Consider the following 135000-nt stretch of genomic DNA (forward strand, 5'->3'; position numbering starts at 1 on the left):
ACCGAACCCCCGACCCTGGAGGTGTGAGGCGGCCATGGTAACCACTAAGCCACCGTGCCCCCCGGTTTAGCAGCAGTGATGTGTAAACATTTTATAATCAGTGTAAGTTATTTTAAATGTACACACACATCTAAACACATCTCCAGCCAAGAGACATAGTCCCTCCAGCGTGTCCTAGGTCTTCCCCTGGGCCTCCTCCTGGCCGGACATGCCCGGAACACCTCCCCAGGGAGGTGAACAGGAGGCATCCGGTACAGATGCCCGAGCCACCACAGCTGACCCCTCTCGATGTGGAGGAGCAGCGGCTCTACTCTGAGCTCCTCCCTAGTGACCGAGCTTCTCACCCTATCTCTAAGGGAGCGCACAGCCACCCTGCGGAGGAAACTCATTTCGGCCGCCTGTATCCGGGATCTCGTCCTTTCGGTCATGACCTAAAGCTCATGACCATAGGTGAGGGTAGGAACGTAGATTGACTGGTAAATGGACAGCTTCACCTTACGGCTCAGCTCTTTCTTCACCACAACAGACCGGTATATCGACCACATAACCGCATTTATACACACCTCCGATATCCATATTCACATCTCCGCTTGTTAAGCTATTATATTATACTCAAATTCCTGCTCCTTCTTTTCTCGTAAACATCTTCAGGATCTTCAGGAAAAAGACTCAAGTTAAAGTTTCTCATTTTTTTTTAATACTCTCTGATTTGTTAATGTTAAACTCACAGAGGTTTTGTTCAAAGATCTTTTGAGTCACATTTTGATTCATGGACTGAATAAACTCATGATCCATAGTGTGTTTTTTTAAATGTTAACGTCAATTAAATAAGGAGTAAAACATGACGGTGTGAAGGTTCTACATTGTGTGTGCGTGTGTGTGTGTGTGTGTGTGTTTGAGGTGGAATTCTATCATTTATTTCTAAACCTAATGAGTAAATTAAATGTTGCTTGTGGTGTGAAAGTAGTAAAGCAAACACACTGTGACAGGCGGATAATCATAGCTCTGTTCTGACAAGGACTTTATCAGCGCAACAAATTGGATTTTTGGAGATGGTCGAGTTAAAGCGTGAAAACACAGAGCCAGAGCCAAAAATCTGTCTGTATCTGATAAACAATACTTAAAGGTCATTTTCTGAACAGACAGATGGAAATGTAGTTAAACGCTCGCTCAGCGTCTGGCAGCGTGGACTGGCATCGACACGGACTCGCACTGCGGGAACAAAGTCAGGTCTGAGCTCGGAGACTGAATCTGTTGCTTGGAGACTAAAACTTTTCACAACGATGGAGAATTTCGTAACGTTGTCTTTATTTTTAGAAGGTGTTCATTAATTCTCTGTAACAGAAGCTCTAACACTAGCACAGCTTTATATTAATATTAACATTAATGCTCTGGTTCTGTAATATACCGTATTTGCACGCGTCATCTATCTATCTATCTAACTATCTAACTATCTATCTATCTATCTATCTATCTATCTATCTATCTATCTATCTATCTATCTATCTATCTATCTATATGCCATGCAAAATAATCTGCAGATAACATCTTTTTGATTTACAGCACAAACCTCTAAATATTTTTTGTAATTATATTTATTTTATAATATTGTTATTCTACATGAATCCAGATTTTTTTTTAAAATAAATAAGAAATAACAGAAACAATCATTTTCTTCAGTCCAATTTATTTAATTCCCACATTTGTTAAAGTTCAGTTACTGAAACTAGTGATAAAGAAACATCATTATTGCAAATTTTGCTTTATTTTTGAACACTTTGTTAATTTTTTTATCCTTTTTTTGCCTTTGATTCTGTCACTGTTACTTAACTTTATTTATTTATTTATTTATTTATTTATTTATTTACAAACTTTATGAAAATCTTTTCAAAGATTTTTACCAATTTTGTGAAACAAACAAACAAACAAACAAACAAACAAATAAATAAATAAATAAATGAATAAATCCGACTCCTCTGATGCTCTGTCATGCTGAGTAGGAAGTGATGTGGACTATTTTCAAGGTTCTTCCGTTTTCCTCTCTGTAAAAGCGTGCTGGTTTTCAGCGTCACCCGTGAGCCTGATTCACACAGCTGAGTGATTTATTACCCAATTACCACGGCAACTCGGCCGGCATTTACATCTAAATATTTATCATCACTGCTGGATGCCTGCATACGTCTCATTTCACTTCCGTTGGTTTTACTGCCACCGTACAAGTACAAGCAAGAAATTGAGTTATGCAAATAAAGTGAACAGAAACACACACTAATGAAAGACACTATCGAATGAGGTGTGTGTTATCTGAGCGTGAGGAATGTGTTCGACTGTCTCACAGGGCTGACTGCATTAAACACATTCCTCTCACACCTTTTACACTACGATTCAAATCTAGTCCTCTGTAAATGATCCAAAATTCAGCGGCGTGACGTCTTGCGGTATTCGACCTGTCTAAGTTCTCCACATCACCCCACTGCTGCTCTCCTCCACTGGCTCCTGTAGCTGAACACATCAGATTTAAACACTGATGATTGTCTACAAAGTCAAAACCAGACCAGCTCCCACTTACCTCAAAGCTCTTATCACTCCTCACACTGCACCTCGCTCTCTCAGACCTACAGCACTGCTCCACGGGTCCCACCATCTCTCAGGGTAAGAAGTAGGAACACATCAAGACTCTTCTCTGTTCTGCACCGAGGTGGTGGAATGAACTTCACCTAGATGTCCGAACAGCTGAGACACCGACTGTCTTCAAACGACAGGTGAAGACCTTCGTCTTCTTGAAACGATGATGATGATGATGATGATGATGATCCAGTGAAGATGTTTTCCTTGACGGAGACTTCAAAACACTTTTGTACATCGCTCTGAATGAGGCTGTAACTTTAAATATAATAACTAAAGTGTATATTATACATAATGTACAGTATATAATAGTTGCGTATTTGTACAATACAGTTCTATATTTAATGAAGCACTGATGAGTTTTTAAAGTCATCAAACGTTACCATAGTAACAACAGTACAGTAAATTAATCCATTTTCTACAGTGTAATGATTTTGCCATCATATACCGCTTACATGCTTCTTAATTAATAATGAAGCACTTACTTACCTTCAGTCCAATTTATATAATTCCCACATTTGTTAGAGTTTGGTTACTAAACTAAACTATTTTATTTAGTAATTTTTTTTTCATTTTAAATCTCTGAAAGGTTTTTTAACATTCATGTGTTTTAAAGATTAAGATGTTTATTTATTTGTTTGTTTGTTTGTTTGTTTGTTTGTTTGTTTGTTTTTGCAGACCCCAGTTTGTTAGGAAATTGGGTCCGGAGCACAGGGTCAGCCAGGATACAGTGGCTGTTAAGGTTAAAGGTCTTGTTTGAGGGCTTGATGGTGGCAGCTTGCTGTTCACTGGTTGCTGATGCTTCTTACAATACTTACAAACACACACACACACACACACACACACACACACACACACACACACACACACACACACACACACACACACACTCTCGTGCTGTGAGGCTTTTAGCTGCACGGTGTTATAATTACAGCTGACAGACATCATTGCAGATAGAATAAGAAATAGCTCAGGTTTCGTAATGTTGAGAACTTGAGAGCAAACACCATGAGCCATGTGAGAGCTCCTCTTCAATACCAACAGGGCAATAAACTGGTTGAACTCAGATGTTTATTCGCCTCACAACCTGCTTTCATTTATTTTGTCCTTTTCTAGATGTAGAGTTATTTTCTCTTGTAGTTAATTAAGAGAATGTTTGACATTCTGACGTCATAATTTCGAATTCCCAACTCATAAAAAAGTGATATGGTTGAGAGGGGGTGGGGCTGATAAGCAGTGTGGTTAGGAGGGGGCATGGGTGATAGGGTGTGATTGAGGTAGGCGTGGCTGTTAATGGGTGTGGTTGAAAGGGGAATGTCTGCTGATTGAGATGGGGTGTGGCTGATAATGGGTGTAGTTGAGAGTGGCATGTCTGGGAAGAAATGTGGTCGAGAAGGGGCGTGAGTGAGGGGGCGTGGCTGCCAGCCGGGGGAACAGTTAATGTTTGCCTTAAAAAAAGATGAATACGAATGATGAATTCTTGTTCACAGGATGAATCCTGTGGTTGTGCCCTTGAGCTTTACTCATCTCTACACCTCCATGCTTAATTTATAGTTCATCTCATACGTGCCACTTTTTTATAAACCCTTCAGCCAAATAAATAAATGTAAACATTTTTATGTGTGATGGAATAAAAGCTTGCGAATGGACTCAGAATGTTAAAGCATACTCCGGATTAGCATGCGGCGTGCATCCCTGTAAGACAGCGATGTTGGTGGTTTGCCAGCGTATGCATCCGTTGTGAAAAACAAGGGTCTCGGCTTGTCTTCCAGCGGTAATGACACCAGGGTGGTCGAGGGCCGTGTTCCTCCCTCTGGGGTCGGCTCTCACCCCATCAAAGACCGAAATAGAAGGAAGTTGTGGATTTATTCAGGAAGTCAGACAAAGGTGGATGAAAGTCTTGTCACATCTTCCTGTAGGTCTCGCTCTCTCTCTCTCTCTGACTCTTGACAGTGACGGTCTCAGAGAAGACTGAAGAAGAGTAATGTTCACATGTGAACAAAGCAAGTCGGCAGATAATTCCCTGGGATTCTCAGGATATTTCTTCGTACGTGACTGGAATTTAACGATTATCTCTGAAATGTTTGGTAAAGATCATGTTCTGGAAAATAATATTCAAGCTAGCGAGTCGGTATTAGCTACATGTTCTACTTCAGATCTACTTCAGATTTCATTGGTATTAGCATGAGGAACTTTTTGAAGGAGACCAGAAACCTACAAGGCAATATGATACACACATAAACACACAAAAACAAGAACAAACACTTGACAATAAGATGCTGTAACACAGGAACTTATAGCATGGTGCTAATCAGGGTGACAATGAGGCGTGGGTGCAAGTGATTAGCACATGTGACCTGCTGGGGCTGATGGGAAATGTAGTTCTGTGTCACGATATTTCTTGTTATTCTTATAAACTGTTTATATAAGCTATATGTAATCATATTTACTACCTGATTAAAATGTCTGATATTTATATTAATCAAGTATATAGGCCACATATTCACAGGTTGGAGTTTCCCGAGTCAATAACTCCTGAGCTAAACGCTGTTACTACACAAATAACACCTCTTTTCTATCGTAGTAATGTAGAGAGGCAGCTACAACCGTGTTTTGTGTAGTAACAGCGTTTAGCTCAGGAGTTATTGACTCGGGAAACTCCGACCTGTGAATATGTGGCCGATATACTTGATTAATATAAATATCAGACATGTTAATCAGGTAGTAAATATGATTACATATAGCTTATATAAACAGTTTAACTTAAGACGCCGAGGCGCTTTTTTCCTTCTCGATAGGTGAGTAACGTTGGTTTTGCTTTGTTACACAGAACTAATATATGCCTTTGTCCTATACATGATTATGCTTGTGTGTCATTTTTGCTTGTTTGTTTATTTACAATCGTATTGTTCTTCCCTTCAGCTATGATAAAGACACGTTTCTTTCCGTTAGTCGCCCGGGTTACGTATGTATGTGTGGGCGGAGCTATCGATACAGGGGTGGGACCCATTTCGGTTAGGGGCGTGTTTGTTTTGGTGATTTCAAATGTCGACATTGGCTTTCAAAAATCGGAGACCCCATCTTTAAAGTGACTGAGTAAATAGAATCAAATACAGATCCTATTCCTATAGGAATTTTCTGATATACGACTGGACAAGCCACAAAGATTACAAAGCAGTACGGTATCTCATTGTTGGACAATAATATATCATACAGGATCAATGTAACGACAATAATAAACATGTGGAGAAAATATGGCACAACAGAGCCATTACTAAGAACAGGACAATGGATATTACATGTGGATACAGGAATGACATTTTATTCCCATAAACGGAGCAATGAATTGAAACCAGTAGATGCTTAAGAAGATTAACGGAAATGTGACATGATTCATTACCGTAGCTTTGTGCTGAAGCTCTAGATCTAAGCTGAAGATCTTTAATGAACAATGCAGTGCTGACAGAAATGAGATGTCCATGAGATCAAGTCAGAATTAAAGTCATCCTTGTCTGGATGATGGACAGTGGGATAATAAATCAGTACAGGAAGCAGGTGGAGAAGGGGAAAGTGTGATAGCAGTGAGTGAGTTTATAGGATGTTCAGTGGGCGGAAATTTGGTAATAAAGTTCCTGAGATGAGGAACAGGATGGAATTTACATTTACAGCTCCAAACATACTCAGTCCAACTGAGATTAGACTCAATGAAGCCTGGGAGACATGTGGGAATGAAGAAGAAGAAACAAGAAGCTCATATGAAAGTTAACACTCAGGATTTAAGAACGTGTAGAGTTTCATCACTATTTCTGTTTTTCTCTACAATACTAGAGGTGACAGATTCATAGAAAAGTTCGGTTTGTTTTTTCTCCACACAGATGTTTATATCTTCAGAGTAAATGTTGATATCGAACCCATTTCTGCTCTCTGAGATGCTCCGAGTGTTTGTTCATCTAAAAAGCAGCTCAGATTTCTCTTCAACACTAAAATTCGGTGTAAGATTATCAACAGAAGGACAAACACACGTCTAAAACATGCTGAAAAAACAACAGAGTCCTGATTTATGTTAGATCAGACTCACAGACGCGACATCAGATGCTTCTTTATACAGAGAGACGACGTCTCATATCTCCACTAACATTAGAGTGGATGAGAGGAACATCAGTGTCCTGGTAAAAAGGACTCAAACCTGTCCAGATATTGTGATTTTCATTCTAATGAAAAAAAATGTATGAAAAGAGAATATTACTAACATCAAACACAACCAATTCTGAGAATGAATGAATGAATAAATGAATGAATGAATGAATGAATGAATGAATGAATGAATGAATGAATAAATAAATAAATAAATAAATGCAAACAAACTCGCTCGAGCCTCAGTAATCCTAAAGGTTCTCCTCCGGCTATAAAGGTCTTCGCTCCATTGAGTTTTTTGGAGATTTTTCCTTTCATACTGAACCTGTTTGCTGCATGCAGTCTCCTGGATGATGGTTACCATGGCATCACATTAAAAGCTCTGTTTGTACCCACAATTCACTGCTTCAAGCCAGCACAGGAGAGCAAGAGCAAACAGATGAGACACAAGCACACAGCAGAGCTTCAAGCCCGGACATTTTATTTACCTTCACTAAAACTTCATCTGATCAGAGGCCTGATTGTCAAACCTTAAATATAAAGTGATGGGAGATTTTTACAGGGACATCTGTCTGATTTTAATAAACACCGTTAGTCCTGTGTTTCATCTTCATTCTACTGTGGATTCAGAGCTGTTATTAGAAGGAAAGGGCATCATTTATTTATTTATTTACTTTTTTATTTAATCTGTCTATTTATTTATCTATTTATTTAATTATTTTTATTTGTGTATAGCAGTCATTAGTAATTTAGGCTTCGTGTTTTATGAGAAGTGTAATTATTGACTCAAAAAGCATTTTCCAATTATGCACTTCAGCTGAATGGAAAAAAGCTGGTGTGTAGATGTAATTAATTCCTCAGGAGATTCGCAATAATACGACAAGTTAATTCATGTTTTTTGCTCAAGTCGTCAGGGTGAGTTTCCTTTCACGGCATGTCCGGTTTTTCCTAAATGACAGATGTCTCACCAATAACAAGGTAAATTTAGTAGAAAAATAGTAAAATGTGTCCCAGGTACTGAGCTCCATATTCAGATGATCAAATCAACATAGTTATTTATTCACATTTATACACTTATACTCGGCTTTTAATATATATATATAAAAAAAAAAATCAGGCATAGAAAATATGGACAGATTTTGGGGGTTATGAAATGCACTTGATGTAACATAAACTCAAAAGACAATGTTAAAATCCAAAATAAATAAGCTGATGATGTTCAACAGAGAAAATAGGGATTGTTGAATGGAATAGCTGGAAGGATCACATTTGGTATAAATAAATACACTTATTTAGCAGCACACGAAATAGCACTCAGACCTGCCAACCTTTACGCATTTTGTGTAGCAGATACGCATTTAGACATCAAAGTACGCTGCTACGATCTGTCACTTCAAAATACGCATTGTAAAAAACCGCTGATGCCTTTGAGTACAACTGTCTGTGCATTTGCGCACCAGGCAATGCGCCTATGTGTGTAACCGCATTAGGCAAAAACCTGGGAAAATAATAATTTGACCAATCATAGCGCCAGTTTAAAACTCTTCAATGCTACGAGCGGAGAGCCGTCAAAACGGATGTGGTTTTCATCTGTCTCTGTCCGTCTTCATTTCTTCTTACAGTAACTGTTTTTTACAAGTTAGGACTTAACGTTTCAAAGGTAAATGGCCAGAATTGTGAATTTCATCCATTTTAATAAGCTTGCCGAACCACAGCCGTCGTTAGACTCCTTTACTGGGGCATGTGCCCAAGTGTCCGGTGTTGTGCCTCGAGTTTAAGTTTTACACACAGACCAAGTTTTACTTTATTTGCCAGTATTTATATAGGAAACGTAAGTCATGTCTGTAAATGTATTGCCATCGTACTTTAACGGAAAAGACAAACTGGCACGAGCACGCAGAAATCAATATCCGCGCGCGTCCATCCCTTTTATAGCACATATAAACATGACGAAACTAATGTCATTTTTTTAAATATCAGTCGTATTCTGACTTGATTGTTACTGGCTCCTGTAGATCACATCTGATAGACATCAGATTTTTTTGTGATTTTTTCAGGGAAATAGAAGCAGAAAGTAGAAATGATGAGGGAAGTATTATTATATGATCATCCAGTCAAAACCATAGTGAAGTCTAAAGTCTTGCATTATTGCTGAGAATATTAACACATGTATGTGTTGTCAGATGTTTAGTTCATTAGATCTAATTTATGGCAATACATAAAGAGTTGTTAAAAGAGTTTTTATGTTGCCTTTTCAATAAAAGAGTTCTTCATGGTCTACTTGTATGTTGAATAACTAGATATGGTGGTGAGTGAGAACTATGTGCAAAGTTGTGATGAGTGAGCATGTGAACTTAACAGTGACCAGCAAATGTGTCTGACCTCGCACCGTGTCGCTGCCGTAAGCTACTCTAAATTTTTTTCCAAGGTTGGCAGGCCTGTAGCACTTGATTCAGCGCATCTTAAATCTGACACAAAGCCTTGATATGTTTATTGATGTGAAAGAGATATTTTTAATGAGTTGTAATTTTTCTGTATTTATCGTTAACCTCGAATGCCGGTGTGTTTTGAGTGCCGCTGCTGCGATCCGACACCCTCCTCCGTCCACGACTCCTCCGGCCAGAACCCGTCGGCAAAAAAATAAATAATTAAAAAAATGTAACATTCCCCAGCGCTGCCTCCCCGCCCCATCCATGCATGCGCACGGACAGGTGCGTGGGAAAAATTCTCCCAGAATAGAACCATCCCGCCAACACTAACCGTATGCTTGCAATAAACCTTCATTGACAAAGTGGTCCTGACTGAAATCATGGTTACGTCAAACTCCAGACAGAGGCGTTGGACTTAACGTCGCTCCTCAATCGAGCCGACATCACAGATGTAAAACTTCAGACTTAAAAGATCAAGATCAGAATCCTGTGTAAGCGAGACACGCCTCTGCTTTCCTCACACTCCGCCACTCATTCGTAAATTCTGAATCGTGCATAAGTGTGTGGTTATGTGTGGAGTTTATTCTGAATGCAGCAGGATGTTAAACACACAACACTTTTAGTAGAAATGTAGAGGAAGTTGTTGCAGCTAAGTCATATGTGAACTCTCTCACACCACAAAGTCTTCTGTTGTTTTTTTGTTTTTTTTGTGGCTCAGTGTTTCGAAGTTGTCTGTTCTTCTCATCTTCTGTTACTGATCTCTGTGTCGAATGCCTACTTTGTCTTCTTAGACTTTTACTGGACTGAGATTGTGTTTGAATTGCGTTCAGTGTTCAGAGCGTTCGGGTTGTTAATGTCCGGTATATTTACAACATTTTACTGAGAGGAATGTATAAAGGGCATCAAAGCAGAAGCATAATCATAGGGAGCAACAATAGAGAAGGACATGATTTCTAATCCAACTCCTCATACTCTACTTCATAAGTCCACTTCCTGATATAGTGTAAGATCTTTGAGAGCGGAACACGGAAAATATCACAGAGTCTGAAAACGATTTTCTTTTTTTTTTTTGTCTCAGTAGCCCCCTCCCAATACAATGGCCCAGGTGCTGTGCCTTGGACAGCCCTAGGTGGCACTTGCGGGGCTTGGCTGTTAAGCCCACCTTCCGGAGCACTCTCAGCACATGATGGAACAGGTGGTCCGACTATGTGGAGGAGTGAATGAAGACATCATCTTAGTCGGCTGCGGCAAAGTTTCCCAGGGGATGGAGGACAATGTCCATGAGGTGCTGGAAGGTGGCGGGTGCCTTCATGCAGGACAAAAGGAAGAACCTGGTACTCTAGTGGCTTCTGGCAGTGCTGAAAGCAGTCTTTGGGGCGAGGGCAACCTGCCAATAGCCTTTGGTGAGGTCCAGGGTGGAGATGAACTGGGCCTTCCCCAGGCCCTCGACAAGATCGTCCACTCGTAGGTGGGTACCTCCGATACCTGATTGAACCTCCAGAAGTCATTGCACAGCCAGATCATTACGTCCGGCTTCAGCACCACCACGATGGGGCTAGACCAGGGGCATGTGTACTCCTCTTAATGACACCATCCCATAGCATCTGTTCCACTTCTTCCTCTATGGCCTGGTGGCAAGCCTCCGGGAGCCGATAGAGATGTTGCCATACCACCATCCCTGGAGGGGATCTGATCTCATGTTGGACCAGCTGGAGTCCCAGAACAGATGATAAGATGTCCCCGAACTGTAAATCGAACAGGACACAGAGCTAGTATAAGCTGTTTTTTTTTCGTGAAGTAGGTGGAGGGTATGGAGAAAAAGGGGGTCTGTCTTTGTCTTCTCCCCTTCCAACAGTAACACCTGGCTCCAGCAGTTCTGTAGCCGGTCATCCTCCTTCTGTTCCATTTCGAAGCTCCTCTCTTGGCTAACCTGTTGAAACACAGAAGAAAACAGGTTATCTAAAGGTGGGAACTCACCTGGAGAGGAGTTGTTAGTGTCGGGTACCTAGCGGGCCATGTATGCCAGCCACCCTCTGGGCTTCTGGCCCTTCTCCTGCCTCTGCGTGGTGGCGTTTAATGGCTGCCGCAAAACCGGGCCAATCATGTCCTAAGAGTAGGGGACTGGGAGATCAGGGATGAGACCCACAAGCACTCGCCATTCTTCCATACGGCTGCAGATTTTAACCTGTGTGGCAGGTATTGAGAGGGCATCGCATGAATGCACGAGACCATGATAGTATGGGCCTGCTGGGGAGGGAGGACATTTAGTTGGGCCAGGGTAGACACACCTATCACCTGAATCTAGGGCATAGTACACCAACTGGGCATCCACAGTCATTTCTGTAATGCTGCTTTGAGACAATGTCTATTTTTAAATATGCTAGAGAAAAATGAATCGAATCAATGATCACTCCCAGCAAGCTGATGTATACATTTGTCCAGTTCAGAAAAAGCAGCTTGAAGAACTTTAGACGAGCTGAAGGATATTTAGATAAGGTGAAAGATCACATAAACTCTCCATAACCTCATGCTTTAAAGTAACTACAGCCCCGTTAGCAACTGGTCTCTTAGTAAACCTATAGACCATATGAGAACTTAAGGAACTTGAGGAATGTAGCCAAGAAATTAAGAGGCCATGAAGGATAAGATGGAAAACAACGTTTCTGAGAAAAATCTTCTCTTATGCCTTCATCTACAATGGATGTTATGATTTCCAGGATTCTGAGTAGTGATTATTTTATATCACACCATGCTAATTGCTCGGCATTTAGCTTCCCCGCTCTTCAAAATAATTGTAAATAAAAAAAGAATGAATTTTTTTTAATGTACTAGTGATGTATTTTGATTTATTTTTACATTGTTTATTATATACTTCATTTTATTAAACAATATATAATATTTAATTATTGTATAGATTTTTACATTAATTTGTTTTAATTAATTAGTAGTCCATCTTTACTAATGCTTTAATCCTGTACAGGGTCATTTTGAAGCCCAGGAAGAAGGAAGAGCGAGGCTGAGATACACCTGGAAAAAGACACCATAGGATACAATCCAATAGAGTGGAAAAAAATGACAGCCAATAAGACCATAAAAGAGTGTAAAAGTTCTTAGATGATATGGAAATGTCTAAGATTCTGGGTGGAGTATCCAAGACTGTAGGTGGTGCATCATAAACTGCTGGTGGAAAATCCGAGGTTGTGGTTGGAGTATCTGAGGTTATGGGTGGTGCCTCTGAGATTGTGGGTGGAGTATCCGAGGTTGTTTGCAGTGCTTCTGAGGTTGTGGGTGGAGTATCTGAGGCACCACCCACAACCTCAGATACTCCAACCACAATCTCAGATACTCCAACCACAATTTCAGAGGCACCACCCACAACCTCAGATACTCCAACCACAACCTCAGAGGAACCACCCACAACCTCAGATACTCCAACCACAACCTCAGATACTCCAACCACAATCTCAGAGGCACCACCCACAACCTCAGATACTCCAACCACAACCTCAGAGGCACCACCCACAACCCCAGATACTCAAACCACTACCTCAGATTTTCCACCAGCAGTTTAAGATGCACCACCTACAGTCTTGGATACTCCACCCAGAATCTTAGAATGAGGTTCCACCCAGAATCTTATCTGAGGTTGTGGATGGAGTATCTGAGGCTGTTGGTGGTGCATCAGAGGCTGTGGGTAGAGAATGTGCCTGAACCTTTGAGTCTGTGGCTGGAGCACCTGAAGCTCCACCCACATTAACTCTGCTCCTGACAGTTTCTAGAGTATTGACCAATAGGAAAAGCACAGCTTTATGTTTTTGGTTGAATGAACTGAATGTTTTTTTTGGTTTATTGTTTATTGGTGAAGGGGGTAAGAGATCACTTGTGGTGGCACTTGTGTATATGTTTGTGTGTGTGTGTGTGTGTGTGTGTGTGTGTGTGTGTATGTGTGTGTGTGTGATTTTTGAGTGTACTGTGAGTGTGTTTATGAGATTGGAAATCAGCAGAGTGGGTAAGAGAGATAGGGTAGCGCTGAATCCTGTCTCTCTGTCAGCATGAGATAAGCAGACGGAGTAAACACTGTTAATGGTCTGTTCTAAATGTATCCAGCCCCTCGGTCCTACCCCTACCTCTACTCCCACCCCATCTCCACACCCCCAGCAGCTCTCATTGACCCCCATGTCACACCATTGCAATCTTCAATTTCCCAGTGTTCAGAGTTTCATCTCAAATCAAGCACGTTGTTTTCCTCTTAACTCAGAGTGCTTCTGTCTGCAATAATTACGACGAGGGAGAGAGACAGTGCATGTTTAACAGACAGGCTCAAGTGATGAGAGAGAGAGAGAGAGAGGGAGAGAGAAAGAAAAGACGGAGCAAGGAAGAATAATAGATCGTATAAAAAGAGAGAAGCAGCTTTACAACAAGTGAGGAGGGGACTAAATGAGAGCCAGATAGACCAAGACAATGAAACGGAAAGGTGGAGATGAATGAGAATGAAAAAGAAAAACATAGTTCTAGTGAGAGAGACAGATAGTTAGGGCAGGGTGAGAAAAACGATAAAGAGAGATAGAGGCAATTTAACAGATTTAAGCAATTTGGAGTGTTGCTTGAAGTGTTGGAGTATTGTGAGGTAGAAGACAGAGTGTAGAGAGTCAGTATTCTTTGTCACTTAGAGCCATTAATACATTGTCAGGGATGGTGTTCCGTTTGGGCAAAACTGTTTCTTCCAGTAATTAAGATATTGAAAGTCTTAATAATGAGACAGTTGAACTAAATGAATGTAAATCATTTATTCCTTCTTACTTAATTTGCACTTTATCCTGGTCAGGGTTGCAGTTGACATGAAGCCAGTTTGGTGAACTGGGATGTCTGGATGTTGTCTCCTTACCACCCTCGCAAGTCGCTCACCCTAACCCTAACCCTCATATCTGTGTCACCTTCTGGCTCTAACCTTATAGTTATGATGTCATAACTAGTCTTGATCTGTATGGTCAGCCAGTATCTCATGGGATTGTTGTGTATGAAGCCACCCGGAGACTGTCATGGCTTCTTTGAGCCAATGTCGTGTCAGTCAGCTGTATGTTCTGGTCTTTATCAGCGATCAGGTCTGTGCTGAAGTCAGAGTTTACGATGACCCATTAGTACCTCAGGAGATCTCGGCTGCACTTGTTTACATTATTTACATTTACACTATTTCCTGCAGAGTGTCACCCAAATGAGGATGAGGTTCCCTTCTGAGTCTGGATCCTCTCAATGTTTCTTCCTCTTATCATCACAGGGAGTTTTTCCTAGCTGCCATCACCTCCGGCTTGCACATTAGCGATATGGATAGATATATAGTATAGTAAATTTTAAGTGAATCTATTTTACTGTGAGGCACTGCCTGCTGCACCATCATACTGTATCAGATCACCTCATATAGATCTGTAGTGAAACATCCTTCTTTAAAAAAAAAAAACAGGACCGATGCAATGAAGAATTTTTGCTTCATAATATAGCAGCTGTGAGGAGCAGGAACAACCGGAGGCGGATTAATGCCGACATTCAGCTATGCTGTTGTCATTATTATTCACTTGTGAGATGTTAATCGACTATACCAATAATGCTAACCTCATCCTCATCATTATTAAATTACAAAACTCAAAACACTTCCCAACACATTAAACCTCATCTCTCTTTCTCAATTAAATTTAATTAAAAACTTTTCCCATCTTTATACATCCGGAATGTGCTGGTGTTGAAATCTGGCCACCGCTCGATCCTTCAGCTAATCCTAAACAAAATAGATCACGTGGGCCACGATTCAATCTTCATTTAAGAGGCTGCGATGATCCTTCTTTTTGATTTAAATGAGATTACATTTAGACGCTGTCTTCATTTGCATTTATAGTGTTTTTAGTGAAGTTGTTAAAATGGCATGATCGTAGACAATAAACTGATTTCTTGCATTTTGATTGGACAGTCAATAGTGATGGTGGCCACTTGGGGATTCATTTTCTTTCATTTTGTACTGGAGTTATTTAGACCAGTGTTTAATCCCAATCTTTATAACCAAACTGCACTATTTGAAATACAAAAAAAGTTTGAATAGTTTTTGTCTTGTCTTGAGAAACTGAATTAAAGTCTTCAGGCAGATTTAATTTGAAGTCGCAGTGGTGTAGAGCTTCATGTTCGGTGCTTGCCCCTCATCAAATATGTATAGCATTAAAACTGAGATCTATGAGAGCGATGTAATTTATCTTCTCGTATACAGAGCCGGAATAACACACCAGGAATGAGTAATTCATTCCATAGCTGATGCAGATTTCCAAATCCAAGAGAATGCTGGAAATAAACTGAAGTCAGTTCTTATTAATAACAGCATTACTCTCGGTGTCGTTCTCTCCAAACGGACATGAGGCCATGGGGACTCTGATCTCATCACCCAAATTAATCTAACTGCTGTAATAAGGTGGTCTACATGACATCAGCATTCCACATGCTTTCTTCCACCATTGTTATGCAAATAGCAACCGGCTCATCCTACTTCCCAGCATCAGAGATCCAGAACGCTATCCGGACATTCACGTCTCATCATGGATGAAATATCTTTTTATTTATATTTTTAAATCTAATAATGAATTCAAGCAGGTCACTAGGATACTACAGAACCCCTGACAATTTCCATGATTTTCATTTATAAATATTTGTGTGTTTGAATTTTAATAATATTTCAGTAGTGAAATGAGGTTTATTGGATTAGACAGGTGCATAAAGGTGCATAAATTTGGGCACCCCAACAGAAAAATCACATCAATATTTAGTAGAGCCTCCTTTAGCTAGACGCTTCCTATAGCCTGTAATGAGTGTCTGGATTCTGGATTAATATATTTTGGACCGTTCCTCCTTACAAAACGTCTCCAGTTCAGTTAGGTTTGATGGTTGCCGAGCACGGACAGCCCGCTTCAAATCACCCCACAGATGTACAATGATATTCAGGTCTGGGGACTCGGATGGCCGTTCCAGAACATTGTACTTTTCCTCTGCAGAAATGCCCGAGTAGATTTTGAGCAGTGTTTTGACTTCAACTTCAACTTTGTGACTGATTCCTCAACATTCCTCAACTGATTCCTCAACATGTGGGTTACAGACCTCATGCGACTCAGTTTCTGGTGTGTGTGCAGAAAAGGCTTCTTTTGCATCACTCTCCCGTACAGCTTCATCTTGTGCAAAGTGCGCCGAATTGTTGAACGACGCACAGTGACACCATCTGCAACAAGTTGATGTTGGTCTTTGGAGGTGGTCTATGGGACCATTCTTACCATCCTTCACCTTCGCCTCTCCAATATTTTACGTGGCCTGCCACTTCTGTCCTTAACAAGAACTGTGCCTGTGGTCTTCCATTTCCTCACTATATTCCTCACAGTGGACACTGACAGCTTATATCTCTGTGATAACTTTTTGTAGCCTTCCCCTAAAACATAACGTTGAACAATCTTTGTTTTCAGGTCATTTGAGAGTTGTTTTGAGGCCTCCATGTTGCCACTCTTCATATGAGAGTCAAGGAAAACAACAACTTGCAATCGGCCACCTTACATACCTTTTCTCATTTATTTGATAGATCAAAACTTGCTGATCCAAACACCCAAATATTTATAGATGAAAATCATGGAAATTGTCAGGGGTTCCTAAACTTTTGCATATGACTGTATAAGGCACTATATGAATTGTGTAATAAATACAATTTATGGCTAAATGTAGATGAACACATCTGAGTCAACAGGTAAGGGTCTGGGTTATGGATCAAAAGTTTGGGGTTCAAGTCACATCCTTAAAAATGGCTGACCCTGTGCTGACCCCAGACTTCTAAAAAGCTTGGATGTGTGAAGAAAAAAATTCAATGTGCTGTAATGTATATGTGACAAATCCAGAGACCCAAATCTGTTTCCTCAGCATGACCCCATGCATGGAGCTGGCCTCCATGAAGACATGATGTAGATGTTAAGGTTGGAGTGAAAGAACTGCACAGCCCTGACTCAACTCCACTGAACACCTTTGAGATGAACTGGAAAGCTTCTCAGAAAAGATATGATAAGATCAAAGAGTGTGGAACATATAATATAATGTGTATAATGCTATGTTGCCATATAGTTTATTCCAGGAAATGTGTGTCTAATCTTTCTTCAAGAACTTCTGTAAAGGGATGTGATAGGCTCCCATCAGGTCAACTGAATATTAAGTATAATTATAATTTGTTCATGCAGGTTTTTTGTCCTAAAGAGTATTTTTGAGAAGGATTTAACAAAAAGAAGCAGACTCCAGTGTTCCACTTGTTAAGTTTCTCCTTATATTGCCGATTTGACTTCAGTTTCTCACTCCTGCTAGGTCGCTACAGCGAATCCACATTTAGTAACTCAACTGGTCTTCGATCTCCCAAAGATTCTCTCCATTGACTTCCTATAGCTGCCTGCATCAGATTTAAAACCCTAACTTATAAACCAAAAGTTGACCAGTCTGGTCCACACCTAAGGGGGGAGCACGGTGGCTTAGTGGTTAACACGTTCGCATCACACTTCCAGGGTTGGGGGTTCGATTCCTGCCTCCTCCTTGTGTGTGTGGAGTTTGCATGTTCTCCCCGTGCCTCGGGGGTTTCCTCCGGGTACTCCGGTTTCCTTCCCCGGTCCAAAGACATGCATGGTAGGTTGACTGGCATCTCTAGAAAATTGTACGTAGTGTGTGAGTGTGTGCGTGAATGAGAATGTGTGTGCCCTGTGATGGGTTGGCACTCTGTCCAGGGTGTATCCTGCCACGATGCCCGATGACGCCTGAGATAGGCACAGGCTCCCCGTGACCCGAGAATAGTTCGGATAAGCGGTAGAAAGTAAATGAATGAATGAATGGTCCACACCTGATGCTGATCAAAACTAGATTACAGTATTGGAACAAAATACTACAGCAGATATTTTTAAATATTTTTATTTTCAAACCAGGATTTTCTACCCATTCCTCCATTCAGTGTACTGGAACATCGCCAGATGCTTCCTAGCACCGCAGTTCTGTAATACCATTATAAAGCCACCATCATTTTAATATGAAAGCCTCCCCTCCCTGCTTAAATACAGTGTAATTTGATGAATTAGCTCTGCGGTCTCCATGTCTGTTGAGAGATCTGTGGAGAGGTAATGAGCAGGAACATTCCTAAAAAGTAAAAATCATCTTTCACGTCTGTCTCTTGTTTGCTGGGGTTGTGATGATCGATTTCAGGCTGGACGGGATACCAGGCTGCATGTCTGTGAGAATGACAATGGCCTTAACTGATAGTATTGTGGTTTGTGTGCGTTGTGTGGTTTAATCTGATTTGTTCTAATTACTGCTTAGTTGGACAGTGTTTTGAGACAGAAAGGCATTCTGAGTAATGATCTGGATTTTTGTTTAAAATATTACTTGATCATATCTGTCCCTCTGGTCAGCTTTGAAAGGCAAGCATATTTTGTGGGTGTGTCCTAAAGAACCCATCCTTGTATTACATACAGTACTCTACTAAAACATCATCAACCATTGCATAATGGATCCAAACTTGGTTTTGTACCAAACCAGATAATTATACTTTATACACTCTATATCTAATCAGATTGGTAAAGGTACTCTTTGTTCAACTTGTCTTTCATTCTAGCATAGTGTCCTAATTTGTGTCTAAAAAAAAAACCCTGATATATTTCAATTAAGTTCAATACAAAAAAATTTATAGTCCTTTAACAATTCACATTGTCTCAAAGCAAAGTACATAAGTATAGAAAGAGTATAAAAATTTTAAAGTTTAAACTTTAAAATTAAGTTACTATATAAAGCTAACATCTATTTCAAATGAACAAGCTAGTGGTGATGGTGGTAAGGAAAATATGAGGAAGAAACCTTGAGAGGAACCAGGCAGGAGGTCACTGAGGGACTGTCTGCAAGAGATCAGAGGCAGGCTTGTTGCAAGGCACAGATCAGCTACAAAAAAAATCTGCTGCACTGAAGAGCACAATGGCCTCCATAATTCTCAAATGGAATAAATTTAGCACAACCAGGACACAACCAAGAGCTGATTCAAAGAACACATGACAGTCTCCCTGCTGCCCAATCCATAGCAATCCTATGAGTCACTGGCTGACCATACAGATCAATCTTTGGGCGGGTAACCATCGGGCGACGAGACTCCAACCAGGGGTAGAATATCAGGATTGATGAAGTCGGTCCGTTTGAAGGGACAATCAGGCTGGAACTTAGAATACTGGGAGCTCGGGTGTGGTATGTATAGCATGTATAGCATGTATAGCAAGAGAGAGAGTGTGTGTGTGTGTGTGTGAGAGAGAGAGAGAGAGAGAGAGAGAGAGAGAGAGAGAGAGAGAGAGAGAGTAAAATATGTATGATTGTAATGATGTGATGGAGGAAAATGTACATTATGTGCAAAGTGCAGACAGGGACTCTGGCAAGACTAACTATGACAGCATAACTAATAGGGAGAACCAGAAGGTGACACAGACATGAGAGCTTCCTGGGATGTAAAGTGTCCCACCACTCCACAGACAGCATCCAGACATCCCAGGTCACCAAACACTCTATGATCGTAAACCCTCCAGATCTATTCATAAAATCTAGACTAAACAAATGGGTTTTCAGCCTGGACTTAGGGTGCTTTCACACCTGCCTTGTTTAGTTCGGTTGAATCGTACCAGAGTTCGATTGCTCATTTGTTGCGGTTCTTTGGGCAGGTGAGAATGCAGCAATCGAACTCTGGTGCACACCAAAAGCGGACCAAACAAGCGGACCGAGACCTCCTTGAAGAGGTGGTCTCGGTACGCTTTCAAACGAACTCTGGTACGGTTCATTTGTGGTGAGAACACGGTCCGAGATCGAACAGACCTGACTGCAAAAAGTATTGCGCATTTTGGACTAAACCAGCTGCTGCAGTGGGTCGTTGGCAATATTTTCGGAAGATAAGCATGTCACAGTTTCGCAAAAGTAATGCTCGCCGCCTCCTGAAGTGTCTCGCGATGTGTCTTCGCCATGCTTCATTCTGAAAATTAAGACCTTGCATAGAATGCTGTATACAAGCGATGTAGTAGATTACAACCACGAACATAATCGCAGCGCGTGGTCGTCTCTCCGTGGTGTACTGTATGCTGTATTTTCCTGTATTTTCCTCTTTTTGTTTACTTCCGAAGTTTTGTTGAAATTTCTCGCACGTTTATTCTGACCAATCGAGAAGCAGTTGAGGAAATACGCTCAAAGACAAGTGGCCAATGAGTGATGTGGATGTTATCACATGACTGCATTTTGGTTTGTTTCAACTGGTGCGGAACAGAATGATCGGTGTGGTGTGAAAAGGAACCAAAACTGATAAAAAGCTACAATGGGTCATTTTTTTGCTTTTGGTCCCGACCAACTATAGGTGTGAAAGCACCCTTAAACACTGAGACTGTGTCTGAGTCCCGAACACTAATTGAAGGCTCTGCCCCCTGCTGTATCCTTTTTTATTTGAGGCACTATCAAATAGCCTTCCGCTTTAACCAACGGATCATAAAAAACAAATGGTCTCTCAGGCACTGTGGCGCAAGACCATTGGGAATATTGAAACCATTGGGCTAAAATTTAGACCCAAATGCAGGTATAGCTAAAAACATAATTGGACTCAAAATCCAATGCTAATGAATATAAGACAATACAAAAAGAAAAAAAAGAGCGGATAAACAGGGAAGACAATTAGACACATAAGGAACAGGTGTGCAGGCAGACAATTGCATGGCAAAAAGTCCAGGCTCGATCCTGACAGTACCCTCCGAGCAGAAGTGGCAAGTAACAACCCTGGCCAAGCCATAGCCTCGCTTCCCCCTCATGGATCTCATCTGGATCATGCTTTCCCCGGACATTCTGTCATGATTGGGAATTGGCGCATCGGGAGCTGCGCCTCGAGGGGGAGATACTGTCAGGACTTTTGCTTTGACATTCTCTGCTAATGTTCCGACAGTATTTTTTTGTGTAACGTGTCTCGTCAAACTCACCTGGTTGTATTTGGACTAATTTTCATGTGTATTTACGTGTTGCATTTAGCTCCGCAGAGTCTCATGTTTTTCCGGGTCTTGTTTCTATTGATCGTGCATTTATTTTCCCTGTCTGTTTCTTTGTTAATAAATCTTTTTGAATGTTATCCCTGAATTTTGGTCTGCTTTTCTCCCTGCTGTTTCACTCATTTAGTGCTTTATTGGTTAGTAATAGTATATTATAATTAATGTGAAATTTGACTGGGAGCCAATGCAATGAGCATAAAATGTGTTCATATCTTTCTGGTTCTAGAGAGGACTTTAACTGCTCTGTTCTGGACTACCTGGAGCTTAGCGGGATACTCCAAGCTTACCTGATGGCTTTGGGAGCGGACTTTTTTCTTTTGTTCTCTAGTTTGTTGTTTTTTGTTTTCTCGCCTTGTTCCTGTTCCTGTGGGGAACACCACTCCACTTCCTGGTTTTCCGTGGGGTACGCCACCTCACTTCTTGTCCACACTAGAGGTCACAAGTCAGACTGGTCTTTTTTTTAATTAATTTCTCCATCCTGCTTCGGTGAGGACACGGTCCGGTTCAGGCGAGCTGTGTACGATTTTTCTGACCCCTCCCTTTTGGGATGTGGGTAAGACGGCAGCTTGGCCAGGGTTGTAACGTGGACTTTTGCTCAGCTGTGTGCCTGTGCTTCCGACTGCATGTGGTCCTAGTAAATGCATTTCTGTCTTGTCAGAGTTAAGCAGGAGGACGTTAGTAACCATCCACTGTCTAAAGTCCTTCACACAATCTTCAATCTTATTATGCTGGTGACTCACATCTGACTTAGCTGAAACATATAGCTGCAAGTCATGAGCATAACAGTTTACGAATAATTGCACCAAGGGGTAGTATATATAGGGAGAAAGGCTATGGGCCTGAAAACAGAACCTTGTGGAACACTTAACATTACTTAAGTTTGTTTAGAGTGGTCACCATTTAGAACTACTCACTGATAGAGATCAATCAAGTAAGACCTGATCCAGGAGAGGCTTATTAAATAAAATTACATGGTCATGGTCAATGGTATCAAAAGCTGCCCAAAGCAACGACAGCAAAGAGACACAACCCTGATCAGTGGCTATTAACAGGTCATTTACCACTTTAACCAGCGCTGTCTCTGTGCCATGATGACGCCTAAATCCTGACTGATACATTTCATGAATATTATTCTTATGTAGGTCTGAACATAACTGCTGAGCTAGAAACTTTTCTAGGATATTGGAGATAAAGGGGAGGTTTGATATTGGCTTATAGTCGGACAGCTGGCTTGGGTTGAGGTCAGGTTTTTTTAATCAGAAGTTTGGTAACCGCTAGTTTGAAAGATTTTGGCACATAGCCAATGCTTAGGGAAGATTTTGTTATCTTTAGAATGGCTTCGGTAGCTAATGGTAGTATCTGTTTAAAGACGTATGTGGGTAAGGGATCCAGTATTGATAATAATAAGTTGATAATAATGAAGAAGAAATCAGTGAAATTAGTCTCTCAAAGTGGGGTACAACAGTGCTGATCAGGAACAGAATTATTATCTCTAGCATTATCGATCAAATTGTTTGGTATTAAATTAATGTTCGGAATTTTCTGGCTGATGTTATACATTTTTCCATTGAAATAATTCATGACAAGACTAGACTGGATTACTGCAATGCACTGCTGGCAGGTCTACCTATGAACGCAATCCATCCTCTGCAAATGATCCAAAATGCAGCTGCCTGGCTTGTCTTCAACCTGTCTAAGTTCTCCATACCACCCCTCTGCTGCGATCCCTCCACTGGCTTCCGGTAGCAGCACGCATCAGATTTAAACACTGATGCTGGCCTACAAAGCCAAAAACAGACCAGATCTCTCTTACCCCAAAGCCCTCATCAGTCCTCGCACTGCACCTCACACCCTCAGATCTACAGCACTGCTCCACTGATCCCACCATCTCTCAGGGTAAGAGGCAAGTATACTACAAGACTCTTCTCTGTTCTGCACCGAGGTGGTGGAATGAACTTCCGCTAGAGGTCCGGACAGCTGAGTCTCTGGATATTTTCAAGCGGCGGTTGAAGACCTACTTATTCAGGAAACACTTCAACTAACACTTCTTTCCTTATCTTTTGCATTTATAAAAAAACAAAAAACAAAAACAAAACCTTTGACACTTTTTCATTGTAACTTTGAACAAATGTTTTAAACTCATGGTATCTTGAGTATGTAACCTAGTGAACCAGCAATAATGTACCCAATGTTAGAGATTTAAGTACATTGTCGCACTTATATACCCACTTATATACCCTTGTCGGACTGCAAAGACCCTCACAAAACACACACACTGTTTTGCACACTTTTCTGCTGCTTTTGCACATATTGGACAATATCTCAGTCATCTGCTGTTTTTTGCACAACTCTATATATAATCCAAAGGACCTGCTGCTAAGAACCTGCTGCTGTTCATTCTTTTACTGCACAAAATATTGTTTGAACATTCAGTATACACACCGGTCGGTCGGCGCTGTTTCTGTTACTGTTTATTGTCTTTTGTGTATTGCATTTTTTGTACTTTTTGTATTGTCTTGTAACTTAATGTCTGCACTGTTTTTTGTCCTGCACTGTCTTTTGTCCTGCACTGTCTTGCTTGTCTTGTCCTGCACTGTTTGCACCAGGTTGCACAGTTGCACTTTATGTGGCTAAGACTACTTACATGTGGTACATATGGTTGAAATGACAATAAAAAGCTTCTTCTTCTTCTTCTTCTTCTTCTTATGTATGTGTTTTTTATTCCTAGTAAATTTTGCAAATTTTTGTAAATAAAAATGTTGGAAAATTGTTATCTTCAATTAGGATGGAGAAATACACTGATCTAGCAGCACTGAGATTTTCTTGTAGCTATGAAGGCTTTCCTTCCATGCTAATAGAAATCAACACAGGAGTGGCTTAGGGACAACTCTGTGAATATCCGAGAGTGGCCCAGTCAGAGCCTAGAGACCTGTAAATGGTTGTCCACCTACGGTCATGTAGGCTTGAGGGGATTTGCAAAAAAGAATGTCAGAAAATCCCCTAAACCAGGTGTCCGAAAAGACTCGAAGCTGTAATTGTTGTCAAAGGTGTTCAGGTACAGACAAAAGGATCAGAATACATATGTACATGTAATATTTCATTTTTTATTTTTAATAAATCCACAGACGTAACAAAACTGAAAAAAGTCAAAGGGGTCTGAATACTTTCCGACTTCACTATATATATATATATATATATATATATATATATATATATATATATACACACACAACTACACAGGCCACATAAACTCCATCAGATAATTCCCTTTAATCAATGTGAATGTGTTCCAAACCACATGTCTTATTCACTATTCAATGTAGGCTAGTAAAACACCAAAGGATAAATCATCACTGTGGGCTTGTCCCAAACCACACATCCTAATCAGTCAATTTTTGGACATGTCCCAATTCACACAAACCAACCATAATATAGGCCACATAAACATCAATAAATAACTTATGCCAATGTCTGTGGTCGTGTCCCAAAGCACGCACCATACTATATAGGCTACATAATCATAATCAGATAACTCAGAGAAATCAGTCATAAGTATGGACACATCTCAAATTATTGACTAAATAGTCCACAAAACACCAGAATCAGTCCACAGATGAATGTGTTCACAACCTCACATCCTCATTACTACATAAAGTGCATCATGTCTCACAGTCTTCAGTCCACTGAGGGTGTGTCCCAAATCACACAATAGTTTACTTAAACATCATTAAAGGTATCTGTCTGCTCCTCCTGCTAGGTCTGAGGGTGTGTCCCAAATCACACAACCTAATCCCACAAACCCATCAGCAGCAGCAATGACACATTTGAGCTGAATGATAAATACTAATGTGAAATATAATAAAGCTCTTTATCTCTACACTGAGAGGTTTCTGTGTTTTTCACAGCTACTCTGAACACAGCGTTAGTCAGTCTGGTTGTCTTATTGATTCAGCTAGTGTACACTCGTCTGTGTGTTCTTATCACCACCTTTATATTAGTGAAGCATGATGGATCCTTGCTGAGAAATAGAATGTGACAGAATATTTGACAGTTTCATTCACTCTGCAGAGTTTCTCATTATCTTCAAAAAACACCCGAAGACTAAGGGTATGAATACTGACACTGAAACACCGAATACTGAGGACATGAATACTGACACTGAAACACCGAATACTGAGGACATGAATACTGACACTGAAACACCGAATACTGAGGACATGAATACTGACACTGAAACACTGAATACTGAGGACATGAATACTGACACTGAAACACTGAATACTGAGGACATGAATACTGACACTGAAACACAGAATAATGAGGACATGAATACTGACACTGAAACACCGAATACTGAGGACATGAATACTGACACTGAAACACCGAATACTGAGGACATGAATACTGACACTGAAACACTGAATACTGAGGACATGAATACTGACACTGAAACACTGAATAATGAGGACATGAATACTGACACTGAAACACTGAATACTGAGGACATGAATACTGACACTGAAACACCGAATACTGAGGACATGAATACTGACACTGAAACACTGAATACTGAGGACATGAATACTGACACTGAAACACCGAATACTGAGGACATGAATACTGACACTGAATAACGAGGACATGAATACTGACACTGAAACACCAAATACTGAGGACATGAATACTGACAATGAATACTGAGGACATGAATACTGACACTGAAACACCGAATACTGAGGACATGAATACTGACACTGAATAATGAGGACATGGATACTGGCATTGAAACACCGAATAATGAGGACATGAATACTGACACTGAAACACCAAATACTGAGGACATGAATACTGACAATGAATACTGAGGACATGAATACTGACACTGAAACACCGAATACTGAGGACATGAATACTGACACTGAATAATGAGGACATGAATACTGGCATTGAAACACCGAATAATGAGGACATGAATACTGACACTGAATAATGAGGACATGAATACTGACACTGAAACACCGAATACTGAGGACATGAATACTGACACTGAAACACCGAATACTGAGGACGTGAATACTGACACTGAAACACTGAATACTGAGGACATGAATACTGACACTGAAACACCGAATACTGAGGACATGAATACTGACACTGAAACACCGAATACTGAGGACATGAATACTGACACTGAAACAATGAATAATGAGGACAGAAATAGTGACACTGAAACATTAAATGCTGAGGACATGAATACTGACACTGAAACAGCGGATGTGAATACTGACACTGAAACACTGAATACTGAGGAAGTGAAAACTGACACTGAAACACTGAATAATGAGGACATGAAAACTGACACTGAAACACTGAATACTGAGGACATGAAAATTGACACTGAAACACTGAATAATGAGGACATGAATACTGACACTGAAACTGAATACTGAGGATGTGAATACTGACACTGAAAGACACTTAGACTGCGAATGTGAATACTGACACTGAAACGGAATACTGAGGACATGAATACTGACACTGAAACTGAATACTGAGGACGTGAATACTGACACTGAAACTGAATACTGAGGACTTGAATACTGACACTGAAACACCTGAGGATGTGAATACTGAAGCTGAAATACTGAACACTAAGGACAAGAATACTGACACCAAAACACTTACAGTAATACTGAGGATGTGAAAGACTTGAACACTCCTTTTCTGGACTTAGAAGAGTTTTTGTTTCTCTTATATCACACTACACACTGCTCACCCCTGTGTTTGCGCTGGTGTTTAGTCTGTCAGGTGAACGCTTCCTCTGACAGATGAAAACCGTGTCTCTTACAGCCGTATCTCAATTCCACAGCCTATGAGCTCTTGACCTAGTTTACTTCCCGCACACCTCAATCCGTCTGCTCAGCTGGCTAATCCAGCGAGCTAATACTTCATCATCAATGTCAATCAACATGACAATTACTGATGGAAATAAAGAAATATGAGCTTAATTAGTTTTCATACTCAACTGAGCCTGGGTTGAGTTGCCCGGCTAGAGGACAATAACTGGAGCTCTGAAGCTTGTCGTGAACACACACGGTGGAGTTTTCTGTAAGGTGTGTGAGATGTGTTACTGTATCATGTGTGGAAGCAGTCTCCAGGGTCAGTGCTTTCTAATAGAATCAGAGGTTATATATATTCATTCATTCATTCCCTACCGCTTATCCGAACTTCTCGGGTCACGGGAAGCCTGTGCCTATCTCAGGAGTCATCGGGCATCGAGGCAGGATACACCCTGGACGGAGTGCCAACCCATCACAGGGCACACACACACTCATTCACTCACACACTCACACACTCACACACTACAGACAATTTTCCAGAGATGCCAATCAACCTACCATGCATGTCTTTGGACCTGGGGAGGAAACCGGAGTACCCGGAGGAAACCCCCGAGGCACGGGGAGAATATGCAAACTCCACACACACAAGGCGGAGGCGGGAATCGAACCCTGGAGGTGTGAGGCGAACGTGCTAACCACTAAGCCACCGTGTCCGCCAGGTTATATATATCATATTTCTTTGCGTTTAAATCATGTGAAGTTTTATTCTCGAATGGAAACCTGGCAGGTTTGTTGTGTGTTTGTTTTTTTGGGATCAGTGGCTTAATTTAATCTTTTTTGTATTTATCTGTTCGTGTGAAATTCATGTGAAAATTCTCTATTCATTCAGAGATACACTGTGTGTCCAATTACACCTTCAGCTCTTATTTTCCAGCTCTTTATTTTCTCTCGCTTGAGAAAGAAAAAATAACCATATTTTGATCACAGTGGTAACTCTAAGAACTCCAGCATTTCTACAGTGACCGAGAATGTGAAACGGATCTGTGGATAATAAGAAGGTCTGGCGATTGATATGGAAATCAGCAGCACCTTTTTTCCAGCGGTAAATGAGGCCTTGTTGTTGATTTGCCCTCAAATTACTCCCGGCTTCGGCGGCGACGGCTCTGGCTCGCATGCGTATTTTTATTTATGCCGGAAAATAATTAGGCCTTGTTCAGAGAAGAGCACATACACTCCACATCAATCGTGTGAAAATATGGAGCTGTGTAGTTCACGGCTTATGAGGCTTAGCCTGCTCTTTGTGTTTGATTTCATTAGGATGCACTGACATTTGAATTTATTAGGCACACAATCACAGAGCCGCCTCTACAGACGGGATCGTTCGTTAGCTTTTTAATTTGGCTCCGAGGTCGTGTAGGAAAATGACTTTAAACATGAAAGTGATGTGTGCATTTGCTCATAAGGTAAAAAACTCATTTATTTTTCCTCAGTTCAGGGTCTTCTGTAGCCGGAGCTAAAAGACGTTCCCTTTATTTCCTTCTTAAACATTCAGAGGAAAAAAACCTCACTGACTGACTGACAATTACATGGCAGCAAGGCTTGAATTCAGGTCACTTCCTGGACAATGTAGTTTATGTGTGTGTGTGTGTGTGTGTGTGTGTGTGTGTGTGTGTGTGTGTGTGGCAGAGATATCCAACAAACAAAGGATTTAGCAGAAAGGAAGAGACGTGAAGAAATTACCATTTTATTCCTCCAGAGGTGAGAGCCACCTCGCCGCAGAGCTGAAAGATAAAATGTTTATTACATTAGGGCTTTAGGGAACAGAGAGCAGATTTAAAGAATGATTGTATTTTAACCAGAGAATCTTGCCTCCATTTTTTTTTTTTTTTTTTTTTGCGATTGATTTCGACTTAGACAGCGTTTAAAGTTCGATCAGAGCCTCAAGCTGGCGTAACGGAATAATCCTCACCTTATCAAGTTTTCTAAAGTTAACAGACACTTTAGAAAAAAAGTCACGCAAATGCTGGCTGATATTTGGCCACAGCAGGTCGTATTATTCTGAGTGGCGTTAAGCGCACAGACGGGATTTAATGCTGAAACTCAGAACTCAGTTTTCAATTCAGTTTAAAAGCTATTTAGAAGGTAGCTAAGGGGATTTTTACACCCGGTCACTTCCTGCGTTTTCTGTGATCCGATAGCTATCCGACGGTAAAAAGACCAGGTCTAAATGTCCTCCGAAATGTTTTGGAGATGGATATAAATCTGATGGTACGAACCCCTTCAGGCGGTGGTCTGGGACGCGTTTCAGATGAAACTGGACAGGTGTAAATGAATGTGGTTGTTCGAGCCACATACATCAGTGCCAGTGTTGGGCAAGAACACGTTACTAGTAACTTTTGTTGTTTAAAACTTACTTAAGTTTTAAAGTAACTCCGTTAGCGTTACCATACGGTGCGTTTGTCTGTTACTTTATAAATCAATTCAATTAGGCTGAAGTGTAGCCTACAGACTGACCTGTTTACAGCAGCGATGCAGTGTAGAATCGGTGGGTGCCAACCTGTAAACACGAAGACGCCGCACTGTGGGCGTGTTTCCGTTTATTCGTGTATGTGCGGCAGTAACGGCGAGTCGAGGCGAGCACGAGACAAGTTTCTCAAAGTGGAAATATGCTCGTTATTTTACTTTAGTTGAGCATAAAGACAAAAACCTTTCAGTCAAATGTAAGCTGTGTCTTTCTGGTTCGAAGGTCCGATGTACTGCCATAAACACCAACTCCAATCTGGAGGTAGAAACTATACGCCTCGAAATGGATAGAATGTAACACAGATTTTCGGGGGACACACTCGAAGTGACCCAAGCCCCTCCAGCTAAACAACAGGGACTAGATTTTAACCGGACCGTTAGCCAGGGACAGATCAACACACAGTGTTGTGTTTGTATAGACCGTAACGCATAAAAGGGCATTAATGGGAACATTAAAGATCGTTCTTTAATAAAGTAACTAAAAGGTTACCTTAAACAGTAACGCGTTAATTTTTGGTGTAAATAATTAACTAAGTAATTGAGTTACTTTTTGAATGAAGTAATTAGTTTCTATTTCTTAGTAACTAGCACAGCACTGGTCAGCGCTATACTCCTCCCAAACGGAAGTACGTCACTCGCAGGTGATCTTTCACCCAGGTGTCTCATTGGGGCTTAAAACGCGCTGCTGCCGCCGGCGAAAACACAGCAAACAGTAAACACTGTTTTTGTAGCTTAACCGTCGTAACCAGTTTATTCGTCTTCTTCGATTGCGTTCTGAAAACCGCGTACACCAAAGTGTGTTCAGTTTCAATTACCCCGGAAATGAGGTGAAATATATTAGCATTTTGGGCGGGAGTAGAAAGATCGGATCGATATCCCATCCGCCGAGACGCGTTTATGTGACCGGGTGTAAAAAAGCCCTAATACACAAGGGGTGGAAAATTCATTACAACACAAAGTTTATCTGTAGCAGATGAGCACTGTGTCAAATTAACACAAACAAATCAAAATAGTGAATTCACTCTTTATCAGTGCACCGGTGTTCATTCGATCAGTATAAAGACGTGTCTGTTGTTGTGTCTGTGAGTCTGAACTAAAATGAGTCAGGTCGTTCTTTCGGCGTGTTTTAGACGTGTGTTTGTCCCTCTGTTGATGATCTTACACTGAATTTTAGTGTTGAAGAGAAATCTGAGCTGCTTTTGAGATGAACAAACACTCGGAGCTTCTCAGAGAGCAGAAATGGGTTCGATATCAACATTTACTCTGAAGATACAAACATCTGTGGAGAAAAAACAAACTGAACGTTTCTATGAATCTGTCACCTCTAGTATTGTAGAGAAAAACAGAAATAGTGATGAAACTCTACACATTCTTAAAGTCCCGAGTGTTTACTTTCATACCAGCTTCGTATTAACACCGCAATTCATTTTAACCAATAATTACAACTAGGAATATTCATGCAGTAATTGATTTATTTTAACACTGGACATCTTGGTATTCTTATATAATTCTTATATAAATATACACTTTATCTTTAGAGGTGGTGATTAGACCCTAGTGAGATCTTCTGAAGCACAGAGCATGGCACTAGGACACGGACCATAAACACAGATGTACCGACTCTAATGACTTTTCTGCTTCACTCCTCGACAGACCTGAGAGACAAGCTGCAGTTTAACACTGAACAGAACTGACAGATCACCACATGACCTTTTATTTTTTCAGTATTAATGACTTACTACATGTGACACATTAAATCTGATCCTGATCCTGCTGCTTAGGGCTTTTACTCCTCCAGCTCTTCCCTGAACACACTGAATGCTTGTTATTCTGCACTCGATTCTTCCAATTTGTTTTATCCATACTTCATTCATTCGTTCATTCATTCATTCATTCATTTTCTACCGCTTATCCGAACTTCTCGGGTCACGGGGAGTCTGTGCCTATCTCGGGCGTTATCGGGCATCGAGGCAGGATACACCCTGGAAGGAGTGCCAACCCATCACAGGGCACACACACTCTCATTCACTCACACACTCACACACTACGGACAATTTTCCAGAGATGCCAATCAACCTACCATGCATGTCTTTGGACCGGGGGAGGAAACCAGAGTACCCGGAGGAAACCCCGAGGCACGGAGAGAACATGCAAACTCCACACACACAAGGTGGAGGTGGGAATTGAACCCCCCAACCCCGGAGGTGTGAGGCTAACATGCAAACCACTAAGCCACTGTGTCCCCCTTATCCATACTTATTATTATTATTATTATTATTATTATTATTATACAATCTATCTTTTTGTGACTTCTCGCTAGCGCTAATCTTCAAGTTTAAGTCATGCTAATTTGTCTCACACTACAAAGAAAGCCCCCAACACTATGTCTGCAGTTTATAGACAGTCCTGTGGTCTCTGTGACACTCTCACTCTATCTGATCAGCTATTCTGAATACACACATGGTTACAAATACATCATTTTAGACATAAAAGGACAATATACTTAAGCTGAGTAAACTGCATGATGTTTTATGAGTGTAATCCACCAAAAAACCCTCCATAGAGAAGAATCAGACCCGTACGCAGGGATAGCGACAAACAGGGTTTTATTAAATACACAGAGAAAAGACATATAGAAAAACACTTAGGGGATGTGGTGGTGGCTCAGCGGTTAATGTGTTGGACTACTGATCGCAAGGTGGTGAGTTTGAATACCAGGGCCTACCATGCTACCACCTCTGGGCCCCTGAGCAAGGCCCCTCAACCCTCAATGGCTCAGCTCAGCTAAGTCACTCTGGATAAGGGCATCTGCCAAATGGCAAAAAATTTAAATGTAAACATGAAACAAAACAGAATCCATTAGACAAAATGAGGCGACGACGACGACAAGGACTCAGCCTGCACAGGCAATGTATATACTGTACATAGGGAGAAAAGGGATATAAACAAATATAAACAATATAAACAAAAGCACATAGCAAGGGATAATAAAAACCCTGTTAATAAACCCCCACTGGTGTTCTTACCGGGAATCGTCCTTCATCCTGACAGTCACTTGGGGTGAAAAAATGGGGTGCGAGCAGCAACTCGAGTCGACCTCATAAAGCTCATTAACACATCTAACACCAATTAAACATACTCAGTGACTCAATCCAGCATTAAACATGTCATCCACAGATACTGACCAAAATCTTGACTTCACTTGAGTGGAGGACCACAGGTGGACGTGACGTCACTCTACAACTCAATGTATGAACTCACGTTCGCCTCACACCTCCAGGGTTGGGGGTTCGATTCCCGCTCTGCCTTGTGTGTGTGGAGTTTACATGTTCTCCCCGTGCCTCGGGGGTTTCCTCCGGGTACCTCGGTTTCCTCCCCCGGTCCAAAGACATGCATGGTAGGTTGATTGGCATCTCTGGAAAATTGTCTGTAGTGTGTGAGTGTGTGTGTGTGAGTGAATGAGAGTGTGTGTGTGTGTGTGTGTGCCCTGTGATGGGTTGGCACTCCGTCCAGGGTGTATCCTGCCTGAGATAGGCACATGCTCCCCGTGACCCGAGAGGTTCGGATAAGCGGTAGGAAATAAATGAATGAATGAATGAATGAATGAATATATAAGATATAGATATCTATGTTTTTTTTTCCTGTGGGAAATGACTTAAAGAAATGGTCACGAGACTCAAAACACCACAGTTATCTATTTTTCAAGAGTTTTGATTGATGAGGATGAAGATGAAGATGAAGATGCATTTGCAGTATATGATGTGCATATGTCTTTGGCAAATCGATATTAAGTCATTCAAGCCCAATCCTTGACAACTCTATATTTTTTATTCCAGATATATAATTTAGGATTATTGTAAAATTTGTATCATATTTATCAACATGTCAACAAAAAAGGAAGAAAGGATCGTCCTTGCACTGACTCTCGCTCTCTCTCTCTCTCTCTCTCTCTCTCTGTGTGTGTGTGTGTGTGTGTGTGTGTGTGTGTGTGTGTGTGTGTGTGTGTGTGTAGCATTTCTGCCATTACATCCAACTTTCAATTTCCATGGATTACAAGCAGTGAAGAGGATTGAATCCAGCTTTCATACAGATATTTCTTAAGGAACCTTCGTTGCTGAACTCGTACACTAGTGCAGGACTCGGAAAATGAACAAGGCTACAGTGTAAAAATGGTAGGAGGAAAAATTCCTCCTTATAGTTAGAACAATATTTGTAAAATAATTAAATTATAAACAAACAAACAAACAAATAAATGAATAAATAAATAAATAAATAAATAAATAAATAAATAAATAAATAAAACAAAAAAATAAGATTTGCTCACAAACCCGACAGTCAATATAGAGACTTTCTGTCAAGTGTTTATGTGCAGGAGTTCATTTAAAACCACGATGCATTCAAGGAGACGGAGACGAACCAAATCGTTACATGAGATCTTCACAAGTACCAGAGATGAGATCAAGAAACGTAAAGAACTTCACCAGAGCTCGAAATTTAGGAATGAGGAAGTAGAGATTTTCGAGGGACCAGAAAAAAGCACATTATAAATGCAACCAAAATCGTTATAAAGAGATGTTGAACTAGTTAATGACATTGTTGGAGTGGAGAGTGTTGAGTCCAGTCCAGTGGTCAGTCCACTTCCTGTCTGGCTTACAGGGAGATCTCATGATCGATTGGTGCTATAGACATTTTTATAGAAGTTTTTAAAGATTCTTCTAGAAAGTTTTTTTTCTGCATTCCTCTAATCAGCACACGGTGATTTAAAGTAGAAGAACGTTCTGATAACAGATGAATACATGAAAAATACACTGGTGATTAAATACAGTTCCGGTTTTATTTTTTTTATCCTGGACTTTCTGTCAGAGGAGTAAGATATCATGAGTAAAGGACTTTACTCACCCAGCACACCCCCCAGCACACCCCCTATTACTGACCGCAATTTAACCAAATACATAGTTTTTGTTTAATTTCCGCTTATTAATGTGTGTGTGTGTGTGTGTGTGTGTGTGTGTGTGTGTGTGTGTGTGTGTGTGTGAGAGAGAGAGAGAGAGAGAGAGAGAGAGAGAGAGATTATGACTGGTGGTGTTTATTGTAAGTGTTTGTTACCTTTTTGGACCCCTTTATCATGTGTAATGTTGCTCCCATATAAAACAGTTCAGCACAAGCACAGACATGTTTAGGGACATGACTGAGGACAATGTCCCGTCCAGAGACGAGCTGTTTCTTGTTGAGGTTTTGTTCAAACCGACCATCGAAAATATCCTCGCTAATGAATACGTTTTTTCATTGGTTGTTGCGTTAAATCTTACCCAGATACAATAGTGCTATTTTCTGATTGGCTGTTGTGTAGCCTCTTTTTTCTGATTGGCTGATAAGTGTCAGGCTCGACTAAGAACTGAGATGCGCTCGATTCCTGCCCGTTTCCATAGAGACAGCGGTGCGGACTGATACGTTTTGGGCGCTGCGGCTTATTAAATATATCATAAATAGTCATAAAGTTTTTCTGCGTGAGAAATACGATGTGTGGCGGGAGAGCGTGAGAAAAGACCGACATGAAGGACGTCACGTTAATGTGTGACACAGCCCTGAGTAATCATTCTTTTATTTTGCCCTAAACAGGTTTCAGGTACAGAGGGGGCACAGAGCGCTGGAGCTGGATGAAGATAAAATCGTTCTGTTCTGTTGTTTCTATCTCTATCTGTTTAAATGTGTTGTAACACGAGTTCTTTTTCCGAGCGCTGAGAATGCTGTGTGCTCAGTAATCAGGGGACTGTGAATGGAGACGGATTGAAACTCAATATGGAATACTGAGTATCTAGTTGCTTGTCATCCTGCTAAAGGCTCGCTGAAGATTCTGTTGAACATCTCATGGCAGATTTATTCCCCTTGTCTTCTCTTCTCTTTCCACTAGATGCTGGAGTGTGTCTGTGTGGATTTGTAATCGTTCACACGTTCTACAAGGGCATTAGTGAGATCAGACTTTGATGTTCAGGATGTAGATGTGGAGAGTTTCCCGGTGTCTAGGTGTTCACATCACACAGGACCTGTCATGGTCCTGTCACATCAACACGGTGATGTGAAGAAGGCCTGGCAGCATCTCTACCATCTCAGACTCTTGAAGGATTTTAAACTGCCCTCTCAGGTGCTAATAGCTTTCTACACCAGCACCATCGATAGCATCCTGACGAGAAGCATCGCAGCCTGTTTGGGAACAGCACCAGACAGAACAGACAAGCTTTGAAGATGGAGGTGTGATCATCTGAGCGTACCATCTGCACTGAGCTCCCTGACCTGGAGTCTATATACAGCATGTGGTGCTGGACCGAAGCCAGGAAGACAGAGAAAGACCTCAGCCATCCAAAAAATGAAGTCTTTTCTCTGTTGTGTTCAGGGAAGCGCTTCTGCACCTTGAAGTTGTACAGAGAGAGAATGATGAGGAGCTTCTCACATTGCACACTTGCACTCCATGAACATCCTGCACTTTAATATTCATTCATTCATTCATTCATTCATTTTCTATCGCTTATCCGAACTTCTCAGGTCACGGGGAGCCTGTGCCTATCTCAGGCATCATCGGGCATCGAGGCAGGATACACACTGGACTGAGTGCCAACCCATCGCAGGGCACACACACACTCTCATTCACTCACACACTACGGACAATTTTCCAGAGATGCCAATCAACCTACCATGCATGTCTTTGGACCGGGGGAGGAAACCGGAGTACCCGGAGGAAACCCCCGAGGCATGGGGAGAACATGCAAACTCCACACACACAAGGCGGAGGCGGGAATCAAACCCCCGACCCCGGAGGTGTGAGGCGAACATGCTAACCACTAAGCCCCCCTGCCCCCCCACCCACTTTAACATTTGTATGTGGCAAATACAATTTAAATTAGAATTTGCTCAGACTCCAGTTCCAGTTCATCTCAAAGCGTTCAGTGGAGTTGGCTCAATGCAGGACTCGAGTTCTTCATCCCAACCTTCACCTCCACACCATTTCTTCATGAAGCTCTGGAGCTTTGTGCATCAGTATGTTGTTCCAGTGAAGGGAAAATGTAAAGCTACAGTACTGCACACAGAGACGTTTAGTAGAACGGTGGGGAAGAACCGCATATAGATGTGATGGTCAGGGTGCACATACTTTTGTCTTTATAGTGTACATCAGATCATTTTGATGAAACCTTCTACGCGAGTCTGTTTAAAGTCAACCATTTCAGTTCACTACCTGTTATCTGTTAGCTCTGAAATACTGTAAGAGTTTCATTGTAAATTCCTGCTTTGTGATGAAAGTATAAAGCTTGTTAACAATATCGACACCTCTGCATGTCCATCTGTTCATTTTCCTGTCAGACAAAATAGGAACGATCGATATTTTGGGCTAAAAATATTAAGCATGACCTTGTGTTGTTTGGCGGTGTGAAAATAAATGGGACGTACTTTTCTGACACAGCAAACAGAAAACACAACAATGGCAACTATCAATACTCAGAGGGAGAGAAACGGCGGCGAGCTCATGGCTGCTTCCCTCTTTTTCCTTCACCGTGGGGTTTTATTGCTGTCTGCGGAATTGAAAATGAGAGCCAGGAGTGCGGTTTGATTTGTTCTCTGCTTCCACTATTTCCAGCTAACTGCTTCTGAAGCAGCTGTCATGTCACTGCAGGAAAGAGAAAATTCACAGATCTGTCTGCAAAAGTAGCAGTTAGAAAAGCAATCAGGACGGCGACGTGACCCTTTTTATACGGATCTGAAGATATAGCGTAGTATTACCGGGTGAACCCGTGACCTTGTCTGATTGCCTGATTAGATTTGTTAGTTGGTTCTTCGCTTGCCTTGAAATGACGAGAAACTGATGTGGGTGTGGCCATAAAACAATGTGTGTGTGTGTGTGTGTGTGTGTGTGTGTGTGTGTGTGTGTGTGTGTGTGTGTGTGTTTGCCGAGTGGTTAAGGTGTTGGGCTTCCAATTGGAAGGTTGTGAGTTTGATTGTGAGTTCGATTACTACGTCCACCAAGCTGACACTTGCTGGGCCCCTGAGCAAGGCCCTTAACCCTCAATTGCTCAGTTGTGTTAAAATGAGATAAAATGTAAGTCACTCTGGATAAGGGCGTCTGCTAAATGCTGTGTGTGTGTGTGTGTGTGTGTGTGTGTGTGTGTGTGTGTGTGTGTGTGTGTGTGTGTGTGTGTGTGTGTGTGTGTGTGTGTGTGTGTGTGTGTGTGTGTTTGCCTAGTGGTTAAGGTGTTGGGCTTCCAATTGGAAGGTTGTGAGTTCGATTGTGAGTTCGATTACTACGTCCACCAAGCTGCCACTTGCTGGGCCCCTGAGCAAGGCCCTTAACCCTCAATTGCTCAGTTGTATGAAAATGAGATAAAATGTAAGTCACTCTGGATAAGGGCATCTGCTAAATGCTGTAAGTGTGTGTGTGTGTGTGTGTGTGTGTGTGTGTGTGTGTGTGTGTGTGTGTGTGTTTTAAGGTCATTAGTATGTGATAGCACAGGTGTGCTGGAGGCATAAAGGAACTCCCAGAGGTGCTGCCATTTTCTCTCGCCGAACTGCTGGGCAGCATTTAAATTCCCTTTGTGCTGGCAGACAGAGGATCTTGACACTGACATGAGAGGAAGAAATTGCAGCTAAGGGACTCCAATCATTGCTGCTCCTCTGCCTTTCATGTTGATTGAAATTGCAGAAGAGCCGCACTCAAAGTCATCAAAGGAAACGCGTGACGATTTCTGATTTCAGAGAGCCGGCCTTTCACAGGATTCAGCAAAAAAATAGTACTTATTTTATAACCTTCATTGTTTCCACTTTATCCTTTACACACTCTTTTTCATGCCCCTGACCACTTCGATGTACATGTGTGTAACGGTGTGTAAGCGTATAACCATCTGCTGTGGGCTTTAGTGTATTTTATACTGTATAGCAGTGGTCCCCAACCCCCGAGCCGCGGACGGGTACAGGTCCATGGACCAAATGGTCCCGGGCCGCCCAAAGAACATTAAATTATTTCCATTTTATTTACTGTGGTGTATTTCTCTCGGGTTTGTGCGACTTTCCATGGACGAGAGGTTAACCGGGAGCTGAGAGACGTCACCTAAAGCCGCACCGATACCGCGCATGTGCAAAATATCATGATATCGGGCCGGGTTTAGGTGACGTCTGGAGCTGAGCGGCTGCAAGCGGCAGTGGTGTTGTAGCTTTGGTGGAGAGAGAAGGTGTGTATCGCTCTTCTCTCTGTTCACCGGTACTTTGTCATGTTTAACAGTGCTTGGTGTACGTGTATATTGTGTTTGCTCAAATTTAACCACAAATTAGCAAAAATGAGCACGAAACAGACGTCGTTAGAAAGTTAGAAACTCTGCCGGTGTTCTGGATTAAAGTCATGGCGGAATACCCTGAGATTGTCACCACAGCGCTTACATCCCTATCGCCATTTCCGACATGCTGTCTGTGTGAAGTGGGGTTTTCTGCAGTGACGGCAACCGAAACAAAACAACGGAATAAACTGGACATAAGCGACACACTTCGGGTGACATTGTCTCCTATTAACCGTCACGTTGTAAAAAAACAAGCTCAGGGTTCTCATTGATTTAGCGTTGTAGTGAGTTACAATAGTGAGTTACAATTATTAATTTTAATTTAATCGTATAGCCGCCACCCCCCACCCCCAGCGGGCCGCGGTAAAATGATCAAACATTGACCGGTCCACGGCGAAAAAAAGGTTGGGGACCAGTGGTGTATAGAAGCGATTAACTCTGAGGTAAAGAAGGTTCACATTCGGTTCGTATTTCCGAGATGATCATGATGCTTCTTTATACAAATAAACACAATCAGATTCTTATAATACCAAATAAGTCTGAATTGGTTTTCTAAAACATTTTCCACAAGACGGTTTTCTTTTTTAACACAAGGACAGTAAGAAAAAAATTTTACTCAACAAAAAAAAGGCCAACATTCATGCAGGAAAAAAAAAAGTTTTTTCAGAAATGTAATAACTGCATAAAATAATTGGAGGTGAAGCTTGAACATCAGCCACAGACATGGGGAAGAATTCAACAACCTTCACTTTATCCGTTCCTTCGTCATGTCTTTTCTTGCCCATTGATCCACCAGAACATTATTTCCTTTTGTTATTCCATTTGTCTATATTTTTAAAATTTCGTTTGTCTTACATTAGATGAGTTCTGTTTATCTTTCTATGTATCACGTCATGTCCTCCTGCTCCAATTTCTGTCCTTCAGATTGGATAATTATGTGGTTTAAGATGAACTTTTGGCTCACAAAAAATAACAAAATCAGATTGTACCCGCTAAGCTCCTCCTCCTCCTCTTCCTCCTGCTCCTCACCTTTGTGTCTCGGTTTGACTAACGGAGGTTACTGTTCCTTGTGAACAGGAACATCATGCTGCAGTGGTCTGACTCCACCGTGTAGTTAGATATTATGTGTACTGTATGACTCACCCACAGTTTATATGATGTGGTAAATAGTGACGCTGAAGGCAACATGTTCTGCTGCTCTAAATCAGGGGTGAACATTCAGTCATTCATTCTCTACCGCTTATCCGAACTTCTCGGGTCACGGGCAGCCTGTGCCTATCTCAGGCGTGCCTATCTCAGGCATTGAGGCAGGATAGACCCTGCATGGAGTGCCAACCTATCACAGGGCACACACACACTCACACACTACGGACAATTTTCCAGAGATGCCAATCATCCTACCATGCATGTCTTTGGACCGGGGGAGGAAACCGGAGTACACGGAGGAAACCCCCGAGGCACGGGGAGAACATGCAAACTCCACACACACAAGGAGGAGGTGGGAATCGAACCCCCGACCCTGGAGGCGTGAGGCGAACGTTCTAACCATTAAGTCGCCGTGCCGCCCCCTCAAGGGGTGTTCAACTACCTTCGATGCTAAATTATCATCAATTAATTCTAGTAAATTCACTAATTAGACCAGAGAGAATAAATAAATAAAAAAAAAAAACATGTGTAAACACTCTTGGTTCTGAACTCATATCCCTCAGTCTATAGATCTCTCAGGCTCTGTGTAAAAGAGCTGCTTTCACCTAAATCGTTTTTGTTCATGCATGTGATCGTAATCGTTTATGTTCATACATAATTTATTTTTTTTTTCTGGACCATGCAGGTCTGCAGGTTGATGAGCACTGATTTAACTGAACGAGAAAGTCAGTCTTCAGTTTTAATAATGTGCCGGAGAGTAAATCTGAAGGTGACTTGGCCGTTGTTGTTGACGTACACAAGCTACTCCTTTTATCTGTTAAAAAACTTTGTGTTGTCCTTATTTGGATTTTCGCATGTTTTTACTGTTTCCTTCAGGTTCTCTGGGTTCCTCACACCTCCCAAATCATGTCGGAGGGTGGCTTGGCTCGGCTAATTTGCCCCAGGTATGAATGCCTGTGCACATGGACTTGTAAGTCCAGCCAGCATGTGTTTCTGCTTCACACCCTATCTTTCTGAATGGTCTCTGGAGCAGCTGGGACCAGAATAACGAGCCTGTCCTCAGTTTTGTAACTAATGATGTAGCAGAGTGAGAAAATGGTGTCCGCGTATCCACTTCGTTCTTCAAGAATCGTGCTCATTTTTGATCGTCTGGGTTGTGACATGGTACCCGCTGTTCCAGGCAAACAAGTAACTCCTGTGATAGCCGCTGGACTCTTTTTCTCGGCAAGCTTGAAGAAAATCCCATCATAGCCACATAGTCCTCTTCGTCCCATGTGTTGAATTTGATAAGGTGTATAATGTTGAAGGTGACCTTGTGGATCCTGTTCCAGGCAATCAAGCCCTGGAGCACCTCCACCCTCTCTTTATTACCATTTGTTTTTTTATGAACAAACACTGTAGAACATGACACTGAAGATGACCACTGTTCCAGGCAAACAGGAAAAAAACTGGCACAGCCATAGAGATTCTCTGTCTTTATGAGTCGTCTTCGGTTTTGATGACATGGTAGAGCGTGACATTGAAAATCACCTGGTGGCCATTGTTCCAGGCATAGAGTGCTCTCTCTTGAGCATTGTAGTCGAGCATGGAGATGTGGAAGTATGGGTTGTGAAACGGGATGTCCACATACTCGTAGGTGGATGTCTTTGTGTCGTAGGAATAGTAGACCTTTGCCCCAGTAAGGTGTGAGTTGGTAACATAGAGTGTTCCACAGATCATGAATGACTCACCAGCATTGCGTTTTGAGTACTCCGTGTTCCAAGTGCTTAGAGGCTCCAACGTCTCAGGTTCTATGTGGGAAATCACAACATTCCCTGCATTCTGGTTAGTAGCGTAGACAGCCCACAGCCCCATCTCATCAGCCATTAGATCAATGTCTGAAAAGCCTCCCCAGGTGTACGGGTAGACATTGTGGAATCCGGCATACTCAAGTGCCCGCTGAGCCAGGACACGACCTGTCTCAAAGCTGTACCGGACCACAATGTTGCTTTGCTCCTTGTTGTAGTACAGCGATCCATTATACACAACATGATTGGTCCCTGCCCATTTAAATGGAAGGGAGTACGTTCGAGACTCTTGGCCTGAGACAAAATCCGCCATGGTTTTGTACTCTCGCACCACCTTGCTGTTGGTGTACGTGTCCATGTACCAGACCTGCATAAAAAAAATAAATAAATAAATAATATTGTGACGATGATGTATTACTAGTTACGGTATTGCAAAATAACCTTTGAGCAGCATATTACTGTACATGCTCATCTACTCAGCTTAATGCTTGAATTGAATTCTTTCCTTAGAGATGGGTTTGTTTTAGCACTTGACCCAGAGCCAGAGCAGCAGCTAAAAGGTATCAATGGTAGGTAACTTTGTAGGAGCTACAGAGCCCAAACACTTCCCAAGCCACCAAACAGTATGGTGGAAATTCAGCAAACATGTGAGGAAAGCTTCTCTAGTGTGATGAGATTAAGACTGAACTTTTTGGGCTTGACACTGATGCCTCTTTTCCACCGGAAAGAACCGGGTGCTGGTTCAGAGCTAACGCTGGTGCTGGTTCAAAGTTGGTTCCATTGGCGAACCTTCTAAGAACCGGTTTGCCTTTCCACTGGCTAGAGAGCATCACAGCGCCGAATGTGGCGTCACTGTATACGTGTCGTGTCCCAGCAACGTTAGAGCAGCGGCGGCAAACACAAACACAACAACAATGGCGGATGTTACTTTACTGTTAATGCTCATGGCTTTGCGAACCTACATCGGCATCCAAACGCGGCGAATAAAACGTGTACGTGCAGCTCCGTGTAATCTGTATAAACGGAGGTTGTAATCGATAAAGTACATAACGTTATTTTATCATTAACACAGAAAAAAAGTTAGCCTTAGCATGTAGCTACCTACTATCATGTGTGCTGATAATGTATCATATCGCGGTAAAGTAAAAGTGTATTAAACATTAGTATACTTAAGGTACATTATCAAATGTGCTAACAGTAGCCCCGCCCACAGCTCCTGACGCAAGTGGTTCTTAAGTCTAGACCAGCAACGTTTTGGTGCTACTTAAGAACCACTTTTCCTGGTTCGGAGCCGGTGCTTTGGCGGTCGAAACAGAAAGAACTGGTTCTAAATTAGGCTCCAAACCTGCACTCAAACTGCCTCGGTGGAAAAGGGGCATAAATGCTGTAGTTGGTACTGTAAAAAGCTCAACGACCTGAAAACGCTGTGAAGCATGTTGCTGGTAGCATTATTACTGTATACGTTGCCTTTGGTCTCCTCATTTTGAATTTTGGTGGATGTTCTTCTCTCTGCCTGCTTCAATAATGGATTTAATATCAATGTATGGGAGTTTCAATGTGTGAGAATTCTCTCCCTTCACTTTTTCCCTGATTTCATCTTGCTAATTCCCACCCACTAGCTAACGTTTCCCTATAACAGAACATCTACCAACCGGGAACGGTCAGGCAACCCTCTGAGACATATAACACCACCCTCTGCATTTCATTTCTTTCTGCTCATGCTACAACACATATCTAGATCTAAATCAACATCCTTTACCTCACCACATACAGATGTTTTGTTGTTATTGTCCTTCGACTGTCCCCTGTTTATTCGATTCTACATACTACATACACACAAATCCCAGATTCTAGCAGGCGATCTTTGAGGTTCATGACGAACCTTTTTCTAATTCATTTACATGGTAGTTTTTTAGAGAAAGAAAACCTACATGTTGACAAACCCGCAATTACTCATTAGCTAATTGCCGTTAACTTCGGTGGGGGAAACGCACATTACTCAGCAGCAATGCTCTAATGAATGCAACGAGTCCCAAATGACATCAGACACAGTCACTAAATAATTCCACTTGTTTTATTCCATAGCGTTAACGTCCTCGTTATTATTCTAAAACAGTAGAAAAAGAGTAAAAATGAAGACCTTTGATGAGCGAGGGTGTACAACATTTAACTAGTCGGGTACATGGTGTGTACAGGACATCTGTCAGGACGGTAGTGTAATGAAGACATCATTGAGCTTTTCAAATTAGATGAATTAATCCGCTAGAACCGCTAATGCATTATTGATTTGTGGATGCTGACATTTCAGTTCTATAAACAAATAGCTCTATTGCATTGTTTCGAAAGATACACAGGAAGTGAGTGTTTATCCGCCACACGACCACAATTACCACACGATACGTGAGTCCGTCTTATCGATCCCACCTATTATCTCGGATCCCCTCGCTCTAAACCATTAGAGACACAAAAGAAAGAAGAGTGACTCACTCTGTTGTTTCTTGGAGATGCCATCGGGTCGGTCATCCACGCACCGAACCGTGTGCCTGACGTTTTTATGGTCACGGGTCCTGTGATTTTCATTAACTTGCCGCATGCTGTGAAAGAATGGAACACACAGATAAGATGTAGGCCTCCTAACTAGATTCCTGAAGCCAATTTCATAGCAGTGCTGATAATATGTGTTGCTCTGTTCTGCATATTAATACAGAAAAATATGAAACCGCTTTAACCCGGGCACGATTAGCACGACTATCAATAATGCATTGGAGCATCTGTCGAATGTGCTTTAAGCCGTTTCATAATGCAGGATACACTTTCAGTAAATGTTTATACAGAAATTATTAATGCTATTTGGTGGAATGACTATTAATATACAGTATTTCTGTGATTTATGATTGCTAGTCTAATGGAAGAGCAGTGATGCGTATGAGTCACATTTACAAAGGTAAATTAAAGGCACTATCACCCAACCTATCTGCATGTTTCAGATGAATAACTTTAATAAAAAAAAACGCCGGTCTAAGGCCACTATAATGGTGCTGTACCTACAATATACTTCAAAAAGCCTTACGATATTTTTTATTCATTTTTGAATCTATGCGAATATCCTATGGCCAAAAGAATTTGGGCGTCGGACCGTCTCCAAATAAAATACGAACCTCCTCTTTAAAAAAAATGTTGCAAACGTACAAAACAATGTTTTTGCATGTTAAGGCATCACCATTTCCCTTCCCAAGAAGTAGCCTAATCCTGTTCCAGCATGGCGACACTCCGGCAACGAAGCAAGCTCCGTTAAAATATGGTGTGTTACAGTATGGTTGGAGTGGAAGAATTCTTATATCCTTCACAGAGCCTGTACAGTATGATGAACTGGAGCACTAACTTATCAGGGCTCCTTATCAGTAATCAGTGCCAGACCTCGTGATCTTGTAGCTGAATGGGTAAATCCTCACAGCCACACTGCACAAACTAGGGAAAGCCTTGTCAGAAGAGTGGAGGCTACTGTAGCATCAAATGGGGAACAGGTCCATATCAACGCCTATGGTTTCGGAAGGTGTTCAGAGGTCAGATGTCCGCATACCTTTGGCCATATACTGTATATTCAGTCATTTAACCCTGGTACCTAAACACCTGAATTATTATTATGTCACATGTTCAACAGGAGGTTGCATCATCATACACATTTCCTGAAGAACACTGAAATAAGAAAAATAAGTTACAGTTACAATATTAATAAAATCCAAAAATATATAAAACAAAATCCAGTAATAATAGTAAATAAAATGAGAAGAGATTAAAACAAAATGTGAAGTATAAAATATTTTCATCTTCATTATTAACTTTTATTTTTATGTACCTAAGGTACACTAATGTTTAATACTCTTTTACTTTACCGCGATATGATACATTATCAGCACACATGATAGTAGGTAGCTACATGCTAAGGATAACTTTTTTTCTGTGTTAACGATAAAATAACGTTATGTACTTTATCAATTACAACCTCCGTTTATACAGATTACACGGAGCCGCACATACACGTTTTATTAACCGCGTTTGGATGTTAATGTAGGTTCACAAAGCCATGAGCATTAACAGTAAAGCAACATCCACCATTGTTGTCGTGTTTGTGTTTGCCGCTGCTGCGCTAACGTCGCTGGGACAAGTGACACCTATACAGTGACGTCACACTCGGCTCTGTGATGCTCTCTATCCGGTGGAAAGGCAAAGCGGTTCTTAGAAAGTTCGCCTATGGAACCAACTTTGAACCAGCACTAGCGCTAGCTCTGAACCAGCACCCGGTTCTTTCCGGTGGAAAAGAGGCACGGGAGTACGGGAGTAACGTGATCTTTTAACGTTGTGCTAGTAAGTATTCTCACCGCCGAATTTTGTACTACCTGTAATTTGTTTAAGGTAGCTTTAGACACCAAAGCCAACAAGGCATTGTAGTAATCGATACGGGAAAACACAAAAGTGTCGATCAGTCTCTCAGCAACAGAAAAAGACAGCATCGGACGCAATCTGGCAACGTTTTTGAGATGGAAGAACGAAGATTTAAGAAAGGAAATCAACAGGCACAGTTTCGTTAGGTTTAAAATGAACATAGATCTGAGTATCATCGGCATAAAAATGAAATTTTAGACCAGACGTTTAATAATTACGGACACAGTAAATGAATTGCATGACTTAAGAAATAAGTTACAGGGTGTGAATAAGTGCAAGACTGAAAGGCCCCGTTCACACTGCAGGTAAAAGTGGCCCAAATCCGGCCCATTTTTTTGGGGTCAGGTGACCAGGTCAGACTTCTTCAGGAGTAGTGTGAACACTCAAATCTGGCCCAGATCTGATTTTTTTCAAATCAGATCTAGGCCACTTCCATATGTGGTCATGAATCAGACCCAAATCTGATTTTTTCCAATGTGGCCACAGTGTGAACAACCGAGGCGGATTTGATGCGACTTTTACGTCAATCTACATCGACATTCGTCACAATTATGCGCCGGGAAAAAACTTTTTTTTTTTTTGCTCGGCGGCGAAAACATCACAGAAACGTGACTGGTAACGTGTGTGTGTGTTAGGATTGTTATATAAAGTGGTTACGTGAACCAGCTCATAATGTTTGTGTCGAATGCATTACACCAGATGATACAATACTTCCTCCGTAACCTCGCCAACTTTTTAGCGCGACGACGTGCTGCGTGTGACGTCATCGTTATCGTTCGTTTGCGCATGCGGGTCAGTTCGAAACAGCAAACTGTTCACACTGGTATCTGATATAGGCCACGTTTTAAAAGGTAATGTGAACAGCCAAACAAAAAAAAATTGGATCTGAGCAAAATATCCGAATCGAGCGTTAAGACTTGCGGTGTGAACGTGGCCTAAAAGGTGAGATACTGGTTCAGATTTAAAAATGCTGAATGAAGTGCAGGCACAGAGATGGAGGTATGTTATAAAAGCATATTCTGTGATGCTTTTCTAGGCTTGTAATACAGCTTCTATTAGTTGTTGTTGTTCCAGGAGGTTTCTCCCATCACTGTTCTCTTCAGGAGGTGAAATGCTGCTCAGTTGGGTTTAAGTCTGCTGATTGATTTAAAGCTTCCGCTTACCCCCCCCGATGAAGCCCTTTGTTGAGTTGTCAGTGTGTGTTTTGGATCATTGTCTTCATGCATAATGAATTTCCTTCTGAATAATTTGGATGCATTTTCCTATGAATTATCATGAGCCATGCAAACCCAAGCCATGACACTACCACCACCGTGCTTGACCTGTGAGCTCGAGAGCTCATCGATTCATTTTGGTTCCAGAGCTTTTGTAGCTCATCTCTGTATTTCTTAATGAATTTCAATCTGACTTACTGATACTGATAAATACTGCTGATGAGAGGTGTGTCTTGTGTTATGGCCTCCATATTACTGTTCGGTGGTGGATGTTGCCCTTCATTGCTACCCTGTGATTTTTTTATGTCGCTAACTGATGTTTTTGGGTTTTTCTTTACAGCTTTCTCTGTTATTAGGTGCTGTTGTTTTCCTTGGCTGACCTGTTTGATGTCTTCTGCTCAGAATACCAGTGGGGTTTTTTTTCAGTTCATTCCAAATTCATTCATTCATTCATTCATTTTCTACCGCTTATCCGAACTTCTCGGGTCACGGGGAGCCTGTGCCTATCTCAGGCGTCATCGGGCATCGAGGCAGGATACACCCTGGACGGAGTGCCAACCCATCTCAGGGCACACACACTCTCATTCACTCACACACTCACACACTACGGACAATTTTCCAGAGATGCCAATCAACCTACCATGCATGTCTTTGGAACGGGGGAGGAAACTGGAGTACCCGGAGGAAACCCCCGAGGCACGGGGAGAACATGCAAACTCCACACACACAAGGCGGAGGCGGGAATCGAACCCCCAACCCTGGAGGTGTGAGGCAAACGTGCTAACCACTAAGCCACCGTGCCCCGCCCTCATTCCAAATTATTATACTGGATATATAATAATCCACTGCTTTTGCAACAGCTCTGGTATATTTTCCATCAGTTTTATCCTCTTAAAATCAATTATGAATTTTTTTCCTCTCAAACTCGAATGTCTTCAGTTTCCAAAGAGACTGTATTTATGATGATCAGCTGGCAAGACCTCATCCTTGAGGAACACTGTGGGAGATACAGCAAGTCCTAACCCTATCTATTACAATCAATTGTTGTCTCTCAGACAGATTTGATCCAAACCAGGATAGAACAGTCTCAGGAAGGGGGAATTATTTTGTTTCAAGTCTGTGCAAAAGTTTGTTATGGCCTACTGTGACCCAGTGAGGTCTTGCAGAACAAGCAGCCTAAATCCAATACTACAAACAAGTCATTGGAGGTAGAGAGATCATTAAAGTGAGCTGCTACAGTACGCTGTTATGAAGAAAGGCAGGTTAGAAATTGGTCTGTAGATACTGAGCTTTTCAGGGACAAGTCCAGGCTATTTTTGAACTGATGCAATTGGTGGGAATGGAGCCAAAAAATATGTAAAGCATTTGCAGCCTTGGTTACTGATATAATTAAGGTAGACATGTTTTAATCAAGGGGGTACGCATCAGGCCCAAGTGGCAGGTGATATCTTTAGGAGCCCTAATTTGCTTAGCAATGCAAGTTTAAATAAATCAATGGCCTTGTGACAGAAGAGGGAGTAAGACACGATCATATATATATAGAGAGAAGAAAAATTACTAGCACTGAAGTGAAATAATTTGTATTTTATTTAGAACAGAGCAGTTTCGAACGTAAGCAAAACCATGAACACGTCACAACAGATTGTTTATTGTTGTTCAGGCCTCTGGTCATTGACCATTGGACTATTGAATAATTGTCCATCTTAGCATTCTAGTTAGTAACCCGCTGATTTCTTACAGCAGTGCTCTGGAGAAAACCAGACAGAAGGATGACTGAAGGTCACAGCACCTGTACTGATGGAAGCTTGTTGATGTGTGGTAGTGCACACTAAACCCAGATTTTGAGTTAATGAAACATTTTAAGTGGTCATTACTTATTATTTGTCGTTTTTTTTTGTAGTTGTTTTTTTTTAATCGTTGTCACTACTAATTCAAATTAGTTGTTTGCACTACTCAGATGAAATATTGAGTGCAATGATCATGTTAAGCAGAGACAACTTGGTATGTTACATTTCTGTAAGGGAGGGGAGGGGCGGGGCAGGGAAGGGGAGAGGCGGGGCCTGAAACAGGATGTGACAATTAGTGATGGGAAGTTCGGTTCTTTTCCGTGAACCGGTTCTTTCGGACAGTTCGATTTAATGAACCAGTTCAAAAATCCGGTTCACCAGTTCTTTTTTACGTCCTGACGTAATGACGTCATTCACAATGACGTAATGACACAAATTCCATCATCCCGCTGTCGGCAGATATTAATACAATCAATTTAACACATTCGAAAAGTTCTTTGTAATCATAAATATAGTATACGGTTCTTACATTTAAGTTTTGCAACTAAAACACCAAGTACAGGCACCGATGTGCAAACGTGGATGTTTTACGTGTCTTAAAGATATAAAGTTAATAAACTAATCTTCATCAACTTACAAAAAGCGGCATATAAAAATACAGACTAACCTGCACAATAGTCAATAGTAAAATTAACTGACATATATTGAGTGACATATATAGATTTTCTTTATAAAAATGTTTAATAGCCTATGACTAGTTACTATGCATATCCCAATATGTATAATTTGCTCTGAAGGTTTGAAGATGAAGAAATCTTTCTGACAATAAATGATTACCCTAAAAAAGTGTAAATGTGACGATCGATGCTAGTTTTTTTTCTCATTTTCTGCAGTAACATAAGCTATTTCTGTCAGGTCACATTTAATAACGTTAGCCAGTGTTATATGTTCCCAGTTACAACGTTTGTATTTCGCCGGCATAAGTTTTTTTTTTGTCGGTTCATATACAGTAAGCATGTATGCATGTGCACGTTTGTCGCTAACGCTAGCATGTGTCTCAGGTGTATTAAATTTTTTTATTAAAAATAAAATAACCGTTCAAAATGTGTTTCTTAAAGTTTCTTTTAAAACATTATTATTTTTTGTTTGTTTGTAGTAGCGACTTAAACTGTTTAAACGATGCAGTCATTAGCAGATGTTCATTAACGTTTTACAGTGAAAGTGATTTGCTAATCTAAACGTTTTCTTATGCTCCGATTTCACAGGTTCTTTTGAAGATGCAGTGGAAGTTTTGTGAATTTATATGTAACAAACGAGGTTACCTATTAAAACATTATACCATCAGGTCTAAGCTAGCATCAGAGGCCATGCCTGTTTTTTGTCCTCACGATGCACAGTGTGAATCTTTGAACAGATTCTTAATACATTACATTGATAGTTATTTAATAAACATATGCTCAAAAACATTAGAAATGTGAACTAATGAATTTCTAATGTAAACTTGATTTGTCTATCGCATGACTTGAGATTCTATGTTCAAACAACTTAACTTGTTTAGTTTTATTCTGTGTAAAAACTAAAGTGGATTTGTGCAACCGGTTTCCTCGAAACATTCTAGTAATGTCAACTAATTCGGGTTAAGAGTGTGGACACAATGTTGTTCTAATGGATGTCCAGGGCATCTGGGGACGGAGTGACAAACAAGGCAATAGAAAACTGCTCATGCAAGTTATTTATAGCAGAAGGGAAAGAAGGGTTAGCTATATAAACATATAGCTACATCAAATATTAAAGTCGCCTAAAGCAATACTGCAGGGCACACAGATCTCAGTGAGGTGAAGATTTAAATAGCACACTAGCCATGTCTGGTTTATCCAGACCCTGATACTGTGGAGATGAGGCTTAGTTCAATAAAAAAAAAAGGCATAGGGCCATTGGCAAGTTTTACTCAGACACAAAGATTAAATCAGAAATAAACTGTCTTACTGATCAGTGATGAGACGGTTTACAAAACAAACTTGGTGTTTGTATGGAATGTGTCCATGCAACCAATCAGGCTCTGATTTAGGTACTTGTCTTCATAACCGTGCCATGCATACTTCCTCAGCTAAATCCCAGTGGGAATGTGACATCCTACATGGGCAGGGAAGGGAGGAAGCATCCTCCACCTGGTCTGTAGAGCAGCATCCTCCACAAAGCCATGAAGTGAAGCGTTGTCCTTGGTTAGCAATACGGCAGAGGCATGCTTCCAATAGGGTCTGATAAAGCAGGAAGTGCCCTCAACAAAACATGATGCCGAGCAGCGACCTCTGTGGAGCCAAAAGTGTCCTCGGCCTGAACAGATTCGGAGGTATCTCCCTGAAGAAACGGGGCAGGGAATTTCACATGCTCAGGATGATGGCGAGAACCAAGCAGGTGGTGAACCAGATGTCACCAAACAATAGTCCTGGATCTTTGCCAGCCCAAGACGAGTCCTCAGAAGGGAAAAAAGGAAATAACCAGGCAATCCTGCTGGGACTGCAAGTGGTCAGTCATTCTGTAATGAGCAGGGACCGGACCACAGATGTCCACGGAAATTACGATCACGCACGAGCAGAGAATTAAACCCAATTGCAGGATTATACGGAACATGGATTTAATTAACAAAATACTCTACAGCAAGACCTAAACCAAACTCGATACACATATAGAGCGTTTAACCAAGCCTAACAAAAAATGGGAATCCGGAAACACATCCAACTGTGCGAACAAACATGAAACAATGACTGAGAAAGACATGCCAAATGGCTAATATATATAGGGCAGAACATTAGGATCAAATGAGGAACACTTGACATGACAGGAAGGTGGAACATTAGGAAAAGGCAAACCATGAGTCGCTTCGAGAATATACAGAAAAGCCAGCTGCAGTGAAAGGCCTACCGGCACCCCCCAGTGGTCTGGCCGGAAACTGTCCCGGTAGCTCCTAACAAGTAAACTGCTTATGTGATCCTGTTGTTCAGGGCTGGAGCATTAGGATAAACTCCAACATCAAAGCATAATACAACTTTGCAGAATAAAGAAATTATCCATGTAGATGTGAAGCATTAGCAGTAGATGTAGGTGTGTGTTAGTTATCCTGGTGACGATTGGTTTGGCAGTGCGATGTTTACTACTGATGCACACAGAAGGGAAATGATAATGACAGTAATAAGAGAAACGACAGTAAATACCAATAACGATGGTAAAAATGTTAATGATTTGCAGACTGTTTGCTCCATTGGTAATGATGATGATTGTGTTTACAGTAACAAGTGTTGTTACAAATCCAGGCCACACCCTCGAATAAATGGAGAGCGATTGTGGAAGTACAGTTTTTTCCGCACTATAAGGCACACCTAAAAGCCTTAAATTTTTGGTAAGGGCTGTGGTGGAAATTCTATTCTCACTCACTCACTCATTTTCTACCGCTTATCCGAACTTCTCGGGTCACGGGGAGCCTGTGCCTATCTCAGGCGTCTTTGGGCATCGAGGCAGGATACACCCTGGACGGAGTGCCAACCCATCGCAGGGCACACACACACTCTCATGCACTCACACACTACGGACAATATTCCAGAGATGCCAATCAACCTACCATGCATGTCTTTGGACCGGGGGAGGAAACCGGAGTACCCGGAGGAAACCCCCTAGGCACGGCGAGAACATGCAAACTCCACACACACAAGGCAAAGGCGGGAATCCAGTTTGGAAGTTTGGAAACCAGTTCAGCCCCCCTTTGTTATCTTTGCTGTTCCTAATTTCAGGTGTGTGTGTGTATTGGTAAAGAATGTTCAACGTTCATTTTTGTTATTCACAACATTTTTCTATTACAGCGCTCCGATTGATTGACTTTCGGACCCTTTCCCGCTGACACAGGGATGTAATACATACACTACGTACGCTGGCAGCGATAAACCAATCAGAGGACATTACGTAATACGTACAGTACGTACGCTTACCTTCGCCACGCCTCCGGTAGGTACAGTATAACTACCGGTATGATGCAAAACAACATTTGTTTCCTCCTAACCATTATGTGCTCCACACTCCAGTCCAGTAGGTGGCGGTAAATGCACCTTAAGTCGGTTTGCCATCCGCCAATAAAAATCAGATCCTTACGAGGCACAATACAAACTACAGACTATCAGTTACACGGTTGTAAATGGGAATAGAGCAGCTGAAAGTATTCAACATCAACGTATATATGGTTCGGAAGTGGAGGAAGCAAGAAAATGTACTGCGCCAAGTTAAGAAGACACAGTAGATGAGGACTTTGATGGATTTGTGGGAGAAGATTGATTAAAACATAATGTGTTGTTAAATAGTAGAATAAAGTTCAACTAAACTCACTGTTTTGCTTCTGTTACCTTTTTGTAGACCGTATGTTTTAGCATTCGCCTTATAATACGGTGCGCCTTATGTATGGGTTAAGTACAGACATAGACCCCGTAATTGACACTGCGCCTTATAATACGGTGCGCCTTATGTATGGGTTAAGTACAGACATAGACCCCGTAATTGACACTGCGCCTTATAATACGGTGCGCCTTATGTATGGGTTAAGTACAGACATAGTCCCGTAATTCAGACTGCGCCTTATAATACGGTGCGCCTTATGTATGGGTTAAGTACAGACATAGACCCGTAATTGAGACTGCGCCTTATAATACGGTGCTCCTCATGTATGGGTTAAGTACAGACATAGACCCGTAATTGAGACTGCGCCTTATAATACGGTGCGCCTTATGTATGGGTTAAGTACAGACATAGACCCCGTAATTGACACTGCGCCTTATAATACGGTGCGCCTTATGTATGGGTTAAGTACAGACATAGACCCGTAATTGAGACTGCGCCTTATAATACGGTGCGCCTTATGTATGGGTTAAGTACAGACATAGACCCGTAATTGAGACTGCGCCTTATAATAAGGTGCGCCTTATGGTGCAGAAAATACTGTAATATATATGAATAAATCTCTGAGACGTTGAGCTTGAGTTCTGGGCTTCTGCATTGTGCTAGAGTAAATAAAATGACATATTCGGGTAGTGTACAAACTTAGTCACTGTTGGAGAACGAGATCTGGAAGTTAAGTAGGAAGATGGTGAAGTTTCAGATGTGTGTTTTTTCTCTCCAGACCTTTATCCTATCTCCATAACTCCATTCAGTTCCTGCCAGTTTGTATCAATGAAAAGGGTAATATCGGCATTTGAACGTCGAAGGACTGAAGAGCTGCCGCATTACTATTGTTAGGTAAAGATATAGAGAGGGCTAAATCCACCAGCACCACTATCAGAAGGTAGCCACATGGAATTGTGGGTAATGTAGGAAACAATGTAAAACAGACTAACAGTTAACTATGTGTATAAATGGTAATGACTATATTCCCTGTACATTTAGTCACTTTACTTACTAAGTTTGCTCATGCAGCTGCGCAGACGGCTCTCGAGGCTCATCACTCTGTGGTAGAGCTCGTCATAATCATACGCCCCCAGCTCATCCTGGATCCCCGTCAGGACGGCCGACAGGTTCCTGATCTCCTCTTTGAATTGCGTGATGAGCTTAGTGTCTGTTTTGTATTGCTCCAGCACAGGGATTAAAGGCTGCAGCTCATCCATTCGATCCTTCAGCTCCTACACACACACACACACACACACACACACACACACACACACACACAGATTTGTCAGGTATCTCCTTGACTTGATAACAAGTGCTAAATGCCTACATCAAGCTGACCCTAATGGGAGTACAACAGAGGTAATGTTTTTGATTTTTTTTTACCCAAACTGTACTTGTTTAAACACCTAAACACAATCGTCTACTTTTCCTTGATTTATGTCTGATACACATTTTTGTTGATAACAAATGTAGTACCTCAATGTTCAATTTGGGATGCACTTAGGGCTGCTCGATTTGGGGAAAATGTCATATTGCGATTATCGAGGTCAATATTGTGATTGCGATATGCGATTGCGATATAATAAACAAATGGTATCATGAGTCGACTTGCTTGGTTCTCAAGGAAAATGCACACACAGATTACTGATAATGCTGAAATTTGTATTTCTAAACTCAAACTAGCAACAACAACAAACACAAAACGTTTTCAAATTAAAAAAAGCCTAAGGTCAAAACTGTAGGTGTACAGTGTATATATATATATATATATATATATATATATATATATACACACACATATACATACATATGTATATGTGTATATATATATATATATATATATATATATATATATATATATATATATATATATATATATATATATATATATATATATACACACACACACACACACATATATACGTATACGTGTATATATATATATATATATATATATATATATATATATATATATTTGTGTATATATATATATATACACACACACACACACACACACACACACACACACACACACACACACACACACAAGGTAAATTACCAACTTAAATGCAAGTTATACATGGTATTGCACACACCATTATTGATAATATTTGGAGCAATATTACATGTAATTATTAAACTTGACTCCCTTACATATACATTTGCTTTTAAGCCTAATTATTAATTTTGATTATGATGTGATTGTGACAGGGGGAGAGGTTTCAGGTTGGGGTAAAGAGTTTTTTCTGTCACCACTTTTGAATAAGAAACAATATCAAGGCTATAAAATTGTCAAAACTCCGTGAATCCCAAAAGTATCAGTGAGAAGTAGAGAACACTCGTTTAAACTACATACACTCGAACTTGATGCACATCACTTTTTTTTACTTAACTGATACTGCTTTTAATCGTAATGCAAAGACCGGTCATTGGGAAATAAGCTGTCATGTACATTAAAAGCGCCTGCGCAGCGACAGGGAATATTATTTATCACAAAAATCCGCCTAGATGGTGGACCTGCGCTCAGGATTTTTTTATTTATTTATTTTTTTGAGTGCCGTGTCGACAAATTTTTTCTACACACACACTATTTTATTTCTTGATAACAGACCGCTGCTAACTATAACACACCGATGCCATGAAAAACAGAGCGTTGCCATGGACACACGGTTCTAACCGTAGAGACAGAGCGCACTATGTTCTTTAGCGGAAGCAATACAATTAGGTGTACACAAACAGGCGTATGAGACCTGTAACGAGCAACAGCCCGAAGCCGCGAACTCGTCCAGAATACTTTAAAGGCGTAACAGCTGATGAAAAAGCAGAGACGATTGTAGACGAAAATGAAGAGAGATTTCGGCATCCATCTTCACCTGTTCCGCGCTGCACACCGGAAAAAGTCACATGACCATACGCGTGCGCCACACGTGCCACTGCCTCAACTGAAACTCACTGGTCTTTTGTTTTTATTAGCGGATAGTGGTGTAGTGTATGAAATAGGCAAACAGCTTTCAGAGAGAATGGGTTGTCATGTCCACACATGCATTTATTTATTATTTATTTCATAAAATCGCAGCATTTTCCGTCATATGATCGCACAGGCTTGATATCGCGATTGCGATATGATTAATCGTGCAGCACTAGATGCACTTATTTCCAGGGATTTCAGAACGGCGTAACAGATATTGCGTCATCGTGTAGGCGTGGCCTATTTCATAATCTAACCCTAACCGTAGTTTTTGGTTGTTTATTTGTTTTTGAAAAACCTTAACTGTAAGATAATAAAGTATGATAGATATAAAATAGAAAATCTACCTGTATGACTGTTTTGTCCTTCAGTACACATCGTAGGTATGGTTTTTTTTTGAAAGAGGGCATTTTTCCAAGACCTCCAGAAACACGCCCACTTTACGTCGTGGTAACGAAACCCCCGGGATTTAGGGAATGCCGTTCAATTCTGGGTTCTTATTTTATTCCTAGTTTAAACCAATGATGTAGTTTCCTCTTTAACAGACAAGAACGTAAATCTTTTACTGCCACTTATACACTGTACATTCTAGTCTCTGAAACACGCCACTGTGTTTTAAACAACAAACCAACGAATGTGGGGATGAACAATCACATGGTTGTGTTTACTGTGTTATGTGTCATGTACAGTACAATGCACACTCTTTCTTGATCTGTGATGCTATATCTGTAATCCTCTACCATGTCTGCAGAGACCCCATGGATGAAAACAGGGCTCATAGGTGCCTCAGTCCTCCTAAGGTCAACATTGTAAATAAACCCTGGAGGTGTGAGGCAAACGTGCTAACCACTAAGCCACCGTGCCGCCCCACCCAATGTGAAATATAAACTATGAAAATTACAATAAACTACATACTGTACATAAAAACTCATTATTTCTGATTTATAAATGATTAAAACTCTTTGTCTCATTTGGCTGTTCATGTTTATAAATGCAATATAAAAGTGATCGACCTCAAAAAGAGGTCCTGTTACAAAAACTGTGTAAAGCCTGAAGTCGCTGATCTCCAGCCAGTCTCTGCTGGTGAACGTCCTCTGCCCTGAGAACGGTTTTAAATTAGTTTCAAATCCAAATAAAAGGCAAATTGATTCTGTCGAAGAATAAGACTAGAATCCTTGAAATCCAAAACGAACTTGAGCGCTGAAAGAGCGGCAGGAAATCCATCGCCTCGGTATGAGACAATAGAAGTGATTTTATGAACGTATTGATTTCCGAGACAGAAATAAAAATAGTTTTATTCTGTTCAGCAGGAGGACGATTGTGTAGACATCTGTGCTTTGAACACTTATTGGAGCGTTGTGCTCCACAGGCATGCTTTCATTACCACACTGAAGCCTCTGGATTCGGTTTATCACTCAGAGCTCAGATTTATCACCACAGACAGCCACAATACGCACCAGTGCATGCTGGATGCTAAAGTCAGGTGCATCTCTTCAGCAGCCTAAATTAGTTTCTGTTTATTTACGAGGCTCTTATTGGTTTATATCTGTCTGTATTGACCTTGAACACTGGACCCTACTAAGCTCAATGACTGGATCAGTAACGTCTGCTAAAGCTCAGTTACAAACTATTAGTATTATTAGCAGTATTAGTAGTAAATAATGCCTACATTTCATTTTGCAACCATTTTTCATGTCATTGCTTTTATTTTATTTCCTCTTTTAGTCTATTGGCCTATAATTCCACATCATTTGTATTGTATAGGGGGGGGCATGGTTGCTTAGTGGTTAGCATGTTCGCCTCACACCTCCAGGGTCAGGGTTCGATTCCCACCTCCGCCTTGAGTGTGGGGAGTTTGCATGTTCTCCCCGTGTCTCGGGGGTTTCCTCCGGGTACTCCGGTTTCCTCCCCCGGTCCAAAAACATGCATGGTAGGTTGATTGGCATCTCTGGAAAATTGTCCGTAGTGTGTGAGTGTGAGTGAATGAGAGTGTGTGTGTGCCCTGTGATGGTTTGGCACTCCGTCCTGGGTGTATCCTGCCTCGATGCCCGATGACGCCTGAGATAGGCACAGGCTCCCCGTGACCCGAGGTAGATCAGATAAGCGGTAGAAAATGAGTGAGTGTGTATTGTATAGTTTTTATTCTGTTCATTATTTTTTATCCTATGATTGTTGTCTATCGTTTATTTTGAGTTATACTTGGCTGTGTTGCAAATGAAGTTTAATAAAATCCGTAAAGGAATTTAACGTATATCGTACAGAAACTCGTCACTGACACTCTTTTCGGCTCATTTTAATTCATTCAAGTCGACTTGATTTACTTTCCCACTAGAAACCACCTCTGGAGTGTGATCGCTCTGTTATAATTTAACTTTACATATGGAGAGAACAGACCTTCATCTTCCACCATGATTCCCCAGCTGTGTGATTTCATGCCTATTGTAAACATCTAGATGGATAAATAGTGAGAATAAATTGTGAAGCCACTTTAAAAGTTTACCTTGAAGTTTCTGGCCATGATGGTCTTGCGGTCTTCTTCGATTTGTCTGAACTTTGTCCTGAGGCCTTTCATCTGGTTCTCCATCTTCATGACGTATTGGAAGTCCCGCTGAGTGCGCAGGTTCAGCACTTCAATAGACTGTGACATGTTCTGGACCTGCGGCAAACGTCACTACATGTTAGCACGCAGCATTACTTATCAATTCCCATCAGTCCTCTAGCACATTAGTTCTGTTTCTAAGGGTGCTTTCACACCTGCCGTGCTTAGTTCGGTTGAATCGTACCAGAGTTTGATTGCTCATTTGGTGCGGTTCGTTTGGGCAGGTGAGAATGCAGCAATCGAACTCTGCTGCGCACCAAAAGCGGACCAGACGAGTGTACAGAGACCTCCTTGAAGAGGTGGTCTCGGTACGCTTTCAAACAAACTCTGGTACGGTTCGTGTGTGGTGAGAACACGATCCGAGATCGAACGAACAGAAGCAGTTTAAGAAATACGCTCAAAGACATGTGGCCAATAAGTGTTGTGGATGTTATCACATGACTGCATTTTGGTTTGTTTCAACTGGTGCAGAACAGAACGATCGGTGTGGTGTGAAAAGGAACCAAAACTGTACCAGCTCCCAACGTCCTCTGTGGGACGAAGCCTTTGGACATCCACTGAGCCGAGGCCGACTCTAAGAATCCTGAGACATCTCCAGTTAGACTCTGTGGTACTCAGAAGATCAGAAGTCCTTGAACCTCACACCAATACAACATTTGTTTGACTGTATATTACAATCACACACCCAGTGTCACCCATATGAGGATGGGTTCCCCCTTGAGTCCGGTTCCTCTCAAGGTTTCTTCCTTTACCAATTTAAGGGAGTTTTTCCTTGCCACTGCTGCCTGAGTCATCTCAGACTTGCTCATAGGGGAATAAATACATACACACTGTGAACTATATACATCTAATAATAAGCTAGAATTTTTATTCTGCTAATTCTGCTTATTTCTTTTATTATTCGTTATTTCCTTTATCATTAATTATGTTTACCTTCTGCTCTATGTTTATGTTCTGTAAAGCTGCTTTGAGACAATGTCTATTGTAAAAAGCGCTATACAAATAAACTTGAATTGAATTGAATTGAACTGATAAAAATCTACAATGGGTCATTTTTTGCTTTTGGTCCGGGCCAAATGAACCGAACTATAGATGTGAAAGCACCCTAAGGCACTAATTCATCAGGGATAGCTGAATCAGGCATGTCAGAGCCGAGAAAACCCCAAAAGGAGATAGAGATTAATACTCTACTATGTTCACATAAGCTAGCAACCTGGATTCTGTAAAACACTAAATGTGATTCAATTCAGTTTAAGTTTATTTGTATAGCGCTTTTTACAATTGACATTGTCTCAAAGCAGCTTTACAGAACATAAACATAAAACTAAAGGTTATTATAAATAATAATATAAAGATTAATAGAATGCAAAATTCAAGATTAATATTAGATATAATTTAGTTCACAATGTGTTTGTATTTATCCCCAATGAGCAAGTTTGAGGTGTCTCGGGTGACTGTGTGGAGGAAAAACTCCCTTAAGCACTATTCGGACGGGATTAGTTCTACGTGGGGACGTGGGGGTAAAGTAATTATTACCAGAGCTTCTCTGTGATTTTAGTCCCGTCCGAATGCGTCATCTCGGTAATCATTACGGACAATGTCAGTAAAGATTACGGCAACTTTTACCTTCTGTAAAAAGGTCCGGAAAAATTACCTCAGGTAATACTAAAGCCCTATTCGGACTGGATTAGTTTTACGTGGGGACGTGGAGTAATGCGATTTTACCTCAGGACGTCTGTAATATTAATTGGCCAATTCGCATGGGACAAGACATCTCAGTAAAACTAGCAGAAGTGGGAGGGGTAACTCCCACCACAGTACCACTGTGGTACGCACCACAGTAACCTCCTTGTCGTCATGTGCGTTTGACGTCGCTTCCTGTTATCACGTGCGCAAACAGACAACTTGGCGCCTACGTGCTTGCAAAACGCGCCAAAAACTACTTTTAAACAGGAAAAGACGGAATTTTACCGTATATATTTACAGCGGGTCGATTCGGACGGGATCAGTATTACCTGAGGTAATTTTTCCGGCCCTTTTTACAGAAGGTAAAAGTCACCGTAATCTTTACTGACATTGTCCGTAATGATTACCGAGATGGCACATTCGGACGGGACTAAAATCACTGAGAAGCTGTGGTAATATTTACTTTACCCCCACGTCCCCACGTAAAACTAGTCCCGTCCGAATAGTGCAAAATCCGTCATTTCCAGTTTAAAAGCATTTTTTTCAAGCATGGAGGCGCCATGTTGTCGTGATAACAGGAAGCGACGTCATACGCACATGACGACAAGGAGGTTACTGTGGTGCGTAAAGCGAGTTACCCCTCCCACTTCTGCTAGTTTTACTGAGATGTCTTGTCCCGTGCGAACTGGCCAATTAATATTACAGACGTCCTGAGGTAAAATCGCATTACTCCACGTCCCCACGTAAAACTAATCCAGTCCGAATAGTGATGGTGAAGGAAGAAACCTTGAGAGGAACCAGACTCAAAGGGGAACCTCATCCTCATCTGGGTGACACTGGGGGTGTGATTATAAATATACAGTCTGATAAATGTTGTATGGATGCAAAAGATCACATGGAGTTTGCATCTCCTCTTTAGTATCGCAAAGTCTAACTGGGGCTGGTAGATCTCTAGATGTCTCAGGATTCTCAGAGTCGGTCTTCATCTCAGTGGAGGTCCAAAATCTTCATGGCACAGGAGACGATCGGAGCTGGTACGAGTTAAATAGATGTTGTGATGAAGCAGATTTACTGTTTCTGGTTTTTAGTGAAGGTTGTGAAATGCCTACAGAACAGCTTAGTTCCTGTAATGATCTAGCAGCTATGAAGAGTCATTCCCTTACTGTCCCTTACTTGTCTTTATTTTTTCCTCTCAGTAAAACTAAAAGCAAACCACTAGAAGATTCTGTGGTCTTTCTTTAAAACAAACGAATCAGCCTTAAATACCAGCATACGGTATGTTTGTGTCTGATGTAGAATAACCTGATGAATAAAAGCCTGTACATTTGATTTACAATCTTTAGGCAATTGTCTTTATTTTGAACATCTTTTGTTATCATGCTGATGTTTTTGAGAAATCGCAGAGAAATCGCCTAATGGAGTTCAGCAGGCACTTCTTTGCCAGACTGTCTTAAAGTAATGAATCTTTAAAACTCTGGAGTGATGAACAGCCTTCGGCCATCTTGAGCGTCTCTCCTCATCTTACAGCCGTCCTCGCCTCTCAGGTGGCGGCGTAGAGAAGCCATAAATCAGATGCGAAGGCCCATTCAGAGGCAATAAAGAATATGGAAATGTTAATAAATATCAGTGCTAACATTAGCATATTGTGAAGTGCCACTGAATTAAGCACATGCTATTAATCATTAATACAGCTATTAAGAGTTTGGCTTAAAATGAGTCTGATATTCTAGAACAAACTCCACTGACCAGATAGTGAGGTCTCTGTTCCTGTCAGTCCCAGTAAAAGAGGTGCGGCTTCTGTATCTGTCAGTCTCAGTAAAGGGGGTGTGGCTTCTGTATCTGTCAGTCTCAGTAAAGTGGGTGTGGCCTCTGCAGCTGTCAGTCAGATAAAAACCAGCCATTAACTACTGTAAAAGGTGAAATAGAACCTCTTAAGCATAGCATGCACTAAATCTCCCAGTAATACAGCTTAGCATTTAAAGTGTGTGAACCTTCCACAATATTCTTCCTAATGAATAAGGATCGACTGCATGCAGTTCCGATGACTGACGAAATAAAGACTTGTTTGGGGTCTGTCCTGTTTTGTGAAGCACACTTTAACTGGATGAGTCAAACACTAAAATATCAGTGATCTAATTCACGTTCATTAGCATGCTGGAACATTTTAACTTGGCTGGCAGCCATTACACCTGCACACTCTGAACAAGGCGCCCGTCATGTTTTTGTCGTACTTCTATGCTACCTGTGTTGTAGTATTCTTACAGACATGTGTGTTTTTTCTCAGTTCTATACAGAGTTGTCACTTGCTCTATTGTGTTCCTGCAATACAGCTGATCTTTTTCTGATGAGCCGTGTGCTGGCTGCCTGACAGCTACTGTCTTCCAACACCATGGAGTTGAGTTGTGGCACTTACCAGGCTGTAGCTGTGAAAGTGATTTGTCTGACCTGTCATAGCACTGCTTTTGGCATTGTTTGTGGTTGACAGCTGTAGAGGTAAGACTGCAGGTGAAACTAAAAACGCTGGCAGTGATGTTCCGATGGTCCTGAGGATTCTAGTAGGCAGGAAGTCTGCCTTCTAATTGGTAGCAAGAATATAATATCTTAAAAGTTTCTATTTAGATTTTTCCATTCCATTCTTAAGACCAGGATCGAGTGATATATATATGTATATATACACAGTAATACCTCGAGATACGAGTTTAATTCGTTCCGTGACCTTGCTCGTATCTCAAATTGCTCGTATCTCAAAGCAATTTTCCACGTTTAAATTAATTGAAATCCCATTAATCCGTTCCAACTCGCAAAATTCCACTCCAGTTGTTTTGTTTGTGTTTTGGATATGAAAAATGTTCAGTACCTGTATTTATAAATGACAAATATTGTATACAAACGTACAGTAATAAAAGAGAATGTTCAAAAAATAAACTGCTTTTACTTAACGGAAGATGCGCACGGAGGTTGAGGGAGGAGTAAACAGGCAGAGGAGTAAACAGGCGGAGGAGTTAGGAGGAATTACACTTTCACTTTCGTTCACTTACTCGCTACCGTACGCTCTTAATGCTACTTTACACTTAAATGGAACTTAACTAAACTTCACTAAAATTAACAAACTTAACTGAAATTCTCTTAACTTAACTGAAATCCTCTTAACTTAACTGTTTTCTTTACATTCATTTTGCTTAATTTTCTTCAACGCTGTTCTCTTCACTTGTTTTTGCCTTTTTTGTCACTCTTTCCTCACTAACATCTGCCGGTCGTTTTAATAAAATCGGATCGCATATCGGATGCGGTGTAGTCGCGCAAGTTCACATTTTTTAACGGATCCGACGCTCAAAACGGATCCGAACATTACGGATCCGCAGATGGTCGGCACCGCACGCGGCGCCTTTGTGACTCTCCATAGGAAATGAATGACTTCTGTTTTATCGGCCATCATTTTTCGTGTGCAGTGGAAAGGCGGCTTTAACCGAGTGAGAAGCGGGAAGCTGAGGCGGGGGAAACAGAGCACACGTGATTGTTGGGGATCTTTGTTTCGGGCGGCTCGGATGCTCGTATCTCATAAATTTGTTAGTATCTCAAGGTAAAAATTTTTTCGAATCACAGCTCGTATCTCAAAAAATTCGTATGTCAAAGCATTCGTATCTCGAGGCATCACTGTGTATATATATATATATATATAGCTATAGCTGACCTAGCAGTGTTAAGTCCTTGCATTCTTACACTTGTCACTGTTTTTGCTCGTCACTTTCACAGCCTATCTGTGACAGGTTTGTGGAGAGATTACAGATAGTGAAATGCACTCTGATTCGCTTTCACTGGAACCCAATGCTGCATCAAGGCTCGATGCTATAATCGACAAGGTGGGTTTCCTCCATGATGACGTACACTCTTTCACCCTTGGCATCACCTATGCCAAGTATGGATGGTGTCGAGGATGGAAGAGATACCTGACCTGAGACGATTTTGTTTTTGCATTGAGTTTGTTGACTCATTAAGAAAACGAATGAGTGGATTACTCGTTCAATTACTGGTTTTCCAAAATGCATTTGGAGAAACTAATTTTTTAAGAACTTAAAAAGTACAAACCCAAAGAAAATATTACCCAATTAAAGTACAAAGAACAAGCTGAGACAAACAATAGTACCGATATAAATCTGCACATAGGGTTATGGTTAGGGTTTAGGGTTAGGGTTTAGGGTTAGATTTAGAGTTAGGGTTAGGGTTTAGGGTTAGGTTTAGAGTTAGGGTTTAGGGGTTAGGGTTGTTGTCCATGTTTGTTATATAAAAGATATACAAATGATCTTTCTTTCAATTTGTGTTAGCCATAAGGCTAAACTGGAAACCTTTGCTAAGCATAATGGCAAGTTTCTAACAGGTATTAGTTTATTTTTTTTGGTCATCCAATTCAATATCATGGCCAGTAATCAGAGCATATACAGTAACCAGTGTGAACACACCATAGAATGTCTGCGTTTAGTGAGGTGAGTATTATGAACTTTTCAATCTGAAGATATTTTTGACAGTTCATTGCTGATGACAGAACTCCATGATGCTTTAGTTGTTTTTTTTCTTTCCTAAATCCTTTAATGCGTTCTGCAAGTAAATTGCATGGCTTTCGTGATCTCCTTCTGGATCTCAGCCCGTTTAGCATGACTGCACCTTGATATCCATCCGTGCTGAAGCTGAAGCTGCCCCGTGCTCTGACAGTGATTTTCTGAAAGCTAAGTCTGCAACAAGTACTGCTTTACTGGGTCTGTGGATGATTGGGAGATCATATCAGTGGAGCCGGAGTATCATGCTCTGTAGTCTGTGAGGTGAAGTTGAACAGGTTGCACATGATTGCTTCAAGCAGCTTGTGGTCACCTCTTAAGATGATCTGCAGGGTGTATGCATAGTGATACAATGGCATATATTTATTAGGGTGTCATTGATCTTGCTGTCTCTGAGGCTTTGAGGGATCGGGTAATGGTGAGCAGCGCTTATTGCTTTGGGTTTCTGATTAGAAGGTTGTGCCATTTCTGTTCTTCAGTATTTGAGCAAGGCTTTAACCCCGAACTGCTCACTTGTATCCCTGTCGCAATTGTAAGCCAGTTTGGATTAAACCATAAGCCAAATAAAAAAATGTACATTTGAACGCATAGCCGGCGGGCTTGATTTCTTACAGAGAAGGCCATGTTTATTCTTGCTGGAGTCGTAGAAGGTTATCATCCCATAAACCTTCTCAGAAATTCTCTTTTGCCCCTTTTCCACAGAGGCAGTTTGAGTGCTTGTTCGGAGCCTAATTTAGAACCAGTTCTTTCTGTTTCGACCGCCAAAGCACCGGCTCTGAACCAGGAAAAGTGGTTCTTAAGTAGCACCAAAATGTTGCTGGTCTAGACTTAAGAACCGCTTGTGTCAGGAGCTGTGGGCGGGCCTACGGTTAGCACATTTGATAATGTACCTTAAGTATACTAATGTTTAATACACTTTTACTTTACCGCAATATGATACATTATCAGCACACATGATAGTATGTTGCTACATGCTAAGGCTCATAATTTTTTCTGTGTTAATGATAAAATAACGTTATGTACTTTATCGATTACAACCTCCGTTTATACAGATTACACGGAGCCGCACGTACACGTTTTATTCGCCGCGTTTGGATGCCGATGTAGGTTCGCAAAGCCATGAGCATTAACAGTAAAGCAACATCCGCCATTGTTGTTGTGTTTGTGTTTGTCGCTTCTGCGCTAACGTTGCTGGGACACGTGACACGTATACAGTGACGTCACACTCGGCTCTGTGATGCTCTCTAGCCGGTGGAAAGGCAAACCGGTTCTTAGAAGGTTCGCCAGTGGAACCAACTTTGAACCAGCACCAGCACTAGCTCTGAACCTGCACCCGGTTCTTTCCGGTGGAAAAGAGGCATTTATCCCAAATGATTCCTTCATGTGTTGTAGAAAAGACTGATGTGAATGTGAACATATTCCTTTTCATTCGCAGCCATCATTTGGATTTTCATGTTACTTTGTCAATAACCATCTTTCACATTTTGAAAATGTTGTACATTTCACTGAAGTCTCACACCGACACACACTGAACCATATTTTCTCCTCCAAACTTTTGTTTCAACAACACTATGGACCCTCACCACATCTTTCGAGTGTAGTAGTGTCTCATAAGCGAGTGTAAATCGGTCACAGGAGCTCTTAGAACCTTTCAAGCCAGATGTTTCTATTTCATTAGAATACAAGTGCATTAACATTTCTCTCTCATCACTGCGCTCCGACGCATTGTACAGTAGGAATCTGCATTATTATTTATGAACTTTTCATGATAGGCAACTTTTTCCACATCCAATTCATTCATAAAATCAGAACTTGGCAAGTGCAAATCTTCTAACATGTCAGTCTATGTGTGTATAAATATATGTGTGTGTGTGTAATGTGTGTGTTGTAATACCTTCTCCAGTAGTTGACGTAACTGTCTACTCTTAGCATCTCTGGAACAGAGGTTCTGCTCCGGGGCCACTACTGTACAGATACAGCGACCGTCTGCATCCTGAGCTGAACTGTACACCTGCCAGCCCTCCTTCGGCCCAATCGTCTGCACGCACACACACACACACACACACACACACACACACACACACACACACAAAGAATGTAGTTTACACATGAGGAAAAATGTGAATCTATTTGCACACATTAATTTCTGATTATGTGCTTCTGAATGTTAGCATTATGCTAGCGCTTGTACCCTGACAAATTTTCAGCTATTTTCCAACATTTGATATTTGTATATTTCAACCTCATCTTAGCTTAATTCATTTGTATACGTGTAGCATTGTTTGTCATGCATTGTATTGTGTAATAGTTAGACAGATACACATTAGTTAGACAGATACACATCGTACGTTGCACTTTGTACACCTTTTATTCCTGGCACAGACAGCCAGATGTTTCAGATTGTTGGTAAAAAATGTAAATGCATAAAATATTACAATAACTGGGTATGTCCAATATGTTGTAGTGTTATATCGTAGGCTGCAATGCACAGTACGAATAGACTCGGAAGGCTATATCCGTTAAATCGATCTCCGCTGGTGGAAATAAGTAGCAAGAAAAAATGCACTATTTTTTGATCAGAGAGGAATTTCTGCACTGTATTCGATATGCATAATTTATTTAGACGTGCAGAATGTCGTGTAAAGGCAAATAATGTGACATTTGGCGGCTTTGGATAAATGCCAATTTGGTCAGAAACATGAACACCGGTAGAATGCTGGAGGTCAGTTGGACACTGGCGGTGCTCCTACTGTTCCTCCATCTACCAAGGAGCTGGTAATTGTCCTGCTGCAGAGTTGTTGCTCTTCTATACCCCTGCCAGTGCTCTTTACGCAACAGTCGGTCTACCAGTATATTCTCCGTGCTATTGAAACCACCATAAGAAACACACTAAACCTTCACGTGAAAACACGTATGGATGTGCCATCCTTTAGAAGCTGGACTACTGGTGCAACCTGATTGGGTTACAGGTACCGCCTCATGCTTACAAGTAGTGGCAAGAAACCGAACAAAACTAGAGACAAATCAGTCAAGAAGGAAAAAGACCACCATCTGTGACCACCACCTGCAAAGCCATTCCCTTTGTGGTTATTATCTTGTTGTTGCCTCTCCGGTGTACCTGTTGTCACTTTCCTTTGCATCAATGCAGGTTCCCTAATGGGACAGATTGATATGCTTGTAGTTTAACTGACTTTGTGTTATGAAGTTCTGCCATGATGATTCTAACAGATTTAGCATAAAGACTGGTGGTGGTGGTTTTGTTCTTTCAGCTGCTCCCTCTTTGGGGTTTCCACGGCACATCGTCTGGTCTGCACAGTTGATTTGGCACTGGTTTTACTCCGGATGCTTTTTCTGACACGATCCTCCCATTTTATCTACGACTGGGATTGGCACTGAGAGAACAGAACAAAGAGTATTCAAGATAAGAAGGAAAGTCACCTTGCAGAACCAAAGGTGAAACCATAATGAGGAAACATAATGAGTGACATAATAACCCTCTTAAATCCATGTGCAAAATACCAGCAAAGGAGCTGGTCTGCATCCACTAATGAACTAAATAAGGAATTAACAGGTAACAGGTGCAGCCAGTAATCAGCTGAGTGGGAGTGATATAATGTCTGAACTGGATTTGGATGTGGATTTTAACTTAAGTGTCTGTGTTGATTGTGGTTTGGGGGAAGTCATGGCCTAATGGTTAGTGGTTACAGAGACTGAATCCTAACCCTAAGGTTGTGGGTTCGAGTCTCGGGCCGGCCATGACTGAGGTGCCCTTGAGCAAGGCACCGAACCCTGCTCACTGCTCCGGGTGTGTGTTCACCGTGTGTGTGTGTTCACTGCTGTGTGTGTGCACTTTGGATGGGTTAAATGCAGAGAACAAATTCTGAGTATGGGTCACCGTACTTAGCCATATGTCACGTCACTATCACTTTCACTAAAGCAGCGGTGTCCAAACTTATCCAGAAAGGGCCGGTGTGGGTGCAGGTTTTCAAGCAGAAGCCACACCAGAGTCTACTAAACGAATCAGGTGTGGCTTCTGCTTGGTTGGAGTGAAAACCTGCACCCACAACAGTCCTTTCCCAGATTGGACACCGCTGTTCTAAAGTAAATTCTATTTAAAGTAAAGAAGAGATGTTTTATTGACTTGCCTGTTTACAAGGACCCCTTTCCACAGAGCAAATTGAGTGGTGTTGTTTTTTGCTATCCTCACTTAGAGCTATGCTAGAAGTGAGACTTTGCAGCTTTGTAATGAAAGTTAAGTAGGACACTCTTTGCTCTCTATACAGTATGATGCCTTCTGAATGCTTAATCCTGTTCCTTCAACCTATGGCACAGAAATCAAAATAAAACCTTCGGAATCTGTATAAAGTGTCAATATTTTGGTACCTGCCCCCTGTTCGAGGTCATCACAGCAGAACATAGTTACTTTGATGCAGGTTTTATGCCAGATGCCCTTCCTGATACAAACCCTCCCATTTTATCAGGGCTTGGACCTGGCACTTTGGAAGTTGAGGCCTAATGGTTAGAGAGTTTGACTCCTAACCGTAATTTTTCGGGTTCGAGTCTTGGGCCCGGCAATACCGCGACTGAGGTGCCTTTGAGCAAGGCACCGAACCCACCCAACTGCTCCCCGGGCGCCACAGCATAAATGGCTGCCCACTGCTCCGGGTGTATGTTCACGGCATGTGTGTGTGTGCACTTTGGATGGGTTAAATGCAGAGAACGAATGACTTCGGGTTCATATCACTTACCAGGTCACCGTACTTAGCTGTATGTCATGTCACGTCACTGAGAGTTAGCTGTTTAGTGGCTGTGTTATCTCCCTGTCTGTGAATTAAAACTCCGGCCGTGGCAATAATTTTTAAACCAAATGTTAGAAATAATGAGTTTATTTATGTGTCGACAGCATCGTTAAACCTACAGCATGTTTTATTTTGATGATTATAAAGTCTAAAAGAGTATTATATATTACAAGTGAGACTCATATAAAGATCCCATATGTTGCATATCGCAGTAATTTGTTACTGCCACACATTTATCATTTTATTACGGCTATAGCAACGTTCGCATCGCACTGGAAATACCATAACGTTCATCTTAATTTCCATGAAATACGGAATTGTTTCTTTTGTCCCCATTCTTATTGATTATAGCTGTAAGCTGTAAGCTGTGATGTTGCAGATGTGGTCAGACCTGTGCAGATTTTTATTGCATGCAAGACAAGTAGCGTTGTTTATGACCTCAAGACGAGACAGTGGCATTTATCTTTGTAGCTGATGAAATGTTTGGGAGTGAATATCCGATACAGATGCTGCAGTGTTGCATATGCATCATCGTATCCAGTAATAAACAACACAAACATGCGCATAGAAAGTTCACGAGTTACCGAGTACAGTTAGCGTCTTTTGCGAATCTGGTGAAAAATTTATATGAACCTCATCGAGTAACACGATATCGATTTTCACATTTTGAATAAATATAATTCCTTTTATAACTATATTTTAATTGCATTTATAATTATAGTTTTTAAATTCGAAAATAAATTGTGTAACTAAATTGTGTTTAGCTTTAGAAAATATATGTATAAAAACAGGGGGACACGGTGGCTTAGCGGTTAGCACGTTTGACGGTGGCTTAGCGGTTAGCACGTTTGCCTCCAGGGTTGGGGGTTCGAATCCCGCCTCTGCCTTGTGTGTGTGGAGTTTGCATGTTCTCCCCGTGCCTCGGGGGTTTCCTCCGGGTACTCCGGTTTCCTCCCCCGGTCCAAAGACATGCATGGTAGGTTGATCGGCATCTCTGGAACATTGTCCGTAGTGTGTGTGTGTGTGTGTGTTTGAGTGAATGAGAGTGTGGGTGTGTGCCCTGTGAATGGTTGGCACTCCGTCCAGGGTGTATCCTGCGTCGATGCCCAATGACGCCTGAGATAGGCACAGGCTCCCTGTGACCCGAGAAGTTCGGATAAGCGGTAAAAGATGAATGAATGAATGAATAAAAACAACTAACAATTTTTTATTTGACCTAAAATAAAATGGCACCCAGAAGCAACATCAGTAGGAGTAGTAAGCTCCTGTAATACTGTAAAGTACACCATTGTAGTTTCATTGTAGAATCGTACTAGTATGATTATAAAGTTCACTTTCCGTATATGGTCGGGATTTCCTGTACTTCGTATCCTGTCACCATGGCTGTTAAAAATTCTGGCCTGTTTTCTCGAGCTTCTTCATTTTTTAAATTCTGTATTTCGAAGCTGTCTATTTTCTAGTCTGCCCTTGCCTTAGTTCATAATGTAAGTGTTGTAGAGGTGTTAACTCCTGATCTGTCTGTGTGGTGCTGATTAAAGATGAATTACCTGCCTCTGATCTGCTCTGCTTTTGCCCTCCTGTGGTTTGACCCCAGTCCAGTGAACAGCAGTTCTTAAATTTCACTTGTACGCACATATGTAATTCTTGTTCTCTCTCTCTCTCTCTCTCTCTCTCTCTCTCTCTCTCTCTCTCTCTCTCTCTCTCTCTCTCTCTCCTTCTCTCTCAATGGTGATGTTAGTTGTCATGTGGAGCTCATGCCCAGCACGGACCATACAGAGATACTGCTTGTGGGCAGGACACTGATCAACCCCCTGTGGGGTATTATGTACTGAACAGTGGTGAACAGACAGGTTAAGGACAGGAAGACGGAGAAACGTTGAATGTCAAATAGAAAAGTGGGGGAATAATCAATAGGTCAGATTTCTGCAGAAAAAGGTGTTGAGATGGAGAGGGGTCCGGTCCCCTTAGCACAGGTCATTGCTCTTTTCCGTTCTGCATCAAGGTGATGGAATGAACTTCCCCGAATGTCCGAACAGCTGAGTCACTGGCTATCTTCTAACGATGGGTAAAGACCTAAATCTTCCTGAAACACTAGCACTTCTTCCCCTGTTCGTTTATGTGTATATTAAAAACAAAACCCTGGACAGAGTTTAGTTGAATTGATGGTATCTTGTCTGTAACCTAGTGAACCATTCATTCATTCATTCATTCATTCATTCATTCACCTTCTACCGCTTATCCGAACTTCTCGGGTCACGGGGAGCCTGTGCCTCTCTCGGGCGTCATCGGGCATCGAGGCAGGATACACCCTGTGTGCCAACCCATCGCAGGGCACACACACACACTCTCATTCACTCACACACTCACACACTACGGACAATTTTCCGGAGATGCCAATCAACCTACCATGCATGTCTTTGGACCGGGGGAGGAAACCGGAGTACCCGGAGGAAACCCCCCTAGTGAACCAGTGTTAATGTATTCATCGTTAGAAACTTATAAGCACTTTTGTACGTCGCTCTGGTTAACGGCATCAAATGCCTGAAAGATAAGTGGCAAGATTTAGTGTAGAAATTGAGTGTTAAGTCGTCTCACAAGACTTGGGTTCTGCCCCAGCTGTCAAACACATCCTGATCGACTCTATGCTGTGTGTATCACCTCACCATTCTCAGAAAACATTGATCAGGAATGTCCAGGAGACTGTTTTCTATTAATTGACCTGATTGACCTGTCCTGTCTGGTCAAAAGCCTTCCGACTGCAGATAGCACAAAGGTTAACATCGGCGGCTTGTACCATAATTCATTGCATTGAACTTGACCTATGACAAACAACCTGGGCCGCAATTCTGATTCTGAAGATCAGCAGGACTCAGGAAGAGCCTTTCCCAAGAATGGAAGAAGAGCTGCCATTTCCCAATCCAACAATCAAGTCCATAATATTATTGTCTATGCACACCATCAGCGGTTCTGAAGAAAGCCAAAATCGAGGATCTGAGGTCTGAGGTCACAACTGGCAGACGGAAAGCAAACTGTGTACAGATACGAGGTGCAGAGATGCTTGTCACATCACTGCCTTCCAGTTTCAGTTAGGCTCTGGGGCATGGCCCTTGAAGAAAGCAACAACTTCTCCTGCCATTACTCTTCTCCACACCACTTTTACCCTTAACAGAATTAACATCAGCTGAAAATGCCTCAGCAAACGCACCAGACAGAGTCAAGGTTTGACACCGAGGCTCATCGACTGGACATAAAGCTTATGTAAAGCAGTGTAAACCAACCCCATTAGGGGGAGAGACTGTCTCTTCTATGGTAGTGAGGAAACTGCAGACCACCTGTTTATCTGCTGCAGAAGGCTGAGCAGAATGTTCTCAGTGCTCAGAGCCTGGTGCAGAGGGTTGGAATCCACATGAGGAAAACACCTGGATGTATATGGGCTGAAAGAATGTTTCAAAGCAAAAAATCTGTTGTTTATAGACCGGAGCGAGCTCGCTGTCGGCCGTACGAGGAAAAAACAAAATGCTGTGGGTGGCACTCAGGGTTTTGGCAACATGTTCAGTGCATTAGTAAAAGCCACACTCAAAGCTGAATAGGGTTTTCTTTTAAAAGATGGATCAAGGTTGCCAGAATGCTGTGTGGTGTGGGCACAGGAAGGGGTTTATGTTCTGAAGAGAGAGAGAGAGAGAGAGAGAGAGAGAGAGAGAGAGAGAGAGAGAGAGATAGAAGGAGACAGACAGACAGAGAGAGAGAGAGATAAAGAGAGCGAGATAGAAAGAGAGAGACAGAGAGAGAGAGAGAGTGAGAGAGAGAGAGAGAGAGAACGCAATTTTTATTACTGTTTTTTTTACTATTTTTATTACTATTGGCTTTTAACATATATTTCAGAATAATGTTTAATTTTTTGTCCATCCTTTTAGTCAGTAATTTAGAGGGGAAATGTCAATCTCTCTCTCTCTTTTTTTTTTCTCTGCTTCTTTGACTCTCTGTCCGTCTCATTTTCTCTCTCTCTGTCTGTCTCTCTCTAGTTTGTGTCTGTCAAACTCAAATTATTGCTGCATGTCTCACTGTGTTGGTCTGTCACTATATATCTGTGTTGGTCTGTCACTATATATCTGTGTTGGTCTGTCACTATATATCTGTGTTGGTCTCTCACTATATATCTGTGTTGGTCTGTCACTATATATCTGTGTTGGTCTGTCACTATATATCTGTGTTGGTCTCTCACTATATATCTGTGTTGGTCTGTCACTATATATCTGTGTTGGTCTCTCGCTATATATCTGTGTTGGTCTCTCACTATATATCTGTGTTGGTCTGTCACTATATATCTGTGTTGGTCTCTCACTATATATCTGTGTTGGTCTGTCACTATATATCTGTGTTGGTCTCTCACTATATATCTGTGTTGGTCTGTCACTATATATCTGTGTTGGTCTCTCACTATATATCTGTGTTGGTCTGTCACTATATATCTGTGTTGGTCTGTCACTGTATATCTGTGTTGGTCTGTCACTATATATCTGTGTTGGTCTGTCACTATATATCTGTGTTGGTCTCTCACTATATATCTGTGTTGGTCTCTCGCTATATATCTGTGTTGGTCTCTCACTATATATCTGTGTTGGTCTGTCACTATATATCTGTGTTGGTCTGTCACTTTATATCTGTGTTGGTCTCTCACTATATATCTGTGTTGGTCTGTCACTATATATCTGTGTTGGTCTCTCGCTATATATCTGTGTTGGTCTGTCATTATATACAGTATTTGTGTTGGTCTGTCACTATATATCTGTGTTGGTCTGTCACTATATATCTGTGTTGGTCTCTCGCTATATATCTGTGTTGGTCTCTCACTATATATCTGTGTTGGTCTGTCACTATATATCTGTGTTGGTCTCTCACTATATATCTGTGTTGGTCTGTCACTATATATCTGTGTTGGTCTGTCACTATATATCTCTGTTGGTCTCTCACTATATATCTGTGTTGGTCTCTCGCTATATATCTGTGTTGGTCTCTCACTATATATCTGTGTTGATCTCTCACTATATATCTGTGTTGGTCTGTCACTATATATCTGTGTTGGTCTGTCACTATATATCTGTGTTGGTCTGTCACTATATATCTGTGTTGGTCTGTCACTATATATCTGTGTTGGTCTCTCACTATATATCTGTGTTGGTCTGTCAATATATATCTGTGTTGGTCTGTCACTATATACAGTATTTGTGTTGGTCTGTCACTATATATCTGTGTTGGTCTGTCACTATATATCTGTGTTGGTCTGTCACTATATATCTGTGTTGGTCTCTCGCTATATATCTGTGTTGGTCTGTCATTATATACAGTATTTGTGTTGGTCTGTCACTATATATCTGTGTTGGTCTCTCGCTATATATCTGTGTTGGTCTGTCACTATATATCTGTGTTGGTCTGTTACTATATATCTGTGTTGGTCTCTCACTATATATCTGTGTTGGTCTGTCACTATATATCTGTGTTGGTCTCTCACTATATACAGTATTTGTGTTGGTCTGTCACTTTATATCTGTGTTGGTCTGTCACTATATATCTGTGTTGGTCTGTCACTATATATCTGTGTTGGTCTCTCACTATATATCTGTGTTGGTCTGTCACTTTATATCTGTGTTGGTCTGTCACTATATATCTGTGTTGGTCTGTCACTATATATCTGTGTTGGTCTGTCACTATATATCTGTGTTGGTCTGTCACTATATATCTGTGTTGGTCTCTCACTATATATCTGTGTTGGTCTGTCACTATATATCTGTGTTGGTCTGTCACTATATATCTGTGTTGGTCTGTCACTATATATCTGTGTTGGTCTGTCACTATATATCTGTGTTGGTCTGTCACTATATATCTGTGTTGGTCTGTCACTATATATCTGTGTTGGTCTCTCACTATATATCTGTGTTGGTCTGTCACTATATATCTGTGTTGGTCTGTCACTATATATCTGTGTTGGTCTGTCACTATATATCTGTGTTGGTCTGTCACTATATATCTGTGTTGGTCTGTCACTATATATCTGTGTTGGTCTGTTACTATATATCTGTGTTGGTCTGTCACTATATATCTGTGTTGGTCTGTCACTATATATCTGTGTTGGTCTGTCACTATATATCTGTGTTGGTCTGTCACTATATATCTGTGTTGGTCTGTCACTATATATCTGTGTTGGTCTGTCACTATATATCTGTGTTGGTCTGTCACTATATATCTGTGTTGGTCTCTCACTATATATCTGTGTTGGTCTGTCACTTTATATCTGTGTTGGTCTGTCACTATATATCTGTGTTGGTCTGTCACTATATATCTGTGTTGGTCTGTCACTATATATCTGTGTTGGTCTGTCACTTTATATCTGTGTTGGTCTGTCACTATATATCTGTGTTGGTCTGTCACTATATATCTGTGTTGGTCTCTCACTATATATCTGTGTTGGTCTGTCACTATATATCTGTGTTGGTCTGTCACTATATATCTGTGTTGGTCTGTCACTTTATATCTGTGTTGGTCTCTCACTATATATCTGTGTTGGTCTGTCACTTTATATCTGTGTTGGTCTGTCACTATATATCTGTGTTGGTCTGTCACTATATATCTGTGTTGGTCTCTCACTATATATCTGTGTTGGTCTGTCACTTTATATCTGTGTTGGTCTGTCACTATATATCTGTGTTGGTCTGTCACTTTATATCTGTGTTGGTCTCTCACTATATATCTGTGTTGGTCTGTCACTTTATATCTGTGTTGGTCTGTCACTATATATCTGTGTTGGTCTGTCACTATATATCTGTGTTGGTCTCTCACTATATATCTGTGTTGGTCTGTCACTTTATATCTGTGTTGGTCTGTCACTATATATCTGTGTTGGTCTGTCACTATATATCTGTGTTGGTCTCTCACTATATATCTGTGTTGGTCTGTCACTATATATCTGTGTTGGTCTGTCACTATATATCTGTGTTGGTCTGTCACTATATATCTGTGTTGGTCTCTCACTATATATCTGTGTTGGTCTGTCACTATATATCTGTGTTGGTCTGTCACTATATATCTGTGTTGGTCTGTCACTTTATATCTGTGTTGGTCTGTCACTATATATCTGTGTTGGTCTGTCACTATATATCTGTGTTGGTCTGTCACTATATATCTGTGTTGGTCTGTCACTATATATCTGTGTTGGTCTCTCACTATATATCTGTGTTGGTCTGTCACTTTATATCTGTGTTGGTCTGTCACTATATATCTGTGTTGGTCTGTCACTATATATCTGTGTTGGTCTCTCACTATATATCTGTGTTGGTCTGTCACTTTATATCTGTGTTGGTCTGTCACTATATATCTGTGTTGGTCTGTCACTATATATCTGTGTTGGTCTCTCACTATATATCTGTGTTGGTCTGTCACTTTATATCTGTGTTGGTCTGTCACTATATATCTGTGTTGGTCTGTCACTATATATCTGTGTTGGTCTCTCACTATATATCTGTGTTGGTCTGTCACTATATATCTGTGTTGGTCTGTCACTTTATATCTGTGTTGGTCTCTCACTATATATCTGTGTTGGTCTGTCACTATATATCTGTGTTGGTCTGTCACTTTATATCTGTGTTGGTCTCTCACTATATATCTGTGTTGGTCTGTCACTTTATATCTGTGTTGGTCTGTCACTATATATCCGTGTTGGTCTGTCACTATATATCTGTGTTGGTCTCTCACTATATATCTGTGTTGGTCTGTCACTTTATATCTGTGTTGGTCTGTCACTATATATCTGTGTTGGTCTGTCACTTTATATCTGTGTTGGTCTGTCACTATATATCTGTGTTGGTCTGTCACTTTATATCTGTGTTGGTCTGTCACTATATATCTGTGTTGGTCTGTCACTATATATCTGTGTTGGTCTCTCACTATATATCTGTGTTGGTCTCTCACTATATATCTGTGTTGGTCTGTTACTATATATCTGTGTTGGTCTCTCACTTTATATCTGTGTTGGTCTCTCGCTATATATCTCTCTGTCTGTTTCTTTTCTCTTGATGTATCTCTGTAGGTCTAAAACTCATACCTGTCTTCCTCTCTAGCTTAGTTTTACTCTGTTTCTCTCTAAGTGTATTTCTAAATCTATCGTTCTCCTGCTGAATCTCTCTCTCTCTCTCTATCTCTCTCTCTTTCTGTCTCTGGACATACTGTATCTATCTCTCAGTCCATATCTCTCCCTCTGCACCCCCCTGTCTGTCATTCTTTTTTTCCTCCCTTACTGTGTCTCTCTCTTTCTTTCCTTCCATCTCCCTCAGCCTTTCCCTCTATCTGTGTTTCTCTCTCCCTCTCTTTCTTCTCTCTCTGTATGTCTTTCGCTTTTGTGCTGCAGCCTTGAAGCAGGTAGCACACCCTTTTATCCAAGTCATATCCAGGTCTTCCTTGCTTTATAAGCTGCAGTTGAACAAGCAGCCGATTCCCCGGTGACAGTCACTGGGTAAAAGATGGATGAGCTCCAGCTCTTCCTCCGCCTTGAATTCCCACAGCCCTAATTTAACAGGAAATGTGTTTTGGTGTGGAGTGTGACGACTTAGGGCTCGGTCTCCCATCAGAGAGAGGGAAAGAGAGAGAGGGGGAAGAGGCTGGAACATGCTTGTCACATTGCTCTTTACATGTTCTCTCTCTCTCTCTCTCTCTCTCTCTCTCTCTCTCTCTCTCTCTCTCTCTCTCTCTCTCTCTCTTTCCTCCCACAGTGCACCTGGTCGCTCTCTCCTGTCTTTGATGTATAATTCGGAGGTGGAGTTAAGATGCGAAGCACATCATGGCACAGAACAAAAGCAAAGGGTTCAGAAGCTTCTACAATTATCCCAGTGAAAATATGAGAGAGAGAGAGAGAGAGAGAGAGAGAGAGAGAGAGAGAGAGAGAGAGAGAATGGTAGATGTACCTTACAAGACAAACACAGTCAGAGTTCAATATCTCTTTATCCATCATCTTTCTCCCCCGACTGACCCCAAACACACACACAAACACACACACACTTCTTCACACTCAATATTCACCTGTCATTCACAATTGGCCCTGTTACACCACTCTCGTTCTCTCGCCTCATCTATCTCTATCTCTCTCTCTTTCCTTTCACTCTGTTAGATAACAAGTTGTCTATCTGTCATGAACACTATGGCATTTTCCTGGTGTTCATCTGATCCCTGACATTCAAATTTCATCGCACAAGATGCTGTAACACAAAATAATCTCTCCCATCTCTCACATCTCCACACGGAGGTCATGGATCAGAGACTCCTGTGTGATACGGAATGGCACAGATTTCATGTGTGATATTAACTCTGTGTGGATTACAGGAAGTTTGTATATTACATTTAAAAGGAATCTTTTAAAGACTGTATCAGATTTGCATATAATAATATCTACAGAGGAGACAAGCCCATCTCACATTAGTCATGTTTTGGCCCATGTTGGTGGCAAGATGCGCTGACGTGGCACTTATGTGCTTTCAAGTTAAATGCAGGAGAAGGTTTTAGATTCAACATTTTCATAATAGTGAATTAATGATAAATGGAAAAGTTTTCAGAAGTAAATCTCATGGGAGAAAAAGTCCAACCGTTACAGTAGAATATTCATTCATTCATTCATTCATTTAACTTCTCGGGTCACGGGGAGCCTGTGCCTATCTCAGGCGTCATCGGGCATCGAGGCAGGATACACCCTGGACGGAGTGCCAACCCATCACAGGGCACACACACACTCTCATTCACTCACACACTCTCACACTACGGACAATTTTCCAGAGATGCCAATCAACCTACCATGCATGTCTTTGGACCGGGGGAGGAAACCGGAGTACCCGGAGGAAACCCCCGAGGCACGGGGAGAACATGCAAACTCCACACACACAAGGCGGAGGCGGGAATCGAACCCCCAACCCTGGAGGTGTGAGGCGAACGTGCTGACCACTAAGCCACCGTGTCCCCCCCACATCACAATCAGATGTAACCGCTTCAATCTGTTCATTGCTCCATTCGCTGTTCTGCTGGAAAGTAACCAGCTTCTGAACTAAGTGTAATTCGGTAAATATCAGCAGAACGCTGAAGCCGCTTGATCCAGTCGTTCATCACAGCATTTCATTTAAAGAAACAGAAAAAAAAACAAGCCGTAAAGGTTGAGTGAGCTGGCAGGATGGATCCCGCTCGCGTCCTGACTGATGAGCACGCCTTTTATACCGGTTAACATTTTGGCTCCGAGGAGGGACTCTCCATGTCTCTTCATTGAGCTTTCTCTAAGGGTTTATAAATAAACATCATCGTTTATCATCGTGGGTCGTTCGTTTTTAATACAGTTACTGCGACTGGAGCTTTCTGCTCTAACGGCATGGAGACGGACATTAATGATGCTAAGACAAACGGGATGACAAACAGCAAAGTTAAAGCACAGCAATGCTGCCAGAGGTCCATATAGTGTGTGTGTGTGTGTGTGTGTGTGTGTGTGTATGTGTGATATTTTCCCCACCAACAGAGAGAGATAGATAAAAAGAGAGCGTGAGAGAGACAGCATGCTGTCTTAATTCTTTATCTCTAGGATTATTTTGTCATGTCGTGCTGCTTGTCAATTTTTCCTCCAAACAAAAGCCATTAGAACATTGTAGAACCTGCAGTTTTTATTACTTACTCAGTTTATTCTCTCTCTCTCTCCCTCTCTCTCTCTCTCTCTCTCTCTCTCTCTCTCTGTCTCTCTCTCTCAGTTTCTTGCTGGTGTATCAGCATTCACTACACAGTGTGTAATGTATTACCTGTCCAAACAAGCCTGTGTTAAACAAGTGCAAAGTGAGAATGAGTGCGCTAACAAACTCGTACACTTCTGCCGGATAAAAATCGTCACGACCGAAAGACGAGGACATATTTTCCTTCTGGATCCGTGTCACTTTTAACATTCTATTTATAACCAATATAATGGTTATAAAACTTGTATTTTTTTTATTTTTATCCGATTCAGTTCATAGAAAGAGGGGGATCACAGTGGCTTAGTGGTTAGCACGTTCGCCTCACACCTCCAGGGTCGGGGTTTGATTCCCGCCTCCTCCTTATGTGTGTGGATTTTGCATGTTCTCCCCGTGCCTCGGGGGTTTCCTCCGGGTACTCCGGTTTCCTCCCCCGGTCCAAAGACATGCATGGTAGGTTGATTGGCATCTCTGGAAAATTGTCCGTAGTGTGTGTGTGAGTGAATGAGAGTGTGTGTGTGCCCTGTGATGGGTTGGCACTACGTCCTGGGTGTATCCTGCCTCGATGCCCGATGACGCCTGAGATAGGCACAGGCTCCCCGTGACCCGATGAGTGAGTGAGATGAATGAGTTCATAGAAAGAATGTTATAAGGCATTATGGAGCCTGATCGGTGGTGCTAACACCTCACCATCACGCACCACTGGTAAAGACACTGAACATGGATTTGTCTTTGTAAAAGTGATTAGATTTCCTTGGTTGGAATTAATATACGAAAAGGTTTCCTCAACCCTGAGTGTAGCCTATGACATCACAAAGTAAATAAAATATCACTTCAGGACATCACGGGTTTATATTCACTTCAGAGCAACCGACAGAGAAACTTTTACATTTACGGCATTTAGTAGACGTCCTTATCCAGAGCGACTTACATATTATCTCATTTTTATACAACTGAGCAATTGGGTGTTAAGGGCCTTGCTCAGGGGCCGATCAGTGGCAGCTCGGTCGACGTAGAAATCTAACTCACAACCTTCCGAACGGTAGCCCAACACCTTAACCGCTAGGCTACCACGTCCATCGGTTAAATCTGTAACACTGACATCCGACATAATAATGAACAGATCACCGTTTTACGGTGAAATATCTCATAAAGTTTTGGTCACTTGTGTTAGATGTTAAGTTTTACTTTTGAGTTCAGAGTTAAGTCAAATGCCGCATTATGTGAAGTTACCAGAAACTCGCTACAGTACGTCTCGGTGAAATTTCTGACGCTACAATATACTTGACGTAAATCCACACGACTGGTTGATGAGGAGCAGCTACTACAGAACGTGTGATGGTTCCTATTTTTAAAACCGAAACACCGAGGTAGGGAATTTATTTAGGAACTCGGTTAAGTGTGATGGATTCGCCTGAAATAATAAATAGGAGATACCTTTTTGTTAGACTGACACTAATCGTGTAATTTTCCTGATGTTCCTGACATGTGGAAGGTTTCTGCCTCCTACTGAGTGATGGTGAGACTGAATCCTGATGAGACCAGAGCCATTGTGCAGAGACACATAATTGGCACTGATCAGTGGCTTTGTAAAATGTCCTTGTGCGTATCTGTGTGTGTGTGTGTGTGTGTGTGTGTGTGTGTGTGTGTGTGTGTGTGTGTGTGTGTGTGTGTGTTTATGTGTAGGGGTGTGACCTTGTGGATGCAGTGGAATTGTGGGTCACTCTCCTTTATGGTGTACTGTGATCTATATCAACAGTATTCTTGTTAAGGGAGGGAAGTGGAACAGTAAGGTTACAGGGTGAAGAGGTGAAGAAGGTACAGGAGTTTAAGTACTTGGGGTCAACAGTCCAGAGTAATGGAGAGAGTGGGAAAGAGGTAAAGAAGCGAGTGCAGGTACTGTAGGTTGGAGTGGGTGGAGAAAGGTGTCAGGAGTTCTGTGTGATAGGAAAATATCAGCGAGAATCAAGGGGAAGGTGTACAGGACCATGGTGAGACCAGCCATGCTGTATGGTTTAGAGACAGTGTCACTGAAGAAGGGACAGGAGTCAGAGCTAGAGGTCAGAGCTGAAGATGTTGAGGTTCTCTTTGGGAGTGACGAGATCGGACAGGATTAGGAACGAGTACATCAGAGGAACAGCTCATGTTGGACGTTTGGGGGGACAAAGTTAGGGAGGACAGATTAAGACGGTTTGGACATGTTCAGAGGAGGGAGAGCGAGTACAGTATATCGGTAGGAGAATGTTGGACATGGAGCTGCCAGGCAGGAGCCAAAGAGGAGGCCAAAGAGGAGGTCTACTGTATGGATGTAATTATTGAGGATATGAAGCTATTGAGTGCAAGTGTTGAGGATGCAGAAGATAGGGATAGGTGGAGAGAGACGATTCGCCGTGGAGACCCCTGAAGGGAAAAGCCGAAAGAAGAAGAAAAAGAAGAAGATTCCTGTTACCCAAAATTAGCACTCAATGTCTCTTTGTGAACGAGCAAAGAAAAGACCAAAATAAAAATGTCTTTTCACTTGAAGTTTTGCAGCTCGTTATAAATGCAATTCCACGTTCTGTAAGTGGTTATGGCTCTGGGATGTTGTTTGGAAGGTCAGGGTTCGAGCCCTAGCACTGCTAAGCTTCCACTATTGGGTAATTGAGCAAGGCTCACTTAACCCTCACTGCTCCAGTGGTGGTGTATCATAGCTGCCCCCGGGCTCTCACCACAACCTCGTCAGTTGGAATATGCAAAGAAAAAAATCTCTCTGTGCTGTAATGTATATGTGCAGATAATAAGGGCTTCTATGCCCCATTTTTCTTTCCTTTTAAGAAAAGAATAGTTTGTGATGCAAAGTAAAAAATCCAATTTACAGGAGCCGGATCTTGATAATGGAAATGTCAAAGCTGGAGAAAAAGTAGGAGCTCCAGTTCAGTGAAAGTCGTCATCAAACAGAGAAGTGATACGGTACATCAGCATCAGGTGTTGGAGAAATGACACGGCAGGTTCAGAGCGTTCGGATCTCGGCATGCTCGAGATGAGACGCTCGTTACGCGGCCACGTCTTGTCAAACGTCTCTGAATCTCAGAACTCGATCGTTCTGACGTGCTGTTAGAGATGTGTGGTCATGAAAAGCAGCAGTAAGACAAGGACAGGAGACAAACTGGGACGGAGGACGACGAACACTGGAATCCGTCCATCTTTTCTGAAAGTAGAACAAGCTCAGAAAGTCAACGAGCCTAAAGGATACTATCATTAACTCACTGAGTGTTCTTCATACTCAGGTGATTTCTACACTCATTGGTTAAAGGTTTTATTTATATTTTATTGATGTCTGACTGATGAATGAGAGTTTTAGGAAGACCTGTACACACCTTTTCCGTTTGTTTTACTACGGTTGTGAAACTGAATCAAACCAAATATCTTAAGAGTCAAAAGAATCAATTTGACTCTGATTCAGACTCTTTTCAGTACCCAGAACCCACCAGTCCACTTGGCTTCATCACTAAATAAAAGAATTGTGGATAAAAGGGGAAAAAAATAACAGTTCTTCGGAGATTTAATTAAAGGTGGGGTCTCCGATGTTTGAGAAATGCTTCAGAAAATGAGTCAGAACGACAAACAAAAGCATAAAAAAAAACAAACGTGTAGCCAATGAGCGGAAAGGGGCGGGGCTTGTCGATATGGGCTGAGAGAGTGTTCGGTGTGCATGTGTGACATTAGCAGAAAGCGGTTTTAACTTCGACATGGAGGATAAAAACAAAGAAAGAAAGAGAAGAAAGACTTACGATAAGGACAAGAAGTAGGACGTGTTAATATAGGATCAGCTTTCCAGCGCTGGAGAGAACTGAAGGAGCAGGAAGTCGGCCACATATTCACAGGTTGGAGTTTCCCGAGTCAATAACTCCTGAGCTAAACGCTGTTACTACACAAATAACACCTCTTTTCTATCGTAGTAATGTAGAGAGGCAGCTACAACCGCGTTTTGTGTAGTAACAGCGTTTAGCTCAGGAGTTATCGACTCGGGAATCTCCGACCTGTGAATATGTGGCCGACTTTACTTAAGACGCCGAGGCGCTTTTTTCCTTCTCGATAGGTGAGTAACGTTGGTTTTGCTTTGTTACACAGAACTAATATATGCCTTTGTCCTTTACATCATTATGCTTGTGTGGCATTTTTGCTTGTTTGTTTATCTACAATCGTATTGTTCTTCCCTTCAGCTATGATAAAGACACGTTGCTTTCCGTTAGTCGCCCGGGTTACGTATGTATGTGTGGGCGGAGCTATCGATACAGGGGTGGGACCCGTTTGGTTTAGGGGCGTGTTTGTTTTGGTGATTTTATATGTCAACATTGGCTTTCAAACATCAGAGACCTCACCTTTAAGAGTTCTTGGCTTTCCAATGAGATGGAACCGTGTCTGATCGGGAAGCCTACAGCTGTAGGATTTATGTGCAAATCTAGATCTTTAGATTGATTAAAGCTTCTCTAAATATCGTTTAAGTTCTATATTTATTGTGTTGTGTGTGAAACTCTCTCTACATCACTCTGACTGAATTCTAGCATCCAGCCAAAGTTTTGTTGGATTCATTTGTGTTAGCTTTGTACTCGTTCTCTCATGAGTTCTGGATCAATACATGGGGTTTGGAGAGAGTTTAAAATCCTGTAATATTTGCTCGAAACGAATGAAGCTTTATTTTCATCGTAAGATGATTAATGAAACCTTGAAAAGCTGAAACATGAAGAATGGTTTAAAACTTGTTTATTCGTTGTATTGTAAAAGTGTTTTATTCAGGGAAATGTCTAACAGTCTTCTATCATCAGTTTGGAAAAATCGCCAGTTTAACAGACACAGCAGTAAAGTCGCGTAACGTCACGGCCTACGGTCCAATGCGGATGTCAAACACGACCGCCACAGACTTCACCTCCCAGTAACGTCCCCATTCACCAGACTTTACATTACATTCACCGGTTTCTCTTGTGTGTGTTTATTTCTCCCACTTTTCAAGCTTCTTGGTTTCTAATTGTGAGTCATACGCTCAGTTTTGTAGGTCTGTGACGTAACTGAGCCGTTGTGATTCCGATTAGCATTGCTAGTCCTGTGGTATAGTGGTTAATGTGTTGGACTACTGAACAGAAGGTTGTGAACTTGAGTCCCAGGTCCAGCAGTCTGCCATTGTTGGGCCCCCGTGTAAGGCCCTTAACACTCAATTGCTCTGCTGTATAAACTGAGATGATACGTATGTCTCTCTGGGTAATGGCGGATACGGATACTGTAAATGTAAATGATTTTCACTGATGTCCTTTGATCATCCCTGTATTTGTGACCACCTTTGCTCTGTTTTGTTGTGACTTTTCTTATTCGATCAGAACCCTGTGTTTGCGCCGGCGGCTTTCCTCAAATCTTCTGCTTACTTTTTAAGAATAAATGTAACAACAGTCACCTAGCGGTGTAAACTGACCTGACAGTGTGATCACCTGAGATGATGCTCAACTCTGACACACTGGAGCTCAACCAGAGCTCGTCACTGATCTCTCTGTGACACACACACACACACTCTCTCTCTCCCTCTGTCTCTCTCTTTCTCTCTCTCTGTCTCTCTCTCTCACTTTCTTTGTCTTTCTCTTTCTCTCTCTCTCTCTCTCTCTCTCTCTCTCACTCTCTCTCTCTCTCTCTCTCTCTCTCTTTTCCTCTCTCTCTCTCTCTCTCTCTCTCTCTCACTCTACGCCTCTCTCTTCTACCTCTCTCTCTCCTCTTCCCTCCTCTCTCTCTCCTCTCCACATCTCACTCACTCTTCTCTCTCCTCTCTCTCTCTCTCTCTCCTCTCTCTCTCCTCTCTCTCTCTCTCTCTCACTCCCCTCACTCGTCTCTCTCTCTCTCTCTCTCTCCCCTCTCTCTCTCCTCCTCCGGTCTCACTCCCTATCCTCCCACTCTTCCTCACTCCGTCCTCCTCTCTGTCTCTTCTCTGTCTCTCTCTCTCTCTCGCATCACTCTCTCTCTCTCTCTCCTCACTTCCTGTCCTCTCTCTCCTCCTTCCTCCTCTCTCCTCCCTCAACTCCCTCTCTCCTCTCCTCTCTCTCTCTCTCTCTCTCTATCTCTCACTCACTCTCTTTCATTGTCTCTATCCCCCTCTCCCCCCCTCTCTCTCTCACTCTGTCTTTCTCTTTCTCTCTCTCTGTCTCTCTCTTTCATTCACTCTCTCTCTCACTCACTCTGTCTCTCTCTCTCTCTCCCATAAAGTAGCAGCGATCCTCCAAAGCCTGCTGAGATTAGATGTAGAGGTAGAGGAGTAAAGCTAAGCACTGAGAGGAGAAACCTGTTTAACAAAGTGACAGCAAGGATTTGGTTTGTAACGTCACCATTAAAAGTAAAACCAAGGCAGTGGACAGACAGGAAGCTGATGTCTGTGAGATACAGAAGAAGCTGAATAATACAGTTCCTGAAGGTTCCTGAACGTTTCTCAGCAGCGAGACAACAGGCCACTCTGAGAGATCAAGACAGCCATAGTGGCTTCTTATTGGTCAAGAAGATGTTGATTAATGAATTCATTTATATGCTCATTGGAATACATCGATGTTTCTATAGTAACACCTTATTTAAGTCCCCCAGATGGGTCTCTATATGATAGGGGTAGGGAGGATCACAAAGAGGTTAAAGATGCAGAATAAGCAAAGAATGTGCAGGATCTGTTCCTCATGGAGAACCATCACAAAGCACCACAATAGTGACTTATTGTCCAGAACAACTCACAAGCTTAAGGAACAAGTGTGTCTAAACTTTTAACTCTAATTTATCAAGTTTGTGGAGAACTCGGAGCATCTCAGAGAGCAGAGCTGGGTTTGATTTCGACATTTACTCTGAAGATACAAACATTGTAGAGCAAAACACAACTAGTGATGAAACTCTACAAATTCTGAGCTTCATATTAACAGCACTGTGGAGTGAGACATGAGGAAGACGCTCAGTCATCATCTATCGGTCTCTGTGGTAAAGACTCGGTTTGTGTGTTGATAAATTGCTGTAGTTTCAGTGGAATAAAACTTTAGGATGTTTTAATCACCTTCATGGTAAAACAGGACACAGAGACAGGTATGGACAGGACACAGAGACAGGTACAGTATGGACAGGACACAGAGACAGGTACAGTATGGACATGACACAGAGACAGGTACAGTATGGACAGGACACAGAGACAGGTATGAACAGGACACAGAGACAGGTATGAACAGGACACAGAGACAGGTACAGTATGGACAGGACACAGAGAGAGGTACAGTATGGACAGGACACAGAGACAGGCATGGACAGGACACAGAGACAGTTATGGACAGAGACAGGTATGAAGAGAAAAGAGACCGGTATGGACAGGGCACAGAGACAGTTATGGACAGGACACAGATACATGTATGGACATGACACAGAGACAGGTACAGACAGGACACAGAGACAGGAACGCACATGACACAGAGACAGGTACGGACAGGACACAGAGACAGGTATGGACAGGACACAGAGACACGTACAGTATGGACAGGACACAGAGACAGGTACAGTATGGACAGGACACAGAGACAGGCATGGACAGGACACAGAGACAGGTATGGACAGAACACAGAGACAGTTATGGACAGAGAAAGGTATGAAGAGAAAAGAGACCGGTATGGACAGGGCTCAGAGACAGTTATGGACAGGACACAGATACAGTTATGGACATGACACAGAGACAGTTATGGACAGGACACAGATACATGTATGGACATGACACAGAGACAGGTACGGACAGGACACAGAGACAGGAACGCACATGACACAGAGACAGGTACGGACAGGACACAGAGACAGGTATGGACAGGACACAGAGACAGGTACGGACAGGACACAGAGACAGATATGGACAGGACACAGAGACAGTTATGGACAGGACACAGAGACAGGTTCGGACAGAACACAGAGACAGATATGGACAGGACACAGGGACAGGTATGGACAGGACACAGAGACAGTTATGGACAGGACACAGAGACAGGTACGGACAGGACACAGAGACAGATACGGACAGGACACAGAGACAGGTACGGACAGGACACAGAGACAGGTACAGACAGGACACAGAGACAGGTACGGACAGGACACAGAGACAGATATGGACAGGACACAGAGACAGGTATGGACACTGTATGATCAGTCACAACACAGACGTCTCTTATTTCTGTGACTGTAATTTTCCTTGTCATTGAATTTCCAGCTACAGACTGCATTAAATCATCCAGACATCATTCAGCCATGTCCTGTCATGCGCTTCTCCATGACTCACACGCATTATTACTTGGCACAGTTTCAGCCCTCGGACAAACGCAGGCTTATATTTAGCGAGCGTCTCCTACAATCAGTGCTTAACGAGGGTCGCTGACCTCCTGTCCATGTAATTGTGTAATTGCACGCATGAAAAAAACATGACGGAAAAAAAGTGTTTGGACACTTTGTGGCTTTGAGAGGTTTGATTAAAAAAAACAAATTCATCAGTTTGAACATTATTTGGCTTTTTGGGGGAGAGAGAGAGGGAGAGAGAGAGAGACAGAGAGACAGAGAGAGAGGGCGAGACAGAGAGAGGGAGAGAGGGAGAGAGGGAGAGAGAGACGGAGAGAGAGGGAGAGAGACAGAGGGAGAGAGTGGGAGAGAGACAGAGGGAGAGAGAGGGAGAGAGACAGAGAGAGAGAGAGACAGAGAGAGAACATGGCACTATAGCAGATAGTCATAATCTCTTAGATATCTGTAGCTGACGTTACATCAGAATCCAATTCAGATAAAAGCCAGAAGACATGAAGAGATCTCCTTCAAGTGATAAAGTGACATGAACCTGAATCCAATCAGCGCTGATCAGATAAACTGTTTCTGGACTGTTCTTTCTAGCAAAGTTCAACATTTACTGTTTGTAGTCAACATGATGCTCCAAAATGTTTTCAGTTTATTATCTTCCTGGTTTCATTTTAGATCCTTAATGATTCAGATTCTGTCTTAAATTTACATTTTTCTCTACATTACCATGAATATATGTATATTTTCTTATAATACATAAGAAAATAATAAAATAATAATAAAAAGGAGGAGGTGAAAGAGGAGGAAGAAGAAGAAGAAGAAGAAGAAGAAGAAGAGGAAAAAGAAAAATGAGAAGGAAGAGGAGGAGGAGAAGAAGTATGAGGAGGAGGAGAAGAATAAGGAGGAGAAGAAGGAGGAAAAGCAGAAGGAGAAGAAAAAGTAAGAGGAGGGGGAAAAGAAGAAGAAGAAGAAGAAGAAGAAGAAGGTGGAGCAAGAGAACAAGCATTAGAAGGAGGAGAAGAAGAAGAAGAAGAAGAAGAAGAAGAAGAAGAAAAAGAAAAAGAAGGAGGAGGAGGAGGTGCACAGCTCTGAGCCTCTATGTCTACACACACCACCATCTTTAAGATCTGTTTCAAGATGACTTAGTAAAATAATAGTGTTTATTCTGCCGTAAAGCTGCTCTGAGACGATGCGCATTGTTGGAGCTGTAAATAAATAAACTGAACTGAATTAAGACAGAAAACCTTTTCAAAATAAAACATTACAGTGTGTAGATTTGGTGAAATATACAAATCTAAACCTCTGCATTGAATACAAATAGAAATATAACAGATTTAACTCAATAAAGTTTATTTCTAATCTCCCGCACGCTATGAGGCTCAATAATAACTCTACATAACAGGTTAATAACTCGCTAACAGCTCCGTAAGTGTAATGAAGGGAAACTGCAGCTCACTTCCATTGATCCTGTAGAGCTTTATTGATTTATTGATTTATTTATTTATTTATTTATTTATTTATTTATTTATCTCTCTATTTATTTATTTATTTATTTATTTTTATTACAACTTAGAAAAACTCTATTTCTACGTGATCTCTCATTCAAGCCAAACACACTCTCTAGTTTAAAGCCGGCCCTTTACAGAAGTCCCTCTTTTCGCTAGAACGACGTTTGTGACGTTGTCGTTGTCTTCAGTCAGGAGTCACACCTGAAGCCACTCGTTAATCAGTTTAGCTCTAATCAGCCATCAGGAGCTCTGTGCATTCAGCAGATGCAGTAGCTCTTTTCGGAGAAGATTGAAGATGTGGTTAAGATGCTGAACTTTAGATCGGAAGGTCATGAGTAAAATCCCACTGCTGCCACGTGAGACTGTTAACCCTCATCTGCTGCTGAATAAATAGAAATCTCCCGTTACAGCATTTAGCAGACACAAGTTTCCAGAGTGACTTATATTTCATTTTATGCAACTGAATAATTAAAGGTTGAGGGCCTTGCTATGGGGCCCAGCAGTGGCAGATTGGTGGACCTGGGATTTGAACTCATGACCTTCTGATTAGTAATCCAACACCTTAATCACTAAGCTACCGCATTCCCAAACATGCCAATGTAAAAACAAGCTGCATTCTGAGCGCTACAGCTAGAGGGCGCTGTTGCTATACTCAGCTAAAGATGAAAAGTGATCGACAAGAAACTGTGTGTTCTGTTACTTCTGACTGTCAAAGAGAAAAGCGACAGATTTGTCCGAGCTGAGAGAAGATGGCGATGTTTCTGGTGGCTGAAGCGATCCTGCTAATGCTCAGTTACTGCACATAGAATATTTCTAGCGCTCGTAAGAACGGAGCTTTATAACCTCTAGCTATAGTTTGTGCTGGAGGTTTTTCCTTTGCAAAGCTTTACTTCGGCACCAAAATCACATGCTTGTGATCGTCAACGTGAGTGTGAAAAATCTGTATTTTTTTAACTGCTAAAACATGAAACATTTATAAACCGACTGCAGCCTCGTCTCGTTCGGAGAGACGCTGTAACGTTCCTCTGTGGAACACGCTGACGCTGAAGCTGAGAGCTGAAGGATAAACAGTGTGAGTTAAAGAGAAAGCTGAGCACACGACAGTTACCGCTCTTTAGTCGAGAACTAAGACAAACCGTTGTGTGTTTGCACGATGCAAGCAACAAGCGAGCGCGGTGTGTTTACACACGACGTACAGGTTTCTACCGTATTAACCCCTTAAACTCAGGTTATGTCTCTCAGTACACTGTACACGTTTATCTGATACTTTCATCAGACAGTAAAGAAGCTGTACGTCAAAGGGTTATATTAACACTATAAAATATAGGCTTTTGTTTCTACAGCAGCATCTTGTTCACAGGGGCGTGTACAGCTTCATTAATAATAAACGGGTTATTTATTTATTTATTTATTTATTTATTTATTTATTTATTTAGCATTGATGGAGGTCTCCAGCATCAGCGGTTAACCTTTCAGACATCTTCAGGACAGAGGAGTTTACACTTCTTTGCTTATTCTCGTGCACTTTGAAAGTTTTGATGAAATGAGCGTTTATAGCTGCTATAACATGCTATAAGTTAGCTATAAGTGTCTACAGGAACTGTGTGTCATCTTCACCACTGAGCCGAACGTCAGAATATTATAAGAGCCGCCATATTTTCCCTTTAAAGAAAAAGTTTCAGATTTTTTTTTTCCATTTTTGCGTTATTTTAAAGAAATGACAGAGTGTGACGTTCCTGTATGGAGCGAGTAGATTAATCTGATGACATGAACTGATGGAGATGGTGCAGAGATATAAACTTCTGTTACTTATTCTCTCTGATGCCAAATCGAAAAAGCACGGAAATCTTCACGTCTAGAATGAGAGGTTAAATCTGTAGTAAGATGTGTTTGAATTAAGATAAATAAAACAATTTCTCTAACGGTGTCTGAGTTAATCCGGCTGTGCAGGAGATAATCTGATACTTTAGAAGATAATCTGATAAATGAGCAAAACCTGTGTGAGTGAATCAGCATCTCACATCACACCTCAAAGCAAATAAATGTGAACAGGAGCACATGCGACGATATGTGTGTGTGTGTGTGTGTGTGTGTGTGTGTGTGTGTGTGTGAGAGAGAGAGAGAGAGAGAGAGAGAGAGAGAGAGAGAGAGAGAGAGAGAGAGAGAGAGAGAGAGAGAGAGAGAATATAGTGACATTGCATTTTCCAGCTTTCCTCTTTTGCCCCCCTGCGCATATCTGTGCCTGCACTCCAGCCTGCAGTGTAATCCGGTCTCATTACTTTATCTCGCCATAATTGCCTCACGAGCGCACCGTTTGCTTCCGATTGACTTTTTATAAAAGTCAAACTTTAAAGCCGATTATCACACGCGTGCACGAGCCTCACGCTGTTGTAATGTAAATGCGCCCATCAAGGAGTCTGCACGTGCACCTTGTTGTTCGTGTAAAGTAATAAATCATACAAACTTCAGGAGATGTATCACTCTAATAATAATAATAATAATAATAATAATAATAATAATAATAATAATAATAATAATAATAATAAACAGCCTACAGATAAGAGCAATATGACACACACACACACACAGCTCACGCGCAGGACCCTCATGCAGAATAAGCGCTCATACTAAAGCAATAAAGCGTCGTTGGGTTACAGAATGCACGCGCCACGCTCACCATAGAGGGACACAATCCGTACACGACCAGGAGGAAGATGGGAGTCGGGACACCGAACAGCGCGCGCATCTTGCTGCCGTCTCGGTCTCAACTTCTGCCTCCTTCTTGTCTGGTCTTGGTTGGTGTCGCTGTCGGTGTGTGGTGTTGTGTGTGTGTGGTGTGTGGTGTGTGTGTGTGTGGTGTCGGTGTGCCGCACGCGCAGAGACGCACAAACGGGAGCGGCGGCAGCGGCGGCGTCGCGCGCGCGCTGAGAGATGGATGCACTTCCCAATCAGAGCGATGGCGCCGACCGGACAGGAGGAGGAGGAGGAGGAGGTAGAGGTGGAGGAGGAGGAAGAGGAGGAGAAATAGGAGTGGATGCACGTGAATTAATTACCTAGTGAGCGGATGATGTACCGCGCTTTAACAGTTCCGACGATGCGCATGCATATGATAATTACGCAATTATCCAATCAGCCAATCACGTGTCAGCAGCCCAAAGCATAACATCTGCTATCAGGTGATGTTCATATCAAACTTCAGAATGAGATAAATTTCAGAATACAAACAAATCAAAGTGACTCTTGGCTCTCGTGAACCACAGACGTTACCACAAGATACTAAAACATCAAGAGAATCAGATACAAGCTGGAGTAAAAATCATAAAGTGTGTGCAGTAAACTACATGCATTAATTATCCCATCAGCATTTAAGTGCAGATGAATATGTATGATCAGCCCACACATTACATCCACATGATTTATGTCCTCCAGGAGTCTGATATCTCTCAAACAAACACATTAAAGAGTTCTTTACGGTCATGCCTACAGGAACCGTCATTTCATGATGGATCTTCAATCATTTTTTATTGCTGCAGTGGCACACGGTTGTGACATACCTCCTGTCCTGCATGTTCGTGTTCTCTCAGGTCAGGAAGCCGTGCTCCATGGTGTTGCACCGAAGAAAGATTTTCTGGAGCTTGCATTGATTTTCCTGCTGAGAGAGACACGGGCTTTAATTACCCCAGAAATCTTTCACGGGTGACTTAATCACTGACTGCCTACATGCATGATCTACTCCAGAGATCAGGGTCACATGACCAGATCCACTTGTAGCAATTACCGAATGAATGAATCAGCATACACTCAACATACATTAGCGGGTCCCCGTATATTAATTACCCCCTGAAATTACCCCCATGAGAACATACAATGTTCTTAGTGACTCTCTTGATTATTTCATATTTGAAACTGGATATCTGAACAAAATAAAACATTATTATTATCTGTGAAACAGCTTTAATTGCTCATACTGTAAGGAATAAAAGACAATAAGACGTTGCATATTTTTAATTCCACTCGTGTAGGATACAGAAATCTGCCCAATGATTACAATCTGAAATAATTAAAGCATGAAACATTCTGATTTTATCTGTTTAGTTACATTTAATGTTTATGAAACAAGCTAGTTTCTGTTCTTCTGTTCTTCATTTCCACACCAGCCTTCACCAGTTTCTCTCTTTCTAGAAGTTTATTCATTCATTCATTCATCTTCTACCGCTTATCCGAACTTCTCGGGTCACGGGGAGCCTGTGCCTATCTCAGGCGTCATCGGGCATCGAGGCAGGATACACCCTGGACGGAGTGCCAACCCATCACAGGGCACACACACACTCTCATTCACTCACACACTCACACACTACGGACAATTTTCCAGAGATGCCAATCAACCTACCATGCATGTCTTTGGACCAGGGAGGAAACCAGAGTACCCGGAGGAAACCCCTGAGGCAAGGGGGGAGAACATGCAAACTCCACACAAATGAGGCGGAGGTGGGAATCGAACCCCCAACCCTGGAGGTGTGAGGCGAACGTGCTAACCACTAAGCCACCGTGCCCCCCTCTAGAAGTTTATAAAACCAAAAAAAAAAAAAAACTGTGTCCTGAAGATGTGGGAAAACTTACAGCTTCACCTCTGACTGTTACAACGAGCCGACACCGGAGACTCCTTCCGCACATCGCACATCATACATAAATGTCTCCCTTTATAATCGGCGATGCACACGTTTTATTCACAGGGACGAACACGTCCATGATCACGTGTACGGCTGTTGCTATAGAAACAATGCCATCTGTTTTATAGATGGAGTGCATCGATATAAAGCGGTGATGTGCAGCTGCGTCAACACCTTCTGACCAATCAGAAAGCAGAACTAATTATTGTTATGGGATACAAGGTGTTAATGCAGCTTGTGTTCAGTTGCTGCTTGTTTGTGTCGGTGGGAAGTTTCTTCATCAGCACTCTGAGCGCTGTGTACTTTCTTGCATAAGAAGAACGAGTGTTAATGTAAATAAAGAAGAGAAGAAGAGAAGAGAAGAAGAACAGAACAGGAGGAAGAGATTGCGAGGCATTTGTTGGTCTTTGATGTGATCAGTGAAAGCAAACAGTTTAACACCCACTACTGATAGACTATACATAATGCAGGAGGAGATATTAAAGAGCAAATCATAATCAGCCCCCCCCCCCACACACACACATACACATATACACACACACACACTCGCACTAAAGACATTCAACAGGAACCTACATGTTTCTCAGTGAAGAACACAAATAAACCATGGATAAAAAAAGCATGCCATTTAATGTCATCAGAAAAAGCTGCTCGTTGGTGATTGTGTGTTTTTTCAGTGTTACATCGACACAAACATATAAATGTGCGATTTCCAGCCTATATTACATTATAAAGCATTATGACCATCATATACAGTAGCAATAAAACTATAAGTGAAAGCTAACAACTTGTAAGTAAACGATAATAAGACTTTTGATCACAAGCTTTTCCTAAATTCTACAATGTTGCATCATAAACAGGTCATATGACATACTTATAAACGTATCATAAAGACATATGTAGGTGTCATATTTAATTCAATCCAATTCAATTCAAGTTTATTTGTATAACGCTTTTTACAATGGACGTTGTCTCAAAGCAGCTTCACAGAACATAAACATAGAGCAGAAGGTTATTATAAAGAATAATATAAAGATTAATATAATACAAAATACAAGATTAACATTAGATAGATTTAAATGTGTATGTATTTATCCCCAATGAACGAGTCTGAGGTGACTTAGGTGACTGTGGGGAGGAAAAACTCCCTTAGATGGTAAAGGAAGGAACATTGAGAGGAACCAGACACAAAGGGGAACCTCGTCCTCATCTGGGTGACACTGGGGGTGTGATTATAAACATACAGTCTGGTAAATGTCGTATTGATGGGTTTGCGTCTCCTCTTTAGTATCGCAGAATCCAACTGGAGCTGGTAGATCTGTAGATGTCTCATGATCCTCACAGAGTCACCCTCGTCTCAGTGGAGGTCCAAAACCTTCATGACACAGAAGGCAATCAGAGCTGGTGTGGCCATCTTGAAACCGCTTCTGCTCATCTTCTAAAAGGACTCTGGACACACTGCTGTCCTTCTGTCTCACAGAGACTTCATGCCTTCTGTATGTAGGGTGTGTGCTTTGGGTAAGTTATTGATCTGGATCCAGGATCCCAGGATTCATAGAATCATAGAAAAGTGAATAGAAAACACACACACACACACACACACACACACACACACACACACACACACACACACACACACACACACACACACACAAATGAGTCATATCTATCTAGAGGTAGGACAATTTATGAAAATCCCGGCGCTCAGTACATTATGAGAGAACAATTACATCCAGGGTTTATTTTCCATTTTTATTATCTCTATTTTCTCTGTATTTTGGCTCAGTTTAGAATCAAACATCTACAAAAAAAATACCCAAAACACACGACATGTTTTATCCGAGTCCCGTAGTCGAGCTGATTCAGAGCTGAAATGTGTTCATATTCGAGAAAGCGCTTTGAGACCATCAGACTCTCAGGCCTGAGGGGAAGAGCACACCATTCAAATGGACTGAGCACTGTGTGTGTGTGTGTGTGTGTGTGTGTGTGTGTGTGTGTGTGTGTGTGTGTGTGTGTGTGTGTGTGTGTGTGTGTGTTTTCTATTCACTTTTCTATGATTCTATGAATCCTGAGATCCTGGATCCAGATCAATAACTTACCCTACTAAGGGAATACCACTCTTAGGTGGTATTTGTAGACAAATTAGGGACTTATTTATGGGGACCAGAATCAAGAGTCTCCATAAGATAGGTATGAAACTATTAATAAATGAATCCAAATCTAGATCCTTAAATAAATAATAACATCAGGAAGTCGTAGAACATGTGACGTCCCCACGAGGAAGGTTTACAAGGAACACAAGCAGGTCTCTATATAAAGGCACAGCTACAGTACAGTATGTGGGCCAGCTTTTCATAATACATCACCTTCGGTCCATTAAAAAGGAGAGTGAAGATGATGCAACACACACGCAGAACAGCAGACAAAAATCATGAACAAACCGAGGGGGGGGGCAGAGAGAGGTGGGGGGTGTGGAGAGAGAGAGACGGAAAGAGAGAGAGAGCAAGAGAGAGAGAGAGAGAGAGAGAGAGAGAGAGAGAGAGACGGAAAGAGAACTTCTATAATCGCGCGACTCTCTCTCTCTCTATCGATCTCTCGCTCTCTCTCTCGCTCTCTCTTTCATCTCTCTCTTCGCGCTCTCTCTTCTATCTCTCTCTCTCTCTCTCTCTCTCTCCGTCCCTCTCTCTCTCTCTCAGTTATAGGAGCGCTCACGATAGAGAGAGATCATAGAGAGATAGAGAGGGAGAGAGAGATATGCAATATTAGATGCAGGAGTTATATATCTATTATATCTATTCTATTTAGATTCTATCTTCAACTATTTCCCTCTCTCTATACTCTCTACCTATCTCACCTGACTATCTCTACATCTTTATCCCTCATCTATCTATCTATTCTCTCTATCTATACTCTCTCTCTCTAGCTCTCTCTCTCTCTCTTTCCCTTCTCTCTTCGTCTCTCTCTCTCGCTCTCTCTATCTCTTCGCTATATTATATCTTCTCATCTCTCTCTCTATCTCTATCCACGCATACTATCTATATCTATGATATATCCTTATAAGAATATCCTCTACTATTATATATATACTAACTATATCCACATACACTCCTATATAACTTCTATCTCTCTATCTCTACTCTATTCACGCTCTCCTACTAGCGTACATATTATATATATCTTAATACATCTCTCTCTTCCCTACTCTACTCTCCTCTACTCTCTCTATCTCTTCCTCTCTCTCTCTTCTCTCTCTCTCTCTCTTTCTCATCTATCTTCTAGACTTCTCTCTTCTCTCTCTCTCCTCTCTCTCTCTCCCTTCTTCGCTCTCTCTCTCTCTCTCTGCTCTACTCTCTTCTCTATTCCCGCTACTCCTCTCCTCTCTCTCCTCTCTCTTCTCTACGTCTCTCTCTTCTCTCTCTCTTCTCTCATTCTCTTCTCACTCTCTCTCTCTCTCTCTCTCTCTCTTCTCTGCTTCTCTCGTTGCTCTCCTTCTCCTCTCTCTTCTCTCTCTCTCGCTCTTTCCAGTCTCTCTTCTCTCTTCTCGCTCTTCTCTTCTCTCCTGGCTCGCTTCTCTCTCTATCTCTCTTCTTGCTTCTCTCTTCTCTCTCTCTCTTCTTCTCTCTCTCTTCGCTCTCTCTCTCACTCTCTCTTCCTCATTCTCTCTCTCTTCTCGTCTCTCTCTCTCTCCTCTCTCTCTCTCTCTCTCAACTCTACCCCTCGTCTCGAGAGAGAGAGAGAGCAAACCTCTCTTAAAGCTTTTAGCTGGCGCCACATGAGAGCTGGGTAAGTTTTAATTATACCCCTGGCTGTGTAATTAACAGCGAGTGCTTTAGAGGACTGGTGTTGCTCATCATGTACAATAACACACAGGAAGTCAAACTTGCTTCTTAACGTTTTTCTGAGGTTTTTTTTTGTATATATTTTTGAATGTACATCAAACATTTTTGATGCACTTACTAACTCTTAGTGCTGAGTTTCATTCATAAGTGCCTTTGTCTCTATAGTGGTGCTGTTAAACACGAACACCTCCACCATCACCTTCTCTTCTCACTTACTGCCTGTAATACATTTATGCTCCTCAGGTTCTTTTCTACAGAAGTGCTCTTCTTCTAGTTCAGCTTCATCTCACATATTGTTCTTCCCTCCCTAGACATCCCCTTTTCAGTATTCTCATTCAAACTCACCCTCCTCGTCTACAGTGGTGCCAATAAAAATCTACCCTCCCCTGAGTTGCCCATAACAGTACAGTTTTCCAAATGTACCTGCTTCAGAATTATTACATTAGTGCCCTTAGAAATAAGCCCACTGTATTCAGTCCCTAGATTCGCACTTCCTCAAGTTCCTCAGTGTGCCTTTCATGCACACTGTTTTATTTCATCTCAGGTAGAACCTTTGAACCCTTCCTCACATCCTTCTTCAAGCCCTTATGCCTCTTTTCCACCGGAAAGAACCGGGTGCTGTTTCAGAGCTAGCGCTAGTGTTGGTTCAAAGTTGGTTGGTTCCACTGGCGAACCTTCTAAGAACCGGTTTGCCTTTACACCGGCTAGAGAGCATCACAGCGCCGAGTGTGACGTCACTGTATACGTGTCACGTGTCCCAGCGACGTTAGCGCAGCAGCGGCAAACACAAACACAACAACAATAGCGGATGTTGCTTTACCGTTAATGCTCATGGTTTTGTGAACCTACATTAACATCCAAACGCGGTGAATAAAACGTGTACGTGCGGCTCCGTGTAATCTGTATAAACGGAGGTTGTAATCGATAAAGTACATAACGTTATTTTATCGTTAACACAGAAAAAAAATTTAGCCTTAGCATGTAGCTACCTACTATCATGTGTGCTGATAACGTATTATATCGCGGTAAAGTAAAAGTGTATTAAACATTAGTATATTTAAGGTACATTATCAAATGCGCTAACAGTAGCCCCGCCCACAGCCCCGCCCACAGCTCCTGACGCAAGCAGTTCTTAAGTCTAGACCAGCGACGTTTTGGTGCTACTTAAGAACCACTTTTCCTGTTTCAGAGCCGGTGCTTTGGCGGTCGCAACAGAAAGAACTGGTTCTAAATTAGTCTCCGAACCTGCACTCAAACTGCCTCGGTGGAAAAGGGGCATGATGAGATGCTTCCTCTATCATGTTCTCTTCACAGGTAATAATTTACTCTTCCTCACTTCCATTGTTACCTTATATCCAAGGGCACTTCCGATGGAAACTCTCCCCTTTGCACCTGCTCCCTTCTTGTTTCAGGAACTGTCCTTCAATCATATCCTTCTTTTCTACATCAGACCAATGTTCTCCTCAAGTAGTTCCCTCCTGAGAGTTTTATACCAAATGCCCCCCACCTCAACTACTAATTATAGCTGTGCCCATCAAATGTACCCTTTAAATGCACCCTCTTGCTCCCCTTGACAGTATTGTTCTTTTTCCTGTAGTCTCCTTCTATAGTAGTGTGCTTCCATCTCTGGTAGCTTCCTCTGAGATGGACTTTTCTCAAGTATATTCTCTGCTGAAGCTTTCAGGTCACCATCTGCTTCCACCACAATCTCCGTTTCACAAAATCCTCCACGTTATCACATCACATCACTCCTAATTCCAGCCCAATGTCCAATCAACCACATGGACTATGGTCGCGAGACACTTCAGGAGGCGGCGAGCATTACTTTTGCGAAACTGTGACGTGCTTATCTTCCGAAAATATCGCCGACGACCCACTACGGCAGCTGGTTTAGTCCAAAATGTGCAATATTTTCGCAGTCAGGTCTATCCGATCTCGGACCGTGTTCTCACCACAAACAAACCGTACCAGAGTTCGTCTGAAAGCGTACAGAGACCACCTCTTCAAGGAGGTGGTCACCAGAGTTCGATCGCTGCATTCTCACCTGCCCAAACGAACCGCACCGAACGAGCGATGGAACTCTGGTACGATTCAACCGAACTAAACACGGCAGGTGTGAAAGCACCCTTAATTCAGTGCCTTTCAGCTTCACCCAAATGACCCACCACTTAGTAATTCTGGATTCCTCCAAAGCTGGAATCCTGCTCAGGGTTTCTTCACTGAGTTCCTGAGTTCCTTCAATGTTTCTCTTTCAAAGTCTTTCAAATGTGCACTTTTTCAAGGTTCATCTTATCTTAGGGTTCTTAAAAAAAAACCTGTAGAAAAATACTGTATAGTATAAAATGTATATTTAAAGAAAAGAATTTTTTCAGTATATTGTAACATATTTGATTCACCCTCTGTTCCTGGTGATGCCCTTCAGACTCTCTCTTCAGTTTAATTCTAAAAGCTCTTCAGATAACAGCATCTTCATCAGGCATGTTGCCTCCAGGGTGCACTTGCTGCCAAAACCTTCGGCTCTGTAAAGAAATCTGTCAGACATGATGTGTAATCCCAGAACACACACACACACACACACACACACACACACACACACACACACACACACACACACACACACACACACACACACACACACACACGCACATTCTCACACATTCTCACACTCACATCCAACTGAATACACCACCACTCCGGCCTCACACTGTTCTGCTCTCCACCTGCTGGTATAAACAAACACATAGCTGCTAATCAAGCTCATATCGCCTCCAGCGCCCAACACACACACACACACACACACACACACACACACACACACACACACACACACACACACACACACACACACACACACACACACACACACACACATTCGCACTGAGGGAGCAGTCATCAGTCATCACGCCAGACGTCCTGGAAGCGTTTTACACCCCATGAATTTGGGAAAATGCTCAGACAGATGTGGTTTCTCTGAACGAGGGATCTGATGAGGTCAAATAAGAACCGCAGATACAAAGAGACGTCCTGATCCGTGCTGAGTCAAAGAGGAAATCTCACCATGGTGCTTCATTTTCTCCATTTCAAGGTACGTTGGGGCAGTAACTCCTTGTCGATGACTTTTTTAATTAAGAACACCACCACACCATGTATTCTCCTCCTTACTCTGCTGGATTGATACTGCTGCTGGTATCACATAGCGGTCCAAATGTTAAGCTCCGGCCTCGACATCTGATACAAGTTGACGCTATGCTCCATAGAGGGCGATGTCACGCTAATGAGCAGAAGTCACAAAATGACAGCAAACTCAACATTTCCCCCAGAGAGCAGAGATTCCTGCTAAATCGTGATAGTGGCAGTAAAATGTCTCATGGCTCCTAGTGGATGTTAATGGTACTACAGGTTATTTGAAGTCTAGAGAGTCTTTTTATATTTACATTTACATTTAAGGTCTTTATCTTGTCTTGTATACAGTCGCGGAGCCAGAGGGGTGTCTGGGGTGGCACCGAACACCCCTGACATCTGATCGTCCAGCCCAGGTGCCACCCCAAATTTTTATTTGATAGCATTTGGAAGTTTGGTGCTGATTGGCATCTCGTTTCACCAATCAAAATAAGTCTTTGTTTGACGTTTGGTCGCGGCGCCGCTCAACATTTCAAATCCATCGATCAATGGCAAGAAAGAGTTGAGAGGTAGAGAAGAATACTGTAACAGTCTAAAGCACTATTCGGACTGGATTAGTTTTACGTGGGGACGTGGAGTAATGCGATTTTACCTCAGGATGTCTGTAATATTAATTGGCCAATTCGCACGGGACGAGACATGTCAGTAAAACTAGCAGAAGTGGGAGGGGTAACTCGCTTTACGCACCACAGTAACCTCCTTGTCGTCATGTGCGTATGACGTTGCTTCCTGTTATCACGTGCGCAAACAGACAACATGGCGCCTCCATGCTTGCAAAACGCGCCAAAAACTACTTTTAAACAGGAAATGACGGAATTTTACCGTACATATTTACAGCGGGTCGATTCGGACGGGATCAGTATTACCTGAGGTCATTTTTCCGGCCCTTTTTACAGAAGGTAAAAGTCTCCGTAATCTTTACTGACATTGTCCGTAATGATTACCGAGATGACACACTCGGACGGGACTAAAATCACAGAGAAGCTGTGGTAATAATTACTTTACCCCCCACGTCCCTACATAAAACTAATCCCAGGATTTAATTTTCCAGGAAAATATTTCCAAAGTTACGTCGCTATATAAATCGCCGTTAGACGCTATTATCAGATTAATCAGACAAGAGAGGTCGGTTCCTTCCCCAGTTTAGCCATAATAAACATAACGTAGACATTTGTGCTAGTTCTACACGTATACAGTGCAGTGTCTATGTGTAAGTCTTTAAGTGTTTAGCTAATATGAGGTAACTAGTTTAACAGCTGTCTGTGTTTAATGTTGTTATTAAACTATGAATCTGGTAATGTTACTAGATTACTGCAATTTCAGACCGCCTGTGAAAAAAATTACAGGTAGCTAAGTTACTTACTGCACAGTAGGGCTACCCATGATTAAAGTAGTCATTTATGCTGACAGTTGATTTTATAGTGCAATTATTATAGTGGAATTTGTATTTAAAGTCGAGTTTGAATAAAAATAATCTGTATTTGATGCGGGGACACGGTGGCTTAGTGTTTAGCACGTTCGCGTCACACCTCCAGGGTTGTGGGTTCGATTCCCGCCTCCGCCTTGTGTGTGTGGAGTTTGCATGTTCTCCCCGTGCCTCGGGGGTTTCCTCCGGGTACTCCGGTTTCCTCCCCCGGTCCAAAGACATGCATGGTAGGTTGATTGGCATCTCTGGTAAATTGTCCGTAGTGTGTGTGTGTGAGTGAATGAGAGTGTGTGTGTGTCCTGTGATGGGTTGGCATTCCGTCCAGGGTGTATCCTGCCTCGATGCCCGATGACGCCTGAGATAGGCACAGGCTCCCCGTGACCCGAGAAGTTCGGATAAGCGGTAGAAGATGAATGAATGAATGAATGAATGTATTTGACGCTTAAATGTATTATATCTATGTGTCATATTTTTACTCCCTAAAGATGCCTTGTATAAAGCTCTAGTTCCGCCACTGCTTGTATAGTATAGTGTTATTTATGTCTGAGAGTCACAAACAGCTGGAACCGAATTCCTTGGCCAATAAATTTGATTCTGATTCTGATTCTGATGGGTCAGTGCCTTTATCCATAGCCATGTAGCGAAGTCTCCATCAGTGTCTGGTTCACTAGAACACAAACTAAAAACGCATCGATCTAAAAACTCTTAAGTGGGAATATAGTGTTTTGAATGTATAAATAAACAGCACTAGTTTAGGTATTTCAGGAAGAGGAAAACGTCGTACGAAGACAGGCAGAGACCCTGAGAAATGGTGGGTTCAGTCAAGCGGTGATACAAGATCTGATGGAGAAACGTGAGCAAAGATAACGAAAAGGAAAAGTGCGGCTGCAGCGGCTAAGCCTGAGCTGAAGAGGTGATGTGGAGATTATAGAAAATGAGGAATCGTAGATCCTTGATGCAAACCTATGCGTGTAGATCCTTATCTCTTATCATGATCCTTGTCTTCTTCATCCTTTTCTCCATCTCAGCATGGTTAAATTCATTGGGTGAGGTGTGTGATACGGTTTCATCCGTCTTCACTGGGAGTAAACTCGAGACTCTTGAGATCTCTTTAATTTGCCAAAATGGCCTGACCGTTACACACACCTCATTACCCTCACAATAAAGTAGGCACATACATTATTAATAAGACACAAACTAAAAGCAACTGAGTACCACACACACACACACACACACACACACACACACACATGGTTTTGTCCCGTTATAAAACTGTATCCCGGAGAATTTACATAGATATTTAGTGACTATTCTTCTTCAGTGAAGTCATTCAGAGGAATAAAAGAATGTATCTGCACTTTCTGATGAACATGCATACAGTGAGTACAGCAACCCTGAAAGCTTTTATGTTTATGTTCAAATGTCAGAGAGGATAAAAATAAGACGTTGAGTACATACCGTAGGCAGCATGAAAATTATAGCTTTATACATGAGATGATATCATGATTATCTGGAAAACTGTAGAGAGGTAGACTTTAGTGCATAATGTGCGGTGATGAGTTTGCGTTCTGCAGCGTGCTATGAATCAGTTCTGGGTTTTTTCTGCATATTGAATATAAAGAAAGTGATAGTGTACGTGACGTACGGCTAAGTACGGTGACCCATACTCATACTAGAATTTGTTCTCTGTATTTAACCCATCCAAAGTGCACACACACACACAGCAGTGAAAACACACACACCGTGAACACACACCCGGAGCAGTGGGCTGCCATTTATGCTGCGGTGCCCGGGGAACAATTGGGGGGGTTCAGTGCCTTGCTCAAGGGCACCTCGGTCGTGGTATTGCCAGCCCGAGACTCGAACCCACAACCTTAGGGTTAGGAGTCAGACTCTCTTACCATTAGGCCACGACTTCCCCTTAATTAAGAAGTAATTAGAACATTATCGGATCATTTATGGTTATATATCAAATCTGTATACTCATCTTTCCTTTCTGGGTTCCTCTCATCAGTCCATCTCTTGATGTTGTACACTTTCTCTCTCTCCTGTTCATACACACTTGTGCAAGAGCAGCAATTAAGAATTTACATGCACACAAACACACAAAATAGGGATTAGTGGCAGCTGTTTGTTTGTAGCATAGCCGATAACCGAGCAGCTGTGTGTATGTGTGTGTGGGTGTGTGTGTGTGTTGTATCTGTTCTATTCCAGTGTTAATGAGCCCACTGGGGAGGAGAGATCTGTCATCATGCCGCTGGCCTTAAGTGAACATTAAGCACCTGAGTGCCAGACGTTCATCTACTAGCTAGCATTCATCCTACTTTATCTCATTCACTGGCACTCACACAGAGCTTAGCACAAACATCTGGGCAGAGAAGAGAGAGAAGAGAGACAAAGGAAAGGGAAAGAGAGAGAACAGTGACAAATCAATTGTGTATAGAGTTCAGTAAGAAAACATGAACCAAATGTTGGGTCGATCCTTACAGAAGCAACACAGAGCAGGTTGAAGTACTCGAGTGATTTATTTATACAACAGCCAACAGCATCGGAGTTACATTAAGCCACGCCTCCATCCGGTCTAAACAAACCTGACAGTAGCTTCATGAAACAGCTCCTGTGTGTTGTACATGATGAGGATGTTTGGAACAACCAAAGCTTATTGGATCACACGATCACACATGCCCCTTTTCCACCGAGGCAGTTCGAGTGCAGATTCGGAGCCTAATTTAGAACCAGTTCTTTCTGTTTCGACCGCCAAAGCACCGGCTCTGAGCCAGGAAAAGTGGTTCTTAAGTAGCACCAAAACATTGCTGGTCTAGACTTAACCGCTTGCGTCAGTAGCTGGGGGTGGGGCTGTGGGCGGGGCTACTGTTAGCACATTTGATAATGTACCTTAAGTATACTAATGTTTAATACACTTTTACTTTACCGCGATATGATACATTATCAGCACACATGATAGTAGGTAGCTACATGCTAAGGCTAACTTTTTTCTGTGTTAATGATAAAATAACGTTATGTACTTTATCGATTACAACCTCCGTTTATACAGATTACACGGAGCCACACGTACACGTTTTATTCGCCGCGTTTGGATGCCGATGTAGGTTCGCAAAGGCAAGGGTATTAACAGTAAAGTAACATCCGCCATTGTTGTCGTGTTTGTGTTTGTCGCTGCTGCGCTAACGTCGCTGGGACACGTGACACGTATACAGTGACGTCACACTCGACGCTGTGATGCTCTCTAGCCGGTGGAAAGGCAAACCGGTTCTTAGAAGATTCGCCAGTGGAACCAACTTTGAACCAGCACTAGCGCTAGCTCTGAACCAGCACCCGGTTCTTTCCGGGGGAAAAGAGGCAACAGTGAGTCGGATTAACCCCAAACGACGATCCACGTCTCTGACCTCTTTTTGGTTTCTCACTGCAAAAGTCATGGTCAGAATAGTTTTAAAGCCTGGACAGGATTTCACTGTTCAAGTAAAAGAGGGGCAAAAAAATTTCATGTTAAGTGACCATGAAACCATAGAAGATTGTGAAAGCCCTCATCAACAAAGTGGATAAAATGAGGCATCGACATGAACAGGACGTCGCTCTGAAATTGACAAAAAGACAAGAAGAAAACAGGGAGGCTGCCAGGAGACCACCAACAGCATTACAGGAGCTGCAGAAAAAGTACTCATTTCTACATGTGATGATCTCGCACGCGTTCACGATGACCTATAGGGTATAGCAGCTAGAGAGAAACAAGAAAAAGCCCACAAACTCCCAAGCCATGCTGCAAAAGGCATTCTCGTCCTCTGAGACCAAGGTAGAACTGTTTATACATAAAAGATACGCCAGAAAGAACAGCATGCCTAGGGTGAAGCATGGTGGTGGCAGCATCACGCGATGGTTCTGCCAATATGGAGGGAACTATGTATCGCTCCAAACACTAATCTGTTCTTGCACAAAACCTCTAGGTCTCTGTTAGGCAGCTTAAGATGACTAAAAACTTCACAGTTCAGCAAAATAACAACACAAAGCACAAATCCCAGTCTGCAAGCGAACAGCTTTAGAAGGTTGGTGTTTTTGGAATGGCTCAGTTGGAGTCTAGATCTATTAAATACCTGTGGAAAGACTTAACGAGGGCTGCGTACAGGAGATGCCCGGACTATATTATAGATCCGAAGTAGTTCTGCATGGAAGAGTGGAATAAAATTAACAAATGAAGATGTGCTGAGTTGTTATACTCAGAACTAAAAACACTGAGAGCTGAATTACAAGCAACAAGCTTGTAAAGCAAAGTATTTGGTAAAGGGGTGTGCATACTTATGCACCTAGGTTGTTGTCTGTGCTTTTACACTCTCTCTCTCTCTCTCTCTCTCTCTCTCTCTCTCTCTCTCTCATTCTCATGCAGAATTAAACACATTTTTCTAAAGTCTGTGTTGTTCCTGTGCGCTGAGTAAAAGTGCTGCTTGGTGGAAGAGCGGTGAAGGTCAGGAGAGTGTGACCACACACACGACACACACCACACACACCACACACACACACCACACACACCTCACACACCACTCACTGTTCTCCTTTCAGGTGTTGTATAATAGAGTAAAAACAGATTTGTTAAGAGCTGACAAGTGCAATTTAACACACAATCACATACACACACACACACACACACACACACACACACACACACACACACACATACACACAGTGTGTACCCTGTTCAGAAATGCCATTATAGTAATGCAGCACTCTCGCACTCTCTTTGGTGTGATTAAGATGTTTGACATGCGTAAACACACAAACACACACATTGCCGATGCAAACATCACAAACACATTTACACAAACATCCCAAGCTTGTATCATCTTGTGAGTCCTGGCCCACACTGGCTACTCAGACCACATCTCTGTTATGTTAATTCCAACACACAGACCTCTATCATCATCAGATGCTCCGTTTTAATGCAGGAGAAAACCCGGCCAGCAAGAGAACCTCTGATCTTCAGGACTGTTTCAAACGCACAACCGATGGTGGCTTCACCAAATTGGTGGAATAGATGGCATCAGTGACCAGCTCTACTGCAAGTGGATCGATGGCATGATGGTCTGCAAGACCACCACCACACACTCTAACCAGAAGCTGTGAGTGGCTGCGAAGATGCCTGTTCCTGTGCTAAGATCAGAAATGGCCAAACTGTCCCTGGCCATTAGAGAAGCAAAGCATGTATACACCTTGAGAATCATGGCCACTTTGAGAACAGAAGCAACACTCAGCTATGTGGCGAGCATCCAGACCATCACTAACTACAGGACAACTTGTCACACCTGCCGACACACCTGACAGTGATACATCCCTTCTAAATGCACTAAGTTATTCTCTCTTGCTCATTTTTTACCGCTTATCCGAACTTCTCGGGTCACGGGGAGCCTGTGCCTATCTCAGGCGTCATCGGGCATCGAGGCAGGATACACCCTGGACGGAGTGCCAACCCATCACAGGGCACACACACACTCTCATTCACTCACACACACACACACTACGGACAATTTTCCAGAGATGCCAATCAACCTACCATGCATGTCTTTGGACCGGGGGAGGAAACCGGAGTACCAGGAGGAAACCCCCGAGGCACAGGGAGAACATGCAAAGGCGGAGGCGGGATTCGAACCCCGACCCTGGAGGTGTGAGGCGAACGTGCTAACCACTAAGCCACCGTGCCCCCCCTACTATTATTATTCTACTCTTGGTTATATTTCCAAACAACAAGGAAGACCAGCCCTCCTCGCAATGACCAGGTGCTTTGTCTTACCATGGCTGATGTGAGGAAAACTCAGGCAACAGAAGGCTGCAGTACCATTCAGCATTCCTGACAGACTGCTCTGGGAATAATCGGACCAGCTTCAGTAATATCTTTCACATTTCTCTGAGTAGCCTCATCATTCCATCTGCCCTTAAATGTCTCCTGTTAAGTCATCCCTCCATTGTTCCTGCTCTGCCTGGTTTTGTCTCTGGCTGTTCCTGGTCTAGGATTCGACCTGCCCTGCGATACTTCTGCTTGGTTTGACCCTGCCTGTTTACTAGTTTCCAGTTTCCTACCTGCTCTTTATTGCTCAGATTTCGGTTTTGGATTTTTGGGCTGTTTATCTCCCTGTTTTCTGCCCGCTCTACATTGCCCTGTTTGCCTGTTTTTTGTATTACTGGAAGCTTCTGAACTTGTTTGACGCCTGCCCTGCGTTGCTCAGTCTGCCTGTGCTGAGGATTATTGGACTGTTTTTGATTCCTGCATTGATTCCTACCTGCTCTGCATTGCTCCTTCTGCCCATGTTTTGGGCTATTGGTCTGTCTGTTATATCGAACTGTGCCTCCACTGTTTTATGCCAGCTTGTATTAAAGACTCTTTATTTGAAATCTGGTCTGTGTCTTGCATTTGGATCTACACTTGCCATTCTTGACATTAATACCACTATTATTGTCACCATGGTGTCCTCAGGTCTTCACTATACTAATATTCATTCATTCATTCATTTTCTACCGCTTATCCGAACTTCTCGGGTCACGGGGAGCCTGTGCCTATCTCAGGCGTCATCGGGCATCGAGGCAGGATACACCCTGGATGGAGTGCCAACCCATCACAGGGCACACACACACACTCTCATTCACTCACACACTCACGCACTATGGAAACCGGAGTACCCGGAGGAAACCCCCGAGGCACGGGGAGAACATGCAAACTCCACACACACAAGGCGGAGGCGGGAATCGAACCCCCAAAGCTGGAGGTGTGAGGCGAACGTGCTAACCACTAAGCCACTGTGCCCCCCCACTGTACTAATAAAAAGTATTTATAATTTTTTCTACAGCGTACAGAATTACAGATGATTTTAGTTAACATTTCCGCAAATATCTTAAATATTAAATAATGGGGCAGTCGTGGCCTAATGGTTAGAGAGTCTGACTTGTAACCCAAAGGTTGTGGGTTCGAGTCTCGGGCCGGCCACGACTGGGGTGCCCTTGAGCAAGGCACCGAACCCCCCCAACTGCTCCCCGGGCGCCGCAGCATAGATGGCTGCCCACTGCTCCGGGTGTGTGTTCACGATGTGTGTGTGTGTGTGTTCACTGCTGTGTGTGTTCTCACTTCTGTGTGTGTGTGCTTTGGATGGGTTAAATGCAGAGAACAAATTCTGAGTATGGGTCACCGTAGTTAGCCGTACGTCATGTCACTTCACTTCACTTCACTTCAAATGATATGCTAATATCACACTGTGTTGGGTAAATGTCTTACAATGTATTTCACCTGCAGGTGAAATTACTGACGTCTTCATCACTGAGACATATTGTACACAACACATCATGGTTTTACACACGATTTACATCAGTGTCCCATATGGACTGACGTAGTAATTTATGGTCCCATATAGATTCTATTCTACGAATGCAGTCCTGAAATGGTTTGTTGCCTTCTCTCCTGCTCGACATTACTTTCATGGCTCCAGCTGAGAATTTATTCCACCTTGGAGATAGAGGGTGTGTGATAATCAACCTCATGACCTGCTGCTCGTTGGGTCATTACACAGAAAGCACGCAGGAGATCGTTATGTCATGTTCAAAGGGTAAAACTCTAAATCAGGCATAGAAAATGCTGTGTCCTTATGACTTGATGGAATTATTTTACTTTATTCATGCAAAAATATTACCATGTCATCGACTCAAAATACTGGAATAAATCATTTGTCAGCTAACGTTCATTAGCTAACCTGACCTGATTTCTAAGATACAATCATAGTCATTGATGCTAATAATAATTAGCCTGCTGACATAAGCAAACTTGATAGATATTCAAAAAGAATACTTTGCACAAATATAAATTTGATGTGTGTGAACCTCACGCTCACATACATGTCATATATATATATATATATATATATAGATATATATATATATATATATATATATATATATATATATATACTATATGAACTTTGTTAACAAAAATAATTAAACCAAGTAGTAATGGAAGCACGGTGGCTTAGTGGGTAGCACGTTCGCCTCACAGTCTGGGTTCGATTCCTGCCTCCACCTTGTGTGTGTGGAGTTTGCATGTTCTCCCCGTGCCTCGGGGGTTTCCTCCGGGTACTCCGGTTTCCTCCCCCGGTCCAAAGACACGAGAGTGTGTGTGCCCTGTGATGGGTTGGCACTCCGTCCAGGGTGTATCCTGCCTCGATGCCCGATGACGCCTGAGATAGGCACAGGCTCCCCGTGACCCAAGAAGTTCGGATAAGCGGTAGAAAATGAGAAAATGAGAGAGTAATGGAATGTTCTCCTGGAATGTATGGCCTTGGGACTGTAGATCCTTGGAGAGAAAAAAGCCCCTTTGGAAAATGGACCTTTGGAAACATGCATATTAGTGCTATAAAGCATTAAGGAAAATACATCTGAGTAGAGGATGTGACAATATAGATTTTTAGGAAGACCACTGTGAACGCGAATCTTGGGGATATACAGCTGTGGGAAGACAAAACCCTTGGAAACATAAACACAGGAATATAGTGTTTTGGGAACATAGAGCCTTTGAAACATAAAGACTTGGGAACACACATGTTGGGAATATTGAACCCTGGAAATACAGGTACTGGAATACAGATCCTTTTGAATTTAGATCCCTGCAAACTCAAGCCTTGAAACTATAGAACCTTAGGAACATAGATGTCTGAAAATGCAATAACTGGGAATACAAAGCCTAGGGAACATATGCTGAGCTGGAAATTCTGAGCCCTGACACAGGAGGTATAGAGAATATAATGTCTGGGAACACAGACACTGGGAATAGGCAGTCTTGACCTGTGGGAATATGTCTATTTGAGATATAGAGCCTTGAAAATCCAGAGCCTTTGGATTACTGGTATTGGTGACAGAGAGCCTTGGAAACATTGATTTCTGGGCACAGGCATAGGTAATATTCAGCAATGTCTAAGTCAAGAAAGTCAAGAAGCTTTTATTGTCATTTTAACCATATATAGCTGTTGCAGTGCACAGTGAAATGAGACAACGTTTCTCCAGGATCATGATGCCACAAAAAACAAAGACAGAGGACTTATGCCACTTTTCCACCGGAAAGAACCGGGTGCTGGTTCAGAGCTAATGCTGGTGCTGGTTCAAAGTTGGTTCCACTGGCGAACCTTCTAAGAACCGGTTTGCCTTTCCACTGGCTAGAGAGCATCACAGCACCGCGTGTGACGTCACTGTATACGTGTCACTTGTCCCAGCAACGTTAGCGCAGCAGCGACAAACACAAACTCAACAACAATGGCGGATGTTGCTTTACTGTTAATGCTCATGGCTTTGTGAACCTACATTAACATCCAAACGCAGCGAATAAAACGTGTACGTGCGGCTCCGTGTAATCTGTATAAACGGAGGTTGTAATCGATAAAGTACATAACGTTATTTTATCGCTAACACAGAAAAGAATTTTGCCTTAGCATGTAGCTACCTACTATCATGTGTGCTGATAATGTATCATATCGCAAAGTAATCGAAAAATTGAACCCCGACCCTGGAGGTGTGAGGCGAATGTGCTACCCACTAAGCCACCGTGCCCCCCACATTAGTATACTTAAGGTACATTATCAAACGTGTTAACAGTAGCCCCGCCCACAGCTCATGACGCAAGCGGTTCTTAAGTCTAGACCAGCAACGTTTTGGTGCTACTTAAGAACCACTTTTCAGCGGTCGAAACAGAAAGAACTGGTTCTAAATTAGGCTCCGAACCAGCACTCAAACTGCCTCGGTGGAAAAGGGGCGTTGTCCAAGCCACCTAAAGTACAACCTGGTGCTATTGTTATTGTATAGGGTTATGCAAAACAACAATCAATCGACTGAAATGCTGTAAGTCTCCATACTAAAGGGAAGTGAGACTCCAATGTTGTTCTCAGCTGTCCTCACTATCCGCTGCGGTGTCTTGTGATCCGAGATGGTGCAGTTCCCAAAAAGGCAGTGATGCAGCTGCAGGATGGGGGAAGGGAGATGTGCCTTACTCAGCCTTCATAAGAAGTAGAGACGCTGCTGGGCTTTCTTGGTGATGGAGCTGGTTTGGAGTGAACCATGTGAAGTTCTCAGCTAGATCAAGAAATTTGGTGCTCCTGATGATCTAAAGTTCATAGACTTTAGTTCAGCATTCAATACAAAGTGTCTTTATTTTCCAGGTGGGTGAGGGCTAAATAAAGGGTCGTGGCAATGGCATTGTCCCTGGAGCGTTTTGGACGATACGAACTGTAGGGGGTCCAGTAAGGGTGGTAACTGGGTCTTGATGTGCCTCATGACGAGCTTCTCGAAGCACTTCATAACGATAGGTGTGAGTGCGACAGGACGATAGTCATTGAGGCAGGACACTGTAGATCTCTTTGGGACGGGGACAATGGTGTTGCCTTGAGGCACGTAGGAACAAGAATGCTGCTCAGGGAAATGTTGAAGATGTCAGTGAAGACATCTGCTAGCTGTTCTGCGCATTCCCTGAGCACCCTGCCAGGAATATTGTCTGATCCAGCAGCCTTCCGTGGGTTAACTCTGCATTAGAGGACCTGGTCATCAGGGGGAGGGATGGTCTTCCTTGCAGTTACGTTGTTCTGCACCTCAAACTGAGCGTAGAAGTCATTCAGCACATCTGGGAGGGAGGCGTCTTGTCGTTCGTGATGCCCTGCCACATGCACCGGGTGTCCCCACTGTTCTGGAAGTGGCTGTGGATTGTCTGGGCATGTGTATACTTTGCCTCTCTGATGGCTCGGGACAGTTTGGCCCTTACTGTTCTTAGGACTGCCCTGTCCCCTGTTCTGAAGTCTAGGTCTCTACATAGTCTTCAGCAGTGCACGTACTTTAGCAATCATCCTCGGCTTCTGGTTGGAGCGTGTGGTGATGGTGATGGTCACATCATTAATGCACTTGCCGATGTGGCTGGTCACTGATGCCGTGTACTCCAGTGTGTACAAGATCCAGTGTGTTCACACCTCTCGTAGCAAAGTCCACATGCTGATGGAATTTATGGAGCACTGACTTGAGATTTGCATGGTTGAAATCTCCAGCTATGATAAACAGTCCGTCGGGGTGAACATTCTGCAGATCGCTAATAACTCCGTATAGCTCACTTAGCACCTCTTTAGCATTAGCACTGGGGTATGAATGTACACTCTCTCTCACTCACTCATTCATTTTCTACCGCTTATCCGAACTTCTCGGGTCACGGGGAGCCTGTGTCTATCTCAGGCGTCATCAGGCATCGAGGCAGGATACACCCTGGACGAGTGCCAACCCATCACAGGGCACACACACTCTCATTCACTCACACACTCACACACTACAGACAATTTTCCAGAGATGCCAATCTACATACCATGCATGTCTTTGGACCGGAGTACCCGGAGGAAACGGGGAGAACATACAAACTCCACACACACAAGGCGGAGGCGGGAATCGAACCCCAACCCTGTAGGTGTGAGGCAAACGTGCTAACCACTAAGCCACCTTAACCCCCCGTGAATGTACACTCCGACAATGTAAACAGTGGTGAATTCACGTGGAAAAAAATTCCCTGCATCTAACAGTCACAAACTCCACTAGCAATGAGCAGTAATTAGAAACAAGCACAGAGTTCTTACACCATTCAGTTTGATGTAAACACACACCACCACCGCGAGTCTTACCGCTCACAGAACTGCATTTCTGTCAGCTCTAAATGAAGTTAGCCCGTCCAGCTGAATGGCGGCTTCCGGAACTCTGTCGCTGAGCCATGTCTCTGTGAAAACAAACAGTTATTAAACTCTCACCGTGTAGTGCGTTCGAGTAGGATGTAGTCCAGTTCATTGTCCAGGGAGCAAACATTGGAGAGTAGGATGGACGGGAGAGCCGGCCAGCTAGGGTTTGTTTTTAGCCTATAGCACGGAAACTTTCCCGCTAACCCGCTTCCGCTTCCTTGCGCACCGCTTTTGGCGTCCCCTATCCTGGTCTCCGGTATCAGGCGACACCGAGGCCCGGAGGCCTGGTCTCTCCGCAGCAAGCCGAGGTCACGAAGCCTTTCCAATACATGATCGTGCAGGTTGGTTGTTGCATGATATCTGTATTTTATTAGTTCCTTTGCCGCTGTCTCTGATGTCCATGTACTGGCTATAAAACGTAAATAAAACCTTTAAATGGCACCGTATTGAATCCGGAGTGGCCGCCGCATGCCACTGCCATGCCGCCATCTTGGGAATAAGTATAAGTATAATAATGTATAAGGTAAAGCTCTGGGAAGACTGAGCATTCAGGAATTGGGGATGTAATGCCATCAGAACATGGGGCTCTGAGAACAACGTTATTAGTAGCAAAGCAAATTGAGAATACAGACCATGAAGAACATATGGTCTTGGAAACATACAGTCCTGGGAATAAATAGACTTTCATAGATTCCTAAGGGATCTAATGATCTGGGAGAATAACCACATGGGATCTATAAACATGTAAAGGAATGTTAAAGACTGGGATTATAGGACTTTGAAAATATTAAGCCGAGGGAACACAATCATTGGGGGGGGGGGGGGTGGGGGGTTAGGATGGTTATTGGAAATAAAGCAATATCGAGCCATGGGAATATACGGATTTAGGGACTATATAGGAATATAATATAGGAATTAGGGTTATCGTATTATATAAAAATAATAGGATTTGGAATATAGAGCATCTATAGCTCCTCTAGATTTAACTAGTTTACCAGCTTTACAAGTACTCTAACATTAAGGAAGCTGCAGAGTTGTCGAGATGTGACTGACTTTAGAGCATTTTAGAGTCGGTGAGGGGAGGAGGCATTCTGGGGTGACTGTGCCTCTGTCAGTTCACATGTACATGCTGCCCTTCAAATATGGAATATTTTGTACCGTTTCTGTGATTGGAGCCTTTCGATGTGAGTCACCTTCACCAAATTTAGGATCCATCCATCAGAGAACCTGCTGTTTTCTCACCCCAGAGCAGAGTAAGGACGGTGAGAGACGGGTGGAGAAGAGCTGTTTATAACAAGCCCGGGTTCATATGCGGCCTCGGTGTTAAGGTGTATTCACTTAGAGACAGAACAGACACCAAAACAAAAAGAGAAGGAAATACGAAAGGATAAATGGATTATACAGAGGAGACAGATTTAGCACTGAGTGTGTGTGTGTGTGTATGTGTGTGTGTGTGTGTGTCTGTTCTTTGAGCCTTTTTTTTTTTTTTTGTAAATAACAGCTCATAAAACTTTCAAATCTCTAATGGTTTGAATCACACTGTTTCCAAGTGAGACATATTGTTCCCTGTTTGCTCCGTGCTCCTCATTTGTAAGACTTTCAGACTAACCCTGGATTACAAAACAGCAGCAAACCCAGGAGACCAATGCTGTGCACAAATAATTAAACACATCACCTTTACAATGCAAGGGCTTTCAGACAAACATTTGGAGAAGGGTAAAGTGAGTGTTACTGCTGTATACATGTCCAATTATTCAACACATACACACGTATACACACACACATACATACATATAACCACTGCAAATACTGATGTTAGGATTACAGAGTGTACAGAGTGTTGAAAATGCTGGAAACATGGGGTCTGGGGGGGCGAGAGTGACTATAATATTGATTTCTAGTTTCTGATGACTTTAACTTGCTCCTAAATTGATTTTTAAATTAAATGTAAAAAATTAAAAATTAAAAGTTTTCAGGGGACACGGCGGCTTAGTGGTTAGCACGTTTGCCTCACACCTCCAGGGTTGGGGGTTCGATTCCCGCCTCCGCCTTGTGTGTGTGGAGTTTGCATTTTCTCCCCGTGCCTCGGGGGTTTCCTCCGGGTACTCCGGTTTCCTCCCCGGTCCAAAGACATGCATGGTAGGTTGATTGGCATCTCTGGAAAATTGTCCGGAGTGTGTGAGTGAATGAGAGTGTGTGTGTGCCCTGTGATTGGTTGGTGCTCCGTCCAGGGTGTATCCTGCCTCGATGCCCGATGACGCCTGAGATAGCGGTAGAAGATGAATGAATGAATAAAAGTTTTCAGATTTCTGGAAAAGATGGATATCAGACAGAAAATCACCCAGAAACAAACAGATAAGGAGAGACAAGAGGAGGGAGAGAGTGAGCCACAAAGAGAGACAGATGAGACTTCATCGACACATTTAAGGTAAGAGAAGATGGGAGACAAGAAACAGATAGAAAGAAAGCTGGAGACAGAGAGACAGGGAAAAAGGGAAAGACAGGGAGCAGGTCAAGATGGAGAGACAAATGAGGGAAATGGTGAGATATAACGAGGGATAGAAGAGAACAGACAGACAGATAAAGAAAGTGAGTGAAGAATATAGGGAAGGCTGGAGCCACACACTCATAGATACACTGGTAGTGTGTGTGTGTGTGTGTGTGTGTGTGTGTGTGTGTGTGTGTGTGTGTGCAGCAGATCTGATCAGGGATGCAACTGGTGCACTACTGTACAATGCTTCTATTTACCTCGTCTCTTTGTCTTTCTCTCAGTCTGTCTTTCTCTGTGTCACTCAGAGTCTCCATGTCACTGTATTTATTCTGCACTAAACTCCACTTAAGGTCACGGAAAATATCAACACAAACACAAAAAACACCACATTGTCAGTCTCCTTAAGCTCCCGTGTGACTCTGCTCGCATCTTTAATTAGATCAGGACTGTGTTATACTGTAAGTACACATTATTCTAGGGATATTATTATTTTTTTTTATTACAATTTTTTCCTCAGTATGTGCTTACGTGCTCGGGGCTGTGATTTCGTTCGGAATGATATCGCACTACATAGTGTGTGTGAAGCCCTGATAGGGTCTAGAAAAATGTCCCCGAAAGTGATGACACGGTGGCATCAGTGTTTTGTATAACTTTAAAGTTCCACATAAACTGTTAGAATCCCAAAGCCCATTTTTTTCACCAGTTTATTGTTTTACCAGCTTTAACCATTGACCAAAGAGGAACACTGTTGAGTCTGGTTCAGTAGTTTAGTAGGTGGTTCTGTCCTATCTAGTGAAGTAGAGACCTCCAGTGAACCAGTGACTGAGAAGTAGAACTGTAATATTCATTCATTTATTCATTCATTCATTCATTCATTTTCTACCGCTTATCCGAACTCTCGGGTCACGGGGAGCCTGTGCCTATCTCAGGCGTCATCGGGCATCGAGGCAGGATACACCCTAGACGGAGTGCCAACCCATCACAGGGCACACACACACTCTCATTCACTCACACACACACACACTCTCATTCACTCACACACTCACACACTACGGACAATTTTCCAGAGATGCCAATCAACCTACCATGCATGTCTTTGGACCGGGGGAGGAAACAGGAGTACCCGGAGGAAACCCCCGAGGCACGGGGAGAACATGCAAACTCCACACACACACAAGGTGGAGGTGGGAATCGAACCCCCAACTCTGGAGGTGTGAGGCGAACATGCTAACCACTAAGCCCCCGTGCCCCTCAGAACTATATTAAAACATACAAAATGAACCTCTCACTGAATTCCAGGTTTGGACCATCAAAGTGGATTTGAAGCAAACTGCAGAACAGGAATTAGTATAAAACACCAACCAAAATGAGGAACCAGACTCAGTGAACAAGGTGGGGATGCACTTATTTGATAGGTGGGGATGCCTATTTGATAATCTAACCCTAACCCTAACCCTAACCGTAGTTTATGGTTGTTTATTTGTTTTCTAAAATAGCTTAACTGTAAGATAATAAATTATAATAGATGTAAAATAGAAAATCTCCCTGTGTGACTGTTTTGTCCTTCATTATCCATCGTAGCTATGCTCTGTTTTTTTTAAAGAGGGCGTTTTTCCAAGACCTCCAGAAACACGCCCACTTTACGTCGTGGTAACGAAACCCCTGGGATTTAGCGAATGCTGAACAAGTTGGAGAACCGAACGGATTCCAAATCTGTGCTTATGGAATATTAATGTGTTCACTGTGGTGTGGTTTTACTGGCACAGCTACTCCGTCATAACAGAGATAACAGTAGAATGATGGCTGTAGTAATACGCAGCAATAAACATGTCAATAATACACTGTGGTTCAGTCCATTTATTGTTGCCATAAAGAATACTATCAATAACACACTGGAGTGTGTATAATAACATCGATAACACACTGGACTGCTCCACACAGCCCTGAACGCCTGAGGGAACAAAGGGAAAGTTCAACACAAGGGCCGTTTTATTAAAAATTGACATGTTGTGATGGAGGAGTTTCTACAGCCTGAGGTGACTGATGGAAGACAGGAAGTGCTCGACAAAAACAGACGAGTATTACCACGAGCGCTGTGTCTCTGTGGGTGTACTGGATCTTAAGAAACAATAGTTCAGATAAACAACACAGCCTAATGTGCATAAGCAGACATTTTAAACATATACAGTACCGACCAAAAGTTTGGACACCCCTTCTCATTCAAAGAGTTTTCTTTATTTTCATGACTATAGATTCACACTGAAGGCATAAAAACTATGAATGAACACGTGTGGAATTATATACGTACATAACAAAAAAGTGTGAAACGACTGAAAATATGTCATATTCTAGGTTCTTCAAAGTCGCCACCTTTTGCTCTGATTACTGCTTTGCACACTCTTGGCATTCTCTCGATGAGCTTCAAGAGGTCGTCACCTGAAATGGTCTTCCAACAGTCTTGAAGGAGTTCCCAGAGATGCTTAGCACTTGTTGGCCCTTTTGCCTTCACTCTGAGGTCCAGCTCACCCCAAACCATCTCGATCGGGGTTCAGGTCCGGTGACTGTGGAGGCCGGGTCATCTGGTGCAGCACCACATCACTCTCCTTCATGGTCAAATAGCCCTTACACAGCCGGGAGGTGTATTTGGGGTCATTGTCCTGTTGAAAAGGTGGTGTGTCCAAACTTTTGGAAGGTGTGTCCAAACTTTTGGTCTGTACTGTACAGTGATATATTTATATTATTTAATATATAGTATAAAGTCTCTGATCAAACTTAAATCAAAGCTAGGCGTACAGTATATCTGAATTGGGGGGTTTCACATAAATGATGATACAGACCACTCAGTAAAAGAAGGCAGGCAGAAAATCAATCTCTTTGCTTATTGTAATTTATATGAAACTTTCACCTACTTTACCTTCATTAAGTATGATAACTCAGTGATACTCAGCATTACAACCCTACACAACTCATCGAGCAACATATTTTGGGGTATTTTTGGGTCTTATCCGGGTAGATGTCCAGTTTTACGAAGGCCAGAAACACTGATGACAAAAGCAAGAAGGTTCTTGCAAGGAATCGACGAGGTTTCCCATCACAGAGGCCTTTCACAGAAGCCAGTACAAACCCCGGTAAACCACAAACTCTGGTGGAAGCCATACCATTTTCTTCTACTAGCCTACTACCTTATACAGCGGTACCCCGCTTATCGACCTTCATCCGTTCCTTAAAACCGGTCGAAATGCGAAAAGGTCGAAGAGCGAATGTAATTATCCCAAAGGAAATAATGGATACCCGATTAATCTGTTTCCGACCTCCACCGATACCCAATAATTAACCGATACCCAATTTTAGCAGTATTAATACTAAATAAGGCCATCCTTAAAAAATATTCTTGTTTGCCGTAACCCCACCGACCCTGTCAATGTAGGACAACTTGCCGGTCGTAAATTAGGACCTTTTTTTTTGCTTTAAGTCCGACCGACTTGCCGGTTGTAAATTTGCATTAAGATCGACCTTTTTTTTTTTACTCTTCAAACAACGAATACAAAAGCAATAAAATAATATTAACTGGTTCGGGCGCCATAATACATCTAAAAAATTCAGCTCGACACCGCTTTAACTTGGCACGAAGGTCTGGAAAAACTGTCCAGCATCAAAATAAGGTTCTTAACGATGCGCCCGAAGGCACGGGTTGAAGACCCGGTCTGTGATTTCACCAAAATTGTACTATTTTTTTTTTTTACATTGAAACTTGAAAAAAATATATATAGACCTACCTACCGACCCTTTATTTATTTATTTTTTTCTGTTACTGCAAACCAAAATAAACGCTAAATAACACTAATATTGTTCACAAACCGAAGTTTAATTTATGATAGATGCTCTCTCCACGAAGGCTGAGGCGAGACTGGGAAGATCCTTCCCCTCGCGCCACGTGGGTCGAGGTCGATAAGCGGGGATTTGGTCGTTCGACGGGCGCAAATTTTGGTCGAAAAACTGTTCGCTGTCCGAGCCGGGTACCACTGTATACATTCAACAACCTCAAGGTTGCCCCCTATAGGTAAGGAATGGAACTATATCTAGTAGCAGGCTAGACTTGTTACAATAGTAAGTTGTAGTTAAAGTATAGGTTGAATATAATCAAATATTTTAAGTATAATCGGAGTATAATATACTTTTATATCAAGGCTGTCTATTTAAAAATGACCTGATGTCTCTTCTATTTTCCCTGATGTCTCTTCTCTTCTATTATCATCATCTCCCACCTAACTCTATCCTCATCATCCTCGACTCTCACACCAATTACCTCCATGTCCTCATTTAACACATCCATACTGTATATCTCCTCTTTGTCCCTCCTCTTGACCTCTTACCTGGCAGCTCCATGTCCAACATCCTTCTACCAATATAACCATCTCCCTCCTCTGTACATGTCCAAACCGTCTCAATCGAGTCTCTCTGACCTTCAACACACATCTGATCTGTGGTCGGTGAGGAGAAGAGTCCTAAATATGAAAGGAAGATACTGATTTAATACTCTAGCCAGGGTCTGTTGTACATCCATTTGTCTAAAAAAAAAAACTATTTAATTGTGGTTTATAAAAGCCATTTTTATTTTTATATTTATTTATTTATTTATTTATTTATTTATTTATTTATTTATTTTCCTTTGTCATTTCAACATTCATTGTGTTTCTTTTCCTTTATTGTGAATCACAACATTTAAAATGAAACCCACACTCATCACCCATGACTTTTCTTCTGGCCTTTTCGAAACCGTTCTAGAGACGAAGAGGAAAAAACTTTTCAATTTTTTATAAATTTGATGAATCAAAAGTTTCAAGGACAAAGTATCAGCCTTTTGTACAAAACGTAGTGGCTAAAGATGAGGTAAGCAGTCTGGCCTGGCAGAGCTCTCTCTGTACTGTAATGGCTTTAAGGTAAATAATCGTGTAGGTCTTATAGGATGAGAAAAGACCGAATATCCTCACAGTTATTAAAAACTACACCAGGTTACGTATGTAACCCGGTTCCCTGAGAGGGGAACGAGACGCTGCGTTGCTGGCCACGCCCCAGGCATCCGTTCGCGCTTCCTTCAGACTAAGAGAGCTGGAGCAGCGTGACGTAGATGCCCTTATATGGACTTACTGGCGAGTAATTAACTCCGTCACGTGTCCTTTCTGAGCCATTAAATGGCGTGTGTGCACACAGAGCTTCAGACACAACTTCCTCAAAGAAGCATTCCCATAGCGTCAGCACTGACGCAGCGTCGAGTTCCCTCGAAAGGGAACTCTCGAATCCCTGAAATTGTGGGTACAATTAAGTGACGTGACGTACGGCTAAGTACTGTGACCCATACTCAGAAATTGTTCTCTGTGTTTAACCCATCCAAAGTGCACACACACACACACAACAGTGAACACACATCCGGAGCAGTGGGCAGCCATTTATGCTGCGGCGCCCGGGGAGCAGTTGGGGGATTCGGTGCCTTGCTCAAGGGCACCTCGGTCATGGTATTGCCGGCCCGAGACTCGAACCCACAACCTTAGGGTTAGCATTGTTGTAATGTAACGAAGTATTTTTACTTCGTTACATTACAACAATGCTAACCCTAAGGTAATACTTCGTTACCATACTTAAGTAGAAATGTCACGTATCTGTACTTTACTTCTCTATTTAAATTTATGTCAACTTTCACTTTTACTCCACTACATTTCCTAGATTAAATGTATACTTTTGCTCCGTTATATTTACACTAAGCGTCTTCGTTACTCGTTACTACAAAATAAAATCAGAAGAACTGTGTGTGACTGTAATAAGGGAGGTTTGGTGAATCACTGCACGCTGTACGGAGAAGCACAGGTACGCGCCATGCGCACACGCAGTCAGAGCTGGTGGCGTTTATCTATAACGGCGGCAACCAAAAGCAGTGAAATGTCACTATTCTTATTACCTGAGTTGTAGCACAAACTAAATATTAATGCAATCCAATACTAAATAAAAATACCATTTATTGATTCGGTCTTTGTCTTGTGAATATAAGTTTATTAATGACGTCATTCATCAGACACACTGTTTGTAGAGAACGCACACATACATGAACTGATCTGATTCGAGACTGACATCATTACATCATGCATAAAATTTTGGTGTCCACTTTTACCATTTAATAACACCATAACTTTTGGCTTACTATGTAGTCATATAATATATAATATAAAACTCTTCTTGTTTTAAATTCTAAAACTGAGGGCTAAAACCCCTAAAGATGAAACCCTAGAACCGCCCCTGCTCTTATACCTACTGAAAATCACTGAAATTTTACTTTTTACTTTTACTTTAAATACTTAAGTACATTAAATATCAGAAAATGACTTTTGATACTTAAGTACAGTAAATATCAGATACTTTAAGACTTTTACTTGAGTAATGTTCTAAAAGGTGACTTTCACTTCTACCAAAGTCTTTTTCTAGTACGATACTTGTACTTTTACTCAAGTGTTGCTTTCTAGTACTTTATACAACACTGAGGGTTAGGAGGAACCCACAACCTTAGGGTTAGGAGGAACCCACAACCTTAGGGTTAGGAGGAACCCATAACCTTAGGGTTAGGAGGAACCCACAACCTTAGGGTTAGGAGGAACCCACAACCTTAGGGTTAGGAGGAACCCACAACCTTAGGGTTAGGAGGAACCCACAACCTTAGGGTTAGAAGGAACCCACAACCTTAGGGTTAGGAGGAACCCACAACCTTAGGGTTAGGAGGAACCCACAACCTTAGGGTTAGGAGGAACCCACAACCTTAGAGTTAGGAGGAACCCACAACCTTAGGGTTAGGAGGAACCCACAACCTTAGGGTTAGAAGGAACCCACAACCTTAGGGTTAGGAGGAACCCATAACCTTAGGGTTAGGAGGAACCCACAACTTTAGGGTTAGGAGGAACCCACAACCTTAGGGTTAGGAGGAACCCACAACCTTAGAGTTAGGAGGAACCCACAACCTTAGGGTTAGGAGGAACCCATAACCTTAGGGTTAGGAGTCAGACTCTCTAACCATTAGGCCACGACTTACCTAATTAGACTTAGGTACAGGCTGAGCTACTACAGAGATCAGAGGGAATAATCCATAAAGATTGTGTATGTGTGTGTGTGTGTGTGTGTGTGTGTGTGTGTGTGTGTGTGTGTGTGTGGTCTGCTAACTGGTGGTTAAAAAGAAAACGATTTGCTGACGTTGGAGACAAATACAATTGTAATTAGTAAGAATATTTGATCGGTTTCAGCAAAAAAAGATTGTGTCTTGTTGTACAACATCCTGTGGAGATGTGTTCATGTATGGCCAGTAAACCTGAGGGTCATTAGTTAGAGCTTACATCCATAATTACTTCAACTAGAGAGTCCAGAGAACACAACTAATCCCAGAGAACACAACTAATCCCAGAGAACACAACTAATCCAAGAGCATGGCTGGAGTAAATGCAACAAAATAATAGCTGGAGAACATTAGATACTGAATAATAAACTAATAAAGAGAAACTTAGAGAGAGAAGGATGAGAGGAATGCAAGAGTTGCTAGAAGAGAAAATCTTGTCCTGAATTGCTGGACCAGAGGAACAGATGGAGGAGATGAAGATGCTGGACTAGATGGACAAAGAAAATGGACAGGTTGGAGGAGATGGACAGAGAAGGACAAAGACATCACCTAGACCAGATGGACAGATGGAGGAGCTGTGCCAGTTGGAGATGGAGGAGCTGGAGCACATAGAGTGGATGTGCTGGAGCAGAGTAAGAGATGGATGTGCTGGAGCAGAGTAAGAGATGGATGTGCTGGAGTAGAGGGAGAGAGGGATGAGCTGAAGATGGAGAGATGGATGAGCTGGAGCAGAGGGAGAGATGTATGTGCTGGAGTAGAGGGAGAGATGTATGTGCTGGCGCAGAGGGAGAGATGTATGTGCTGGAGCAGAGGGAGAGATGGATGAGCTGGAGCAGAGGGAGAGATGGATGAGCTGGAGCAGATGGAGAGACGGATGAGCTGGAGCAGATGGAGAGACGGATGAACTGGAGCAGATGGAGAGATGGATGAGATGGAGCAGATGGAGAGACGGATGAACTGGAGCAGATGGAGAGACGGATGTAGTTCATTAACAAACATGTTACTTATTTATCAGGAAAACTGAAAAAAAAAACATTTATTGAAGAAGCGAATGTCATGAAGAAGCTGCCTGATGTTCTTCACAGATAGAAGATACAACCTGCTGTCTTCAGCGACATCACGTCTTCTTCTGGAGTCCATCGTTTCATATCTGAACAGGAGCAAGTGAACGTTGAGGATCTTGGAGCAGACAAATCCCCTGCTGTGTACAGTGACTTTACCCCAGTGGCTTTACTCTCAGTGGGATGTAAAAAATGGAAACAACCAGCAGTAATTAACATCAGCGTGGCTTTTGTTTACTTGACGTGTGCATTATAGCTTTTTGAAAGCAGATTCCTCCTCTTCAAACCTTAAAGCTGCTGTTATTAACCCACTGACAGTAAGAGCAGCTCTGAGTGTTCTCACTGCATTGTGCACAGCTCTGCGGTTCCTCCAGCCTCTGCCTCTTATAGCTAAGCAGAAGAAGTGTTCTTCAAATGATATCAGTGTGACATGAAACACAAAGCCTGCATTGTGTTTGTGTTTGGGAATGTTTTCCATTTTTAGGTCTAAATGCAAAAGTCTTGCTTTTTGTTGTTGTTGTTGTTGTTGTTGTTGTTGTTTTATTACAAGATGTTTCCACAAAAATATTCCACTTTTTTCAATACCATGCTAGCATTTGAGTTCAATTCAACCCGCTATACATAGTTCAGATGAAGATTTATTATTATTATTATTATTATTATTATTATTATTATTATTATTATTATTATTATTATTATTCATTCATTCATCTTCTACCGCTTATCCGAACTTCTCGGGTCACGGGGAGCCTGTGCCTATCTCAGGCGTCATCGGGCATCGAGGCAGGATACACCCTGGACGGAGTGCCAACCCATCACAGGGCACACACACACTCTCATTCACTCACACACACTACGGACAATTTTCCAGAGATGCCAATCAACCTACCATGCATGTCTTTGGACCGGGGGAGGAAACCGGAGTACCCGGAGGAAACCCCCGAGGCACGGGGAGAACATGCAAACTCCACACACACAAGGCGGAGGCAGGAATCGAACCCTGACCCTGGAAGTGTGAGGCGAACGTGCTAACCGCTAAGCCACCGTGTCCCCCCCATTATTATTATTATTATTATTATTATTATTATTATTATTATTATTGTTGTTGTTGTTGTTGTTGTTGTTGTTGTTGTTGTTGTTGTTATTATTATTATTGTTGTTGTTGTTGTTGTTGTTGTTGTTGTTGTTGTTGTTGTTATTATTATTATTATTGTTGTTGTTGTTGTTGTTGTTATTATTATTATTATTATTATTATTATTATTATTATTATTATTATAGTCTCAGCGGTGTTGTAGATGTGCTGTGTGATAGCAACATTAGATCGTCGATTTAATATGAATAAAGCGATCTAACGTAGCCACCTCAGGCTCCATAAATCATCACTACAGTTATTGACTCTAGAAAAGAAATAAAATGATCTGAACTAATGAACAAATTAACCGGATGAGCGTTTAAAAAGTGGAACTGTTATAAAAATCCTGAGAAATGTCAGAGAATTTATGTCGACTATGATGATAGATTACGTTCCTACTCGTACAGAACCTACGGACGGTCCTTCTTCGGTGAAGACGACTCCATCGTATCAAGATAAACCCTCAGACATTTACTGTAATATCTCTAAGACGAGCATAATAGTTATACAGTGTGTGATTTAAATTTGGCTATAAAAGCATCTCAAGGCCTTTTTACAGTCGGTCACTTCGCGTGGTGTCTCTGATCTGATAGCTATCTGATCTGTTAAAACTGTCCCATTTACATCAGGCCACATAAACGCGTCTCGGCGAATCGGATATCGATCCGAACTTTCTACTCCCGCCCAAAATGCTAATATATTTTACCTCATTTCCGTTGCTGGCGCGATGCACGACTCGTGAGTCACCTGCGAGTGACGTACCTCCGTTTGGGAGGAGTAACGGAGAGTTCGAACAACCACATTCATTTACACCTGTCCAGTTTCATCTGAAACGCGTCCCAGACCACCTCCTGAAGGGGTTTGTACCATCGGGTTTATATCCGTCTCCAAAACGTTTCGGAGGGCATTTAGACCTGGTCTTTTTACCGTCGGGTAGATATCGGATCACAGAAAAGGCAGGAAGTGACCGGGTGTAAAAAGCCCCAATAAGTCAGTGCAGTATGCAAATGACTGGGACTGAAACCAAGACTTTCAAATCCCTTCTTAGTTAAAACAGTAAAAACTTAAAAGATTTAGATTTTTTTTGTTATTTTGTTCACTTGATGAAGCACCAAATGAGGTGTTAGCAATGTTCTGTTGTGCCTCATTAATGCTTGCTATAGCATACCTGGTCCTGGTGCTCCTGTTCTAGCAGAACTAATATTTTGTATGTTTTCAATATTTTGGCAGGAAGAAAAAAATGTGCTACTGTATAAATGAGTTATATTTATAATAATAAAAAAAAAAGAATCTGTATTGTGTATATTGTCTATCATGGTAATAGTAATACATTTGTTTTTGGCATCTTCTCACTTTTCCTTCAATGGCCTTTACTTCAACCGATGACCTCATCGAGTGACACGGAGTAGAAAGCTTTTTTTTTAAGAGTTTAAAACTATTTAATTTATTGATTCAGTAAAGTAATTAAATGAATGAATAAAGTTAGTATTTATCTCTAACATCTCTCCCTAATGATCAAGCCTGAAGTGATGGTGGTGAGGAAAGACTCCCTGAAATGATATGAGGAAGAAACCTTGAGAGGAACCAGATTCAGAAGGGAACCTGATCCTCATTTTCAGTAGGTGACACTGGACAGGAAATGATGTCAATGTAAATAATGTCCTTTCTACAACAGTTTATAGTCCTGTGGAATTGTTTGACCAGGCGCTAACAGGTCAGAGTTCATTACAGAATTAACACTAATTCCATCATGCTGAAATCTTTAGAGGGGGGCACGATGGCTTAGTGGTTAGCACGTTCGCCTCACACCTCCTGGGTTGGGGGTTCGATTCCCGTCTCCACCTTGTGTGTGTGGAGTTTGCACGTTCTCCCCGTGCCTCGGGGGTTTCCTCTGGGTACTCCGGTTTCCTCCCCCGGTCCAAAGACATGCATGGTAGGTTGTTTGGCATCTCTGGAAAATTGTCCGTAGTGTGTGAGTGTGTGAGTGAATGAGAGTGTGTGTGTGCCCTGTGATGGGTTGGCACTCCGTCCAGGGTGTATCCTGCCTCGATGCCCGATGACGCCCGAGATAGGCACAGGCTCCCCGTGACCCGAGAAGTTAGGATAAGCGGTAGGAAATGAATGAATGAATGAAATCTTTAGATGTTTAAATCTTTATAAGACCTAAGCACAAATCTAGCCGACACAACAGTAGATCAGAGACGGCGTGATGGTCTCCAGGTGGCCCTGTCCTATTCCAGAATATTTCTTTATTTAAATATATCAGTTAAGTACCATAATGTTTAAGAAGTCAGATGCATCTGGGTTCTAGAAATCGCAAAACTCAACAATATTTGGAGGAGTTCAAGATTTTGTTCAGATTTGGCCTGAGATGTCATATATCACCGTGGGACCTCATCAAAACCCCCCATTCACCCAAAGGACACTTCTGTTCACATTCATCAAACATTCATACAGCACATTATCACAGAACTTAGTTACATGTGTGTCTTCACTGGTAAGTTTGTTGTTTCCATGAAAAAACAACTCAGTGGAGAGTTCGATATACAGTACATACACAGTATACACAGAATACGGAACAAAGCGAAGAGGATCCGTGTAGGCAGCAGTGCATCCATGATGATTGATGTCCAATCTGTCACAGAGACTCGAGTCTGACTCGATTCTTCCAGATGTATCAGAAACAGCCAATCTTTTGATCACCATGCCACAAAGTCTCTGAAAACATCTCATGGAACATCACTATGGCAGAGAGTCTGTGGTCAAGCGCTGGCTGTGAAGAGGAGGAGCAGCAGTGGCAGAGAATGAGCGGGTAATGAGTGAGTAGTTGCACCTCTGTGGGGTTAATAACGATGTTTATTTATCTGTTTGACCCGACAATGTCTGGTTCAGGTAAAGCAACGCAAGGCACAGTTTAGGAAATTTTACAGTAATTATGCGAGTTTAAATATTACATCATGTAACTTTAGGAGCTCCATTTAACCGCGGTGGACAAACATGGCCTACACGGACTCCGACTCCCAGCAACCGCCAGCACTCCCACCTTCACAGTCTCCAGACCTTTAAGGACGTTCACCTGTTCAGTGTGACGGGTTGTTTGTTTTTCACCCTTTATACACCCGTTGGTTTCTCTTTCTTGTTGTGAGATATACGCTACGTTTCTTCGGTACGTCATGTTACTGAGCAGCTATTTTGTGTTTTCTTTTATTCTAACTTCACTCGTGTCCCCTGTTTCACTCTGATACCATGGTGTCCTTTGCTGTTCTTTGGATCGTGTATTTGTCTATTATTGTAATTTACATTGTGGTTCTTTTGAACCCCCCCCCCCTTTTTTATGATCATTTCTCTTCATATCCAACACCTGGCCTCATGACATTATTAATATGTTAGTCTTTAGCTTTGGTGCTTCCCATCAAGCTTCACATGAACAGTCACATTTCCTTACTTTTACTTTTGCTCCTGTCTTTGTGTCAGGACTCCGCCCGGACTTTTGGCCAAGTGTCTTTTGTTTATCTTCCTCGTCTCGTGTCTGCCCTGCCTTCGTCTGCCCCTCCCTGTCTCCACACCTGATCCTTATTGTGTCATCGTGTCTTTTATATTTAAGTGAGCCGCGTTGCCGAGTGCAGCGCGGAATCATTAGTTACGTTTACCCCTTCGTTATGTCTAGTCTTTGTTAAGTGTCATCATTTGTATTGCTTTAGTTATCGTCTTTTTGTCTTTGTATTCATTATTTATTTAACCCCTTTCATTTGAAGCTATCCTGCATACGGGTCTGTCTCCTTCCGCCCTCGGTTGTGACACTTTGCTTGTCACGTCTTTGGTTTGTTTTCCCGATTCTGTTCATCTTCATCACGACTCCTCTATTTCACTCTCATAGTTCTTTTGTTTGTGTGTGTGGGTGTTCTGTTTATTTATTTATTTTATTTATGATCAATGGACTTACAGATTTACAGAATATTCTGTTAGGTTTTGCTTCTATGTTAAAAACTGAACAGATGCCTTCCATGTTATGCGATGAATCTTTCTTTAATTACATTACATATAAATCTATCGATCGTCGTTAACAATTATTTCATTTTTTCATAAGAAAGTCTTTTTCTAAATGTGACTGCGACTGGAAAAGGTTTAAAAGTCGCTGCTATTCCTCTATAATTACACACACACAATATATATATATATATATATATATATATATATATATATATATATATATATATATATATATATATATATATATATATATATTTTATTCTCATTATAATGTTTTATTATTTGTTTCTTCCTGCTGTACACACAGCTGTCCTTTCCCACTCCTTCGGTACCTTTTAGATTTAGTTTGTTCCTTTTTTTTGTTTATCTGTAGACTTTGATGTTTAGTCATAATGCAGCTCTGCTCCTGCTTGCAGTCCAGTGCTCAAAACTCCAGAAGACCATTAGGTTTCCTAGCAACATGACACATAATACACACGGTAATGAGCAATGAGGCACGCAAGCACTAAATTCTGTTCGCTGTTATTTCTAGTGTCTGAAAAATTTGAATTTAAATAAATAGACTCAGTAATGCTGAACTGGCTGACTTTTGAAGCTCACTTTCACACCAGTCATAATTAAGCTTTCTGTTGTGTTTCTGTCCAATTTCTACTTTTCTAATTTATAACCAGGGCTGCTAGGGTCATGGTGTTTATGGCAAATTGGCTTGTTTTGCAGGCAGAATAGTGTCGATGATGTGCAGAATCGTTTCTCCCGTAGGTGATGAAGAAAGGCGTGTTTTAGAAACTGAGAATCAAACACTAATTCACACTGAAACCTGATCCTGAGGTGTCGTGGGGACTTTTGCAAATACCTGGCAACATTTGTTATAATATTGACCTCAAGTCTGCAGCACAAGGGCTTAAACAGACAAGCAGTATGAGCAAGAAGGACAGTAAATACAAAAAAAAAAAAAAAACACTCATGCACTCATACACTCTGTGAAGGCAGCACACACACACACACACACCACTGCATGCTGAACACACAGAATATACAGAGGCCTTTCAGCACCAAGGCCAGCGACACTGAGTGTTCCTGCAAGGTGCGACAGGCAAAAGTTTACCAATAAAAGGCAAACCGATCAGGAGCGTCCTGTAACTCTGGGAGAAAAAGTGCAAGGCTCAGCAGCAGGAGAATGTTAAGGAATTAATGTGTGTCTTGTCTCTTTGCCTTCTTTACTTTAGAGTTTACAGATAATGAAGACGACACTCTCCTATCAAACAAGCTTAAACCACGTTCCAGGGTATGGATGATCCTTCACTGCTCCTGCACTGAACAGGACCTCCTGAGCAACCACCTAACACACATCACCTGAACAACCTCCTTTAGTTGTCTGCCAGACTCTGTGCTATTTCTCTGTGACCCCGGAGCACCTCGATCCTTAGCTCAGCCTGCTGTCTTGCCTTGTTCTGCCAAGCTGGCAGAGACCCTAGTGGTCTCATGTATCCATGGCAATGCCCACAACAAAGAACCTTGCCTTCACCCCAGAGAAGCCCCTTAATATCACTAATCCAGTCTTGTCTGTGTTTTAGCAGGTTTCCTGGGAGGGGAGTTTCGGAGCAGAGCAAAAGGAAGACGACCGCTGGGGGCAGGTGCACTAAGTTAGAGCGACCCTGCTCACAGCCTGCACGTCTCTTACTTCACTGTCAAGAACCGCCTCCTGTATTACCACACCGAAAGGAGAGGTGAGACCTGTGACCTCCTGGTGGTCCACTGCACCACACTTATATACACACACTCATACACACACTCATACACAAATACACTTACACACAAACACACTCACATTCATACCCACACACACTCATATACAGTACACTCTTCATACACAAACACAATTACACAAACACAGTCATACTCATAGCCACACACACACACACACACACACACACATATACACACATTCATACCCACACACACTCATATACAGTACACTCTTCATACACAAACACAATTACACACAAACACACTCACATTCATACCCACACACTCATATACAGTCATTCATACACAAACACAATTACACACAAACACACTCATACTCATAGCCACACACACTCATATACACACATTCATGCACAAAAACAATTACACACAAACACATACACACTCATACACAAACACACAAACACTCTCACACACACTCACTCATACACAAAACCTCATACATAAACACACTCACACTCATATTAAATGACACACTCATACACACAAACAAACACACACACACTCATACACAAAGACACTCATACACAGACACACATACACACACTCACACGCACACACACACACACACACACACACACACACAGTCATACACAAACAAACTTATACAAACACACACACACACAAACACATACACTCACACTCTCTCTCTCTCTCATACACACACTCATACACAAAGACACTCATACACAAACACACACACACTCCCACACACACTCATACACACACTCATGCACAAACTCACTCAAACACAAACACACACCCTCATACACACACATTCATATACAAACACACTTATACACAAACATACTCATACACACACTCATACACACACATTCATAAACAAACACACTCAAACACTCACTCTCTTACACAAACGCACTCATACACACACATACACACACATTCATAAACAAACACACTCAAACACTCACTCTCTTACACAAACGCACTCATACACACACTCATAGAGAAACACATTCATACACAAACACACTCATACACCAACACACTCATTTGCATTTACAGCATGTGACAGACTCTCTAAATGTCTATCATTGAATACATTAACTCTGGTTTACAGACTTAAGACACCATGAGTTTAAAACACTGTTCAAATTTTCAGAAATTTTTTAAAATAAACTCATTCATACAACAAACAGGGGAGAAGATGCTAGTTCAAGTAATTCATGAAGAAGTAGGTCTTCACCTATTGTTTGAAGATATCCAGTGACTCGGCTGTCCGGACCTCTAGGGGAAGTTCATGAGAGATGGTGGGACCAGTGGAGCAGTGCTGTAGATCTGAGGGTGTGAGGTGCAGTGTGAGGAGTGATGAGGGCTTTGAGGTAAGAGGGAGCTGGTCTGTTTTTGGCTTTGTAGGCCAGCATCAGTGCTTTGAACCAGAAGCCGGTGGAGAAGCACAGCAGCAGGGTGGTGTGGAGAACTTTGGCAGGTTGAAAATTAATTGTGCAGCTGCATTTTGGTTCATTTGCAGAGGATGAATTGCTTTTATATGTAGACCTGCCAGCAGTGTGTTGCATTAATCCAGTCTAGAAATGACAAGTGACTGAACAAGTACCTGAGCAACCTGTGTGGAGAAAAATGGCGGAATTCTTCTAATGTTGTAGAGAAGAAGCATTAACATTAGCAATATGCGAGGAAAA

General features: G+C 42.0%; 1 protein-coding gene and 1 long non-coding RNA gene across 5 annotated transcripts; one reads left to right on the top strand and one right to left on the bottom strand.

Annotated features, from left to right (window-relative positions):
• Nucleotides 1-40394: 40394 nt before the first annotated feature.
• Nucleotides 40395-93845, bottom strand: olfm3a (olfactomedin 3a). Of its 3 annotated transcripts, XM_047811196.1 has the most exons (7): nt 69048-69070; nt 68672-68945; nt 67448-67591; nt 59219-59374; nt 54763-54982; nt 44372-44478; nt 40395-42251 (listed from the first exon to the last, which is right to left on the bottom strand). In XM_047811196.1, exons 4-7 carry the CDS (start codon nt 59363-59365, stop codon nt 41574-41576), a joined length of 1152 nt encoding a protein of 383 aa, XP_047667152.1. In that variant the 5' UTR covers nt 59366-59374; nt 67448-67591; nt 68672-68945; nt 69048-69070; the 3' UTR covers nt 40395-41573. The 3 variants fall into 3 exon arrangements, with proteins under 3 accessions (XP_047667152.1, XP_047667151.1, XP_047667153.1); XM_047811195.1 differs by lacking the exons at nt 68672-68945; nt 69048-69070 and adding an exon at nt 93575-93845; XM_047811197.1 differs by lacking the exon at nt 68672-68945 and having other exon boundaries at nt 68992-69076.
• A 10789-nt stretch (nt 93846-104634) lies between these two features.
• LOC113651836 lies at nt 104635-120430 on the top strand. 2 transcript variants are annotated; one of them, XR_003442739.2, is made up of 3 exons: nt 104635-104925; nt 119535-119627; nt 119817-120430. It is a non-coding gene; the product is annotated as an uncharacterized LOC113651836 (long non-coding RNA). The 2 variants fall into 2 exon arrangements; XR_003442740.2 differs by having other exon boundaries at nt 119839-120430.
• The last annotated feature ends 14570 nt before the right edge of the window (nt 120431-135000 follow it).

This window comes from Tachysurus fulvidraco, chromosome 3, assembly GCF_022655615.1.
Source record: "Tachysurus fulvidraco isolate hzauxx_2018 chromosome 3, HZAU_PFXX_2.0, whole genome shotgun sequence".
In the NCBI taxonomy this organism is placed as follows: Eukaryota; Metazoa; Chordata; class Actinopteri; order Siluriformes; family Bagridae; genus Tachysurus; species Tachysurus fulvidraco.

Bases quoted from the DNA above. Each gene is read 5' to 3' on its own strand.
- olfm3a (XM_047811195.1), bottom strand. From the start codon at position 93,643: ATGCGCGCGCTGTTCGGTGTCCCGACTCCCATCTTCCTCCTGGTCGTG. The intron at 59,375-67,447 runs GTATTACAACAC...CGTTTGCCGCAG, and splicing joins TACGTCAACTACTGGAGAAG to GTCCAGAACATGTCACAGTC. The intron at 42,252-44,371 runs GTGAGTCACTCT...TTTTTTATGCAG, and splicing joins CATCTCCAAGAAACAACAGA to GTCTGGTACATGGACACGTA.